Source organism: Hordeum vulgare, chromosome 1H (genome assembly GCF_904849725.1).
Source record: "Hordeum vulgare subsp. vulgare chromosome 1H, MorexV3_pseudomolecules_assembly, whole genome shotgun sequence".
Lineage (NCBI taxonomy): Eukaryota > Viridiplantae > Streptophyta > Magnoliopsida > Poales > Poaceae > Hordeum > Hordeum vulgare.
This window is the reverse complement of record NC_058518.1, coordinates 56,481,818-56,625,996: the sequence shown is the minus strand read 5'-3', so window position 1 is coordinate 56,625,996 and position 144,179 is coordinate 56,481,818.

Here is a 144,179-nt window from a genome sequence, read left to right as displayed (position 1 = left end):
ACACCACAAAGTCTCACTCTATTCTATCCTTGAGACAACACCACGAAGGCGTTTCTCAACCACTAATGGTAGGCCTTGAGGTGGCCTTCGGGTAAAATCACAAAGGTTTGATTCCTCTCCGAAGAACTCCTACCACCTAGGAGTCTCCGACCTCCAAGAGTAACAGGATCAAGGGAACCGCTCAAAACTTGCTCAAATCATGAATTTCTTTGGTTGAGATGAGGAGGGAGGGATGATCTATCTTTTGATTGGAACAACACTCAAGAATCCTCACAAACGCTCTTGGGATCTCGGATTTGGTGAGGAGTGAAGTGAGTGAGAGATAAAGGTGTTCTTGCAATCTTTTGTGGTGTGTTGGACAGCCCCCACCCGAGCAGGGAAGGGGGTATATATAGTAGTGGTGGAAAATGACCGTTGGAGGTCACTTGTACCGCGCACTTGTCGGACATCCGACAGGTTCCAGTCGTTCGTACACAAGGGAAGGGCCGTACATCTGACATGGGTCGGACGACCAGTCACTAAGGAAAGCAAACCGGTGTAGTAGTGGAAAGTACAACACAGGGTTCAGACGCCCGAAGATCATTGACCGTCCGACGCAAGGTTGTCCGGAAGGCTGGACGTCCGATCGGTTTGAGTCGGTTGGGACGACGTCATACTTTCGTCCACAAACGGACGTACGAAGGCCGGTCTACCGAAACGACCAGAAATTCAACAATTTGATGCGGGTGTGGTAGCTTCGGACCTCCGGAGGCGCATACAACCAAGAGCTGTGAAGCGTAGGACGTCCGTAGATGTCGGACGTTCGAGCCATCAGAGGTCAAAGCAGTCTGTTCAAGATAGGAATTCAACCGTGGGTTTTTATTGGATTATTGAGCAAGTCTATCGCGAGAACCAGTGATCCCTTCTTAAGAGTGCGGGATCCAAATACTCAAGAGTAAATGAAAAGATATAGAACTATTTTGTCTTGTTTCTCCGTACTTGAATATCATGAATATGTCAGTTATGATCCACACCGATAATCTCATGAGAACTAAACCTGAAACACACTTGACAGAGGTGATTAGTTCCCTATGTGTATGTTGTCAACAACATCAAAATATAATTAAAGGCATGATTGTACTTTCAATCTCCCCCTTTTTGATAGTTGATGACAACATACATATATCACTCAAAATAAATGAATTGTACTTACGACGCTTAGTAGGGATTTGTTACAGAGCTCGCCCTTACTGTATGCATAGTGAGATAATTGTGGACATGAGCTCCCCTTACTTGATAATGAGTGCATCAAACATGTCATAGAAGGATAGATCATGATAGCTCAACAATCACAACAACACAAAACATAATGATTCAACATTAATAACATTACATAGTAGTTCAACATTCATAAATATCATTATATAGTACCATGAGAGATTCACTTTAGGCAACAAAGCGAGTACTAAGCAAATACTATGATAATCTCTTCCCCATTGGCATCAAGTACGAAAAAGGGAAGAGCAAAATGCACGGCACATGCAATCAGAGATCATCATCAGTTTCATCATCAACACCATGGGTCCCACTGCCTCCTACTTCATCAAAGAAGTCAGCCCATTCAAGGACAGATGGAAAGCCAAAGTCACAAGGAGGAGTGTCAGGGGGACGCTCATCCTCACTCACATCAGTTGCTTCGGAGTCTCTCAGACGAGCCTTCAAGGCATTCTTGGAGGAGGATCATGCGAGAGACCACATCATGGTTTTGTGAGCACTGAAAATAGAGAACCTTCATGATGGCAGAGTGGACCTTCCCTTGAAAGCGAGCAATGCGACTAAAAGGGGCTGAGCTAGACGGAGCAGAAGGAGACTGGATAGCAGCCCATCGGATGGGAACAAAGGGGGATTTCTTGGGAGCGCAATCATCCGCCATATGAGGTGGAATGACCCACTGCTGATGCACATGAGTGCAAGCAAGAGATAAGGGGTCCACATGCTCGATGAGAGCCTAAATAAAAGGAGCATGAGGGAAAGCTGCTTGTACTGAAAAATAGCCACACGAATCTCATGCCATAGGAAGTGAGGAACATTGATTTCCCCTTTCAGATGCGAGTTAAGACGATACATAAGATCAATGCAGTAACAGCTACAGGTCCCTTTGTCACCCATTTTAGGATAGATGGTGCGAATGACACACTGAAAAATGATAAAGAAGAGGGACCTACAAATAGAGACTTGATTTAGATCCTTGCCGTTTACATCATCGTCAAGTTCATCAAGGGATTTTAGAAGATAGCCACAAGCCTCAACAGCCTTGGGTGCATGATGAGGATCATCCTTGTGGATTTTGAAACCAGAGTCAGGAAAATCAAGAGCATCGACAAACTGAGAATATGTAGCGGAGAGCTCGATGTGAGAGGTCATCCAAGTGATAGTTTTGCTAGGACCACAGAAACAAGTGGCATAGAACTGATGGATGGCAGCATGATTGAAATCATGTTTAAAGGCAAACGAGGCACAAGACCAGAAGATTCAATGAGTGTAATGGCATCGAGATATTTTGCTGGATGAGCGCCAATATGCTCTAAATCAATGTAGTGATGAACAGACAAACCCTTGGGGACAATGACAGTGGAGAAAATGTCGGCCTGAACATTCGTATAGAAACGAGAGTCCATGGAGTCATGCTCAACAGTAAACGGTTCAATGTTGCGACAAAACTTAAGATAGGTTGGCTTGGAAACTAGGGTGAAATCATTTATTTCGCGACCGAGAGAGGGAGGGGGTTCAAGAGAGATGCAACGAGCATCACCTTGAGGCTGATTCGGAGGAGGAGGAGGCATGTACGAGGGCCTCCTAGTGCCATGATGATACGTCTCCAACGTATCTATAATTTTTGATTGTTCCATGCTATTGTATTATCTATTTTGGATGTTTTATATGCATTAATATGTTGTTTTATATTATTTTTGGGACTATCCTATTAATCTAGAGCCTAGTGCCAACTTCTATTTTTTCCATGTTTTTGAATATTGCAGATAAGGGATATTAAACGGAGTCCAAACAGAACAAAATCTCCGGAAATATTTTTCTTGGACTAGAAGACACCGAGGAGACTTGGAATAGGGGGCAAGGCACTTGACGGGAGGCCACAAGCCTGCAGGGCACGCACTTCGAGGGGGGGGGGTGGCCACGCCCCCTGGCTTGTGACTCCCCTGCAGGTCTCCTAACCCTATTTCTTGGCCTATAAATTCCCAAATATTCCCGTATCGCCAAAAGAGCCACGAAAATACTTTTATGCCACCGGGAGCCTCTGTTCGTGAGAGATCCAATCTGGGAGCCTTTTCCCGTAATCTGCCGGAGAGGGAATTGATCACGGAGGGCATCTACATCAACTCCATTGCCCCTCCGATGATGTGTGAGTAGTTCACCACAGACCTACTGGTCCATAGCTAGTAGCTAGATGGCTTATTCTCTCTCTTTAATCTTCAATACCATGTTCTTCATGATCTTCATGGAGGTCTATCCGATGTAATACTCTTTTGCGGTGTGTTTGTCGAGATCCGATGAATTGTGAGTTTATGTTCAGATTATCTATGAATATTATTTGTGTCTCTTCTGAATTTTTATATGCATGATTTCATATCTTTGCAAGTCTCTTCGAGTTATTGGTTTGGTTTCATCAACTAGATTGGTAATTCTTGCAATGGGAGAAGTGCTTAGTTTTGGGTTCAATCTTGCGGTGTCCTCGCCGAGTGACAGTAGGGGCAGCGAGGCACGTATTGTGTTGTTGCCATCAAGGGTAAAAATATGGGGTTTTCGTCATATTGCTTGAGTTTATCCCTCTACATCATGTCATCTTACTTAAGGCGTTATTCTGTTCTTCATGAACTTAATACTCTAGATGCAGGCAGGAGTCGGTCGATGTGTGGAGTAATAGTAGTAGATGCAGAATTGTTTTGGTCTACTTGATACGGACGTGATGCCTATATGCAAAATCATTGCCTTAGATATCTTCATAATTATTTGCTTTTCTATCAATTTCTCGACAGTAATTTGTTCACCCACCGTATTATTTTCCTTTATGAGAGAAGCCTCTTGTGAAACCTATGCCACCGGGTCTATTTTCCATATTATATTTTCAGATCTAAAAACCAAAAATACCAAAAATCCTTTCCTGCACTTTACTTACTTTTTTCACAATATTTTATATCTATCTCAATGATATCTCATCCTTGCAAATAACTCTGAAGGGATTGACAACCCCTTTATAGCATTGGTGCAAGTGTTTGATTCTTTGTGTAGGTACTACCATTGGGGCCTTGCTTGTTCCTCCTACTGGATTGATACCTTGGTTCTAAAAAAACTGAGGGAGATACTTATCTACTTCGCTGCATCACCCTTTCCTATTGAAGGGAAAAGCAACGCAAGCTCAAGAGGTAGCAAGAAGGATTTCTGGCGCCGTTGCCAGGGAGGATACATAGCAAGATCACGCCTACCAAGTACCCATCACAAACTCATCTCTTGCATTTACTTTATTTTCCATTTGCCTCTTGTTTTCCTTTCCCCCACTTTTAAAGCGATTTTCAGAAAATGCCAAAAATATTTGCCTTTTTTATTCGCCCTTTTTCCGTTTGTCTTTTTGTTTGGTTGCTTGTTTTCTAGATTGCTTGTTTGTCATGATGGCTCAACAGAATACCAAGTTATGTGACTTTTCCACTACTACTAATAATGATTCTATTAGTACTCCGATTGCTCCCACCACTAGTGCGGAATCTTGTGAAATTTATGCCGCTTTGCTTAATCTTGTTATGAAAGAACAATTTTTTGGCCTTCCTAGTGAAGATGCCGCATCCCATCTAAATACTTCCGTTGAGTTGTGTGATATGCAAAAGAAGAAAGATGTGGATAATGAAATTGTTAAGTTGGAGCTTTTTCCTTTCCCACTACGAGATCGTGCCAAAACTTGGTTTTCATCTTTACCTAAAAATAGCATTGATTTGTGGAATAAGTGTAAGGATGCTTTTATTTCCAAGTACTTTCTGCTCTCTAAGATTATCTCCCTTAGGAACGGTATAATGAATTTTAAGCAACTTGGTCATGATGTTGCACAATCTTGGGAGAGGATGAAACTAATGATTAGGAATTGCCCCGCACATGGTTTGAGTTTATGGATGACTATACAATTTTTTTATGCGGGATTGAATTTTCCTTCTAGAAATCTTTTAGATTCCGCCGCGGGTGGTACTCTTATGGAAACCACATTAGTAGAAGCTACTAAACTCCTAGATAATATTATGGAAAATTACTCTCAATGGCATACCGAAAGATCTCCTACTAGTAAAAAAGTGCATGCCATTAAAGAAATAAACACTTTGAGTGGAAAGATGGATGAACTAATGAAACTTTTTTCTAGTAATATTGCTCCTATTGATCCCAATGGTATGCCTTTGTCTTCTTTGATTGGAAATAATAATGAATCTATGGGTCTGAATTTTGTTGGTAGGAACAATTTTGGCAATAACGCGTATAGAGGTAATTTCCATCCTAGGCCGTTTACTAGTAATTCCTCTAATAGTTATGGTAATTCCTACAACAATTCTTATGGAAATTATAATAATATGCCCTTTTATCTTGAGAATAATATTAAAAAATTCATTAGCTCTCAAAAAGGTTTCAATGCTATGATTGAAGAAAAATTGCTCAAGATTGATGATTTGACTAGGAACATTGATAGAATTTCTCTTGAGATTGATTCTTTGAAAATTAGATCTATTCTACCCAAGCATCATATTAATGAGTCTTTAAAAGCTATGAGAATTTCTATTGATGAATGTAAGGAAAGAACCGCTAGAATACGTGCTAAGCGTGAATGGCTTGAAAAGGTGTTTTCTCGTGATAATAATGATGAAGATCTTAAAGTGATTGGTGTGACACCTATTGAATATTTGTTTTCTAGTATAAATCTTGAAAAAGATGGGACTCGAGATGAGTCAACTTTAGTTAAAAGGCGTCCCAGTAATTCGGATTTTTTAGATCTTAATGATAAGATTGACAAAAGTGGGATGGAAGAGGTCAAAACTTTAAATAGAAATGAGCCCACTCTTTAGGATTTCAAGGACTTTAATTATGATAATTTCTCTTTGATTGATTGTGTTTCCTTTTTAAATCCATGTTAAATTCTCCGCATGCTTATAGTCAAAATAAAGCTTTTACTAAACTTATTGTGGATGCCATGATGAAATCTTTTGAAGAAAAACTTGAGTTGGAAGTTTCTATACCTAGAAAGATTTATGATTAGTGGGAACCTACTATTAAAATTAAAAATAAGGATTATGAGTGCCATGCTTTGTTTGATTTGAGTGCTAGCGTTTCCACGATTCCAAAAACTTTATGTGATGTGCTAGGATTTCGTGAATTTGATGATTGCTCTTTAAATTTGCACCTAGCGGATTCTACAATTAAGAAACCTGCAGGGAGGATTAATGATGTTCTTATTGTTGCAAATAGGAATTATGTGCCCGTAGGTTTCATTGTTCTTGATATAGATTGCAATCCTACATGTCCTATTATTCTTGGTAGACCTTTCCTTAGAACAATTGGTGCAATTATTGATATGAAGGAAGGTAATATTAGACTCCAATTTCCATTATGGAAAGGCGTGGAGAACTTTCCTAGAAATAAAATAATATTACCTTATGAATCTATTATGAGAGATTCCTATGGATTGCATACCAAAGATGATAATACCTAGATCTATTGGATTATGCCTAGCTAGGGGCATTAAACAATACCGCTTGTTTGGGAGGCAACCCAATTTTATTTGTTTTGCTTTTGTTTTTGTTTATATTTTTGAGTGATGTGCGTATTATTACTTCTGTAATAATTATATTTTCTTGTTTTAATTAATGTTTGAGCCAAGTAAGACCTTTGGGATGGTCTACGGTGTTTGCAAGTTGATTTTGCTGAAAAGCAGAAACTTTCGCTCTCAGTCCAGGAATTTTATGAATTCTCCGGAACGTACTTTTGATCTGAATATATTACACAATATTGGTTTACAAATTTCCCAGATTTTATTATTTGTTCAGAATTTTTGGAGTTACAGAATTATTTGAAGTAAACAGATTTCTACAGACTGTTCTGTTTTTGACAGATTCTGTTTTCTTTGTGTTGTTTGCTTATTTTGATGAATCTATGGGTTGTATCGGGGGGGGGGGGGGGGTATGAACCATGGAGAAGTTGGAATAAAATAAATATTACATCAATATATATAAATAATGAGTTCACAACAGTACCTAGGTGGTGATTTATTTTTCTTATACTAACGGATCTCATGAGTTTTTTGTTGAGTTTTGTGTTGTGAAGTTTTCAAGTTTTGGGTAAAGATTTGATGGACTAGGAATAAGGAGTGGCAAGGGCCTAATCTTGGGGATGCCCAAGACACCCCAAGCCATATTAAAGGATACCAAAGAGCCTAAGCTTAGGGATGCCCTGGAAGGCATCCCCTCTTTCGTCTTCAATCCATCGGTAAATTTACTTGAGGCTATATTTTTATTCATCACATGATATGTGTTTTGCTTGGAGTGCCTTGTATGTTATGAGTATTTAATTTTTAGTTTTCCACAATCATCCTTTCTGCACACATATTTTGAGAGAGACACACGCTGAATCGTGAATTTATTAGAATACTCTTTGTGCTTCACTTATATCTTTTGAGCTAGGCAATGTTGCTCTCGTACTTCACTTATATCTTTTAGAGCATGGCGGTGTTTCGTTTTATAGAAATTATTAAACTCCCATACCTCACTTATATTATTTTGAGAGTTCTTTAAACATCATGGTAATTTGTTTAGGTTACGAATTTAGTCCTAATATAATAGGCATCCAAGAGGGATATAATAAAAACTTTCATATTAAGTGCATTGAATATGATGAGAAGTTTGATTCCTTGCATATAGTTTTGAGATACGAAGATGGTAATATGAGAGTCATGCTAGCAAGTAATTGTGAATTAGAATAAATACTTGTGTTGAAGCTTGTGATTCCCGTATCATGCATGTATGGTGAACCGTTATGTGATGAAGTCGGAGCATGATTTGTTTAATGATTGTCAACCTTTGTGTGGAGGTTGGAATCGCGCGATGGTTAACTCCTACCAACCCTTCCCCTAGGAGCATGCACTAATACTTTGCTTCGATAAATAATAGGCTTTTGTAATAAGTATGTGAGTTCTTTATGACTAATGTTGAGTCGATGGATTATACGCACTCTCACCCTTCCACCTTTGCTAGCCTCTCTAGTACTGTGCAACTTTCGTCGGTACATTAAACCCACCTTCCTTAAAACAGCCACCATATATTTTCCTCAAAACAGCCACCACATCTACCTATTATGGCATTTTCATAGCCATTCCAAGATATATTGCCATGCAACACCACTGCCTCGTTTTATGACACAGACACCATCACTTCCATATTGCTTATAGAGTCATACTTTGTTCTAGATATCGAGTTGTAATCTTTTGAGTTGTAAGTAAATAAAAGTGTGATGATTTACATTATTAGAGCATTGTCCCGTGTGAGAAAAAGTATGATGGAAGCTATGATTCTCTCACAAGTTGGGATGAGTCTACGGACTTTACAAAAAGATAAAAGAGGCCAGCGAAGCCCATAAAAAAATAAAAGAGGCCAAAGAAGCCCATCCAAAAAGTAAATAAAAAAGGGAAAAAGAAGAAAAAAATGAGAGAAAGAGAGAAGGGACAATGCTACTATGTTTTTCCACACTTGTGCTTCAAAGTAGCACCATGTTCTTCATAGAGAGTCTCCTATTTTGTCACTTTGATATAACTAGTGGAATTACATCTTTTGCACAACCACTTAGTTTTCTTTTTGAGCTTCCATACACTTATAGCTCTAGTGCATTTGTTGCATGGCAATCCCTACTCACTTACATTAATATCTATTGTTTGGCATCTCCATAGCCTGTTAATATCCCTAGTTGATGTGAGACTATCTTTTTCCTTTCTTTTTACAACCTACACCACATTCTATTCCACCTATAGTGCTATATCCATGGCTCATGCTCATGTATTGCATGAGAGTTGAAAAGGTTTGAGAACATAAAAGGTGTGAATCAATTGCTTGATTTTCACCAGGGTTGTGCATGATTTAGATACTTTGTGTGGTGAAGATTGAGCATAGCCAAACCATATGATTTTGTAGGGATAACTTTCTAAGACCATGTTATTTTGAAAGGAAGCAATGTTGGGGAACGTTGCATGGGAAACAAAAAATTTCCTACGCACACGAAGACCTATCATGGTGATGATCATCTACGAGAGGGAGATTGGATTCACATACCCTTGTAGATCACTAAGCGGAAGCGTTAATAAACGCGGATGATGTAGTGGTACGTCTTCACGATCCGTCCCATGAACCGTCTCACGATCCGTCCCACAATCCGTCCCGATCAAGTGCCGAACAGAGGACACCTCCGCGTTCTGCACACATACAACTCGATGACGATCTCCTCCTTGATACAGCAAGAGAGACGGGGATGTAGATGAGTTCCCTGGCAGCGTGACGACGCTCCGGTGGTGGTGGTGATCTATTCCTGTAGGGCTCCGCCTGAGCTTCGTAGAAAACCGATCTAGAGGAAGAACTACAAACTAGAGGAGAGGGCAGCACGTGGCAAAGTTGTGTGGCTCAAAAACCCTCAATACCTCTAGTATATATAGGAGGGAGGGAGGGGAGGAGGCAGCCTCAAATACTCAAGGTTTGGCCGAAATTGGAGGTGGAGGAGTCCTACTGCAATCCTACTAGGAGTAGGATTCCTCCTTTCCACTTGGAAACTCTTTCCACCTTTTTGTTTTTTCCTGGCCTAGTGGGAGATTATGTCAGCCCACTAGGGGCTGATTTGTATCCTCCCACAGCCCATAAGGCCCCTCGGGGCATGACCCCCCAGATGGACTCCGGTACCCTCCCGGCACTCCCGGTACACTACCGATGAGCCCGAAACTTTTTCGATGACCAAAACAGGACTTCTTATATATCAATATTTACCTCCGGACCATTTCGGAGCTCCTCGTGATGTCTAGGATCTCATCCGGGACTCCGAACAACTTTATTTTACAAAACACCTATAACTCAACTATACCGAAACGTCAATGAACCTTAAGTGTGCAGACGCTGCGGGTTTGAGAACTATGCAGACATGACCTGAGACATTCTTCGGTCAATAACCAATAGCGGGACCTGGATGTCCATATTGGATCCTACAAATTCTACAAAGATCTCTATCGGTTGAATCTCTATGTCAAGGATTCAGTTAATCCCGTATGCTGTTCCCTCTGTCCTTCGGTATGTTACTTGCCCGAGGTTCGATCGTCGGTATCTCCATACCTAGTTCAATCTCGTTACCGACAAGTCTCTTTACTCGTTCCGTAATACAAGATCCCGTAACTAACTCCTTAGTCACATTGCTTGCAAGGCTTGTTGTGATGTTGTATTACCGAGTGGGCCCCGAGATACCTCTCCGTCACACGGAGTGACAAATCCCAATCTTGATCCATGTCAACCCAACAAACACCTTTGGAGATACCTGTAGAGCACCTTTATAGTCACCCGGTAACGCCTTAAGCAAGATGACATGATGTAGAGGGATAAATTCATGCAATATGATATAAACCCCATCTTTTTACCCTTGATGGCAACAACATGATGCGTGCCTCGCTACCCCTTCTGTCACTAGGTGAGGACACCGCACTATATGAACCCAAAACCAAGCACTTCTCCCATTGCAAGAATTATAGATCAAGTTCGCCAAACGAAACCCATAACTCGAAGAGAAATACAAGGATACGAAATCATGCATATATGAAATCAGAGGAGACTCAAATATTATTCATAGATAATCTGATCATAAATCCACAATTCATCGGATCTCGACAAACACACCGCAAAAGAAAGTTACATCGGATAGATCTCCATGAAGATCATGGAAAACTTTGTATTGAAGATCCAAGAGACAGAAGAAGCCATCTAGCTACTAGCTATGGACCCAAAGGTCTGTGGTGAACTACTCACGCATCATCAGAGAGGCAATGGTGTTGATGAAGAAGCCCTTCGTGTCCGAATCCCCCTCCGGCAGGGCACCAGAACGGTCCCCAGATGGGATGTTGCGGAGACAGAAGCTTGCGGCGGCGGAAAAGTATTTTCGTGGCTCTCTTCGTTGGTTTCAGGATTTTTCGGAATTTATAGGCGAAAGAGGTAGGGCAGAGGAGGCACAGGGGGCCCACGAGCCTGCTAGGCGCCCCCCTTGGGCGCGCCTAGGGGGCTGGTGACCTCCCACGAGACCTCCTACCTTGGTTCTCAAGTCCTTTGCGTATCTTCTGTTATGGAAAAAATCACTTCGCAGGTTTTATTCCGTTTGGACTCCATTTAATATTCTCTTGTGAAAAAGGTCAAAAACACGGAAAAAACAGAAACTAGCACTTGGCACTAAGTTAATAGGTTAGTCCCAAAAATGATATAAAATGGCATATAAATGCATGTAAAACATCCCAAGTTGATAATATAATAGCATGGAACAATAAAAAATTATAGATACGTTGGAGATGTGTCAGATACACACAAGGTATTCCTCCGGTTATAGGAACAGATACATTGACGTGCAGAAAAACAGTAGCAATAAACTGACACGATCTTATGCTACGATTATATTTTGGGTCTTGTCCATCACATCATTCTCCTAATGATGCGATCCCGTTATTAAGTGACAACACTTGTCTATGGCCAGAAAACCTTGACCATCTTTGATCAACGAGCTAGTCAACTAGAGGCTCACTAGGGACAGTGTGTTGTCTATGTATCCACACATGTATTTGAGTTTCCAATCAATACAATTCTAGCATGGATAATAAATGATTATCATGAACAAGGAAATATAATATTAACCAATTTATTATTGCCTCTAGGGCATATTTCCAACAGCCTCCCACTTGCACTAGAGTCAATAATCTAGTTCACATCACTATATGATTGCAATGAATCTAACACCCATACAGTTATGGGGTTCGATCATGTCTTGCTTGTGAGAGAGGTTTTTAGTCAATGGGTTTGAACCTTTTAGATCCCTGTGTGCTTTACAAATCTCTATGTCATCCTATAGATGCTGGTACCACGCGTCATTTGGAACTATTCCAAATGACTGCTCCACTATACGAATCAGGTTTACTACTGAGAGTTATTCGGATTAGTGTCAAAGCTTGCATCAACGTAACCATTTACGACGAACTCTTTAATCATCTCCATAATCGAGAAAAAAAAATCCTTAGTCCACTAGTTACTAAGGATAACTTTGACCGTTGTTCAGTGATTCAATCCCGGACCACTCTTTGTACCCCTTGACAGACTCATGGCAAGGCACACATTAGGTGCGGTACACAGCATGGCATACTTTAGACCCTACGACTAAGGCATAGGGGATGACCTTCGTCCTTTCTCTTTCTTCTGCCGTGGTCGGGCTTTGAGTCTTACTCAAATTCACACCTTACAACACAGCCAAGAACTCCTTCTTTTTGATCTATTTTGAACTCCTTCAAAAACTTGTCAAGGCATGCATTTCATTGAAAGTTCTATTTAGCGTTTTGATCTATCTCTATAGATCTTGATGCTCAATGTTCAAGTAGCATTATCCAGGTTTTCCTTTGAAAAACTCCTTTCAAACAACCCTTTATGCTTTCCAGAAATTCTACATTACTTCCAATCAAAAATATGTCAACCACATATACTTATCAGAAATTCTATAGTGCTCCCACTCACTTATTTGGAAATACAAGTTTCTCATAAACCTTGTATAAACACAAAAGATTTGATCATCTCATCAAAGCGTATATTCCAACTCCGAGATGCTTGCACCAGTCCATAGAAGGATCGCTGGAGCTTGCATACTTGTTTAACATCCTTAGGATCGACAAAACCTTCTGGTTGTATCACATACAACCTTTCCTCAAGGAAACCGTCGAGGAAACAATGTTTTGACATCCTATGTGCAATATTTCATAAATAATGCAGCAACTTCTAACATAATTCCAACAGACTTTTAACATCGCTACGAGTGAGAAAGTCTTATCATAGTCAACTCTTTGAACTTGTCGGAAACATCTTTACGACAACCCGAGCTTTTCTTAATGGTGACTTTTAACCATCATCGTCTGTCTTCCTTTTAAAGATCCATATGTACTTAATAGTCTTACGACCATCAAGTAGTTCTTCCAAAGTCTACACTTTGTTTTTATACATGGATCCTCTCTCAGATTTCATGGTCTCTAGCCATTTGCCAGAGTTCGGGCCCACCATCGCTTCTCCATAGCTCGTAGGTTCATTGTTGTTCAACAACATGACCTCTAAGACAGGGTTACCGTACCACTCTGTAGCAATACGTTACCTTGTCGACCTACGAGGTTTGTAGTAACTTGATACGAAGCTTAATGATCACTATCATCAGTTTTCACTTCAATTGGCGTAGGCGCCACAGGAACAACTTCCTGCGCCCTGCTACACTCTGGTTGAAGTGATGGTTCAATAACCTCATCAAGTTCCACCACCCTCCCACTCAATTCTTTCAATAGAAACTTTTCCTTGAGAAAGGACCCGTTTCTGGAAACAAACACTTTGCTTACAGATCTGAGATAGGAGGTATACCCAACTCTTTTGGGTGTCCTATGAAGATGCATTTATCCGCTTTGGGTTCGAGCTTATCATGCTAAAACTTTTCCACATCAGCATTTTAAGAAACGACAGCTTAGGTTTCTCCAAACCATAGTTCATACGATGTCATCTCAATGGAAATACATGGTTCCCTATTTAGAGTGAATGCGGTTGGTTCTAATGCATAACCCACAAACGATAGTGGTAATTCGATAAGAGACATCATAGTATGCACCATATCAAATAGGGCGCGACTTTGACGTTCGGACACACCATCACACTATGGTGTTCTAGGTGGCATGAGATGTGAAACAATTTTCACATTTATCTTAATTGTGTACCAAACTCGCAACTCAGATATTCATCTCTATGATCATATCGTAGACATGTTACCCTCTTGTCACGATGATCTTCAACTTCACTCTGAAACTACTTGAACCTTTCAATAATTCAGACGTGTGTCTCATTAAGCAAATACACTAGTATGTACTCAAATCATGTGTGAAGTAAGAACATAACAATATTCACTGCGTGCCTGAGCACTCACTGGATTGCATACATCCAAATGTATTACTTCGAAGAAGTTAATTTCTAGTTCCATCTCACTGGAAAACGAGACCTTGAGTCATCTTGCCCATGTGGTATGATTTGCATGTCTCAAGTGATTCAAAATCAAGTGAGTCCAAATGATCCATCTGCATGGAGTTTCTTCATGCGTTTATACCAATAGGTATGGTTTGCATGTCTCAAACGTTTCAAAAATGAATGAGTACAAAGATCCATCAGCATGGAGCTTCTTCATGCATTTTATACCAACATGACTCAAGCGGCAGTGCCATAAGTAAGTGGTACTATTATTACTACTTTGTATCTTTTGGCATCAATATTATGAACATGTGTAGCACTACGATCGAGATTCAGTAAACCATTGAAGGTATTTATTCAAGCAAATAGAATAACCATTATTCTCTTTAAATGAATAATTGTATTACAATAAACACGATCTAACCATGTTCATGCTCAACGCAAACACAAAATAACAATTATTTAGGTTTAACACTAATCCCGATGGTAGAGGGAGCGTGCGATGTTTGATCACATCAATCTTAGAATTACTTCCAACACACATCGTCACCCCACCCTTGCCAGTATCCAGTTAATCCGTAGCTATAATTTCGAGTTACTAACACTTAGCAACTGAACCGGTATCTAATACCCTAGTGCTACTAGGAGTACTAGTAAGGTACACATCAATATCAGGTATATCCAATATACTTGTGTCGACTTTGCCAGCCTTCTCATCTACCAAGTATCTAGGGTAGTTCCGCCTCAGTGACCGTTCCCCTCATAACAGAAGCACTTAGTCTCGGGTTTGGGTTCAACCTTGGGTTTCTTCACTAGAGCAGCAACTGGTTTGTCGTTTCATGAAGTATCCCTTCTTGCCTTTGCCCTTCTTGAAAGTAGTGGTTTTACTAACCATCAACAATTGATGCTCCTATTTGATTTCTACTTTCGCAGTGTCAAACATCACGAATAGCTCAAGGATCATCATATCTATCCTTGATATGCTATAGTTCATCACGAAGCTTTAGTAGCTTGGTGGCAGTGACTTTGGAGAACCATCACTATCTTATGTGGAAGATCGGCTCCCACTCGATTCAAGCGATTGTAGCACTCAAACAATCTGAGCACATGCTCAACGATTGAGCTTTTCTGCCTTACTTTGTAGACAAATAATCTTGTCGGAGGTCTCATACCCCTCAACAAGGGCACAAGCATGAAATCCCAATTTCATCTCTTGGAACATCTCGCATGTTCCGTGACGTTCAAAACGTCTTCGGTGCCTCAATTCTAAGCCGTTTAAGCATTACCCACTGAACTATCATGTAGTCATCAAAAAACGTGTATGTCAGATGTTTGCAACATCCATAGACGACGCTCGAGGTTCATCACACTGAGCGGTGCATTAAGGACATAAGCCTTCTGCACAACAATGAGGACAATCCTTAGTTTACGGACCCAATCCGCATAATTGCTACTATCATCTTTCAACTAAATTTTCTCTAGGAACATATCAAAAAAAGGAGATCTACAACGCAAGCTACAACATAATTTGTAAAAACCTTTTGACTATGTTCATGATAATTGTGTTTAGCTAATCATATTACAAATAACTCTGACTCAAAATAGACATTCCTCTAGTCATTCGAGTGGCGCATGACCCAAATCCACTAACTCAAGTCCGATCGTCACGTGAGTTTTGTATACTTTCAGTGGTGAACATATCCATGTTGATCATATCATCTATATGATTCATGCTCGACCTTTCGGTCTCTTGTGTTCCGAGGACATGTCTTTACATGCTAGGCTCGTCAAATTTAACCCGAGTGTTCCGCGTGTGCAACTGTTTTGCACCCGTTGTATGTGAACGTTGAGTCTATCACACCCGATCATCACGTGGTGTCTCGAAACGACGAACTGTCACAACGGTGCATAGTCAGGGAGAACACAATTTTATCTTGAAATTTTAGTGAGGGATCACCTTATACTTCTATCGTCGTTCTAAGAAAAATAAGGTGGATAAAAGGATTAACATCACATGCAAATCATAAGTGACATGATATGGCCATGATCTTGTGCTCCATGATCTCCATCACCAAAGCACCGACATGATCTTCATCGTCACCGGCGCCACACCATGATCTCCATCATCATGATCTCCATCATTGTGCCGCCATCGAGGTTGTCGTGCTATTTATGCTATTACTACTAAAGCTACTACCTAGCAATGTAGTAAATGCATCTGCAAGCACAAACGTTAGTTTAAAGACAACCCTATGGCTCCTGCCTGTTGCCGTAGCATCGACGTGCAAGTCGATATTTAACTACTACAACATGATCATCTCATACATCCAATATATCATATCATGTCTTTGGCCATATCGCATCACATGCATACCCTGCAAAAACAAGTTAGACGTCCTCTAATTTGTTGTTGCATGTTTTACATGGATGCTATGGGTATCTAGTATGATTGCATCTTGCTTACGCAAAGCCACAACGGTGATATGCAAATTGCTATTTAACCTTCTCCAAGGACCTCCTCGGTCAAATCCGATTCAACCAATGTTGAAGAAACAGACACGCGCCAGTCATCTTTATGCAACAAGTTGCATGTCAGTCGATGAAACTGGTCTCTCGTAAGCGTATGAGTAAAGTTGGTCCGGGCCGCTTCAGTCCAACAATACCTCCGAATCAAGAAAAAGACTAAGGAGGGCAGGAAATTGAACATCAACACCGACAAACTCTTTTGTGTTCTACTCGAGACATCATCTACGCATGAACCTAGCTCATGATGACACTGTTGGGGAACGTTGCATGGGAAACAAAAGTTTTCCTACGCACACAAAGACCTATCATGGTGATGATCATCTACGAGAGGGAGATCGGATCTACATACCCTTGTAGATCGCTAAGCGGAAGCGTTAATAAACGCGGTTGATGTAGTGGTACGTCTTCACGATTCGTCCCACGAACGATCTCACGATACGTCCCATGATACGTCCCGATCAAGTGCCGAACGGACGGCACCTCCGCATTTCGCACACGTACAACTCGATGACGATCTCTGCCTTCTTGATCCAGCAAGAGAGACAGGGATGTAGATAAGTTCCCCGATAGCGTGACGGCGCTCCGGTGGTGGTGGTGATCTATTCTAGAGGAAGAACTACGAACTAGAGGAGAGGGCATCACGTGGCAAAGTTGTGTGTCTCAAAAACCCTCAATACCTCTAGTATGTATAGGAGGGAGGGAGGGGAGGAGGCAGCCTCAAACCCTCAAGGTTTTGCCGAAATTGGAGGTGGAGGAGTCCTACTCCAATCCTACTAGGAGTTGGATTCCTCCTTTCCACTTGGAAACCCTTTCCACCTTTTCCACCTTTGTGTTTTTGCCTCTCAAACCTCATGGGACTTAGTGGGAGTTTATGTCAGCCCACTAGGGGCTGGTTTGTATCCTCCCACAACCCATAAGGCCCCTCGGCGTGTGGCACCCCTCCCGATGGTCTCCGGTACCCTCCCAGCACTCCTAGTACACTACCGATGAGCCCGAAACTTTTCCGGTGACCAAAACATGACTTCCTATATATCAATCTTGACCTCCGGACCATTGTGGAGTTCCTCGTGACGTCCGGGATCTCATCCGGGACTTCGAACAACTTTCGGTTACCAACACCTACAACTCAACTATACCGAAACGTCACTGAACCTTAAGTGTGCAGACCCTGCGGGTTCGAGAACTATACATGCATGACCCGAGACATTCTTCAGTCAATAACCAATAGCGGGACCTGGATGTCCATATTGGCTCCTACATATTCTACAAAGACTCTATCGATTGAACCTCTATGTCAACGATTGAGTTAATCCCGTATGTTGTTCCCTTTGTCCTTCGGTATGTTACTTGCCCGAGATTCAATCGTCGGTATCTCCATACCTAGTTCAATCTCGTTACCAACAAGTCTCTTTACTCGTTTCGAAATACAAGATCCCATAACTAACTCCTTAGTCACATTGCTTGCAAGGCTTGTTGTGATGTTGTATTACCGATGGGCCTCGAGATACCTCTCCGTCACACGGAGTGACAAATCCCAGTCTTGATCCATGGCAACCCAACAGACACGTTTGGAGATACCTGTAGAGCACCTTTATAGTCACCCAGTAACGTTGCGATGTTTGATAAACACAAGGTATTACTCCGGTGTCCGAGAGTTGCATGACCTCATGGTCATAGGAACAGATACATTGACATGCAGAAAAACAGTAGCAATAAACTGACACGATCATATGCTACGTTTATAGTTTGGGTCTTGTCCGTCACATCATTCTCCTAATGATGTGATCCCGTTATCAAGTGACAACACTTGTCTAAGGCGAGAAAACCTTGACCCTCTTTGATCAACGAGCTAGTCAACTAGAGGCTCACTAGGGACAGTGTGTTGTCTATGTATCCACACATGTATTTGAGTTTCCAATCAATACAATTCTTGCATAGATAATAAACGATTATCATGAACAAGGGAATATAATAATAACCAATTTATTATTGCCTCTAGGGCATATTTCCAACAAGCAATTGCCTTATTAGTATGCTTGAGATATTATTGTTTTTATGTCAATATTTGACTTTTGTTTTGAGTCTTATGGATATGAATAATCATGCCACATTAGAAAATATTACATGGATAGATATGTCAGGTAGCATTCCACATCAAAAATTCTGTTTTTATCATTTACCTACTAAAGAAAGAGCATGAATTAAGCTTGGGGATGCTGATACATCTCCAACGTATCTATAAGTTTTGATTGTTCCATGCTATTATATTAGCTGTTTTGGATGTTTTATATGCATTAATATGCTGTTTTATATTATTTTTGGGACTAACCTATTAATCTAGAGCCTAGTGTCAGTTTCTATTTTTTCCACATTTTTGAATATTGTAGATAAGGAATATTAAATGGAGTCCAAATGGAACAATATCTTTGGAAAGATTTTTCTTGGACCAGAAGACACCAAGGAGACTTGGAGAAGGGGCCAAGGCACTTGGCGGGAGGCCACAAGCCTGCAGGGCGCGCCCTGGGGGTGGACGCGCCCCCTGGCTTGTGGGACCCCTACAGGTCTTCTAACCTTATTTGTTGGCCTATAAATTCCCAAATATTCCCATATCGCCAAAAAAGAGCCACGAAGATACATTTACGCCGCCAGGAGCCTCTGTTCACGAGAGATCCAATCTAGGAGCCTTTTCCGGTAATCTCCCGGAGAGGGAATTGATCACGGAGGGCATCTACATCAACTCCATTGCCCCTCCGATGATGTGTGAGCAGTTCACCGTAGACCTACGGGTCCATAGCTAGTAGCTAGATGGCTTTTTCTCTCTCTTTGATCTTCAATACCATGTTCTTCATGATCTTCATAGAGATCTATGCGATGTAATACTCTTTTGAGGTGTGTTTGCCAAGATCTGATGAATTGTGAGTTTATGTTCAGATTATCTATGAATATTATTTGAGTCTCTTCTGAATTCTTATATGCATGATTTCATATCTTTGCAAGTCTCTTTGAGTTATTGGTTTGGTTTGGCCAACTAGCATGGGCGAACGTTGCATGGGAAACAGAAAATTTCCTACGCACACGAAGACCTATCATGGTGATGACCATCTACGAGAGGGAGATAGGATCCACATACCCTTGTAGATCGCTAAGCAGGAAGCGTTAAGAAACATGGTTGATGTAGTGGAACGTCTTCGCAATCCAAATCACCGCCGTCCCAGATCCATCCCGATCTAGCGCCGAATGGACGACACCTCCGCGTTCAGCACACGTACAACTAGACAATGATCTCCGCCTTCTTGATCCAGCAAGAGGGGGCCGAGAGGTAGAAGAGTTCTCCGACAGCGTGACATCGTGACGGCGATGGTGGTGGAGCTAGTCCAGTAGGGCTTTGCCTAAGCACCGCTGAAAATTAGACTAGAGGAGAAACAGATCTAGAGAGAGGGCAACACGTGGCTGATTATTGTTGTGTCTCAAAACCCTCAAAAGCTCTAGTATATATAGGAGGAGAGGAGGGAGGCCGCCGGCCCTAGGGCTGCTCCTTTGGTTCGGCCGAAGTGGGAGGAGAGGAGGACTCCTCCTCAAATCCTACTCCTAGTAGGATTCCCCTTCCACTTGGAAACCTTTTCCACCTTTTGTATTTTCCCCTTATTTTCCACTCCAGCCGCATGGGACCTTAGAGGTGGATTCGGCCAGCTCACCACGGGCGGGTTTGCCTCCTCTGTTGGCCCATGAAGCCCTTGGGTCGTCACACCCCTCCCGGTGGTCCCTCGGCACCCTCCCGACACTCCTAGTACACTACCGATGAGCCCGAAACCTTTCCGTGACCAAAACATGACTTCCTATATATCAATCTTTACCTCTGGACCATTCCGTAGCTCCTTTTAATGTACATGATCTCATCCGGGACTCCGAACAAACTTAGGTCACCAACACCTGTAACTCAACTATACCGAAACGTCATCGAACCTTACGTGTGCAGACCCTGTGGGTTTGAGAACTATGCAGACATGACCGAGACACTCTCCGGTCAATATCCAATAGTAGTACCTGGACGTCCATATTGGATCGTACATATTCTACGAAGATCTTTATCGGTTGAACCTCTATGTCAAGGATTTAGTTAATCCCGTATGCAGTTCCCTTTGTCCTTCGGTATGTTACTTGCCTGAGATTCGATTGTCGGTATCTCGATACCTAGTTCAATCTCGTTACCGGCAAGTCTCTTTACTCGTTCCATAACACAAGATCCCGTGACTAACTCCTTAGTCACATTGCATGCAAGGCTTATTGTGATGTTGTATTACCGAGTGGGCCCCGAGATACCTCACCGTCACACGGAGTGACAAATCCAGTCTTGATCCATGCCAATCCAACAGACACCTTCAGAGATACCTTTAGAGCACCTTTATAGTCACCCAATAACATTGTGAAGTTTGATACACACAAGGTATTCCTCCGGTGTCCGGGAGTTGCATGATCTCATGGTCATAGGAACTGATACATTGACATGCAGAAAAACAGTAGCAACAAACTGACACAATCATATGATACGTTTATAGTTTGGTTCTTGTCCATCACATCATTCTTCTAATGATGTGATCCCGTCATCAAGTGAAAACACTTGTCTATGGCTAGGAAACCTTAACCATCCTTGATCAATAAGCTAGTCAACTAGAGGCTCAGTAGGGACATTGTTTTGTCTATATATCCACACATGCATTTACGTTTCCATTCAATACGATTATAGCATGGATAATAAACGATTATCTTGAAACTGGAAATATAATAATAACTATTTTATTATTGCCTCTAGGGCATATTTCCAAAAGTATCCATCTTGCACTAGAGTCAATAATCTAGCTTCACATCTCTATGTGATTTACAACGTAATGAATCTAACACCCATACAATTCTGGTGTTGATCATGCTTTGCTCGTGGAAGAGGCTTAGCCCGCGGATCTGCAACATTCAGATCCATGTGCACTTTGCAATATATTTATGTCATCCTCCTTGATGTAATCGTGGATGGCATTGAAGCATCAGTTTATGTGTCTGGTCCTCTTGTAAAACCTTGGTTCCTTGGCTAGAGCAATGGCACAAGTGTTGTGACAGAACAGTTTGGTTGGGTCCAGTGCACTTGGCACTACTCCAGGATCTGACATGAACTGCTTCATCCACACACCCTCCTGAGCCGCCTCCGAGGAAGCTATGTACTCTGCTTCACATGTAGAATCAACTACGACGCTTTGCGTGGAACTGCACCAGCTTACTGCACCCACGTTAAGAATAAATACGTATCTGGTTTGAGACTTAGAGTCATCCAGATCAGTGTCAAAGCTTGCACCAACGTAACCCTTTACGACAAGCTCTTCGTCACCTGATAAACGAGAAACAATTTCTTAGTCCTTTTGAGGTACTTTAGACTATTCTTGACCGCCACCCAGTGCTTCACTCCTGGATCACTCTGAAACCTACCTGCCATACTTATGGCGAGGGTGACATCCGGTCTTGTGCACAACATTGCACACATGATAGGCCCAATGGCTGAAGCATAGGGGACGGCACTCATCTTTTCTCTATATTCTGTAGTTACTGGACATTGAGTCTTACTCAACTTTATACCTTGTAACATAGGCAAGAACCCCTTCTTGGGTTGTTCCATTTTGAACTTCTTCAAACTTTATCAAGGTATGTGCTTTGTGAAAGAGCTATCTCGCGCCTTGACCTATCTCTATAGATATTTATGCCCAATATTTAAGCAGGTTCTCCCAGGTCCTTCATTGAATTTTTTATTCAAGTAATCCTTTACGGTTTCCAAAAACTCTACATTGTTTCCAATCAGCAAAATGTCATCCACATATAATATTAGAAACGCTATAGAGCTCCCACTCACTTTCTTGTAAATACAAGATTCTCCAAAAACTTGTATAAACCCAAACGCTTTGATCACCTCATCAAAGCGCTGGTTCCAACTCCGAGATGCCTGCACCTGTCCATAAATGGATCGCTGGAGCTTGCATACTTTGTCAGCATTCTCTGGATCGACAAAACCTTTGGGTTGCATCATGTACAACTCTTCCTTAAGAAACTCGTTAAGGAACGCCGTTTTGACATCCATCTGCCAGATTTCATAATCGGAAAATGCAACTATTGCTAACATGATTCGGACGGACTTAAGCATCGCTACGGTTGAGAATGTCTCATCATAGTCAACTCCTTGAACTTGTGAAAAACCCTTTGCCACAAGTCGAGCTTTATAAACGGTTACATTACCATCTGTGTCCGTCTTCTTCTTAAAGATCCATTTGTACTGAATAGCCTTTTGACCTTCAGGTAATACTTCCAAAGTCCATACTTTGTTTTCATACATAGATACTATCTCGGATTTCATGGCTTCTAACCATTTGTTGGAATCTGGGCCCACCATTGCTTCTCCATAATTCGCAGGTCATTGTTGTCTAACAACACGATTGACAAGACAGGATTCCCGTACCACTCAGGAGGTGTACGTGATCTTGTCGACCTGCGAGGTCCGACAGTAACTTGATCTGAAGCTTCATGATCACCATCATTAGCTTCCTCTTCAACTGGTGTTGCCTCGACAGAAATTTCTTTCTGCCCTGCGCTGCCATCTTGTTGAAGTAGAGGTTCCGCAACCTCATCAAGTTCTATCTTCCTCCCACTCAATTCTTTCGAGAGAAACTCTTTCTCAAGAAAAACTCTGTTCTTAGCGACAAACACTTTGCCTTCGGATCTAATATAGAAGGTATACCCAACTATCTCTTTTGGGTAACCTATGAAGACGCACTTTTCCGCTTTGGGTTCCAACTTTTCAGGTTGAAGCTTTTTGAAATAAGCATCACATCCCCAAACTTTAAGAAACAACAACTTTGGCTTCTTGCCATACCACAACTCATATGGTGTCGTCTCAACGGATTTTGATGGTGCCCTATTTAAAGTGAATGCAACTGTCTTCAATGCATAGCCCCAAAATGATAATGGTAAATCGGTAAGAGACATCATAGAACACACCATATCTAATAAAGTATGGTTACGACTTTCGGACACACCAGTGCATTGTGGTATTCCAGGCGGTGTCCACTGTGAAACTATTCCACATTGTCTTAAGTGAGCACCAAACTCGTAACTCAGATATTCACCTCCTCTATCAGATTGTAGGAGCTTGATCTTCTTGCTACGATGATTTTCAACTTCACTCTGAAATTTCTTGAACTTTTCAAACGTTTCAGACTTGTGTTTCATCAAGTAGATATAACCATACCTACTCAAATCGTTAGTGAAGGTGAGATAATAACGATATCCGTCGCGCGCCTCTATGCTCATCGGTCCACACACATCAGTATGTATGATCTCCAACAAGTCACTTGCATGCTCCATTGTTCCGGAGAATGGGGTCTTAGTCATCTTGCCCATGAGGCATGGTTCGCATGTGTCAAGTGATTCAAAATCAAGTGACTCCAAAAGTCCATTAGCATGGAGTTTCTTCATGCGCTTTAGACCAATATGACCTAAGCGGCAGTGCCACAAGAAAGTGGCGCTATCATCATTAACTCTACATATTTTGGTCTCAATGTTATGGATATGACTGTCATCACAATCGAGATTCAATATGAACAAGCCCCTCACATTGGGTGCATGACCATAAAAGATATTACTCATATAAATAGAACAACCATTATTCTCCGACTTAAATGAGTAACCGTCTCGCAGTAAACAAGATCTAGATATAATGTTCATGCTTAACGCATGCACTAAATAACAATTATTTAAGTTCATCACTAGTACCGATGGTAATTGAAGTGAGAGCGTGCTGACAACGATCACATCAATCTTGGAACCATTTCCCACGCGCATCGACACTTCATCCTTCGCCAGTCTTCATTTATTTTGCAGTTCCTATTTCGAGTTGCAAATGTGAGCAACAGAACCGGTATCAAATACCCAGGCACTACTACAAGAGCTGGTGAGGTACACATCAATAACATGTATATCAAATATACCTTGTTTGGCGTTGGCCGCCTTCTTATCGGCCAGATACTTGGGGCAGTTGCGCTTCGAGTGACGAGTTCCCTTGCAATAATAACACTTAGTTTTCGGCTTAGGTACAACCTTGGGTTTCTTCGTCGGAGGGGCAACAGGTTTTCCACCCTTCTTGGAGTTACCCTTCTTTTCTTTGCCGTTTTTCTTGAAACTGGTGGTCTTATTGACCATCAACACTTGATGCTCTTTCTGGATTTCTGACTCTGCGACTTTCAGCACCGCAAACAGCTCAGCGAGTGACTTATTCATCCCTTGCATGTTATAGTTCAACACGAAGCTCTTATAGCTTGGTGGCAGTGATTGAAGAACTTTTTCAGTGATAGCCTCTTGCGGGAGTTCAATCCCAAGCTCAGCTAGACGGTGAGAGTACCTAGACATTCTGAGTATGTGTTCGCTGACAGACCCGTTATCCTTCATTTTGCAAGCATAGAACTTATCGGAGGTCTCATACCTCTTGATCCGGGCATTCTTCTCAAAGTTAAACTTCAACTCCTGGAACATCTCATGTGCACCATGACATTCAAAACGTCTTTGAAGTCCCGGTTCTAAGCCATACAAAATTGCACATTAAAATAATGAGTAGTCATCCATACGGGACTGCCAATCGTTCAATTCATCTTGGGTCGCCATAGCGGGTGGTGCATCACCTAGCGTAGCATCAAGGACATATTGATTTTGGCTAACCATGAGGATAAGCCTCAGATTATGAGCCGAGACAACAAAGTTGCTTCCATCATCTTTCAGCTTAGCTTTCTCTAGGAACGTATTAAAATTCACGGTTGCTACTACGCGAGCCATTGATCTACAACATAAAATTTTGCAAAGATTACTTAGACTATGTTCAAGATAATTGAGTTTAGCTAATCATATTACTAATAAACTCCCACTCAAATAGACATCCCTCTAGTCATTCGAGTGTCGCATGATCCAAATCCACTAACTCAAGTCCGATCATCACGTGAGTTGAGACTAGTTTCAATGGTGAACATCTCCATGTTTATCATATCAACTATATTATTCATGCTCGACCTTTCGGTCTCTTGTCTTCCGAGGCCATGTCTGTACATGCTAGACTAGTCAATTTTAACCCGAGTGTTCCGCTTGTGCAACTGTTTTGCACCCATTGTATGTGAACGTTGAGTCCATCACACCCAATCATCACGTGTTGTCTCGAAATGACGAACTATCGCAACGGTGCACAGTCGGGGAGAACACAATTTTATCTTGAAATTTTAGTGAGGGATCACCTTATAATGCTACCGCCGTTCTAAGCAAAATAAGGAGCATAAAAGGATTAACATCTCATGCAAATCAAAAAGTGACATGATATGGCCATGAACTTGTGCTTCTTGGTCTCCATCACCAAAGCACCGACATGATCTCCATCGTCACCGACGCCACACCATGATCTCCATCATTGTGCTGCCATCGAGGTTGTCGTGCTATCTATGCTGTTACTACTAAAGCTACTGCCTAGCGATATAGCAAGAGTATATGCAAGCGCAAAATAAATTTAAAGACAACCCTATGGCTCCTGCCGATTGCCATAGCATCGACGTGCAAGTCGATATTTAACTATTACAACATGATCATCTCATACATCCAATATATCATATCATCTCTTTGGCCATATCAGATCACAAGCATACCCTTTAAAAACAAGTTAGACGTCCTCTAATTTTTTGTTGCATGTTTTACGTGGCTGCTATGGGTATCTAGTATGATCGCATCTTATATATGCAAAGCCACAACTATGGTATGCAAATTGCTATTTAACCTTCTCCAAGGACCGCCTCGGTCAAACCCGATTCAACTAAAGTTGAAGAAATAGACACCCGCCAGTCATCTTTATGCAACAAGTTGCATGTTAGTCGATGAAACCGGTCTCTCGTAAGCGTACGAGTAAAGTTGGTCTAGACCGCTTCAATCCAACAATGCCGTTGAATCAAGAAAAGACTATGGATGGCAGAAAATAAAACATCAACACCCACAAACTCTTTTGTGTTCTACTCGAGACGTCATCTACGCATGAAGCTAGCTCATGATGCCACTGTTGGCGAACATTGCATGGGAAACAAACATTTTCCTACGCACACGAAGACCTATCATGGTGATGACCATCTACGAGAGGGAGATCGGATCCACAAACCCTTACAGATTGCTAAGCGGGAAGCGTTAAGAAACGTGGTTGATCTAGTGGAACGTCTTCGCGATCCAAATAGCCGTCGTCCCATGATCCGTCCCGATCTAGCGCCGAACAGCGACACCTCCGTGTTCAGCACACGTACAACTGGACGATGATTTCTGCCTTCTTGATCCAGCAAGAGGGTGCCGAGAGGTAGATGAGTTCTCTAGAAGCACGATGGCGATGGTGGTGGAGCTAGTCCAGCAGGGCTTCGCCTAAGCACCGCTAAAAACTAGGCTAGAGGAGAAACAGATCTAGAAAGAGGGCAACACGTGGCTGATTATTGTTGTGTCTCAAAACCCTCAAAAGCTCTAGTATATATAGGAGGAGAGGAGGGAGGCCGCCGGCCCTAGGGCTGACCCTTTTGGGTCGATCAAAGTGGGAGGAGAGGAGGATTCCTCCTCCAATCCTACTCCTAGTAGGATTCCCCTTCCACTTGGAAACCTTTTCCACCTTTTTGTATTTTCCCCTTATTTTCCACTGGAGACGCATGGGCCCTTAGAGTTGGCTTCGGCCAGCCCACCAGGGGATGGTTTGCCACCTCACTTGGCCCATGAAGTCCTAGGGTCGTCACACCCCTCCCGGTGGTCCCCCGGCACCCTCCCGACACTCCTGGTACACTACCGATGAACCCGAAACCTTTCCGGTGACTAAAACATGACTTCATATATATCAATCTTTACCTCCGGACGGTTTTGGAGCTCCTCGTGACGTCCACGATCTCATCCGGGACTCCAAACAACCTTTGGTCACCAACACCTATAACTCAACTATACCGAAACGTCATCGAACCTTAAGTGTGCAGACCCTGCAGGTTTGAGAACTATGTAGACATGACCGAGACACTCTCCGGTCAAGATCCAATAGTGGGCATATTTAAACAAGAAATATAATACTAACTATTTTATTATTGCCTCTAGGGCATATTTCCAACAACTAGATTGTTAATTCTTGCAATGGAAGACGTGCTTAGTTTTGGGTTCAATCTTGCGGGGTCCTCACCCATTGACAGTAGGGGTAGCGAGGCACGTATTGTATTGTTGCCATCAAGGGTAAAAAGATGGGATTTTCATCATATTGCTTGATTTTATCCCTCTACATCATGTCATGTTACTTAAGGCGTTACTCTGTTCTTCATGAACTTAATACTCTAGATGCATGCCCGAGTCGGTCGATGTGTGGAGTAATAGTAGTAGATGCACAATCGTTTCGGTCTAATTCATACGGACGTGATGCCTATATGCATAGTCATTGCCTTAGATATCTTCATAATTATTTGCTTTTCTATCGATTTCTCGACAGTAATTTGTTCACCCACCGTATCATTTTACTTTATGAGAGAAGCCTCTAGTGAAACCTATTGCCCCCGGGTCTATTTTCCATATTATATTTTCAGATCTATAAACCAAAAATACCAAAAATAATTTCCTGCAATTTATTTACATTTTTTCCACCATATTTTATATCTATCTCTATCTGATCTCATCCTTGCAAATAACTCTGAAGGGATTGACAACCCCTTTGTAGCGTCGGGTGCAAGTGTTTGATTCTTTGTGTAGGTACTACCATTTGGGCCTTGCTTGTTCCTCCTACTAGATTGATACCTTGGTTCTCAACAATCTGAGGGAAAAACTTATCTACTTTGCTGCATCACCCTTTCCTCTTCAAGGAAAAACCAATGCAATCTCAAGAGGTAGCACATGCTTTGGGGCATTGACGCGAACACCGACATATACGGCCCGTTCTTCATACTCCATGTGTTGTTCATAGTCAGAGCCCTCTGAAGAAGAAACAACCTCCCGAATGGGACGTTTGGCAAGGCACTTCTGAGGATGAGCACGGTATTGGGAGTCCTCTGATCCGTCACGACGGGAGGCACGGGTAGACAATACCGTGGAGGTCTTGAGCCCGGTGTGCTTAATACTCGGCATGGAGAGGCGCCGACAAACATGACGAACAACCTTGAGAGAAGAGACTGTAAGATCCCACAAACTCGCAGAGATTTTCGGAGTGAGAATCGGTGAAAGAGGAAGGGGAAGAAAGAGGTTACCTTAGGCAAGAAATTTGGAGGGAGACGACCGACGTAGCAGCCAGCGTTCGTCTGGTGGTGGCCCGGTGATTGCCGAGTGACGCAAGAGAAAATAATCTAGATAGGGGTGGCATGGGAAGTTAGGTTATGTCCATCCATGGGGTGGCATGGGAAGTTAGGTTATGTCTTTGTCTCATCCTTGGATTTAAGAAAGAACGCCCATGTATATCTCGAGTAATCATCAACAATGACAAACCTATACTTCTTCCCACCAAGACTATTCCATGAAGGAGGCCCAAAGAGATCCACATGAAGGAGCTCCAAAGGTCTTGAGGTTGATACAATATTCTCGGGGGGATGCTTTGGTTGATGTTGCTTCCCGGCAATGCATGCACTGCACACATGATCTTTATCAAATGATACATTGGTTAGTCCAAGGATGTGTTTACCCTTTAAGAGATCTTGAAGATTTCTCATACCGACATGGGCTAGCCGGCGATGCCATAGCCATCCCTTGTAGGCCTTGGCCATGAGGCAAGTTGCATGAAATGTGATCTCTTTCGAGAAATCAACCGTGTAAAGGTTGCCATCCAACTCCCCCTTAAAGGCAACTTCAAGAGTATCTCTCTTAAAGACTTTCACATCCGTTAGTCCAAAAAAAGTGTATCATAGCCAACAGAGGCCAGTTAACAAACAGAGAGTAAGTGATATTTAAGGGATTGTACAAGCATGACATTTGCAAGTGACATGCCATTTGTGATAGCTACTTGATAAGTCTCCAACGTATCTATAATTTTTGATGGTTTCATGCTATTATCCTGTCAAACTTTGGATGTTTTGTATGCCTTTTATATATTTTTGGGACTAACTTATTAACTCAGTGCCAAGTGCCAGTTCCTGTTTTTTTGTGTGTTTTTGACCCCTTTCAGAGGAGGATTTTAAAGGGAGTCCAAACGGAAAGAAACTTCCACAAAGATTTTTTTCCGAAACAGAAGAAGATCGGGAAGCTTGAGAACCAAGGCAGGGGGCCACCAGGGACCCCACAAGCCCCCTAGCCGCGGCTAGGGGAGCGCCTCCTAGGCTTGTGGGCTCCCTGGGCCACCTCTGCCCTAGGTCTTTCGCCTATATATTCCCAATAATTCCAGAAAAATCAGGAGATCATCGAAAGTACTTTTTCGCCGCCGCAAGCTTCTATCTCCGCAAGATCCCATCTGGGGCACGTTCTGGTGCCCTACCGGAGGGGGATTCAGATATGGAGGGCTTCTTCATAAACACCATGACCTCTCCGATGATGCGTGAGTATTTCACCATAGACCTACGGGTCCATAGCTAGTATCTAGATGGCTTGTTCTCTCTCTTGGATCTTCAATACAAAGTTCTCCATGATCTTCATGGAGATCTATCCGATGTAATCTTCTTTTGCGGTGTGTTTGTCGAGATCCAATGAATTGTGGATTTATAATCAGATTATCTACGAATATTATTTGAGTTTCTTCTGATCTGTCTTACGCATGATTTCATATCCTTGTAATTCTCTTCGAGTTGTGGGTTTTGTTTGGCCAGCTTGATCTATGATTCTTGCAACGGGAGAAGTGCTTGGTTTTGGGTTCATACCGTGCGGTGACCTCACCCAATGACAGAAGGGGTAGCGAGGCATGCATCATGTTGTTGCCATCAAGGGTAAAAAGATGGGGTTTTCATCATTTGTTTGAGTTTATCCCTCTACATCATGTCATCTTCCTTAAGGCGTTACTCTCTTCGTCATGAACTCAATGCACTAGATGCATGCTGGATAGCGGTCAATGTGTGGAGTAATAGTAGTAGATGCAGAAAGTATCGGTCTACTTGTCTCGGACGTGATGCCTATATGTATGATCATTGCCTTAGATATCGTCATGACTTTGCGCGGTTCTATCAATTGCTCGACAGTAATTTGTTCACCCACCATAATATTTTCTATTTTGAGAGAAGCCTCTAGTGAACACTATGCCCCCCGGGTCTACTTCACATCATATTTTCAGCCTTACACTTTTACTTCGTTGCACTTTCCGCCTTCAGATCTCACTTTGCAATCAATCTTGAAGGGATTGACAACCCCTTTATAGCGTTGGGTGCAAGCTCTTTTGTGTTTGCGCACGTACTCTGGACTTGACGCGATTCTCCTACTAGATTGATACCTTGGTTCTCAAACTGAGGGAAATACTTACTGCTCCTGTGCTGCATCACCCTTTCCTCTTCAAGGGAAAAACCAGCGCAAGCCAAGTCTCCGTCAACGTGCCAATTTCTGGCGCTGTTGTCTGTTTCCGTAGCAGAAGAATTTCTGGCGCCGTTGCCGGGGAGGATCAAGTCAAGAACTCATCCAAGTAAGTGCCGCAAACTCATCTCTTGCATTTACCTTTTTCGCCTCTCGTTTTCCTCTCCCCAACTTATGAAAAACAAAAAATTACAAAAAATATTTTCTTTTTTCATTTGCCTTTTTCGTTCGCCCTTTTCTCTCGCTTGCTTTCTGTTCGCTTGTGTGCTTGCTTGCTTTGTGACTTCTCGAATACTAATAATAATGATTTTATTAGTACCCCGATTGCTCCCGTCACTAGTGCGGAGTCATACGAAATCAATGCCGCTTTGCTGAATCTTGTTATGAAAGAGCAATTTTCCGGCCTTCCTAGTGAAGATGCCGCATCCCATCTTAATACCTTAATTGAGCTTTGTGATATGCAAAAGAAGAAAGATGTGGATAATGATGTGATTAAATTGAAGCTTTTTTCTTTTATCGTGGCGAGATCGACCAAAAACTTGGTTTTCGTCTTTGCCCAAAAATAGTATTGATTCTTGGAGTAAGTGCAAAGATGCTTACATATCCAAGTATTTTCCGCCGGCTAAGATTATCTCTCTCCATAATGATATCATGAATTTTAAGCAACTTGATCATGAACATGTTGCACACTCTTGGGAGAGGATGAAATTGATGATTTGAAATTGTCCCGCTCGTGGTTTGAGTCTTTGGATGATTATACAAATCTTCTACGCTGGCTTGAATTTCGCTTCTAGAAACATCTTGGACTCCGCCTCCGGTGGAACGTTCATGGAAATCACGTTAGGGGAAGCCACAAAACTCCTAGATAATATCATGACGAACTAATCTCAGTGGCACACTGAAAGGTCACCTACTAGTAAGAAGGTACACGCTATAGAAGAAATTAACTCATTGAGTGCTAAGATGGATGAGTTAATGAATTTTGTTGCTAGTAGAAGTGCTCCTTTAGATCCTAATGATATGCCCTTGTCTTCCTTGATTGAGAGTAGCAACGCTAGCTTGGACGTTAATTTTGTTGGTAGGAATAGTTTTGGCAACAACAATGCTTTTAGAGGAAACTATGTCCCTAGGCCTTTTCCTAGTAACTCCTCTAATAACTTTGGCAACTCCTACAACAATACTCATGGAAATTACAATAGATTACCCTATGATCTAGAGAGTAATATCAAAGAGTTTATTAACTCACAAAAGATTTTTGATGCGTCCATAGAGGAAAAACTACTCAAAATTGACGATTTGGCTAGGAGCGTTGATAGAATGTCTAGTGATATTGATGCTTTGAAAGTTAGATGTGCTCCTCCCAAGATCAATATGAATGAAACTTTGAAAGCTATGCGTGTTTCCATGAGTGAGAGGAAAGAAAGAACCGCCCAAATTCGTGCTAGACATGAATGGCTTAAAAAGGCGTGTTCTTGTGACAAGAATCACGAAGATCTTGAAGTGCTTGGTGTGACTCCCATTGAATCTTTGTTTTCTTGTGTCAAACCTAATGATGATGGGGCTCGATATGAATCCACCTTGGTTGAAAAATGCCCCAATGATTCGGAGTCCATCTATATTGATGCTAAAAGTATTGAAAGTGGAGTAGAAGATATTAAAACTTTGAGTGGTAATGAAATTACTACTTTGGATTTCAAGGAATTCAATTATGATAGTTGCTCCTTGATTGAATGCATTTCCTTGATGCAATCCATGCTAAACTCTCCACACTCTTATAGCCAAAACAAGGCCTTTACCGATCATATCGTCGAAGCTATGATAAAATCTCTTGAAGAGAAACTTGAATTGGAAGTTTCTATCCCTTGAAAGCTTCATGATGAGTGGGAACCTACTATCAAAATCAAAATCAAAAACTACGAATGCGATGCTTTGTGTGATTTGGGTGCTAGTGTTTCTGCGATTCCAAAGTCTTTATGTGATGTTCTGGGTTTTAATGAGATTGAGGAGTGTTCTCTTAATTTGCATCTTGCGGATTCTACTGTCAAGAAACCCATGAGAAGGATAAATGATGTTCTTATTATTTCAAATAGGAACTATGTACCCGTGGATTTTATTGTGCTTGACATTGATTGCAATCCTACATGCCCTATTATTCTTGGTAGACCTTTCCTAAGGACTATCAGTGCTATCATCGATATGAAGGAAGGGAATATCAAATTTCAATTTCCTTTAAAGAAGGGCATGGAGAAATTTCCTAGAAAGAAAATAAGATTGCCTTATGAATCCATGATGAGGGATACTTATGGTTTGAGCACCAAAGACGACGATACGTGATTCCATCACCTTATGCCTAGCTAAGGGCGTTAAACAATAGCGCTTGTTGGGAGGCAACCCAATGAATTTATCTTTTTCTTTCTATTTTATTGTGTCCACACTATCATAATTATGTTTTGATTGTGTATTTTGTGTTTCTTTTTGTGTTTGAGCCAAGCAAAACCTTTATGACTTGTCTTGGTGATGGTTGTTTGATCCTGCTGGAAAAAGACAGAAACTTTCCGCTCACGAGATTATTTTTCATTTTTATTAAGAAAGAGATTTTGAGTTTATTCTTTTTTCTGCTGGTTTATATGTATTTTTTCCAGGCAGTCGTAATTTTTGAGAATTTGTGAGGTACCAGAAGTATACGAAGTATACAGATTGCTACAGACTCGTCTGTTTTTGACAGATTCTGTTTTGTTGAGTTGGTTACTTGTTTTGATGAAACTATGGATAGTATCGGGGGGTACTAGCCATGGAAAAGTGAGAATACAGTAATCTAACACCAATATAAATAGAAATCAAGATTGCTACAGTATCTAAAGAGGTGGTAGTTTATTTTCTTGTGCTAATGTTATCACGAGTTTCTGTTTAAGTTTTGTGTTGTGAAGTTTTCAAGTTTTGGGTGATATTCTCATGGACAAAGAGATAAGGACTGGAAAGAGCTCAAGCTCGGGGATTCCCAAGGCATCCCAAGCCAAATTCAAGGACACCAAAAAGCCTAAGCTTGGGGATGCCCCGGGAAGGCATCCCCTCTTTCGTCTTCAATCCATTGGTAACATTACTTGGAGCTATATTTTATTCACCACATGATATGTGTTTTGCTTGGAGCGTCTTGTAACGTAGGAGTCTTTTCTTTTTGTTGTGTCACAATGATCCTTGCTGCACACCCTTTGAGAGAGACATGCACTCATCATGATTTTGCTAGAATGCTCATAGTGCTTCACTTATATCTTTTGAGCTAGATAATTTTGCTCTATGTGCTTCACTTAGATCTTTTAGAGCACGGCGGTGCGTGACTTGGTAGTTGGCTTGTGCTATGAAAGTAGTCCCCAAAGGTGATAGGTACCCAAAGAGGATACAAAAACCTCCATCTTCATGTGCATTGAGTAGAAAGATAAGTTTTGATTCCTCTCAATTAGTTTTGAGACGTGGATTTGGTAATATTAAGAGTTATGTTAGTAGGGTGTTCTGAATCTAGAAATACTTGTGTTGAAGTTAGTGATTCCCGTAGCATGCACGTTTGGTGAACCGCTATGTTAGGAAGTCGGAGCATAATTGATCTATTGATTGTCATCCTTTGTGTTGCGGTCGGGATCGCGCGATGGTTAGTACCTACCAACCCTTCCCCTAGGAGTATGCGTTTAGCACTTTGTTTTGATTACTAATAAAAACTTTCGCAACAAGTACGTGAGTTCTTCATGACTAATGTGAGTCCATGGTATAGATTCACTTTCACCTTCCACCATTGCTAGCCTCTCTAGTGCCGCGCAATTCTCGCCGGTGCACAAACCCACCATATGCCTTCCTCAGAACAGCCACCATACCTACCTACTATGTCATTTTCATAGCCATTCCGAGATATATTGACATGCAACTCCCACCGTTCCGTCTCATGACATGTGCCGTCACTTTCATATTTCCATTGCATGATCGTAAGATAGCTAGCGAGATGTTTCAACGTCACACGCTAAGCTAGATCGTTGCACATCCCGGTACACTGCCGGAGGCATTTCCTATAGAGTCATCATCGTTCTGAGCTTTGAGCTGTGAGTAAATAAAAGTGTGATGATCACCATTATTAGAGCATTGTCCCATGTGAGGCAATAAAAAAAGAGGCCAAAGATCCCAAATAAATAAAAAAAGAGAGGCCCAAGAGCCCAAATAAAAAAAGAGAGAAAAAGAGAGAAGGGACAATGCTACTACCTTTTTCCACACTTGTGCTTCATAATAGCACCATGTTCTTCATGATTGAGAGTCTCTCATTTCGTCACCACCATATGCTAGTGGGAATCTTCATTATATAACTTGGATTGTATATTCCAATGATGGGCTTCCTCAAAATTGCCCTAGGTCTTCGTGAGCAAGCAAGTTGGATGCACACCCACTAGTTCTCCTTTTGAGCTTTCACATACTTATAGCTCTAGTGCATCCTTTGTATGGAAATCCCTACTCATTCACATTGATATATATTAATGGGCATCTCCATAGCTCTTTGATACGCCGAGTCAATGTGACCATCTCCTCCCTTTTTGTCTCACAACCACCACCACACTCTATTCCACTTATAGTGCTATATCCATGGCTCACACTCATGTATTGCGTGATAGTTATAAAAGGTTTGAGAAAGTAAGAGTGCGAAAACAATTACTTGGCGAATACCGGGGTTGTGCATGATTAAAATTAGTTGTGTGGGGATGATGGAGCATAGACAGACTATATGATTTTGTAGGGATAACTTTCTTTGGCCTTGTTATTTCGAAAGTTCATGATTACCTTGCTAGTTTGCTTGAAGTATTATTGTTTTCATGTCAATAGCAAACTATTGTTTTGAATCTTACGGATATGAACATTCATGTCGCACGAAAGAAGTTGCAAAGGACAACTATGCTAGGTAGCATTCCACATCAAAAATTCAGTCTTTATCACTTCCCTACTCAAGGACGAGCAGGAGTTAAGCTTGGTGATGCTTGATACGTCTCTAACGTATCTATAATTTTTGATCGTTTCATGCTATTATCGTGTCAAACTTTGGATGTTTTGTATGCCTTTTATATCTTTTTGGGACTAACTTATTAACTCATTGCCAAGTGCCAGTTCCTGTTTTTTTCGTGTTTTTGACCCCTTTCAGAGGAGAATTTTAAACGGAGTCCAAACGGAACAAAACTTCCAAAAAGATTTTTTCCGAAACAGAAGAAGACCGGGAAGCTTGAGAACCAAGGCACGGGGCCACCAGGGACCCCACAAGCCCCCTAGCCGCGGCCAGGGGGGGTGCGCCGCCCAGGCTCGTGGGCTCCCTGGGCCACCTCTGCCCTAGGTCTTTCGCCTATATATTCCCAATAATTCCAAAAAAAAACAGGAGATCATCGAAAGTACTTTTCCGCCGCCGCAAGCTTCTATCGCCGCAAGATCCCATCTGGGGCACGTTCTGGTGCCCTGCTGGAGGGGGGATTCGGATACTGAGGGCTTCTTCATCAACACCATGACATCTCCGATGATGCGTGAGTAGTTCACCATAGACCTACGGGTCCATAGCTAGTAGCTAGATGGCTTCTTCTCTCTCTTGGATCTTCAATACAAAGTTCTCCATGATCTTCATGTAGATCTATCCGATGTAATCTTCTTTTGCGGTGTGTTTGTCGAGATCCGATGAATTGTGGATTTATGATCAGATTATCTATGAATCTTATTTGAGTTTCTTTTGATCTCTCTTATACATGATTTCATATCCTTGTAATTCTCTTCGAGTTGTGGGTTTTGTTTGGCCAGCTTGATCTATGATTCTTGCAATGGGAGAAGTGCTTGGTTTTGGGTTCATACCGTGCGGTGACCTCACCCAGTGACAGAAGGGGTAGCGAGGCACTCATCGTGTTGTTGCCATAAAGGGTAAAAAGATGGGGTTTCCATCATTGGTTTGAGTTTATCCCTTTAGATCATGTCATCTTGCTTAAGGCGTTACTCTGTTCGTCATGAACTCAATACACTAGATGCATGCTGGATAGCGGTCGATGTGTGGAGTAATAGTAGTAGATGCAGAAAGTATCGGTCTACTTGTCTCGGACGTGATGCCTATATGTATGATCATTGCCTTAGATATCGTCATGACTTTGCGCGGTTCTATCAATTGCTCGACAGTAATTTGTTCACCCACCGTAATATTTGCTATTTTGAGAGAAGCCTCTAGTGAAACTATGGCCCCCGGGTTTACTTCACATCATACTTTTAGCCTTACACTTTTACTTCGTTGCACTTTCCGCCTTCAGATCTCACTTTACAATCAATCTTGAAGGGATTGACAATCCCTTTATAGCGTTGGGTGCAAGCTCTTTTGTGTTTGCGCAGGTACTCTGGACTTGACGCGATTCTCCTACTGGATTGATACCTTGGTTCTCAAACTAAGGGAAATACTTACTGCTCCTGTGCTGCATCGCCATTTCCTCTTCAAGGGAAAAACCAGCGCAAGCCAAGTCCCCGTCAACGTGCCAATTTCTGGCGCCGTTGTCTGTTGCCGTAGCACTACCTTGCCGAAACCAAGTACCTGTCCTTTAGACCCACAACCAAATACAATGCTTATAAATGGTTGAATTGCTTCCATGAAGTCCATGAGCAATGTGCCATCTCCGGTCATATGATTGGTGCGTCCGCTATCAATCACCCATTTAACTCCACCAGAGAAGGCAACCTAGACACATTTCAAGTCTTGGTTAGAGGAACCTATTTTACAATGGGACCTCTCATGTTAGTAACAGGAGTCTTAGGCACCCAAATTGCATAGAAACAAAAGCATTTCAAGGCCCAACAAATTGAGCATAGACATCTCCATCTTTTGTCTTACGGAGCACATATGATGGAGGCATACATTCTTTTGGCTTGTTGGCAGTAGGGCTGGCCCCTTGTGGCCTTCCTACTCGCAACCTTCCCTACGTCTCCCAATCTGTATTCCTTGTGCCCTTCTTGCACAAATATCTTCTTGAGGGGAGTTGTGGACTTATGTGTCGTCATTGTATTCCTGCTTATGCTTGGATCAAATCCAAGCCCTTCCTTAGGTACTACCTCCTTGTGTTGACTCAACACTTCATTGAGGTTATTTTTTCCTTGGGGACATGGCATGATCCCTTTTTCAATTTGATCCTTTAGCAACCGGTTCTCCTCAAGTACACTACATAGGTCACCACTGGGGTTAGTAGCACAAGCATCAACATTTATAATAGGAGAAGAGTAAACTTTGCCGAAATGTTAAGGTATGTAAGCTTGAGTTCATCATACTTCTTTGTAAGAGTGTCAAGCTTCTCTTCCTTTGTCTTGAGAGACAAATGTAAGAGCTCACAATCCTTAGAAAGAGTGGCATGAGACTCGTCAAGTTTATACTTGTCACTTTTTAACATTTCATAAGCGCTTTCAGTCTTAGTCAAATAGGCAAGTTATTTAGTGTGCTTATCAGTGTTTGCACCTATTTTTAAGCACAATTCGTCATTATGTGCTTCCTCATATAGGAATTTGTGCTCAAGGATTTCACATTTCTCCTTTTCCTCGGTAACGAGGGTTTCGAGTTCCTTAATGGAGGTGGTATTCTTGCTCACCATCTCCATAAGCATACGAAACATAGTGAGTTTCTTTCCTTTGAGGGAGCACATGACTTTCTTCATTTTAGCAAACATAGCATCACCTATTTCAGATTCATGATGATGATCTTCAGCCTCAAGATATTCATCACTAGATGTGATAGAGGAAAATAGAGGAGGGTTAGGTCGTGGGGTTACCTTTACTTTGTCTGAAGATGTTTGTGCCTCATCATCTTCTACCACACCTTTTTCCATGAGACATTTGTGTGCATTACCCTTGCAGTCTTTCATCTAGTTGTATGTGACAACATCACCACCTTTGTTGACTAGTCTCAGTGTGGTTTGAGTGTCTTGGGCTACGCGTGCAACACCCCCAACAACATCGAGGTCGGATTCATCTAGAGCAACCATTGCCTTCCCATCTCTCTTCCTAAACTTGGAATTTAATGGGTTGGGAAACTTCTTCTTTCCAAAATTCTTTGGAAATCTTGTTTTTTCTTCTCTCTTCTCATAGGGACACTCGTTTGAGAAGTGGTTGGTTTATTCACAATTGTAGCAAGTCCTTACTTTCCTATTATGGAATCTTCCCTTGAATTTTCCTACACTAAACTTCTTCACAAAGAGAGCCATGTCTTCATATGAAAGCCCGTCATCTGATTCATCTTCATAACCTTCTTCTTCATATTCCTCTTCTTCTTCACTAACATCATCATCTCTCACATGCTTGGCCTTCAAGGCAAGATTTGTCTTGGGTGACGAGGAGCCATGCATGGCAAGGTGCCTTGTAGCATTGGCCTTTGATTCTTCGAATAATTAGAAGGTTGAGATGACATCATCAGGAGACATGTCCTTAAGCCCATGTTCTCTCCTTATGTCCCATACCATTTGATGGTGGTATGGAGCAAGAGCATTTAGCAGTTTATCCACAAGAAACCATTTGTTCAAGTTGAATCCATCTTGACTCTTGTCACAATCATATGATTCTATGTCGGCAACAAGTGTCATCAATCTCTCAAGAAGTATCTTGGAGTTCTCTCCTTTCTCCATGCTGAAATATTGTAATGCCCCTTTTGCAATCTCATATTGTGCAAGACGTAGAGAGGACGTTCCCATGTTGGTCATCACAATGCTATCCCCAAGTTCTTTTGCATTTGATAGGTGAATGTCGGGCCTTTTCTGATTGTCAGACATGCCCTTTCTTATGAGCATAATCGTAGTGTCGTTGAGGTGCTTGTCATACACTTCACGTGATGTGGGGTCCTTGGGGTTCACGGGGTTGTAACCTGTCTCCAAGATCTCCAGCATCTCATCATTGGCAAACCTAAGATTATCCTGCATACCAACTCTCCACAAAGAAAAATCGGCAGTGTCATCAAGTAAAGGAGGGTTTCCCCAAACATTATATTTTGGTTTCCCCACTCTAGGTTTTGCATACAGCCATGGAACACCGGTGTTGTTATGAGTTTGAGGTTGTTGGCCCAAATTAGGGAGAGGTGCATTTGATTGTTTTATCACACCAATTGGGTTCTCCGGTGGAGTAACTTTTGCACCTAATGCATCCAATCTCATTTTGACCAAAGCCTCAATAGAGGCATCATGCTCCGCTTTGTGCTTAGCAAGGTCCCGTTCAAGATCCTCAGAAGTGAAGGATCTCCTTTCATCCATGGATGAAGCTCCTCCCTCAAGGGGGGAGCAGTAAGAGGGTTCCCATTCTTATCCATCTCGCTCTAGGGCGATTAAACCACGATTAGAGCACGAGGCTGTGATACCGATTGAAAAGGATCGAGATGGACCTAGAGGGGGTGTCAATAGGAACAATTACAAATTTTAATTGTTACTTATCAATTTAGGCAATAATGCGGAATATGAACTTTATCCTAACAATTGCTTCAGAGATAAGGTGACAAGTATGATATACAAATTAAGTACTTAACTAGATAAACAACCTTAATATGAAAACATATTATATAGGTAAGGAGACAAGTAACCACAAGTAAGGAGCTAGGGTTAGGAATAATCGCACCCCTGAGAGACAAGGATGTCACCCGATGTTCACTTCCTTGGAGGGAAGCTACATCATCGTTTAGAGAGGTGGATGTTACCATGAAGGTACACCAATGCCACGAAGGTTCACTCTATTCTTTCCTTGAGACAACACCACGAAGGAGTTTCTGAACCACTAGTCGTAGGCGTTGAGGTGGCCTCCAAACCCTCACAAACTTTTTGGGGGGAAATCACGAAGATTTGATTCCTCTCTGAAGAACTCCTACCGCCTAGGACTCTCCAACCTCCAAGAGTAACAAGATCAAGGGAACCTCTCAAAACATGCTAAAATCACGAATTGCTTTTGTTGAGATGAGGAGGGAGGGATGATCTATCTTTTGATTGGAAGAACACTCAAGAATCCTCACAAACGCTCTTGGGATCTAGGATTTGGTGAGGTGTGAAGTGATTGAGAGGGAAATGTGTTCTTGGAATCTTTTGTGGTGTGTTGGACAACCCCCACCCGAGCATGGAAGGGGGCATATATAGTAGTGGTGGAAAATGGCCGTTGGAGGTCACTTATGCCAGGCACTTGTCGGACGCCCGGCATGTTCCGGTCGTCCGGACACAAAGGAAGGGCCGGACATCTGACAGGGTCAGACGACCGGTCACCAAGGACAGCAAACCAACACAGTAGTGGGATGTACAACACAAGGTTTAGACACTCATGTCTACGCATGCTTCTATTCTTGTAGACTATGTTGGGCCTCCAAGCGCAGAGGTTTGTAGGACAACACCAATTTCCCTCAAGTGGATGACCTAAGGTTTATCGAACTCAGGGAAGTAGAGGTTGAAGACGGTCTCTCTCAAGTAACCCTGCAATTAAGATACAAGAAGTCTCATGTGTCCCCAACACACCTAATACAATTGTCAGTTGTATAGGTGCACTAGTTCGACGAAGAGATGTTAAAAGGCAAGTGATATGGATGGTAAAACAAGGTATTGTAAATCTTAAATAAAAATGGCAGCAAGGTAGCAAGTGACAAAAGTGACCATAATATGTGTAACAATGGTGAGAAAGAGGGCCTAGGCTTCATACTTTCACTAGTGGAAACTCCCAACAACATTAACATAGTCTAATCACATGATATTTCCACTAAAACATGCAATGGAGACATACTCGGAGGTCATTCATTTGTGATCAAGAGAGGACGAGAATTATGTAGGGCTACAAAAGCACACCACAGAGTTCGTAGTTCTCATCTATGGATTTTCAATGTCACCGCGGCCATCCCAAGAGAGTACCACAATCACCACAACATATGTCAAGGATAGTCAAAGACAAGCACCAAGTGACTCTCAATCTTCAATCAATTCACAAAAGAGGAAATCACTCATGAAAATATTCTTCTAATCCATGTCCAATAGACCGCTGTCACCATGGTCTCGGAGATTATACTAGATAAGATCAAGTGAGTACATCAATCCAATACATAGAAGAAGGGGAAACATCATGTGATCACCTTAGATTAACATAGCCTATGATCACAATCAAGATCACATCATCGGAGAGAGAGATAACCACATAGCTACACATAGAGCCCTCAGCCCCGAGGGAGACTACTCACACATGGCCATGGTGAGCAAGAGGTTGATGGAGACGTGCAGCCCGGAGAGGAGACGGCGGCCGACGGTGGCCACGACCCTTGGGGGTGGCGGACCTTGGCCCCCCTTATTCCTTGGAGATGGTGCTGGTATGGAGGTGGTTCTCCACCCCAAGGCAGCCGCCTGGGAGGAGAAAATTTCGTGGCTCTTGGTGGCTGCCGAGAAATCAGGGTTTTCCTCTCCTTATATGAGCTGGGACGATCATCCTTGGCCCTCCGATGGACGCCCCTTTAATCCAAGGGCTCTTGGACACCTCTAAAACCTTCCTAGGGACCCCTCTCAGCCCTAATGAGGTCCCAAAGTCATGGCTTGGCCGAATCCATCAAATATGGTAAGAGTTTGACTCAATCACGTCACCAATTCCCGTAATCACATATTTGTCCTCTAGTAAAATGGGCTTTCTTGGAGCATCCGGACTCCAAATGGGCCAAATTGTATGTCTAGAATTATAAGCATAAAATTCCCCACACTTTTTTCTTCTGTGAGATTTCCGTTTGAGGCCGTCTTCAACCCGTAAAGTGGCAATATATAAAAAGAGTTTTCACACAGATTTCAGGAAAGTTCCAATTCGACTCCAACAAGGTTTCCTCTTCTATTTTTGATAGTTCCTACACATAAAAGTGTAAAACAAGAACATTGTGCACTTTTGCAACTATTAATAGGTTAGTATAAATAAATCATAAACTTAATATAAAAAGAATTATCAAAAGCATAAAAGTAGCATGAAACCATAAAAAATTATAGATACGTTTTGGACGTATCAGACGCCCAAAGATCGTCGGCCGTCCGACGCATGGTAGTCCGGAAGGGCCGGACGTCCAATTAGTTTGGTTCGGTTGGGACGGCGTCAGATGTCTGGCCACACACGGACATCCGGCGGTCTACCGAAACAACTAGAAATCCGATGATTTGATGCAGGTGAGGTAGCTCCGGACCTTCGTAGGCATTGGACAACCGAGAGTTGTGAAGCGTCGGACGTCCGAGCCGTTAGAGGTCAAAGGAGTCTGTTCAAGATAGGAATTCAACCATGGATTTTTCTTGGATTTTTGAGCAAGTCTATCGCGAGAACCAGTGATCCCCTCTTAATAGTGCGGTATCCCTATACTCAAGATTAAACAAAAAGATATAGAGCTATTTTGTCTTGTTTCTCTGTACTTTAATATCATGAATATGTCAGTTATGATCCACACCGATAATCTCATTAGAACTAAACCTAAAACACACTTGACACGGGTGATTAGTTCCCTATGTGTATGTTTTCAACAACATCAAAATATAATTAAAGACATGATTGTACTTTCATCAATCGCCTCACTTGAACACCGTGGTGCTTTCCATTTGTAATAATGTGGTGAAGATGGAGCCATGCCTTGCTAATATGATAAAGATGGATGTGGGTAAAACAATCTTTGAGGATCGTATACTTTGAAAGATTAATGATTTGCTGCTTATACCTATAAGTATTGCCATGTTAATGTTTGCTAATTCATCGTTTCTCAATGAGCATACATGCATAAGGTTACATCATGGATAACATGTGACATCAAAAATTATGTTTCTATCATTTATCTACTCGAGGATGAGGAGGAATTAAGTTTGGGTATGCTTGATACGTATCCAACATATCTATAATTTTTTATTGTTCCATGCTGATATATTATCATTCTAGAATACTTTTGGGGTGTTTATTTACCATTTTATATTATTTTTGAGCACTAATCTATTGACCCAGTGCCCAGTGTTAGTTGTTGTTTTCTGCGTGTTTTTCACTTTTCAGATTTTCCATACCAAACAAATTCCAATTGCCCTGAAACTTTTTGGTGATTTTTTCTGGACCAAAAGAAGACCAACGAGCATCGGAAGAAGGGTGGAGGCCTCACGAGGGGCCCATAATCCAACATGGCGTTACCTGGGGTGGGCCCCCCTGATGGCTTGTCCGTCCCTCGTGGCCCTCACGTGGGAGTCTCGAAACACCTTTTATGCCGCCACAAGTCTTTGTTCCTATGGGAGGCACCCTGTCGGAGGGGGGAACAATCACGGAGGGCCTCTGCATCAACCTTGCTGCCCTCGTGATGATGTGGGAGTAGTTCACCATAGACCTACGGGTCCATAGTTAGTACCTAGATAGAAATCTCTCTCTCTTCGATCTTCAATACAATGATCATCAAATCTTCTCTATGATCCATATGATGTAATCCTTTTGTGCGGTGTGTTTGTTGGGATCCAATGAATTGTGGGTTTATGTTCATATTATTCATGATAAATATTTGAGTCACCTCTGAATACTTATATGATTCTTATGTGCATGATTATGATAGCTTCGTCATTCTCTCCGATCTATTGAAATAGTTTGGCCATCTAGATTGATATTTCTTCGGTGACAGAGGTGCGTTGTGGTAGGTTCAACCTGGAGAATTTCTATATGGCACTGACAAGAGGGGACAAGATGCGTCTTTGTGTTGCTGCTACTAAGGATAAAATGATGGGGTTTATTCACATTGCTTGAGTTTACTTTGTCTGCATCATGTCATCATTCTCCATGCATTACTCCGCTTTACTTAATACTCTAGATGCATGGTGGATAGAGGTAGATGAGTTTAGTAATAGTAATAGGTGCAGGTAGGAGTCGGCCTATTTGTTTATGGACATGATGCCTATATATATATGATCATCGCCGTGTATATCGCATAACTATCTGCTTTTTTGTCAATTGCCCAACAGTAATTTGTTTACCCATCGTATGCTATTTTTCATGAGAGATGCCATTAGAGAAAGCCATCCCCCCGGGCCTATTTACAACATATTGATAAAACCTTCATTGCCTTGCTGTTATTTACTTAATTTTTATTTTATCTTTCTATCTACAATTATCTACACACCTCACTTGGTTGCAAATAACAATACAAGAGGATTGACAACCCTCTTGCCCGCGTTGGCTGCAAGTTGTTTGTTCATTTCTGTGCAATCACACAAGACGGTTCTGGTTGATATTCCTATTGATTCGATAAACCTTGGTTTCATAACCGAGGGAAATACTTACCCACGTTGTGGTGCGATAACCCGTTCCTCTTCATGGAAAACCCAATGTAGATCACGAGCATCAATCCCTCACTCCTAAATCCCACAACAACAACAACAGAAGTTATGGAGAAATACGAGAGGAAGAACAACAAGAACACACAAGAACTACAAGATCTAGATCCAAGGGTTGTCGTCACATATAGGACAAAGTGATTGGTGGAATTGTGGATTTAGATCTCCTCTGTCTTATCCATCAAAACGGAGCAAGAAACATTAGAAGAATTGAGAGATAGCAAGCTCAAGGAGGCCAACAATTGCGGGGAAAACTTGCACAAAGGGATTGGGGTTGAAGGAGGAAAAAGGGGGTATTTATACCCATGGAGGAAATGGCTATTGCACACAGCCATCACCTCGGGCACCCGGAGTAAAGGGATCTGAGCACCCAGAGTCGAGAGACAAAAAGCCTCTCAACCCCATGCATCCGGGAGAGAAACCCCGAGCACCCGAACACGCGGGCGATGCAGATAAGGGAGGGGTTGAGCACCTGAAGGGTCATAAACCCGGGCACCTGGGGGTGGTTGGGAGGTGCAGATGAGGAGGTCTGGTCACCCGGGGGTCCAAGACCCCGTGGACCTTGGGTGATTAAAGGAGGGGAGGGAGCAGCCGAGGTAAGCCCGGGCACTGGACCAGTCAAAGAGGTGGCTAAATACGAGGGCTAACACAATCTTGATAGAAATATCAAGGAATAGCAATTGACAAAATACCCAAAATAAAATGGTGAGAACCCTTCCTCAAATAATACCGGTAAGCACACCAACACTAAAAATTCAAAAGAAGATGCATAGGAAATTGGTTTTTGATGAACTAGAGTTTGTCATGAAGATAAGAGCAAGCTCTAAAACCTCACAAAGAGAAAATTCAAACAAGAACCAACATATATGATGCAAAGGATTCAAAGTTTTGAGCTCTTTACGAACGATATGATCAAGCTAGTCACTCGAGAGCACCCCTTGATAGTACGACTATCGATCCTATAACACGGTCTCCCAAGTAACACCTTGGGAGCGCTAAAATATAGAACCTATTGAGGACAAACCTTTGCCTTGCACATTGTCCACTTGAGCTAGATGATGACGATCTTGTCCTCCTCAAGGTGGATCACCTTTCTTGACTGCGTCGTCTTGAAGAAAACTAATAGATTTCTCCCACATACCCCACTACGGGTGAGCCACTCTTTGGCACATCTTCACAAGTCCATTGCCACCACAATGGACGGCAAGCTTCAAGCATGATCTCTTCGTGATGCTCCACTTGAACTTGCACACCGCAAATTTGATGACGATCACCACTTGATGTCATCCTCCATGGGTTGTATGAGATATTCCTCTTGACACAAGCCGATGGAAACATACCTAAACCCACAAAGAACTCTCACATAGACCATGGGTTAGTACACAAAACGTAATGGACGGTGCTTTCCATGCCATGGGATCACTTGATCCCTCTCAGTACATCGTGTATGCTTTTTGTGTTGCTCAACTTGATTGACTCTTTAACTTAATCTTGATCAACCTTGTAACTTATCTCCTCTCTTTATAAAAATGATGTCTTGAAGGTAAACATGAATGTTTCCACAATCTTCTTCTTCAAGACATGCTTGTAATAGGCTAAAATATCACACGACCAATCTTTGGATAAATCCTAGAGTACCAGCTTGGTCATCATATAAACTCCCTGAAACCAACAAATGGACTTCAAGAAATGCCTATGGACAAATCCTTCGAATATAATACAGGTCAACCATTAGTCCATAGAGATTTCATCAATTACCAAAACCATACATGGGGGTACCATGCTCTTTCGGAGATACACGAGACCATCTATAGCCGGGCACCTCAAACTTCCCTTGTCCGTCAGGACAGTTGGCCCAGTCATTAATCGATAAAAAACTATTTAGATAAATGCCTCAAACCGACGTCAAATGCCCAGCTGACCAGCACTCCTCATCTCTAGCCCAAATATGTAACGGATATGGGGAGGCCCAGACATGACCGGACACATCCACCACGTTGGCCCACCCGATCCCACATATATTCATCCCCATCCACTTCCTGAACCAAAACCTAAACACTTCACTCCACTCTAACATCCAAGTTTCCGTCCGGCGATCTCCGTCCTTCTCCCACATGATGGGCAAGAGATCTAAATCTAGCCAGTCTGGATCCGTTGACCTGGGTGTCATCCGTGTGGGTTGGAGGAGGAAATGACAGTCCGCATTGCACTCCCCCGCTCCCGGGAGGATGGTGGCCGACCGATGACAGGACCTGTCCGACACGACCCTGGGTGCATCGAGAGCTTGGATCCTTCGGGGCTGGTGAGGGAGTCCGAGATTAAGGAGTCCTTAGGTAGTTGGCTTACTATGAAGAGGCCGACCTTATGGGCCGTACTAATTGAAGGCCAGTCTCTACGGTCATATTGTACTTAAGTAGGAAAGCACCAAAGACCGGCGTGGCGTCCAAATAAAAGTAGACTAGGTTGGTTGTATGTAACCCTAGATCCGTGATGACTATATAAATCGGGGGCCCTCGTCCATGTAGACAGGTTGATTCATCTAGGGTTTAGTATATACAATCTCAAGGTAGACTCTGTAATCATCATCCATATCAATATAATCAAGCAGGATGTAGGGTTTTACCTCCTCATGAGGGCCCGAACCTGGGTAAATACTGTCTCCCCCTCTTTCATACAACCCATCGATCGAAGGTCCACAACTCGGGACCCCCTACCCGAGATCTGCCGGTTTTGACACCGACATTGGTGCTTTCAATGGGAGTTTCACTGATTGGATCGCCGAAAGGATCGATGGCGCGTCTAGTCATCAGTGAGGAGATCATCAACATGGATGACTTTGTCCCCGGACAGATCTTCGCTTTTGGAAGCGTCGTTCTGCATGCCAATCCGGCCGGCCACCTCGGCCTGGTTGGGAACTTCGCCTCCGGTCAGGAAGTCAGGTTCAGGAGCCTAGAGTTCACCAGTGACCCCCGGGGAGATCTTGTATTAACAAGAGTTTTAGCTCCTCACGGGGAACCCGCGGGTCTCGATACTTCGGCATCGGAAACCGCGTATCTCGCCACTAGGATGGCCTTCGTCCCCATCCCAGCCCTAGAGCCCGATGTGGTAAACACGCGTGAGCTTGTCTCGCCTAAGAATACTCGGGAAGCGACCTTCAGAGCCACTAGGGCATCAGTGATGTCATTGTAATTCAGCGACAGATGCCAGGGGGTAGCTTAGTTCGTGGTTTGAAGCCGACGGGCACCAGCGACATCTGGGAACAGGTGAGGGCACATCACACTTGGCGCCGATTTACCCAGGTACAGGGCCTTCCGGTGAGGTAAAACCCCTAGTCCTGCTGGTTTGACTATATGGGAAACACAGTACAAATGGTGCTCGTGGAGCTGTTCGCGGGGAGGGAGACGTTCGGTAGTGTGTGGTGTGTCTAGTGTATCTTTTTTTCCATGCCTCTCATGGGAGCCGAAGCGGGGCTTTTATAGTGCAGCCCGGTGCATACAGTGGTAGGGATAGAACAGGAGGTGGGGCCCGACTGCCAACCTCTTCGGCTGATTGCGGGGACCACCGGCTGTCGGGTCTTGTCTTGTTGCGGGGCCTGCTGGCCGTGTGCATCAACGGCTAATATGCTGGCTTGTTAGGGGCAGCGTGCTACAGGCCCATCTCGCCTGGTCAGCCTCGGCGGCGACCGGGGCCCTGTAGCCTTGTCGTCCCCTTCATCATTGCGCCCATGGCCACGCCGAGCATGTTAGCGCTAATTGCTGCCACGGGCGCCTCCACATCATTCGTCTTGTCTTGTCGCCGTACGGTGGTACGGTCGGATGGGATGGAGCTGGCTGTCCGGCTAGCGACGGACCAGCCGGCTAGGTCAAATCCCGCCAGTCGACCTCGTGCGCGTTGGCCAGGCGGGCGGGCTATGGCTGGCCGTCCCGAGGGGGCCAGGCGGCCCCAAATGTCTTGGAGATGGCTTATCTCCGCTTTTGGTATACCCAGGGGTAATATGCCCATCAGTTTCCGCCGAAACTGTTGGGGTCCAGACTCCGTAGGCGACAAGGGGGGCCAACAGTCCCCCCTCACGCGTGAACTTTATGTTGAAGCCGACCCGCCAACTGGAGCTGGCGAGCGGCGATGTGTCTTCCGGCGGGCTGGAGAGGCAGCCGACCGCGGCTCAGCTGGTTGCCGTGGCGCCTCGAATGCCCCGGTGTCATTTCATTTTTGGTGCCGGCCGGGGTGCACCACATGTGGGCCGGTGGCGAATGACGGGCCCGCCACTACCCGCACGACGGGACGTCGCCGCATGCCCGACTTGACATGCCTCGGCCCAAGCATGGATTTATTGTGGCCACACGATGCCGATTGGGGTTCCGTGGGTGGTTTAGTGCGTGCGTGGATTGTGGTTTAGTGGGGGACGTGGGCACATTCGATCCCATGCCCCACGTCTCGCCCGGGGCTTTAAAAGTGGAAGGGGGAGGCTGGTTTCACCATTGCCTCCCCTCACCTACGGCCCCAGTTCACCCTCGCGGCGGAGCTTTCAGCCGCCGTCCTTCCCTCTCACGCCCACAGCGCTCGCCGCCGCCGTCACCCCTCCTCGCTCCCGCAGCGCACACCGCTGCCGTTCGTCCCTCCTTTGCGTGCAACGCCTCCCCGCGGTCGATCCGCTAGGGAGCCGTCTCTCTCATCTCCTCTTCCCCACTTCTTCGCCGGTGTCCGACGAGATGGCCGGGCTTCCCTCCGGCTCGTCGGATGGTATGCTCATGACAGAGGAGCACATCGACTACCTCTGGTAGAAGCGAATGCTTCCATTCGCGGAGCTCGTCGAGGCCCGTGCGCCCGGTGATCAGCGCTTGCCAGAGCCCTGCGCCGGCGAGCGTGTCATCTTCGGCACACATTTCCTCGTCGGCTTCGGGCTGCCGGGGAGCCTCTTCCTCCAGCAGTCCATCAACTTCTACAGGCTCCATATGCATCATCTGGGGCCTAACACTATTTTGTGCCTCGCGTGCTTCTCCACACTATGCGAGGCATATCTGGGCTTCTGGCCTTTTCCTTCCTTCTTCCACCATTGTTTTAATTTCTGTGCCTAGGTATACTGCAACGTGTCGTACTCTTGCGGTGTCGCGGTGGTGTACAGGCGGCGCGGCAGGTCGTTCCCGCAGATGAAGTGGAAAGAGTCGTTCAAGAAATGGCAGCGCACCTTCTTCTACCTTCGCGGCATCGGCCTGGGGCGAGCTTGGTTTAACCTCCCGCCATTCGGCGGCATGCCGCCGACGAAGGAGCACTCGAACATCGACGTTCGCAGCGGTAAGCTAGTGGTGATGGTCGGCCGGCTGCACGAGCTTAAGGCTTCTCGGGAGCTGGTGGCCTCAAACCTGGTGGTGGCCTTTGTCTCCCGCCGAGTGCTGTCGCGGCACGCGAGGTTGCACCGGATGTGCGACATGAGAGACCGCAACGACACGAGCCGGCTGCCGACGGTGGAACTGCCACTAAGCAAGGCGGCCGCCAGGGTGAATAGAATTACTAACTTCTAGATGGACGAGGAGACGTGGTGCTTTGACATGCCGCCTTTCCATCGCGGCAACCTTGCACATGCGATAAGTTTTTGTCCAACTGGAAGCATTCCTTTCTCCTCATCTGTAGTATTTTACGCGTGGTCGTGAGCCTCCTTAGCTATTTGTTTGTCAGAACATGCCGGCGGGCCGAATCCAGCGCATTTCATCCCATATTGGGATGAGTCCGACCACGAGGACTATGAGTCAGACTAGGATGGCCCCGAGGGCCCCGGGAACTCGAACGCGCCGGAGGCTGATGAGGAGGACGAGGAGCCGGCTGGCACCGTGACCGGTAGGGCGGGGTCGTTGCGTAACCCTCTCGACGGGTCCGTGAAGGACTGGACATACGATGACAATGACATGCAGGTGCTGGAGGTGTCGCTGACTATGACGGGGCTGCCTCGGGGCCATCACCGAGGTAGGAGCACGAAGCTGCTGGCTGGGGGCCGGCTGGCCGCTAGCTAGCCGGCCAATCACGAGACATCGGAGGAGCGTTGTAGGGACAAGCGACCGACCGACGGCTGGATCGACGCCCCAGCCGCCAAGAAGGTTCGATCGACGACGCTGTTGGTTGGTGCCCCTCCGCCGATGTAGAGGAGGCTCAGGCGGGGACCCTGCGAAGTCCCCCTTGGTGCTGGGTAAGTTCCCTTTGAGGCTCGTGCCCCCTTATTTTCTTCCTTTATCACCGTGTGGCGTTTGAGATCGAGCTCGTTTTGTTTTGGCAGTGAGGCCATTCAGGTGCCGGTGCCAGAGGCGTCGGCCCTGGGGGCCAGACAGGTCCCATTGCTTGCCGCGGAGCACGCGGCGACGACGCGGCTCGAGCGGGAGCTTCGTGTGGCCAAGACTAAGCCCGTGCCGACCGCGACGACTAGCACTAGTGGCCACTTGGCTGGGGCAGCGAGCGACGCCCCTGCGCCGACGACCACCGAGGCTCCTTCCACAGGGGCCTCGCCGACACGCGTGGAGGTGCACCATGAGCCGCCCCAGGAGGTGGTGGTACCACCGGCTGGGGAGCCGGCGGCCCAAGAGGTGTCTCATTTGGCGATGGGTGGTGGTGCACCATGAGCCATTCCCGGAGGTGGTGGTACCATCAGTCAGGGCGAGGGGTCGGGCCTCAGGCCGAGGGTAGCGACGGCCGAGCCATGGTTGTCTCGGAGGCCGCAGGAGAATCCGACTGCACCAGCGGCGCCTTGCGCCGCTGGAGGCGTCCGAGGGACCCGGTCGTTGTTGCGGGTGATGGAGGAGTGGGGGAAACTGAGCCATGCACCGGCTGCAACCAGGGCGAGCTCCTTGACCGCCGGGCAGGCCATGGTGCTGCCGATGGCTACGGATGTGGTGGCCCAGTACAAACACAGAGTTGTTGCCTTCGCCTAGTCGGCGGTGAGCAACCTCACGCTAGTGGAGAGGGCGCTCGAGGTAAGTTTTTTAGCGGAGCCTTTCTTTCCTCCTGTTCTGTGGTGGGTGCGCGCCAGCGCACCCACTGGGTGTAGTCCCCGAGATTCGAGCCGGTTGCGCGGCTTCGTGGCAGCCGGGCCAAATCTTATCTTCTTCTGATCCTATTTCTTTCTTCACACCGACCAGGTGAAGCGCGAGTCGCTCTTCCAGGAAGCGGTAGCTCTATGCCGCTACAACAAGAACTGCTACTTCAAGACCCGCAAGGACCTGGAGGCTTGGATGACTGAGCTGGAGGCAGCCAAGGGTAAGTTTTTCTAAAGGTGGGTGTGCGCAAGCGCACCCACTGAGTGTAGTTCCCGAGATTCGGGCCGGATGCGCCGCTCCGTAGCATCAGGGCCGAATCTTGTGTGCTTTGTGTTGCTGTAGTCGAGCCGGCCCCTCACTTATTGTGGTGCAGCGGCGGCCGTTTCCTCGACCGAGGTGGAGCAGTTGCGTCACTCGCTTGCCGATGTTCGGGCCAAGCATGACGAGATCACCAAGGAGCACGACCGGCTGGAGAATGATCTGGGCGCCGAGCAGGCGGCTACCGCGTCACTCAAGGTGGAGGTGTAGTTGCTTGCAAGAGTGCTCCAAGATGATAAGGCGCTGAAGGAGGCGGCGCATCAGGCATCCATCGCCAGTGATGAGGCGGCCGTGGCTCTCCAGGCCGAGGTTGTTCTGCTCGGGGAGGAGGCACGCCGGACGATGGGTCTCAAGGAGAGAGCCGAGCGGGAGACGGCCGACGTGCTTAAGATTTTCCATGAGGTGGAAAGTGATACGTCTCCAACGTATCTATAAATTTTGATTGTTCCATGCTATTATATTATCTGATTAGGATGTTTTATATGCATTAATATGCTGTTTTATAGTATTTTTGGGACTAAGCTATTAACCTAGAGCCTAGTGCGAGTTTCTGTTTGTCCATGTTTTTTAGTATTACAGATAAGGAATATTAAATGGAGTCCAAACAGAACAAAATCTCCGGAAAGATTTTTCTTGGACCAAAAGACACCTAGGAGACTTGGAGTAGGGGGCAGGGCACCTGTCGTGACGCCACAAGCCTGCAAGGCGCGCCCTAGGGGGGTGGCTGCGCCCCTTGGTTTGTGGGTTCCATGCAGGCTTCCTAACCCTATTCTTTGGGCTATAAATTTCCAAATATTCCTGTATCTCCAAAAAGAAATGCAAATACTTTTCCACCGCCGGGAGCCTCTGTTTCCATGAGATCCAATTTCGGAGCCTTTTCTAGTAATATGTCGGAGAGGGAATTGATCATGGAGGGAATCTACATCAATTCCATTGCCCCTCCGATAAAGCGTGAGTAGTTCACCACAGACCTACGGGTCCATAACTACTAGCTAGATGGCTTCTTCTCTCTCTTTGATCTACAATACCATGTTCTTCATGATCTTCATGGAGATCTATCCGATGTAATACTCTTTTGCGGTGTGTTTGTCAAGATCCGATGAATTTTGAGTTTATGTTCAGATTATCTATGAATATTATTTTAGTCTCTTCTGCATTCTTATATGCATGATTTCATATCTTTGCAAGTCTCTTCCAGTTATTTGTTTGGTTTGGCCAACTAGATTGGTAATTCTTGCAATGGGAGAAGTGCTTAGTTTTGGGTTCAATCTTGCGGTGTCCTCAACCAGTAACAAAGTAGGCGTAGCGAGGCACGTATTGTTTTGTTGCCATCAAGGATAAAAAGATGGGGTTTTCATCATATTGATTGAGTTTATCCCTCTACATCATGTAATCTTACTTAATGTGTTACTCTGCTCTTCATGAACTTAATACTCTAGATGCAGGCACGAGTCGGTCGATGTGTGGAGTAATAGTAGTAGATGCAGAATCATTTCGGTCTAATTGATACGGACGTCATGCCTATATGCATAATCATTGCCTTAAATATCTTCATAATTATTCGCTTTTCTATCAATTGCTCGACAGTAATTTGTCCACCCATCGTATTATTTTCTTTTATGAAAGAAGCCTCTAGGGAAACCTATGGCCCCCGGGTCTATTTTCCATATTATATTTTCAGATCTATAAACCAAAAATACTTTGCTGCAATTTATTTACTTTTGTTTCCGCAATCTTTTATATCTATCTCTATCAGATCTCATCCTTGCAAATAACTCTGAAGGGATTGGCAACCCCTTTATAGTGTTGGGTGCAAGTGTTTGATTATTTGTGTAGGTACTACTATTGGAGCCTTGATTATTCCTCCTACTGGATTAATACCTTGGTTCTCAACAAACTGAGGGAAAACTTATCTACATCACTGCATCACCCTTTCCTCTTCAACGGAAAACCAAGGCAAGCTCAAGAGGTAGCAAGAAGGATTTTTGGCGTCGTTGCTGGGGAGGATTGATACGTCTCAAACGTATCTATAATTTTTGAAGGTTTCATGCTGTTATCTTGTCAACTTTGGATGTTTTATGTACCTTTTATATCTTTTTTGGGACTAACTTATTAATTTAGTGCCAAGTGCCAGTTCCTGTTTTTCTGTGTTTTTGAATCTTTTTAGATCTGATTTTGAAACGGAGTCCAAACGAAATAAAATCCCCGAAATAAATTTTTCCAGAACAGAAGAAGATCGGGGGACTTGAGGGCAAAGGCAGGAGAGCCACAGGGGGCCACAAGCACTGTAGCCGCCACTAGGGGGGCGGCTACCAGGCTTGTGGCCCCCCTGGAGCTCCCGTGCCCTAGCTCTTTCGCCTATATATTCCCTAAAATCCCAGAAAAAATCAGGGCATCCACGAAAATACTTTTCCGCCGCCGCAACCTTACGTTTCCGTGAGATCTCATCTGGAGACCCTTCCCGGTGCCCTGCCGAAGGGGACTTTGGAGTTGGAGGGCTTCTACATCAACATCATCGCCTCACCAATGACTCGTGAGTAGTCCACTTCAGACCTACGGGTCCGTAGTTAGTAGCTAGATGGTTTCTTCTCTCTCTTGGATCTTCAATACAAAGTTCTTCATGATCTTCATGGAGATCTATCCGATGTAATCCTCTTTGGCGGTGTGTTTGTCGAGATCCGATGAATTGTGGATTTGTGATCAGATTATCTATGAATTATATTTGAGTCTTTGCTGATTTCTTATATGCATGACTTGATATCCTTGTAAGTCTCTCCGAGTCTTGGGTTTTGTTTGGCCAACTAGATATGTGATTCTTGCAATGGGAGAAGTGCTTGGTTTTGGCTTCATACCGTGTGGTGACCTTTCCTAGTGACAGAAGGGGCAGCAAGGCACACATCATGTTGTTGCCATCAAGGGTAACAAGATGGGCTTTTATCATAGATATGAGATTGTCCATCTACATCATGTCATCTTGCTTAAGGCGTTACTATGTTCTTATGAACCTAATACACTAGATGCATGCTGGATAGCGGTCGACGTGTGGAGTAATAGTAGTAGATGCAGAAATTATCGGTCTACTTGTTTTGGACGTGATGCCTATAGATATAATCATTGCCATAGATAACGTCACGACTTTGCGCGGTTCTATCAATTTCTCGACAGTAGTTTGTTCACCCACCGTCTACTTGCTTTCATGAGAGAAGCCACTAGTGAACACTACGGCCCCCGGGTCTATCTCCACTTTCACTTTTACTTCGCTTTGTTTACTTTTTGCTTTCATTTCTCACTTTGAAAACAATCTATAAGGGATTGACAACCCCTTCATAGCGTTGGGTGCAAGCTCTTTGTGTTTGTGCAGGTACTTGTGACTTGACGCGGTCCTCCCACTGGATCGATACCTTGGTTCTCAAAACTGAGAGAAACACTTACCGCCACTGTGCTACATCACCCTTTCTGCTTCGAGGGAACACCAACGCAAGGCTCCAGGGCCATGGGGTAATCATTTGCATATTTTCCAAGGAAGTCCCTAAAGGCGTAGCCATAGCAGAAGGATTCCTGGCGCCGTTGCCGAGGAGTATCAAGACAAGAATAGTCTCCCGTCAGCACGCCTATTTCTGGCGCCATTGGAAGGTCTTTTGTTGCAGTAGCAGAAGTATTTCTGGCGCCGTTGCCGGGGAAGGAGAGATCAAGTCAAGATCTATCCAAGTAGGTGTCACAAACTCATCTCTTGCATCTACTTTTTTGCCAGTTGCCTCTAGTTTTCCTCTCCCCCACTTCACATTTGCCGTTTTATTTTGCCTTTTTGCCTTTCTCCCTTGCCGTTTTCTTCTACCTTTTTGCCTTTCTCCTTTGCCCGTTTCACTCGCTTACTTCCTGCTCGTTTGTGTGTGGGATAGTTCATCAATGGCTAGACCCACCACTCCAAACGATACCCCTGACAACGAAGTTCTCAATTTCAAGAAGATTGAGGAAGAAATTTAAAGGACGCTTGGTACAGGATTTGCAATACTCAAAGTAGATCTACTCGTAAGCAATCCACTACCGTTCTTCTTCACAGTTTTTATGTTGGAATCTCTCCCTGGAATAGGTATATTATTGATACCATCGTTGGCGGGAATTTTTTGGGGAGCCATACTGTTGACTCCTATGGAGCTATCATGAATTTGGTAGGCTCACCCCCGCTCATGGTTAATGGAACTACCTTGACCTTGGAACACGTGATGCAAAGGCTTGATGCTATTGAAAACAAAATTGCCACAATTGAACTTATTGAGGGTTTGGATAGAAAGATCCACAATAAATTACTCAGTACGGATCCAAAGTGGGAATGGTTTTAAAAAATTTAAGGGAGAAGGAACCTATAGTTAATGATTCCTCTAGAATTGGCAAACTAGAAGATGTCATAACCAACTTGGGTTCCGCTTTTGCCGCTGTGCAAAATATTCCAAATCTCACTCTGAAAAAGACCGTAAAGTCTGTTTTTGTTCTTAAAGCTAGTGGTGAGTCATCCAATAAAGATGAATATCTTAAGATGGTAAATGATCACGCTACTTATGGTTTGAGCAGCAAAGATGACTATACGTGATTCCATCACCTTTTGCCTAGCTAAGGGCGTTAAACAATAGCGCTTGTTGGGAAGCAACCCAACGAATCTATCCTTTTTCTTTCTGTTTTGTGTTTTCCACACTCTCATAATTCTTTTATTATTGTATTTTTTGTGTTTCTTTTGCGTTTGTGCCAAGTGAAACCGTTATGATTAGTCTTGGGGATGATCGTTTGGTCATGCTGGAAAATACAAGAACTTTCTGCTCATGAAAAGAATTTTTATTTTTTTCTGTGAGATATATTGAGTTGATTCTTTTTGCTTCTGATTTCCACGCAAATTCTTCAGACTGTCGTAATTTTTCAGAATTTTTGAAGTACCAGAAGTATACAAAGTATACAGATTGCTACAGACTGGTCTGCTGTTAACAGATTCTGTTTTTGTTGAGTTGGTTGCTTATTTTGATGAAACTATGGATAGTATCGGGGGGTATTAGCCATGGAAGATTGAAAATACAGTAACTCAACATCAACATAAGTAGAATCTAAGTTTGCTACAGTACCTAAGGAAGTGGTGGTTTGCTTTCTTATACTAATGATATCACGAGTTTCTGTTTAAGTTTCGTGTTGTGAAGTTTTCAAGTTTTGGGTGAAGTTCTTATGGACAAAGAGATAAAGAGTGGCAAGAGCTCAAGCTTGGGGATGCCCAAGGCACCCCAAGATGATTCAAGGATGCCGTAAAAGCCTAAGCTTGGGGATGCCCCGGGAAGGCATCCCCTCTTTCGTCTTCAATCCATCGGTAACGTTACTTGGGGCTATATTTTTATTCACCACATGTTATGTGTTTTGCTTGGAGCGTATTGTATCGTAGGAGTCTTTTATTTTTGTTGTGTCACAATCTTCCTTGCTTCACACCTAGAGAGAGAGAGACATGCACTCACCGTGATTTTGTCGAGCTTCACTTATATCCTTTGGTTAGCCAATTCAGCTCACATGTGCTTCACTTATATCTTTTGAGCTAGTTGATTTTGCTCTATGTGCTTCACTTATATCTTTTAGAGCACGTAAGAGCGTGGCTTGGTAGTTGATCTAAGCTATGAAAGTAGTCTCAAAAGGGGTAGTTATCCAAAGGGATATGAAAACTTGCATCTCCATGTGCATTGAATAGTTAGATAAGTTTGATTCCTCTCAATTAGTTTTGAGATGTGGTTGTGGTGATATTTAAGTTATGTTAGTATGGTGTTGTGGATCTAGAAATACTTGTGTTGAAGTTGTTAATTCCCGTAGCATGCACGTATGGTGAACCGCTATGTGATGAAGTTTGAGCATGATTAGTTTATTGATTGTCATCCTTTGTGTGGCGGTCGGGATCGCGCGATGGTTTATACCTACCAACCCTTCCCCTAGGAGTATGCGTTGAATGTTTTGTTTCGATTACTACTAAAACTTTTGCAACAAGTATATGAGTTCTTCATGACTAATGTTGAGACCATGGTTTAGATGCACTTTCACCTTCCACCATCACTATCTTCTTTAGTGCCGTGCAACTTTCGCCGGTGCACAAAACCCACCATATAGCCTCTCTCAAAACATCCACCATACCTACCTACTATGTTTTTTTCAAAGCTATTTTGAGATATATTGCCATGCAACTACCACCATGACATGTTCCACCACTTCTACATTGCCCTTGCATGATCGTAAGATAGCTAGCATGATGTTTCCATTGATGTCTATGTCATGTTAGATCATTGTCACGGTACACTACCGAGGGCATTCCATATAGAGTCATCATTGCTCTAAGTTTTGAGTTGTAAGTGTGATGATCATCATTGATGGAGCATTGTCCCATGTGAGGAAATAAAAGAGGTCAGCGAAGCCCATATACAAAAAGAGGCCAAAGATGCCCACCCAAAAAAAAGAGGCCAAAGAGCCCACCAAAAAAATGAGAGAAAAAAAGAGAAGGGACGATGCTACTATCCTTCCACACTTGTGTTTATTAAGCACCATGATCTTCATGATTGAGAGTCTCTCGTTTTGTCACCACCATATAGCTAGTGGGAAATTTCATTATATAACTTGGCTTGTATATTCCAATGATAGGCTTCCTCAAAATTGCCTTAGGTCTTCGTAGCAAGCAAGTTGGATGCACACCCACTAGTTTTCCTTAAGAGCTTTCACATACTCTTAGCTCTAGTGCATCATTTGTATGGCAATCCCTACTTATTCACATTGATATCTATTGATGAGCATCTCCATAGCTTATTGATATGCCTAGTTAATGTGACCATCTTCTCCTTGTTTGTCTTGCAACCTCCACCACACTCCATTCCACTCATAGTGCTAAAACCATGGCTCACGCTCATGTATTGCGTGAGAGTTGAAAAAGTTTGAGAAAGTAAAGTTGTGAAAACAATTACTTGGCCAATACCGGGGTTGTGCATGATTTAAATTCGTTGTGCAAGGATGATAGAGCATAGCCAGACTATATGATTTTGTAGGGATAACTTTCTTTTGGCCTTGTTATTTTGAAAGTTCATGATTACCTTGCTAGTTTGCTTGAATATTATTGTCTCCACATCAATAGCAAACTATTGTTTTGAATCTAATGGATCTGAACATTCACGTCACATAAGAGGAGTTACAAAGGACATCTATGCTAGGTAGAATGAAAGCATAAAAAATTCATTCTTTATCACTTCCCTACTCGAGGACGAGCAGGAATTAAGCTTGGGGATGCTTGATACGTCTTAAACGTATCTATAATTTTTGATGGTTTCATGTTGTTATCTTGTCAACTTTGGATGTTTTATGTACCTTTTATATCTTTTTTGGGACTAACTTATTAATTCAGTGCCAAGTGCAAGTTCCTGTTCTTTCTGTGTTTTTTACTCTTTTCATATCTGATTTTGGAATGGAGTCCAAACGGACTAAAATCCCCGAAATAATTTTTTCCAGAACAGAAGAAGCTCGGGGGACTTGAGGGCCAAGGCAGGAGAGCCATAGGAGGCCCACAAGCCCTGTAGCCGCCATCAGGGGGGCCGGCGACTACCAGGCTTGTGGCCCCCCTGGAGCTCCCCTGCCCTAGCTCTTTCGCCTATTATTCCCTAAAATCCCAGAAAAAATCAGGGCATCCACGAAAATACTTTTTCGCCGCTGCAAGCTTCCGTTTCTGCGAGATCTCATGTTGAGACCCTTCCCGGTGCCCTGCCGGAGGGGACTTTGGAGTTGGAGGGCTTCTACATCAACATCATCGCCTCTCCAATGACTCGTGAATAATCCACTTCAGACCTACGGGTCTGTAGTTAGTAGCTAGATGGCTTGTTCTCTCTCTTGGATCTTCAATACAAAGTTCTCCATGATCTTCATGGAGATCTATCCGATGTAATCCTCTTTGGCGGTGTGTTTGTCGAGATCCGATGAATTGTGGATTTGTGATCAGATTATCTATGAATTATATTTGAGTCTTTGCTGATTTATTATATGCATGATTTTATATCCTTGTAAGTCTTTCCGAGTCTTGGGTTTTGTTTGGCCAACTAGATCTATGATTCTTGCAATGGGAGAAGTGCTTGGTTTTGGGTTCATACCGTGTGGTGACCTTACCCAGTGACAGAAGGGGCAGCAAGGCACGCATCGTGTTGTTGCCATCAAGGGTAACAAGATGGGATTTTATCATAGATATGAGATTGTCCATCTACATCATGTCATCTTGCTTAAGGCGTTACTCTGTTCTTATGAACTTAATACACTAGATGCATGCTGGATAGCGGTCGACATGTGGAGTAATTGTAGTAGATGCAGAAAGTATCGGTCTACTTGTTTTGGACGTGATGCCTATAGATATAATCATTGCCATAGATAACGTCACGACTTTGCGCTGTTCTAGCAATTGCTCGACAGTAATTCGTTCACCCACCGTCTACTTGCTTTCATGAGATAAGCCACTAGTGAACACTACGGCCCCCGGGTCTATTCACAACTATCGCCCCCACTTTCACTTTTACTTTGCTTTGTTTACTTTTTTGCTTTCAGTTCTCACTTTGCAAACAATCTATATGGGATTGAAAACCCCTTCATAGCGTTGGGTGCAAGCTCTTTGTGTTTGTGGAGGTACTTGTGACTTGACGCGATCCTCCCACTGGATCGATACCTTGGTTCTGAAAACTGAGGGAAAAATGTTACCGCCGCTGTGCTACATCACCCTTTCTGCTTCGAGGCAACACCAACGCAAGGATCCAAGGTCACGGGGGAATCCTTTGCATATTTGCCAAGGAAGTCCCTAAAGGCGTAGCCGTAGCAGAAGGATTCCTGGCGCCGTTGCCGAGGAGTATCAAGACAAGAATAGTCTCCCGTCAACACGCCTATTTCTTGCATCATTGGAAGGTCTTTTGTTGCAGTAGCAAGGATACATAGCAAGATCAAGCTTACCAAGTACCCATCACAAACTTATCTCTTGCATTTACTTTATTTTCCATTTGCCTCTCGTTTTCCTCTCCCCACTTCACCAATTTGCCGTTTTATTCACCTTTTTCTCACTGGATCTCTTTTTGTCTACTTGTGTTACCATGTGAATTCTATTTGCTTGCATCTTTGCTTGCTAAAAATCTATTGATATGGATCCTCATCCACTTGCTAATCTTTTCAAAAGATCCAATTATGATGAACCAATTGCTAGTGAGTTGAGTGTACTTGATTATCTCCATGAAGTTTTGCTTGAGAATTGTGATGAAGTGATTCACGATATTTGCTTGAATGAAAAGCATGATTGCAATAATATTGTTATAAATTCTATTAATATCAATTGTTCTAACGATATGAAAACCCACAAGCTTGGGGATGCTATATTTGATGAGTTTGCCATGACCACTACTTATTGCAATGATCATGATTGGGGTGATAATGCTTCATATGATCTTGATACTTTATTTAATACTCTTGATGAATATGATATCAAAAGTGGGTTTGGAAGAGTGTCAACTTTAGATCCCACATATTTGGAGAATGTTCAATCTTATGAAATTTTTGATAAAAGTGTGTTTGGAGAGGTCATGACTTTATTTGATGATAATCCCACTATTTTGGAAGAGTTTCAACTTTGCATGCGTGTAGATTATGAATAGAAAAATTTATATAATAGCTATATTTTTTAATTTGAGTATGATATTACATGCAATTATTATGAGAGAGTAAAATATGTTCCTAGAAATATTCATATTACTAATTTACCTCCCGCTATGTTGAGATTGTCAATGCTTTATTCTTCTCCCTTGCATATGCTAGTTTTTGCTTACCTTGGTAAATTTTCTTAAAAAATGTCCATGCATAGGAAGTATGTTAGACTTAAATGTGATTTTGAAATACTATATGATGCTCTCTTTTTTGCTTCAATTCTTGTCTTCTGTGAGAGCATCATTTAAATTATGTATGTCTAGCTAGGGGTGTTAAACAATAGCGCTGGTTGGGAGGCAACCCAATTTTATTTTTTCTTCTGTTTTTGAGTACTGCACATATTATTACTTCTGTAATAATTATTTTTTTTGGTTTAATTAGTGTTTGAGCCATGTAAAACCTTTGGGATGGTCTACGGTGTTTGCAAGTTGATTCTGCTGAAAAACAAAAACTTTCACTCTCAGTCCAGGAATTTTGTAAACTCACCGGAACATGATTTTGATCTAAAAGTTTTACACAAGATTGGTTTACAAATTTCACAGATCTTCCTAAAATTTCAGAATTTGTGGAGTTACAGAAGTATTCAAAGTAAACAGATTGCTACATACTGTTCTGTTTTTGACAGATTCTGTTTTCTTTGTGTTGTTTGCTTATTTTGATGAATCTATGGGTAGTATCGGGGGGTATGAACCATGGAGAAGTTGGAATATAGTAAATATTACATCAATAAATAAAGAATGAGTTCACAACAATACCTGAAGTGGTGATTTATTTTTCTTATACTAACGGATCTCATATGTTTTCTGTCGAGTTTTGTGTTGTGAAGTTTTCAAGTTTTGGGTAAAGATTTGATGGACTACGGAATAAGGAGTGGCAAGAGCGTAAGATTGGGGATGCCCAAGGCACCCCGAGCCATATTCAAGGATACCAAATAGCCTAAGCTTGGGGATGCTCCGGAAGGCATCCCCTCTTTCGTCTTCAATCTATCGGTAAATTTACTTGAGGCTATATTTTTATTCACCACATGATATGTGTTTTGCTTCGAGCGTCTTGTATGATATGAGTCTTTACTATTTAGTTTGCTACAATTATCCTTGCTGCACACATATTTTGAGAGATAGACATGCTGAATCGTGAATTTATTAGAATACTCTTTGTGCTTCACTTATATCTTTTGATCTAGGCAATGTTGCTCTAGTACTTCACTTATATATTTTAGAGCACGGCGGTGTTTTCTTTTATAGAAATTATTAAACTCTCGTACCTCACTTATATTATTTTGAGAGTTCTTTAAACAACATGGTAATTGGTTAAGGTTATGAATCAAGTACTAATATAATAGGCATCCAAGAGGGATATAATAAAAACTTTCATATTAAGTGCATTGAATATGATGAGAAGTTTGATTCCTTGCATATAGTTTTGAGATGTGAAGATGGTAATATGGGAATCATGATAGTAAGTAATTGTTAATTAGAATAAATACTTGTGTTAAAACTTGTTTTGAGGAAGGTCGGGATCGCGCGATGGTTAACTCCTAGCAACCCTTCCCCTAGGAGCATGCGTCTAATATTTTGCTTCGATAACTAATAGGATTTGCAATAAGTATGTGAGTTCTTTATGACTTATGTTGAGGTCATGGACTGTACGCACTCTCACCCTTCCACCTTTGCTCGCCACTCTAGTACCGCACAACTTTCGCCGGTACATTAAACCCACCTTCCTCAAAACAACCACCATATATTTTCCTCAAAACATCCACCATATCTACCTATTATGGCATTTTCATAGCCATTCTGTGATATATTATCATGCAACACCACCGTCTAGTTTTTATTACACGCACCATCACTTTCATATTGCTTATAGAGTCATACTTTGTTCTAGATATCGAGTTGTAATCTTTGAGTTGTAAGTAAATAAAAGTGTGATGATTTGCATTATTAGAGCATTGTCCCGTGTGAGAGAAGGATGATGGAAGCTATGATTCCCTTAAAAGTTGGGATGAGTCTCCGGACTTTACAAAAAATAAAAGAGGCTAGTGAAGCCCACAAAAAAATAAAGAGAGGCCAAATAAGCCCATTCAAAAAAGGAAAAAAAAGAAGAGAAAAAATGAGAGAAAGAGAGAAGAGACAATGTTACTATCTTTTTCCACACTTGGGCTTCAAAATAGCACCATGTTCTTCATAGAGAGTCTCCCATTTTGTCACTTTCATATAACTAGTGGGATTACGTCTTTTGCACAACCACTTAGTTTTCTTTTTGAGCTTTCATACACTTATAGATCTAGTGCATTTGTTGTATGGCAATCCCTACTCACTCACATTGATATCTATTGATGGGCATCTCCATAACCCGTTGATAAGCCTAGTTGATGTGAGGCTATCTTCTTCATTTTGTTTTGCAACCTCCACCACACTCTATTCCACCTATGGTGCTATATCCATGGCTCACGCTCATGTATTGCGTGAGAGTTGAAAAGTTTTGAGAACATAAAAAGTGTGAAACAATTGCTTAATTTTCATCGGGGTTAAGCATGATTTAGATACGTTGTGTGGTGAAGATGGAGCATAGCCAGACAATATGATTTTGTAGGGATAACTTTCTAAGCCCATGTTATTTTGAAAGGAAGTAATTGCCTTACTAGTATGCTTGAAATATTATATTTTTTATATCAATATTAGACTTTTGTTTTGAGTCTTATGGATCTGAATGTTCATGCTACAATAGAGAATATTACATGGATAAATATGTTAGGTAGCATTCCATATTAAAATTTCTGTTTTTATCATTTACCTACTCGAGGACGAGGAGGAATTAAGCTTGGGGATGCCGATACGTTTCCAATGTATCTATAATTTTTTATTGTTCCATGCTATCATATTATCTGTTTTGGATGTTTTATATGCATTAATGTGTTGGTTTATATTATTTTTGGGACTAACCTATTAATCTTGAGCCTAGTGCCAGTTTATGTTTTTCCATGTTTTTGAGTATTGCAGATAAGGAATATTAAACGGAGTCCAAACGGAACAAAATCTCCAGAAAGATTTTTCTTGGACCATAAGTCACCTAGGAGACTTGGAGTAGGGGGCAGGGCACCTGCCGGGAGGCCACAAGCCTACAGGGCGCGCCCTAGGGGGTGGCCGCGCCCCCTGCTTGTGGGTCACCTGGAGGCCTCCTAACCCCATTCATTGTCCTCTCAATTCCCAAATATTCCCTTATCGCCAAAAAAAGAAAATAATTTTCCGTCGCCGGGAGCCTTAGTTTCCGTGAGATCGAATTTGCGAGCCTTTTACGGTAATCTGCCGGAGAGGGAATTGATCACGGAGGGCATCTACATCAACTCCATTTCCCCCCCGATGAAGCGTGAGTAGTTCACCACAGACCTACCGGTCCATATCTAGTAGCTAGATGGCTTCTTCTCTCTCTTTGATCTTCAATACCATGTTCTTCATGATCTTCATGGAGATCTATCCGATGTATACTCTTTTGCGGTGTGTTTGTCGAGATCAGATGAATTGTGAGATTATGTCAGATTATCTGTGAATATTATTTGAGTCTCTTATGAATTCTTATATGCATGATTTCATATCTTTGCAAGTCTCTTCCAGTTGTTGTTTGGTTTGGCCAACTAGATTGGTAATTCTTGCAATGGGAGAAGTGCTTAGTTTTGGGTTCAATCTTGCGGTGTCCTCACCCAGTGAAAAAGTAGGGGTAGCGGGGCACGTATTGTATTGTTGCCATCAAGGATAAGAAGATGGGGTTTTCATCTTATTTCTTGAGTTTATCCCTCTACATCATGTCATCTTACTTAATGCGTTACTCTGTTCTTCATGAACTTAATACTCTAGATGCAGGCAGGAGTGGGTCGATGTGTGGAGCAATAGTAGTAGATGCAGAATAGTTTCGGTCTACTTGATACGGACGTGATGCATATATGCATAATCATTGCCTTAGATATCTTCATAATTATTCGCTTTTCTATCTATTGCTCGACAGTAATTTGTTCACCCACCGTATTATTTTCCTTTATGAGAGAAGCCTCTAGTGAAACCTATGGCCCCCGGGTCTATTTTCCATATTATATTTTTAGATCTATAAACCAAAAGTACCAAAAATACTTTGCTGCAATTTATTTACTTTTGTTTCCACAATCTTTTATATCTATCTCTATCAGATCTCATCCTTGCAAATAACTCTGAAGGGATTGACATCCCCTTTATATCATTGGGTGCAAGTGTTTGATTATTTGTGTATTTACTACTATTGGAGCCTTGCTTGTTCCTCCTACTGGATTGATACCTTGGTTCTCAACAAAGTGAGGGAAATACGTATCTACTTTGCTGCATCACCCTTTTCTCTTCAAGGAAAACCAATGCAAGCTCAAGAGGTAGCAGCAAGCACTTTTGTTGGTAAGCAGCGTTGCTTGTGTTCTTTGTGCTTTGCCGACTCCTCTTTTTCTTATTCTATTTCTATGGGCCAGCATGCTTCCCAGAGACGCAAGCGTGGTCGGAGCGAGCTGTGGAGGCCCGCCGGGAGGAGCAGCGCCGGGCCTGCTGCGAGCTAAACATCGATGTCGTCCACTCGGTGGATTTCTTATGGGTTCTTTACGACCGGCTCCAAGAGGCGGGTCAGAACGTCGTTCACGCCCTTTGGCCCGACCAGGCGGAGGGGGTTCCCGTTAGCCGGGTCGCGATGTGGCTGGAGCATGTCGTGGACCGCTTTAACGCAAGGAGGGCGTCGCTGCGAAGGGTGGAGCGAGGGTCACACTCACCTTTTGCCCTATCCTAGTACTTAGGCATCAACCTGGACCAGCTGGCCATCATGCGGGCAACGTCGCGGACGGACCTGGCGCAACGCGAGGAGGCCATCGGCTTCCAAGCCCACGAGCTTGCCAAATACGCGGCACTGGACACCTACTACCCCGAGTTGGGTGAGGACGGCGTACCCCTCTCGTAGGATGATTACGACGTCCCCCATCATCACCAGCAAGGAGGAAGTAGGGTCCATCTCGGAGGAGCCCGAAGACGATGCTGGAGCCACCAAGGCGGCCACCGGGGGTGCGGCCGAATCCTATGTGCATGGGACGCGGCCCCTGTTGGCGACGCTGAGGTGTCGCCGACTGGAGGCTGTGTCATGCCGCCGACTGGTGACATGAGGTGCTGCCGGCTGGAGGCAGCGACGTGCCGCCGACTGGCGATGCGGAGGCAAACCGGGAGGCGGCGCCGACCTCCGATGCTTAGATGAGTCTGACGACCGCGCCGGCTGGGACCGAGAGGCGGCACTGCTAGAGCCGCCTATTATCTTCATGCTTTATTTACTTTCAAATTTGTTATGGACAAGCCCACCCACTTGTGCGTGAATTTTATTGTAATGCACTCTTGGCCTTGTGCCGCTATGTTTAAATTATGCATTTTAGTTCTAGTTCCAATCTGTTGTCATCTGCCATTTCGTTCGGTACCTTCCCTTTCCTTAGTCTTTTTCCCATGTGCCCCGCTCCTTTGCCTTTTCGCTTGCCGGCCCGCCGGCTTGCGGGCTGTGGTCGGCCGAGGAGTGGGCTGGCGGAATCGGGGTGTTGGTTCTTTTGATTTTCGCAAGTTAAGTTTTCAAACGAAACGGGCAGCGTGGTCGGACCCGACCCGCCCCTTATCAATATTCCCCATGTATTCCTCCCCTTTTGCATGTGCGCCTGCCGGCTGGATAGCCAAGTTGTGGCCTATAGCCGGCAAGGGTTAAGCCTCTGAGGAGGAAGAGTCATGGTACTTTGCCGAGCCGGGGTGGGGCTTGGGTGATCCGCCAGTCCTCGAGCCGGTTGGCCCAACTTGGGGGCGGTCGGCGAACAAGAATAGTTGGGCCATAGCTAGGATGGGAAAGGCAGTCCCCGAGTCGTGCTCTGGGGTGCCGACTATTCATTGATTGAAGATAGGGTATATATACATGCGCTTGTTCAGCTGTAAAATGGACGGAGGAGCTCTTCGTTCCACGACCGCTCTGTCTCGGAGCCGGAGGCGACCTTTTTTTTCTTGCCTTCTGAGTATCGATCAGATAGTAGGCATTATTGCTCAAAGCCTTGCTGATGATGAACATGCCCTCCCAAGGGGTAGATAGCCAGTGCTAGCCGGCCGTCCGTTGGATCAGCCGGAGGACCAGATCACCCTCTCGGAATGAGAGTGGCTTGACCCACCGGCTGTTGATACGTCCAAAACGTATCTATAATTTTTGATGGTTTCATACTACTTTTATGCTTTTGATAATTGTTTTTATATTAAGTTAACGATTTATTTGGACTAACCTACTAATAGTTGCAAAATTGCACAATGTTCTTGTTTTACACTTTGATGTGTAGGAACTATCAAAAATAGAAGAGGAAACCTTGTTGGAGTGGGACTCTGACTTTCCTGAAATATACCCCCCTACAAATTTTAGAGATCGTCTGTTTCCGCCTCGAAGATGACGTCAAATAGAAACATAATAGATATGAACGTTTTGGGGAATTTTATGCTGATAATTCTAGACATACAATTCCGCCCATTTGGAGTCCGGACGCTGTAGCAAAGCCCGTTTTACTGGAGAACAAATATCTGATTGCAAGATTACGAGAATCGGTGACGTGATTGCGTCCAACTCTTATGATATTAGATGGATTCGGCCAAGCCATGACTTGGGGACCTCATTAGGGCTGAGAGGGGTTTATAGGAAGGTTCTATAGGTTCCCAAGAGCACTTGTGTTAAAGGAGCATCCATCGGAGGGCCAAGGATGATCGTCCCGACTCATATAAGGAGAGGGAAGACCTGATTTGTGGAGAGCCACCAATAGCTACGAGATTTCCTCCTCCGAGGCAGTCGCCTTGGGGTGGAGAACCACCTCCATACTAGAACCATCTCTAAGGAATAAGGGGGGAAGGGCCGCCGCCGTGTCCGCCATTGACCGCCTTCTCCTCTCCGGGCTGCACCTCTCCATCAACCTCTTGCTCAACATGGCCATGTGTGAGCAGTCTCCTTCAGGGTTGAGGTCTTCTATGTGTAGCTATGTGGTCATCTCTCTCTCCCATGATGTTCTCTTGATTGTGATCATAGGCTATGTTAATCTAGGGTGATCCCATGATGTTTCCCCTTCTTCTAAGTATTGGATTGATGTACTCACTTGATCTTATCTAGTATAATCTTGGAGACCATGGTGACAACGGTCTATTTGACATGGATTTGAGGAATATTTTCATGAATGATTTCGGTTTTTTTAATTGATTGAATATTAAGAGTCTCTTGGTGCTTGTCTTTGACTATTCTTGAGATATGTTGTGGTGATTGTGGTACTCTCTTTGGATGGCCGCAGTGACATTGGGAAATCCATAGATGAGAACTACGAACTCCGAGGTGTGCTTTTGTAGCCCTACATAATTCTTGTCCTCTCTTGATCACAAAGGAATGACCTCTGAGTACGTCTCCATTGCATGTTTTAGTGGAAATATCATGTGATTAGACTATGTTAATGTTGTTGGGAGTTGCCACTAGTGAAAGTATGAATCCTAGGCCTTGTTTTCCACCATTGAATAATGTTTACTTTTAGTTTTGTTTCATGTTTGCTTGCTGCCATTTTTATTTCAGATTTACAATACCTTGTTTTACCATCCATATCACTTGCCTTTGAACATCTCTTCGCCGAACTAGTGCACCTATAAAATTTACCATTGTATTAGGTGTGTTGGGGACACAAGAGACATCTTGTTTCTTAATTGCAGGGTTGCTTGAGAGAGACCATCTTCAACCTCTACTTCCATGAGTTCGATAAACCTTAGGTCATCCACTTGAGGGAAATTGTTGTTGTCCTACAAACCTCTGCGCTTGGAGGCCCAATATAGTCTACACGAATAAAAGCGTGCGTAGACATCAAGCTATTTCTGGCGCCGTTGCCGGGGAGATGAGTGCTAGAAGGTATATCTTTAGATCTTGCAATTATATCTTTTTTTTTCTTGTTTTTACTTTCACTAGTTAGGCTTAATGGAAAACAACAAAAATATGAGAGAGCTTTATAAACTTTATCTTGAACTAGGACATGAAGTGTTCGAGGAGAAAATTAAAAAACATATGGAACTTTATTATTTGCATAACAATTATGATGGTGGCAATGTTATTAGTATGCTTCCTTTGAATATCAATATTTCTAGTGACATGGAAATCTCTAAGCTTGGGGATGACGGGTTTGATGAACATGATATTTTTAGTCACCCAACTTTTGAGGTGAAAATTTTCTTTGATGATACTATGCTTCCTATATATGATGATGGGAATGTCAGCTTTTTAGTCGACCTACTATAGAGAATAAATTTTATTATGATTACGATATGCCTCCTAAAAATGATGATTACCATGATGATAATGATTGCTTTACTCTTACTATTCCTAATAAGAAAGATTTTTCTTATAATAAGAGTAATGATACTTTTATGCTTTTGGATCATGGAAATAATGCCTTATGTGATACTTATATTGTTGATTTTATTCATGATCCCACAGAAAATTATTATGATAAGGGAACATATGCTTATAGGTATTCCAATAATATCAAGTTCCCTCTCATGATGTTGAAGGTTTTGAAGCTGCACTTGTTTTGCCTTCCTATGCTTACTGCTTTGTGCTTCAATGAATTATTCTATTGCAATATTCCTATGCATAGGAAGCATGTTAGACTTAAATGTGTTTGATATTTGCTTCTTGATGCTCTCTTTTGTTCTACAACTCTTATTCCTACGAGAGCATCATTAAAATCTTAAGCTAATCTTTATGGCTATAAAGAAAGAGCTCTAGGGAGACAACCCTTGTTATCTTTACTTCGAGTTTTTACTTTTAGTTTTTATTGGTCTTGATGTGTGTTAATACTGTAGCAACGTCATTGTATCTTTATTTTTAATCTTTGTGCCAAGTTTTAGCCTCGATTGCAAGAAAGTTCAGAAGTTGTGACATGCTGTCCAGAAACAAACTCTGTCTGCTTGACGGAAAGATTCACCAAAAAACACCAGATCATCTTTTTGATCTGAATGTTTCTGAAAGTATATTCTATACAATTGGCTTTATGGGGCCTGTTCTGAGTTTTTTATTTTGAGTTGTAGAAGTGCCCTGAAGAAATCATTTACTATTTGCTGGTCTGTTTTTCACAGATTCTGCCACGTTTTGCGTTTTCATCGTTTTGCAAATCTTGAGCTTGCTTTTTCTTTGCAAAAACATTCTGGCAATCTTGAGAAACAGTAGCTCATCATGAAAATCTTTATTTCCAGTGGAAAAATATATTTTATTATGGGTACTAACCACTCTAATCAGCTTATGATGAGTTTCTTATGAAGGGAGTTTTCAAGTATGTGATGGAAGATGATGAAAGAAGATCCACGAGTGTCAAGCGCTCATGCTTGGGGATTCCCCCATGCACCCCCAAGAAATATTCAAGGAGACTCGAGCGTCTAAGCTTGGGGATGCCCCCGTGCATCCCCTTCTCCATCAATAATCATCAGTTCGTCCTTCTCCATACTATATTTTTATCACGTCATATGCATGTGCTATGCTTGGAGCGTCCCGCTCTTTACTTTTTAGTTTGTTTTAGTTTTTCTTGCTGGTCATAAATAAGTTACATCCTATCATTCTTATTTGGGAGAGAGGCACACTCCGTTTTAATTGCTTAGAACACTCTAGTTTTCACTCTTATTGTTCTCTAAGTGTTCGCTTTTTGCTAGTACTGCGTTTAGCTCTTGTTTTCCACTCATATTTTGTTTAGAGCTTGTTAGTTTTCTTCATTTATATATGATTATATCTCTTATCTTTATTTAATATTATCTATGAGAGTTTTTTCAAGAAAGTTGATTGGTGCTGGAGAAGTGTAAAATATTTCATGCTTATAGTGGTGCAATAGGAAGCTTGTTTAGACTGTGGCTTAGACCTTAACATGTCATGTTAGATATCATCTTAATTATATGCTTAGTAGTTATTGATGTAGCATGACTTGTGTCAAATAGATGAGAGTGCTTAATGTGCCATTGAAAGAATCATGTGTTGATTTTATCATATCGAAGCATAATATTGTGGTATTCTCCTTTACTGCTTCATTTGGGTTGACTTGGCGCATGCTCACACCATGCTATGACTACAAACCAGTCACCTCTAGCCTCTATGATCATTTAGTTTTTGACTTGTAATATTATTTATGCTTTGATTAATAATGTTTTGTCACTATGCATGATTATGTTCGTTATTGCTCTCTTAGTTGGCACTCCCAGTCTCTTGCTAGCCTCCACCTGTACTGAGTATGAGCTCTACTCGAGCAGCCAACTCCCAAAAAACAAAGTTCGCCAAATGTGTCCACCATATCTACCTACATGTGGTATTTAACCACCAAACCAAGTAAATTTATCATGTGCTACCTTTAAAACTTTAAAAATTATTCCTGTTTTGTGCCTCTGTTTTAGCTCATGAGGAAGTAGTAGATAATTCATGATCTTCTCATACTTGACAAGCTTTATCTTGGGTTTGCATGTCTAATCTGCGAACCCCTAACACGAGGAGGGACTGGCATGAGTGCGCCCAACTCATAAAAGATAATAGCAACAAACAAAACCTCCTTCACGCTTTGTTCATGAGAAATCAGAATAGTGATAACCAAAGGAGACTAAGGGGATATGATCGTCCCCACTTTGGGAGCCGTTCCTCAAAACTTGTCCAACATGAGAAGTATTGGGTTATCTGCTAGCATTCGTTGACGAATTATGCACCTCCCAAAAGCTTGTTTTACAATTTTATTGATTTCAAAAATCTCTAAAATCTCTAGCACAAGAGTAATCCATGCTTCCCTGTGCGAAGGGGCTTTCTTTTATTTTTATGTTGAGTCTATTCTTCAAATCTTATGCACCAATTCAGAGAGCACAATTGTCATTCTGACTATAATGTGCATAATCCCAAAATTTATTATTGATTGATTCATGATTATGATATTACTTGTTCTCAAATTATTTGTATCTAGTCACAACTTGAACTTCGAAGGTGTCCTGGCATTTATGTTTTCCCCCATTCTTAAGGACAAGCGAAATACCACTTTCCTATGTTTTCTTTATGCTTGAAACAAACGTATAACTTTCACGTGCATTATTATTCATGATATTTTGCTTCTGTTACTTTTCATGTTGCAACATGCTTGCTAAGTTTCATTATTAGAATTATATCTATCATGCCTATGTTTAGAGTGCTATGATTTCAGCTTACAAATGCTTTTAGAAATATGATGATCAAGATTATGTTGGTAGCATGTCACCTCAAAAGTTTTTTTGTTTTTATCGTTTCACCTACTCGAGGACGAGTAGGAACTACTCTTGGGGATGTTGATACGTCCAAAACGTATCTATAATTTTTGATGGTTTCATGCTACTTTTATGCTTTTAATAATTGTTTTTATATTAAGTTGATGATTTATTTGGACTAACCTACTAATAGTTGCAGAAGTGCACAATGTTCTTGTTTTACACTTTGATGTGTAGGAACTATCAAAAATAGAAGAGGAAACCTTGTTGGAGTGGGACTCTCACTTTCCTGAAATCTGCCCCCTACTGATTTTATAGATTGTCTGTTTCCGCCTCGAAGATGACGTCAAATAGCACAATAATACATGCGAAAGTTCTGGGTAATTTTATACTGATAATTCTAGACATACAATTCGGCCCATTTGGAGTTCGGACGTTCCAGGAAAGTCCGTTTTACTGGAGGACAAATATCTGATTACACGATTACGGGAATCGGAGACGTGATTGAGTCCAACTCTTACCATATTAGATGGATTCGGCCAAGCCACGACTTGGGGACCTCATTACGGCTGACAAGGGTTCCTAGGAAGGTTCTATAGGTGCCCAAGAGCCCTTGGATCAAAGGGGCATCCATCGGAGGGCCAAGGATGATCGTCCCGACTCATATAAGGAGAGGAAAACCTGATTTCTGGAGAGCCACCAAGAGTTATGAGATTTCCTCCTCCCAGGCAGCCGCCTTGGGGTGGAGAACCACCCCATACCAGCACCATCTCCAAGGAAGAACGGGGGCCAAGGGTCACCACCCCTAAGGGTCGCGACCGCCGCTGTGGCCGTCGTCGGCCGCCGTCTCTTCCCGGGCTACACCTATCCATCAACCTCTTGCTCACCATGGCCATGTGTGAGTAGTCTCCCTCGGGGCTCATGTCTTCTACGTGTAGCTATGTGGTCATATCTCTCTCCCATGATGTGATCTTGATTGTGATCATAGGCTATGTTAATCTAGGGTGATCCCATGATGTTTCCCCTTCTTCTATGTATTGGATTGATGTACTCACTTGATATTATCTAGTATAATCTCCGAGACCTTGGTGACATCGGTCTATTGGACAATTTGAAGAATATTTTCATGAGTGATTTCCTATGTTGTGAATTTGTTGAAGATTGAGAGTCTCTTGGTGCTTGTCTTTGACTATCCTTGAGATATGTTATGGTGATTTTGGTACTCTCTTTGGATGGCCGCGGTGACATTGGGAAATCCGTAGATGAGAACTATGAACTCTGAGGTGTGCTTTTGTAGCCCTACATAATTCTCGTCCTCTCTTGACCACAAACGAATGACCTCCGAAAGTATCATGTTTCCGTCTCCATTGCATGTTTTAGTGGAAATATCATGTGATTAGACTATGTTAATGTTGTTGGGAGTTGCCACTAGTGAAAGTATGAAGCCTAGGCCTTGTTTTCCACCATTGAACACCGTTTACTTTCAGTTTTGTTTCATGTTTACTTGCTGCCATTGTTATTTCAGATTTACAATACCTTGTTTTACCATCCATAGCACTTGCGTTTTAACATCTCTTCGCCGAACTAGTGCACCTATACAATTTACCATTGTATTAGGTGTGTTGGGGACACAATAGGCTTCTTCTTTCTTAATTGCAGGGTTGCTTCACAGAGACCATCTTCAACCTCTACTTTCCTGAGTTCGATAAACCTTAGGTCATCCACTTGAGGGAAATTGCCGCTGTCCGACAAACCTCTGCGCTTGGAGGCCCAACATAGTCTACAAGAATAGAAGTGTCCGTAGACATCAGCTGTGCTGCAGCAGAGGGCCTGCTGGTAGATGGCTATTCTGGATAGTGCTAGCTCGCGTGCCTCCGCGAGGAGGTTGACGCTGTCTTCTCTATCATCTTTGGCATCGGCCTCGGTGTATAGGGTGACCCATGGCGAGTCGAACTCGACGTTTGTAGGGATAATTGCCTCGGCCCCATACACCAAGAAGAAAGGGGTGAAACCGGTCGACCGGTTGGGTGTGGTTCGCACGCTCCATAGCACATCCGGTAGTTCCTCGACCCACGCGCCCGCCGAGCGCTCGAGTGGCTCGACAAGAATGGGCTTAAGGCCGGCCAGCATGAGGTAGTTTGCCCGTTCTGCCTGGCCGTTTGACTGCGGGTGGGCCTCGGACGTGAGGTCCAGCCGGATTCCGTGCCTCCTACAGTAGTGGGCGAGTACACGCTTGGTGAAGTTGGTGCCGTTGTCGGTGATGATGCTGTTTGGGAGACCATAGAGGACGACGATATCCTTGATGAACTGACGTACATCGGGCCATCAAGCTTCTTGATCAGCCTGGCCTCGATCCATTTCGTGAATTTGTCGACAGCCACCAGGAGATGCGTCACGCCGGCTTGGGCAGTTTTTAATGGACCCACCATGTCCAAGCCCCACACAGCAAACGGCCATGTGAGGGGGATGGTTACAAGGCCATGGCCGATTTGGTGGTTGCACGCCTTGAAGTGCTGGCAGCCGTTGCACTTGTCGACCAGTGCCTTGGCCATGTTTGCGTCTCTGGCGTCCCATTCGCCAGTGACTTGCTACACTACCAGGTCGGAGTCGCCAAAGCAAAGGATGCGTCCGACGCCGATTTCCCTCACCAGCCGGAGGCCGTGGGTGAGCGCTTCGTACTCCGCCACGTTGTTCGACGCGGTGAAGTGGATCTGCAAGACGTATTGCAGCCGGCCCCCCTTGAGGGAGGAGAGAATGATGACGGCTCCAAGACCGGTGCGCATCTTCGAGCCATCGAAGTGCATGCGCCAATGGGTGGAGTCGTGAGGCGGCGGCAGGTCCTTCATTTCTGCCCAGTCGACGAGGAAGTCCGCCAAGGCTTGCGACTTGACGGTGGTGCGGGACTCATAATTGATGTCATGGTCGACCAGCTGGAGGGCTAACTTGGCGATGCGGCTAGCCGCGTCCTGGTTGCCCATGATCTCCCCAAGGGAAGCGGTGCTTACCACCATGACCGGGTGTTCCTGAAAATAGGGCTTGAGCTTCCGAGCCACTAGGAACACGTAGTAGCACCTCTTCTCGTAGTGCGGGTAGTTTTGCTTGGAGGCGGACAACACCTCGCTCACGTAGTAGACCGGTCACTGGACCGGCTGGGCTTAGCCTGGCTCCGAGCACTTGACGGCCAAGAGAATTCTGATGAAGCGGCTGGTTGCCGCGATGTAGAGTAGCATCGGCTCTTTGTTTGCCGGCGCGGCCATCACCGGCATGGTGGTTAGCGCACATTTGAGGTCGTGTAGGGCCTTGTTAGCTTTGTTGCTCTAGACGAAACCGTCCGCCTTCTTGAGAAGGCGGTAGAGGGGGATGGCCTTTTCTCCCAGCCGGCTGATGAAATGGTTGAGCGAGGCGAGGTAATCGCTGACCTTTTGGACGCCGACCAGGTCAGTCGGCCGGGACATCCGCTCGATAGCCCGAATTTTCTCCGGGTTGGCCTCGATCCCCTAGTCGAAAACGAGGAAACCGAAGAGCTGGCCGACCGATACACCAAAGACGCACTTGTCCGGGTTCAGCCGGATTTTGAACTCACGCAGGCTCGCAAACGTCTCTTTGAGATCCTCCAGTAGGGTACAACTTTCTTTGGTCTTGACCACAACATCGTCTATGTAGATGTGTATGTTACGGCCAAGCTGCCTATAGAGGCATCGCTGCATGTAGCGCTGGAACGTGGTGCCGGTGTTTTTCAGCTCGAACTCATCGTGACATAGAAAAACCCATCGAAGGGTGTTATGAAAGCTGTTTTGAGATGGTCAACCGGATTTGGCTTGATATGGTGGTAGCCTGAATAGGCATCTAGGAAGGACAATAGGCCGCAACTGGCCATTGACTCGATCACTTGATCAATACGGGGCAGAGCAAATGGATCCTCGGGGCATGCCTTGTTTAGGCTCGTGTAATCGATTCACATGCGCCAAGTTTTGTTCTTCTTCAGCACGAGGACTGGGTTCAACAACCAGTCCGGGTGGAAGAATTTCATGATGAAGCCGACTGCTAGCAGCTGGGCGACTTCTCCACCAATGGTCTTTTGCTTCTCCTCGGAGAAGCGGCACAAGGGTTGCCTGACTGGTTTCGCGTCTGGCTAGACGTGAAGAAAGTGCTCGACGAACTTCCTCAGAACTCCCGGCATGTCCTTTCGGGACCATGCAAAGATATCCCGATTCTCACAGAGGAAGTCAACAAGCTCGCTTTCCTATTTGTCACTTAGGCCACCCCCACGAGAACGTACTTTCCGGTGGGGTCGGCCGGGTCCATGGGGGCCCTCTTGGTGTCCTTGCCCATGGCCGGCTGGAACTGGACCTCCGTAGCTGACTGCTTCAGCTTGGGCTCGGGCATTGCCACTGGCTCGCGGGTGAGGGCCACGAGCCGGTCGATCTCTCGTCGTTCCTCGACGATGACGAGCGACTCGGTCAACTCGGAGCTGGCTAGAGCACACTCGGACGATTTTTTGTAGTTGTCGGCGATGGTTATGATCCAGTGCAGACCCAACAACTTCATCTTCACGTAGGCATAGTGTAAGACCGCCATGAATTTGGCTAGGGCCGGCCGACCCAAGATGGTCTGGTAGGCGCTCGTGAGGTTGACGACCTCGAACCAGATCGGCTCATGGCGGAAGTTCTTCGGTGGGCCGAACAACACGTCCAGCCGAACCTTGTCGATCCGCGAACAAGTGTGGTCGGGGATGATGCCGTGAAACACCGTCCTAGTCGGCTGGATCTCAGACTCCAAAATGACGAGCTTCTCCGTCGTATCATGATAGAGGATGTTGATGCTTCTACCGCTGTCGAAGACCACCTGCGTGACACGGCACGTGGAGCGCCAAGAGACGAAGGTGGGGTCGAGGACTAACGGGTAGCCGCCTGGCGTTGGCATCACAGCCGGATGGTCTTTGCAGGCCCAAGTAATTGGCTTGTCCGACCAATGCATGTACTAGGGAACCGGCAGGACGATAGCGTTGACCTCTAGCACGCGTTTGCGCTCACTGTGCTTGTCGTCATCCTCACTGGTGAAGATGACGTAGGTCGCGTCCTGCTGGGGGTAGTCGTCGTGGGAACTGTCGATTCCAGGAGTGGGAGGCAGCGGCGAGGGCGGCAGCGCCTTGCCACACGCGATCTTGGTGAACGAGCTGCACTGGCGGGCGGTGTGTGTTGCTGGCTTGGTCCCGCTGTGGAATTTGCAGGGGCCGTCGAACATGGCCTTGAAGGTATACTTAGCCTGCCACGGCGGCTTGCCTTAGTTGGTGCGCTGGCGCCGGCTGGAGTCTTGGCCGTCGGCCATGCGGCCGCCCTCGACGGCCGCGAACTGTCGGGCGCTCTGGCGCGCATCCGGCTAATCGACCTTGCGCTTGCCTTTTGAGGGAACGATAGAAGATGTATCTAGAGGGGGGTGAATAGACTACTTGTCTAGATAAAATTCTAGCCTTACCAACGTTGATAGAGGGCAGAATTTCAGCAGTACTAACAAGTCTAGTGCACCCTACACATGATAGTCAACATATATGGCAGCGGAAAAGTAAAGACTTCGCACATGTAAATGAGTAGAGGTTAGGAAGATCAAACACGAAGAGGTTGACACGATGATTTTTGGCATGGTTTCGATAGGTGGTGCTATCATACGTCCATGTTAGTGGAGACTTCAACCCACGGAGGGTAAGCACTTAGAGTCTATGGAGGGCTCCACCCACGAAGGGTCCATGAAGAAGCGGCCTTGTCTATTCCATCACGGCTTCCGTCTATGGAGGACTAGCCTTACTCATGGTACATCTTCATGAAGTAGGCGATCTCGTTTTCCTTACAAACATCTTGCTTCGATTCCACAACACAAAGTAGGAGGCTCCCAAGTGACACCTAACCAATCTAGGAGGCACCACCCTCCAAAAGGTAGTAGATGTGGTAGATCAATGGACTCCTTGCTCTTATGCTTCTAAAGATAGTCTCCTCAACACAAAATCACTCTCTCATAGAATATGAATGGGTAGGATAGGTTTGTTTGGTGGAAAGCAGTTTGGGGAGGCTAGAGATCAAGATTCAAACGAATTGAGTGGAATATCTTGGTCTCAATACATGAGTAGGTGGTTCTCTCTCAGAAAATGGATCTGGATATGAGGTGTGTGTGTGTTTTGAGTGCTTCTCCCAAGAATGAGAGGTGGGTGAAGGGGTATATATAGGCATCAGCCAAAATCCAACCGTTACACACAAAGTGGCAAACTCGGTGACACCGAAGTTGAAAGCTCGGTGATACCGATTAGCACAAAGGTGTGAACTTTTGAATCTCAGTGAGACAGATATATGAAACTCGGTGTCACCAAAAATATGGCTAACAACAAGATGGCCAAACTCGGTGGCACCGATACTCAAACTCCGAAATTCTGATTTTGTGTATCGAGGCACCCGAAAGTTGGTCACCCAAACTCGGTAGCACCGATATGGATTGGGTTGCACCAATTTAGTGGCAGTGGCTAGGGTTTCTGTCTGAGGTCAAATTCGGTGGGTCCAAAATACGAAAGTTGGTGACACCGAATTTGTGTATGTGGAATTTGAAAGAATGGTTTTGTGGGAAAAATTACTGAGTATTTTTGGTGGCTAACTTAGAGCACTTTGAGCAATAAGTTCATTTTACTACCTCACCGCCTTTTAATAGTATTGGCTTTCCTATGGACTCAAATGTGATTTCTCAGAAATAGAAAATGAAGAGTCTTCTAGCTTGAAGGTTGAGCAATTATAATTCCTTTCTTGCATCAAGGGGTCTCCACATAAACCATTAGCCACAGCATCTCCGTGGACTGTTCTGAAATATCTAGGTAAAAGTGTTAGTCCAAGAGACAGTGTATGTTGTCATGAATTATCAAAATCACCAAGGGAGCATATGTGCTTTTAATATCCACCTTTTTGGTAATTGATGACAGCATACAATCAAATCTTCAAATAAATATAGGCATTAGAATATGATAGCTTTGAAAGATATATGACTAGTACAAGCTCCCCCTAAATGTGTGCAATCTCTCTATAAAGGATAGTTGCTTTGGAATGCATGTACACACACATAGTAGAAGGACAAGAAAAGTCATATAGATCTTGGATATATGCATCAAACATTTGTGAATGAAGGGATTCCATGTTCAAGACTCTCTCTTTCAAATAGTATGTGCAAGAAACAAGAGATCATCATGAATAGAGATATGATGGATATACTTACCTTGAGGATCTTGAGCATCTTAGGAGTAGGAGTACAAATGGGAAAATAAATGTTAGAAAACACAAGAGTACTCCATTGTAAAGATGTAAAAAGCTTCAGAAATACCAAGATATTGAAGACATAAATCAAATATGATTTGATGATGGATATGTCTCCAAAAGGAAATAACAACTTTCTTCCCTGAGAATGAATATGTTGGATTACCTCTCCCCTGAATCATAGCATGTAGATATTGGTAGTAGGTAGGGAAAGATAAGTTCAATCTCTTACGAGAGAAAAAAGAAACAAATTTATCTCTCTCCCCCTTAATATATAAGGTTTGATACATCTCCTCATAGGTGGATCTCCCCTTGGGTAGACCTTCCTTTAGGAACAGATATCTCCCCTTCGAGATATTTCTCCCTCTTTAAGTAAGCTTATTGATGATATTTCTCCCCTATAAATAGGTTCATTGGAAGCTTTGATATTTCTCCCCCTTTAACCTCAATTGACAAAAAAGTCTGAGGGTTAGCGCTCTTTGAGAGAAAGGGATCCTTGATACTTCTCTCTTTCATAAGGGTTCCTTGAATTTGACTTTTCTCCCCCTTAATAGTAGGTAAGGGTTAATTGAAAGCCCCCCTTAATTAGGAATTAAAGATCCTTGAACTATCTCCTCCTATTATAGGAATCCTGGATAATTCTCCCTCTTTTAATGTATGGGATCACTAAGGATTTCTCCCCTAGAGAAGTTGTCTCCCCCAGAAAACAATGCTAAGTCTGATTTTGTTTCCAGAAAGATTCAGTAGCACATATAGAGCAATGAAACATGGGATCATCGATAATGTTTCTCCTCCTAAGGCAAATGGCCAGAAATTAGAAGAAAAACAAAGGTAATGCAAATGTCTTAGTCAACTAGGCAAAGTGGTTCAGTAGAACCGAGAATGAGATTCAGGTGTCTGGGAGAAATCGGTTGGACCGAGTTTCCCAAATCGGTGAAACCGAGTTGCAAAGAAAATCCACTCCTTAACAGAAATGAACAAAAAGTGTTCACAAACTTTTTAAAAAGGAGAAAATAAGATACCAATGGTGAAGGATACCAATTGAGAAAAGAAGAGAAGAGAAAATTATATATATATATATATATATATGTACTTATATTTTTTTGAAAATGTACATACATGTATATGAAAGTATGTAATGACAAATGTGGACCATACAAGAAACTCCATCTAGATGTGGGGCGGTGACTAAGTCACCTATATTAGAGTATTTGACTTGAGGAGTCAAGCAAGATTCTTGATCATAGGTCATACTCATCGTTAAGCGCGAAATGGGGTTACCATCTTTCGATTAAGTATTTCAATGTATTCATATCACTTGAGTTGCTTTACCTCATGAATTGATGTAAATCTTTATCAAGAATATGAGTACATACCTTCGAAAGATGTTGATGACGTTGCATGTAGGTGAACTTGTTGTGGATGCTCAATGTTGATGAAGACCATCTTGAGTTGGTAGCTATCCATGTCGTTTTGGCTCACTTGTCACCTACCATGGTTAGTCATGCAAGTAAGAACATTATATATCCTAATGACATGAGTGAATTACTTCAAGTAATTGTCAATGATATGATTTGCTGTCTTCTTCCTTCATCCTTGAAGAAGGGGTTGTTGATACTTGGCCATATCAAGATTGCTTTTGATTTGAGTTGGATGCAATCTTGTGAGGTGTATTTCTTTCAAGTACCTACAAAAGGGTTAGATGCAATAAAAAGGGGCATAGTTTCGAAGATATAAGATGGTCATATCAATGGCATCAAGGAATAGTCAGTCAAGCTCATGCCCTTGCGTGCATCCGAGTGAGTCTAGCTCAAGTTTGAAGCATCAATGATGTTCAACTCACTCCTCAAATGACAAAACACTTCCTCACCAAGTGGTTTGGTGAATATATCAGCTAATTGTTTGTCGGTACAAACATGCTTTAATTGATATCTCCTTTAGCAACATGATCATGAATGAAGTGATGTGCTGCCTCTTGAGCTTGCGTTGGTTTTTCCCTTGAAGAGGAAAGGGTGATGCAACACAGGAGCAGTAAGTATTTCTCTCAGTTTTGAGAACCAAGGTATCAATCTAGTAGGAGAATTAAGCCAAGTGTCCATAGTACCTGCGCAAACACAAACAAGCTTGCACCCAACGCTATAAAGGGGTTGTCAATCCCTTCAAGATTGATTGCAAAGTGAGATCTAAAGGTGGAAAGTGCAACGAAGTAAAAAGTGTAAGGCTGAAAATATGATGTGAAGTAGACCCGGGGGCCATAGTGTTCACTAGAGGCTTCTCCCAAAATAGCAAATATTACGGTGGGTGAACAAATTACTATCGAGCAATTTATACAACCACGCAAAGTCATGACGATATCTAAGGCAATGATCATACATATAGGCATCACGTACGAGACAAGTAAACCTATACTTTCTGCATCTACTACTATTACTCCACTCATCGACCGCTATCCAGCATGCATCTAGTGTATTGAGTTCATGATGAACAGAGTAACGCCTTAAGCAGGATGACATGATGTAGAGGGATAAACTCAAACCAATGATGTAAACCCCATCTTTTTACCCTTGATGGCAACAACACGATGTGTGCCTCGCTACCCCTTCTGTCACTGGGTGAGGTCACCGCATGGTATGAACCCAAAACCAAGCACTTCTCCCATTGCAAGAATCATAGATCAAGTTGGCCAAACAAAACCCACAACTCGAAGAGAATTACAAGGATATGAAATCATGCATATAAGAGATCAGAAGAAACTCAAATAAGATTCATAGATAATCTGATCATAAATCCACAATTCATCGGATCTCGACAAACACATCGCAAAAGAAGATTACATCGGATAGATCTCCATGAAGATCATGGAGAACTTTGTATTGAAGATCCAAGAGAGAGAAGAAGCCCTCTAGCTACTAGCTATGGACCCGAGGGTCTATGGTGAACTACTCACGCATCATCGGAGAGGTCATGGTGTTGACGAAGAAGCCCTCTATATCCGAATCCGCCCTCCAGTAGGGCACCAGAACTGGCGTGATAACCCACAAGTATAGGGAATCGCAACAGTTTTTGATGGTAGAGTATTCAACCCAAATTTATTGATTCGACACAAGGGGAAGCCAAAGAATATTATCAAGTATTAGCAGTTGAGTTGTCAATTCAACCACACCTGAATGATTTAGTATTTGCAGCAAAGTATCAGTAGCAAGGTAGTGTGATAGCAACAGTAGCAACAGTAACTAGTGGCAGAAAGTAATAGCAGTAGCAACAGAGTAACAGTAGCAGCAGTGACAGCAGTAGCGGCAAAGTAACGTAGCAAGGACCAGTAGGAAAAACTCGTAGGCAATGGATAGGTGATGGATGATTATGCCGGATGGTCTTCATCATGCAACAGTTATAACACGGAGATATATGTAACTAGCTCCAGTTCGTCAATCTAATGTAGGCATGCATTCCGTATGTAGTCATACGTGCTTAGGGAAAAGAACTTGCATGACATCTATTGTCCATCCCTCCCGTGGCAGCGGGGTCCTAATGGAAACTAAGGGATATTAAGGTTCTCCTTTTAATAAAGAACCGGACCAACGCATTAACACTTGGTGAATACATGAACTCCTCGTACTATGGTCATCTCCGGGAGTGGTTCCGGCTATTGTCACTTCGGGGTTGCCGGGTCATAACACATAGTAGGTGACTACAACTTGCAACATAGGATCAAGAACACACATATATTGGCGACAACATAATAGGTTCAGAACTGAAGTCATGGCACTCGGGCCCTAGTGACAAGCATTAATCATGGCAAAGTAGTAGCAACATCTATCTCACAACATAGTGGATACTAGGGACCAATCCCCGTCAAAACTAACTCGATTACATGATAGATCTCATCCAACCCATCACCGTCCAGCAAGCCTACAATGAGATTACTCACGAACGGTTAAGAGCATCATGGAATTGGCGATGAAGGAAAGTTGGTGATGACGATGGCGACGATATCCCCTCTCCGGAGCCCAGAACAGACTCCAGATCTGCTCTCGAGAGGAAGAACAGGAGGTGGCGGCGCATCCGTATCGTAAAAAGCGATGAACTCTTCTCCTTGATTTTTTCCGGACGAAAGAGGCTAAATAGACCTGAGATTGGAGGCGGTGGAGCAACGTGGGCCCCACAAGCCTGCCAGGCACGGCCAGGGGGGCCCGCTCCTGGTGGGCTTTTGGGCTCCATGCTCCACTTCCTCCGTTGATTCTTTCACCGGTATTTTTTAGATATTCCACAAAAATTCTCCGTAAATTTCCAGGTCATTCCGAGAACTTTTATTTCTGCGCAAAAACAACATCATGGCAATTCTGCTGAAAACAACGTTAGTCCAGGTTAGTTCCATTCAAATCATGCACATTAGAGTACAAAACAAGGGCAAAAGAGTTTGGAAAAGTAGATACGACAAAGACGTATCAGTGCCCCAGATGGGATCTTGCGGAGACAGAAGCTTGCGGCGGCGGAAAAGTATTTTCGTGGATCTCTTGCATAGTTTTGGATGTTTTGGGAATTTATAGGCGGAAGAGGTAGGGCAGACGAGCCACAGGGGGCCCACACGCCTGCTAGGCGCGGCCCCCCTGGCCGCGCCTAGGGGGCTTGTGGCCTCCCCTGGTGGCCTCTGCCTTGGTTCTCACGTCCCCTGCGTATCTTCTGTTCCGGAAAAAATCTTTTCAAAAGTTTTATTCTGTTTGGACACCGTTTAAATTTCTCCTCTGAAAAGGGTCAAAAACACGGAAAAAACAGGAACTGGCACTTGGCACTGAGTTAATAAGTTAGTCCCAAAAAGGATATAAAAGACATACAAAACATCCAAAGTTTGAAAAGATAATAACATGGAACCATAAAAAATTATAGATACGTTGGAGGCGTATCAAGCATCCCCAAGCTTAACTCCTGCTCGTCCTCGAGTAGGGAAGTGATAAAGACTGAATTTTTGATGTGGAATGCTACCAGGCATAGTTGTCCTTTGTAACTTCTTTCATGTGACATGAATGTTCAGATCAATGAGATTCAAAACAATAGTTTTCTATTGACATGAAAACAATAATACTTCAAGCAAACTAGCAAGGTAATAATGAACTTTTGAAATAACAAGGACAAAGAAAGTTATCCCTACAAAATCATATAGTCTGGCTATGCTCCATCATCCCCACACAACAAATTTAAATCATGCATAACCCCGGTATTGGCCAAGTAATTGTTTTCGCACTCTTACTTTCTCAAACCTTTTTCAACTCTCACGCAATACATGAGCGTGAGCCATGGATATAACACTATAGTGGAATAGAGTGTGGTAGAGGTTGTGAGACAAAAAGGAGGAGATGGTCACATCGACTCGGCGTATCAAAGGGCTATGGAGATGCCCATTAATAGATATCAATGTGAATGAGTAGGGATTGCCATACAATGGATGCATTAGAGATATAAGTATGTGAAAGCTCAAAAGGAGAACTAGTGGGTGTGCATCCAACTTGCTTGCTCACGAAGACCTAGGGAAATTTTGAGGAAGCCCATCATTGGAATATACAAGCCAAGTTATATAATAAAGATTCCCACTAGCATATGGTGGTGACAAAATGAGAAGCTCTCAATCATGAAGAACATGGTGCTATTATGAAGCACAAGTGTGGAAAGAGATAGTAGCATTGTCCCTTCTCTCTTTTTCTCTTTTTTTGTTTGGGCTCTTTAGCCTCTTTCCATATCTCTTATTTTTTTGGGCAACTTTGGCCTATTTTTTTTCCTCACATGGGACAATGCTCTAATAATGATGATCATCACACTTTTATTTACTCACAGCTCAAATCTTAGAACGATGATGATTTTATAGGAAATGCCTCTGGCAGTGTACCGGGATGTGCAACGATCTAGCCTGGCGTATGACGTTGAAAACATCTCGCTAGCTATCTTATGATCATGCAAAGGAAATATGAGAGTGACGGCACAAGTCATGAGACGGAACGGTGGAAGTTGCATGGCAATATATCTCAGAATGGCTATGAAAATGCCATAGTAGGTAGGTATGGTGGTTGTTTTGAGGAAGGCATATGGTGGGTTTGTGCACCGGAGAAAATTGCGCGGTACTAGAGAGGATAGCAATGGTGGAAGGTGAAAGTGCATATATACCATGGACTCACATTAGTCATGAAGAACTCACATACTTATTGCGAAAGTTTTTATTAGTAATCGAAACAAAGTGCTAAACGCATACTCCTAGGGGAAGGGTTGGTACGTGTTAACCATCGCGCAATCCCGACCACAACACAAAGGATGACAATCAATAGATCAATTATGCTCCGACTTCCTAACATAGCGGTTCACCATACGTCCATGTTACGGGAATCACTAACTTCAACACAAGTATTTCTAGATTCACGACACCCTACTAACATAACTCTTAATATTACTGAATCCACGTCTCAAAACTTATTGAGAGGAATCAAACTTTTCTTTCTACTCAATGCACATGAAGATGGAAGTTTTATTGTATCCTTTTTGGGTACCTATCACCTTTGGGACCACTTATATAACACAAGCCAACTACCAAGTTACGCACCGACGTGCTCTAAAAGATCTAAGTGAAGCACATAGAGCAAAATTATCTAGCTCAAAAGATATTAGTGAAGCACAATGAGTATTCTAGAAAATTCACGATGAGTGCATGTCTATATCAAAAGGTGTGAAGCAAGGATGATTGTGACACAACAAAAAGAAAATACTCCTACGATACAGGACGCTCCAAGCAAAACACATATCATGTGGTGAATAAAAATATAGCTCCAAGTAATGTTACCGATGGATTAAAGACGAAAGAGGGGATGCCTTCCCGGGGCATCCCCAAGCTTAGGCTTTTTGGTGTCCTTGAATTTGGCTTGGGATGCCTTGGGCATCCCCAAGCTTGAGATCTTTCCACACTTTATCCTTTTGTCCATGAGAACATCACCCAAAACTTGAAAACTTCACAACACAAAACTTAAACAGAAACTCGTGATATCATTAGCACAAGAAAACAAACTACCACCTCTTGAGGTACTCTAGAAATCTTGATTTCAGTTTATATTGGTGTTAGATTACTTTATTCTCACTTGTCCATGGCTAGTACCCCCGATACTATCCATAGTTTCATCAAAACAAGCAACCAACACAACAAAAACAGAATCTGTCAAAAACAGACCAGTCTATAGCAATATGTATACTTCGTATACTTCAGGTACCTCACAAATTCTGAAAAATTACGACAACCTGGGAAAAAGGCATATCAATCAGCAGCAAAAAGAATCAACTCAAAATCTCTTTCTGGATAAAATTGAAAAACAATTTCGTGAGTGAAAAGTTTCTATCTTTTTCCAGCAGGATCAAACAACCCACACCAAACTAGTCATAATGGTTTTGCTTGGCTCAAACACAAAAAGGAACAAAGAATACTCAATAATAACAGAATTATGATGGTGTGGACGCAACAAAACAGAAAGAAAAAGATAAATTCATTGGGTTGCCTCCCAACAAGAGCTATTGTTTAACGCCCTTAGCTAGGCATAAGGCAAATGAATCACGTATCGTCGTCTTTGGTACTCAAACCATAAGTAGCCCTCATCATGGATTCATAAGGCAATATTATTTTCTTTCTAGGAAAATGCTCCATGCCCTTCTTTAAAGTAAATTGAAATCTAATATTCCCTTCCTTCATATCGATGATAGCACCAATAGTCCTTAGGAAAGGTCTACCAAGAATGATAGGGCATGTAGGATTGCAATCAATATCAAGCACAATGAAATCCACGGGTACATAGTTCCTATTTGCAATAATAAGAACATCATTGATCCTTCCCATGGGTTTCTCGACAGTATAATCCGCAAGATGCGAATTAAGAGAGCACTCCTCAATCTCATTAAAGCCTAGAACATCACATAAAGACTTTGGAATCGCGGAAACACTAGCACCCATATCACACAAAGCATTGCATTCATAGTTTTTGATTTTGATTTTGATAGTAGGTTCCCACTCATCATGAAGCTTTCTAGGAATAGAAACTTCCAACTCAAGCTTCTCTTCAAGAGATTTTATCATAGGATCGACGATATGATCGGTAAAGGCCTAGTTTTGGCTATATGCGTGTGGAGAGATTAGCATGGATTGCATCAAGGAAATGCATTCAATCAAAGAGCAACTATCATAATTGAATTCCTTGAAATCCAAAGTAGTAATTTCATTACCACTCAAAGTTTTGATATCTTCAACTCCACTTTCAATGCTTTTAGCATCAAGATAGATGGACTCCGAATCATTGGGGCATTTTTCAACCAAAGTGGATTCATATCCAGCCCCATCATCATTAGGTTTGACACTAGAAAACAAAGATTCAATGGGAGTCACACCAAGCACTTTAAGATCTTCGTAATTCTTATCACGAGAACACACCTTTTTAAGCCATTCATGTCTAGCACGAATTTGGGCGGTTCTTTCTTTGCTCTCATTCATGGAAACACACATAGCTTTCAAAGTTTCATCCATATTGATCTTGGGAGGAGCACATCTAACTTCCAAAGCATCAATATTAATTGACATTCGATCAATGCTCCTAGCCAAATCATCAATTTTGAGTAGTTTTTCCTCTATGGACGCATTGAAAATCTTTTGCGAGTTGATAAAATCTTTGATATTACTCTCTAGATCAGAGGGTAATTCATTGTAATTTCCATGAGTATTGTTGTAGGAGTTGCCAAAGTTATTAGAAGGGTTACTAGGAAAAGGCCTAGGAACATAGTTTCCTCTAAAAGCATTGTTGTTGCCAAAATTATTCCTACCAACAAAATTAACGTCCAAGCTCGCACTGCTACTCTCAATCAAGGAAGACAAGGGCATATCATTAGGATCTAAAGGAGCACCTTTACTAGCAAACAATTTCATTAACTCATCCATCTTAGCACTCAATGAGTTAATTTCTTCTATAGCGTGTACCTTCTTACTAGTAGGTGACCTTTTAGTGTGCCACTGAGAGTAGTTTGTCATGATATTGTCTAGGAGTTTTGTGGCTTCTCCTAATGTGATTTCCATGAACATTCCACCTGAGGCAGAGTCCAAGATATTTCTAGAAGCGAAATTCAAACCAGCGTAGAAGATTTGTATAATCATCCAAAGGCTCAAGCCATGAGCGGGACAATTTCTAATCATCAATTTCATTCTCTCCCAAGATTGTGCAACATGTTCATGATCAATTTGCTTAAAATTCATCAATCATTACGGAGATAGATAATCTTAGCCGGTGGAAAATACTTGGATATATAAGCATCTTTGCACTTGTTCCAAGAATCAATACTATTTTTGGGCAAAGATGAAAACCAAGTTTTTGCTCGATCTCGCAACGAGAACGGAAAAAGCTTCAATTTAATCACATCATTATCCACATCTTTCTTCTTTTGCATATCGCAAATCTCAATAAATGTATTAAGATGGGATGCGGCATCTTCACTAGGAAGGCCGGAGAATTCCTCTTTCATAACAAGATTCAGCAAAGCAGCATTGATTTCGTATGATTCCGCACTAGTGGCGAGAGCAATCGGGGTACTAATAAAGTCATTATTATTAGTATTCGAGAAGTCACAAAGTTTGGTGTTTTCAGTCATGGTGACTTCAGCAAGCAAACACGCACACAAGCGAACAGAAACCAAGCGAGAGAAAAGGGCGAACGAAAAAGGCACATATTTTTGTAAATTTTGTTTTTCAGAAGTGGGGAGAGGAAAACAAGAGGCAAAAAAGTAAATGCAAGAGATGAGTTTGCGACACTTACTTGGATGAGCTTCACCTAGAATAATCCACGGTGCCCGAAATTGACACGTTGACGGGAGACTATTCTTGACTTGATCCTCCCCGGCAACAGCGCCAGAAATCCTTCTGCTGCCTCTTGAGCTTGCGTTGGTTTTTCCCTTGAAGAGGAAAGGGTGATGCAGGACAGCAGCAGTAAGTATTTCCCTCAGTTTTGAGAACCAAGGTATCAATCCAGTAGGAGAATCAAGCCAAGTGTCCAGAGTACCTGCGCAAACACAAACAAGCTTGCACCCAACGCTATAAAGGGATTTTCAATCCCTTCAAGATTGGTTGCAAAGTGAGATCTGAAGGCGGAAAGTGCAACTATGTAAAAAGTGTAAGGCTGAAAATATGATGTGAAGTAGACCCCGGGGCCATAGTGTTTACTAGAGGCTTCTCTCAAAATCGCATATATTACAGTGGGTGAACAAATTACTGTCGAGCAATTGATAGAACCGCGCAAAGTCATGACGATATCTAAGGCAATGATCATATATATAGGCATCACGTCCGAGACAAGTAGACCGATACTTTCTGCATCTACTACTATTACTCCACACATCGACCGCTATCCAGCATGCATCTAGTGTATTGAGTTCATGACAAACAGAGTAACGCCTTAAGCACGATGACATGATGTAGAGGGATGAACTCAAACAAATGATGTAAACCCCATCTTTTTACCCTTGATGGTAACAACACGGTGCGTGCCTCGCTACCCTTCTATCACTGGTTGAGGTCACCGCATGGTATGAACCCAAAACCAAGCACTTCTGCCATTGCAAGAATCATAGATCAAGTTGGCCAAACAAAACCACAACTCGAATAGAATTACAAGGATATGAAATCATGCATATAAGAGATCAGAAGAAACTCAAATAAGATTCATAGATAATCTGATCATAAATCCACAATTCATCGGATCTCGAAAAACACACCGCAAAAGAAGATTACATCGGATAGATCTCCATGAAGATCATGGAGAACTTTGTATTGAAGATCCAAGAGAGAGAAGAAGACATCTAGCTACTAGCTATGGACCCGAAGGTCTATGGTGAAGTACTCACGCATCATCGGAGAGGTCATGGTGTTGATGAAGAAGCCCTCCGTATCCGAATCCCCAGTCTAGCAGGGCACCAGAACGTGCCCCAAATGGGATCTTGCGGAGACAGAAGCTTGCGGCGGTGCAAAAATATTTTCGTGGATCTCTAGCACAGTTTTGGATTTTTCGGGAATTTATAGGCGGAAGAGGTAGGGTAGACGAGCCATAGGGGGCCCACAAGCCTGCTAGGCGCGGGCCCCCCTGGCCGCGCCTAGGGGGCTTGTGGCCTCTGCCTTGGTTCTCACGTCCCCTACGTATCTTGTGTTCCAAAAAAATCTTTTCGGAAGTTTTATTCTGTTTGGACACCGTTTAAATTTCTCCTCTGAAAAGGGTCAAAAACATGGAAAAATAGGAACTGGCACTTGACACTGAGATAATAAGTTAGTCCTAAAAAAGATATAAAAGGCATACAAAACATCCAAAGTTTGACAAGATAATATCATGGAACCATCAAAAATTATAGATACGTTGGAGACGTATCATGATGTCGCACTTGAATATGTTTTGTTCGAGAATGTTGCACATGATTATAGGCAATCTTAATAGCACTTTCATTGTCTCATAACAATGGAACTTTTCTAACATGAATGCCATAATCCTTAAGAGTTTGAGTCATCCAAAGTAATTGGGCACAACATGTTCCAGCGGAAATGTATTCAGCTTGGGCAGTAGATAAGGATACCGAGTTTTGTTTCGTAGATGACCAAGACACAGGAGATCTCCCAAGAAATTGACATGTACCCGAGGTGGATTTTCTGTCAAGCTTGTCTCTGGCATAGTCTGAGTCAGAATAGCCAACAAGATTAAAAGAAGATCCCTCGGGATACCATATGCCAAAGTTTGGAGTATGTATAAGGTATATTACTATCCTTTTCACAACTAATAGATGACACTCTTTTGGTGCTGCTTGGTATCGGGCACACATGCAAACACTCAACATGATATCAGGATGGGAGGCACATAGATATAGCAATGAACCGATCATTGATCGATAAACCTTTTGATTAATGGGTTTGTCCTCCTTAGTGAGGTCAAGATGTCCACTAGTAGGCATGGGGGTTCTCATACCTTTGCATTCTTGCATGTTGAACTTCCTGATCAATTCCTTGGTGTACTTGGTTTGAGAGATAAACGTACCTTCTCTCGATTGTTTGATTTGCAATCCAAGGAAGAAGTCCGGTTCACACATCATGGACATCTCATACTTATCTGACATCAACTTTCCAAACTTTTCACTAAAGTGTGGGTTAGTAGAACCAAAGATAATATCATCCACACAGATTTGACAAACAGATAGTTCGCCATTAACTCTTTTAGAGAATAAGGTTGCATCTATTTTATGAATCTCAAAACCCTTTTCAATGAGAAACTTCGTTAGGCATTTGTACCAAGCTCTAGGGGCTTCTTTAAGATCATATAAAGCTTTTCGAAGTTTGTAAACATGATTAAGTTTCTTAGGGTTCACAAAGCCGGGAGGTTGTTTAACATAAACTTCCTCCTCGATTTCTCCATTGAGAAAAAAAACCTTTGATGTCCATTCGGTAAAGAGTAATATCATGGTGATTGGCATAAGCGAGAAGAATGTGAATGGCATCAGTTTTAGCGACAGGTGCATAAGTCTCACTGTAGTCCATACCTTTGACTTGCGTGTATCCTTGGGCTACGAGACGCACCTTGTTGCGAACAACTTTTCCATCTTCATCTTGCTTGTTCCAAAACACCCATCTTGTACCAATGATGTTCTGCTCGCCTTCGGGCTTTTCAACAAGTGTCCACACTTCGTTTCTCTCGAAGTTGTGTAGCTCTTCGTGCATGGCATTCACCCAATCTGGGTATTGAAGGGCTTCTTCAACCTTCAAAGGTTCAATGCTAGAGATGAAGGAATAATGCTCACAAAAGTTAGCTAAACGTGATTTAGAGCGACTTATTCTCCCGTTTTTTATATCTCCTTAGATTTCATTCATCGAATGATCTCTATTCATTCTTGATCTAACTCTTGACAACTTCTTCTTGTTGGATAGTGGAGCTTCTTCTTCTTCATCATGATCATCATCTTGCACGTTGTCGTTGACGTCATCATCTCCTTGAGGTGGTGGCGAGGAAGCTTGAGGTGTGTCTTCATGATGTACTTCTTCCTCTTCTTCATCATGTCGTGTATCGCTTGTGGATGCTTACATCTTGTTTTGTGTTTTGCCTTGACGCAAAGTAGGAGCTTCCACTTGAGTTGATGAAGTACTTTCCTTCACCTCCATGGGACGAATCTTGCCAATAGATAAGCCTTTGATGGCTTCCAAGGGTTCCTTATCTCCTACATCATTTGGCAATTGTTCGACTTGTGAACCATTAGTCTCATCAAACTTCGCATCTACCATCTCTTCAACTTTTCGAGTGAAGTTGTTGTAGACACGCTAAGTGTCAGAGTTTGATCCATAACCGAGTAGGAAACCTTCATAAGATTTAGGTGCAAATTTAGATCGACGATGCTTATCAATAATATAGCACTTAGAGCCGAATACCCGAAAGTATCCAACTTGGGATTTGTTATCGGTGAGTAGCTCGTATGCCGTTTTACCTAGAAGCTTATGCAGGTAGAGTGGGTTTATGGCATGGCAAGTTGTTTCCATGGATTCTGCCCAAAAGTGTCTTGAAACTTGTATTCATCAAGCATCGTTCTCGCCATATCTTTGAGAGTCCGGTTCTTCCTCTCAACAACTCCATTTTGTTGAGGTGTGTACATCGCCGAGAACTCATGTGAGATACCATCTTCGTCAATAAAAGTATACACATTAGTGTTCTTGAACTCCGTTTCGTTATTGCTCTCAACCTTCTTGATCTTCACTTCAAACTGATTTTGAGCTTTCCGAGCGAAGTCCTTGAAGATATTTTGTACCTGTGACTTATCATCAAGAAATAATACCCACATAAATATGGAAAAATCATCAACAATGACTAAACCATAAGAATTTCCACCGAGGCTCTTGTAAGCATTAGGACCAAAGAGATCCATGTGAAGCAGCTCGAGTGGTCTTCTTGTAGTCATGATGTTCTTCACGGGATGACTTCCACCAACTTGCTTTCCTGCTTGACAAGCACTACAAAGTCTATCTTTGTCGAAGATAACATCTTTAACACCAAGAATATGATCACCTTTGATAAGTTTGTCAAGATTACACATTCCTACATGTCCTAACCTTCTATGCCATAACCAACCTTTAGAAGATTTAGCAATAAGACATGTACGGGGTTTGGATATTTTAGAGAAATCAACATTGTATAGAGCACCTATACGGAAACCAGTAAAGACAATTTTATGGTTGTCGTTGCGAAACACTCGGCATTCAACTTTCATAAATAGCACATCGAAACCAAAGTCTGCTAGTCTAGATACGGAAAGAAGATTGTAGCCAAGGGATTCAACAAACATGACTTTTTGAATGGAACTATCATGAGATACGACCACCTTACCAAGAACAAGTACCTTACCCTTGGATTTATCTCCAAAAGTCACATACCTTCGAGGTCCATGGTTTTGTGTAATCTCATGGAACATGTCTTTATCTCTGGTCATGTGATCGGTGCATCCAATATCAAGAACCCACTCCTTACCACCGACCATGTAGTCTCTAAGGTTAGCCATAAGACTAAGGTTCCTCATGGTCTTCTCATACGCGATGTCAAAATCATCATCTTCATTGTAGTAGCCATGCTCCACATTGTCATCATCGGATGAAGTTCCCTCATCATAAGAAACAAGAATTTCATCAGAATTTTGACTACGTCAATGTTCATATTTATGCATGTGAATAGCTTCAACATTGTTATTGTTAATAGTAATGACATCTCCTTTAGCACGCACGAGGACACGAAGCTCAAATAGACATTTATGGGAATTAGGTTCATTTGGCTTGATTTTGTGAATGGCAATGCATTTGTGTACAATGATATCATGATTTTTCAAAGAATAATCTAGATATATTTGCTCCTAGTCTTTCCACAAGGTATAGGCACACTCGAAGTTATGCATATGATTGAGCACACTTCTTTGTAATCCTCTCATGATTAGATTTATAGTGTTAAGATTACCGAGCATATCAACTTCATCATCAGGAGAAGGGTGTATGGGGTCAATGGGAGGCGCATAGGGATATTCAACATACTTGCACAAATGGAACTCATCAAATATTTGAAGCATTTCATCTCTCCATTGTCTAAAATACTCACCATTGAGAATGGGCACTCTACAACTAAAAATCCCTGAACTAGTCACATTCATCTTCCTCCAATGGTGGCTAAACCAAGGTTTTGGAGACCTTGGTGTGATACCAATTGAGGGATCGATAGAAGATGTGTTTAGAGGGGGATGAATAGACTACTTGTCATGATAAAAATTCTAGCCTTACCAACTTTAATAGAGGGCCGAATTTCAGCAATACTAACAAGTCTAGTGCACCCTACACAAGCTAGTTAGCATATATGGTAGCGGAAAAGTAAAGAATTTGCACATGTAAAGAAGTAGAGGTTAGGAAGATCAAACACAAAGAGGTTGACACATCGATTTTTGGCATGGTTCTGATAGGTGGCGCTATCGTACGTCCATGTTTCTGGAGACTTCAACCCATAGAGGGTAACGGCTACGAGAGTCCATGAAGGGCTCCACCCACGAAGGGTCCCCGAAAAAGCGAACTTGTCTATTCCACCATGGCTTCCGTCCACAGAGGACTAGCCTTACTCACGGTAGATCTTCACGACGTAGGCGATCTCCTTGCCCTTACAAACATCTTGGTTCAACTCCACAACACGAAGTAGGAGGCTCCCAAGTGACACCTAACTAATCTAGGAGGCACCACCCTCCAAAAGGTAATAGATGTGGTAGATAAATGAACTCCTCGATCTTGTGCTTCTAAAGATAGTCTCCTCAACACAAAATCACTCTCTCACAGAATATGAATGGGTAGGAGAGGTTGATTTGGTGGAAAGCTGTTTAGGGAGGCTAGAGATCAAGATTCAAATGAATTGAGTGGAATATCTTGGTCTCAACACATGAGTAGGTGGTTCTCTCCCAGAAAATGGATCTGGATATGAGATGTGTGTTATGAGTGCTTCTCCCACGAATGAGAGGTGGGTCAAGGGGTATATATAGGCAGCAGCCAAAATCCAACCGTTACACACAAAGTGGCAAACTCGATGAGAGCGTAGTTGAAAATTCGGTGATACAGATTAGCACAAAGGTGTGAACTTTTGAATCTCGGTGAGCCCGATATATGAAACTCGTTGGCACTGAAAAGGTGGCTAACGACCAGATGGCCAAATTCGGTGGCACCGACACTCAAACTCAGAAATTCCAATTTTGTGTATTGAGGCACCCAAAAGTTGGTCAACCAAACTCGGCGGCACCGAAACTGATTCGATTGCACCGATTTGGTGGCAGTGGCGAGGGTTTCTGTCTGAGGTCAAACTCGGTGGGTCCAAAATATGAAAGTTTGTTGACACCGAATTTATGTACGTGGAATCTGAAAGAATGGTTTTGTGGGGAAAATGACTGAGTATTTTTGGTGGCTAACTTAGAGCACTTTGAGCAGTTAGTTTATTTTACTATCTCACCCCCTTTTAATAGTATTGGCTTTCCTATGGAATCAAATGTGATTTGTGACAAATAGAAAATCAAGAGTCTTCTAGCTTGAAGCTTGAGCCAATATTATTCCTTTCTTGCATAGAGGGGCATCTCCACATAAACCTTTAGACACAGCATCTCCATGGACTGTTCTGAAATATCTAGGTAAAATGTTAGTCCAAGAGACAATGTATGTTGTCATGAATTACCAAAATCACCAAGGGAGCATATGTGCCTTCACCTTGGTCCGACTGGGATCATCCAACGGACGGAGCTGGAGCCGGAGCGACTATGGTCGTCTTGCCGGCCGTGTCGACGAGTGGAGGGAGCTTCGTGGACGACTCGGCCACGACGTACTGGTCGAAGACTACCATTAGTTGTGTGAGGGTTGAATGTTCCCGATGTATGAGCTTGTGTTTGAGGAGGGTGTCGTCTCGGCAGACGTCGATGAAGTACTAGATCGCTTGTACTTCATGGATGCCCTAGCAAGAGTTGCGGAGCTCGGTCCACCGCATGAGGTAGTTCTGGAGCAGCTCGGTGGGGCCTTGGACGCACAGGGCGAGTTGTCAGGGCTGGCCAGGGCATTTATACATGTCGGTGAAGTTGCGCACAAACGCCTCCTAGAAGTCCAGCCAGCCGTTCACGCTGTCGGTAGGCACGGTGTAAAGCCAAGTACGGGCCGAACCAGGCACCATGAGGGGCGCGTAGCGTACTGCTATGCGCTTGTTGCCGCCGGCGATGCCGACGACGGTTGTGTAGTCGATCAACCAATCCCTGGCTTGGTTTCGTCGTTGTACTTGGGGGTGTCGCGTGCGAAAGTGAAGCTTTTGGGGAAAGGCTCCTTGAGGATGCGCGGCCCGAAGCACGGCACGCGGGCAGTGCTCTCCTCCTCGACAGCGTGGGATTTTGCAAGACACTCCTGGTGGAAACGAGCGTCCTGGTCATCTAGCTGGTGCACGCCGATTCGTTCGGACGCCAGCGCACGGGGCGGCGTTGTTGCCACCGACTGATCGCGCTTCTCGCGGTGGCTGCTTCATGCCGCTAGAGGTCGGCGTGGCCAACCGGCGCCCATGCACGGCTGTCGAGAACCGACGGGATGCGTTCTCGTCGGTCGTGGTTTCCCGCTAATAACCCACAAATATAAGGGATCAATTGTAGCCTTTCTTGGTAAGTAAGAGTGTCGAACCCAACGAGGAGCTAAAGGTAGAACAACTATTCCCTCAAGTTCTATCGACCACCGATACAACTCTACACACGCTTAACGTTCGCTTTACCTAGAAAAAGTATGAAACCAGAAGTACTTTGTAGGCGTGATAGAATAGGTTTGCAAGAAAATAAAGAACACATAAATAAAAACTAGGGGCAACTAAGATAAAGAAACAACTAAGTTGGTCTTAGTAGAGAACTTTTTGTCACAAGAAGGTTATTTGTCCCTAGGCAATCGATAACTAGACCGATAATCGTTATTGCAATTTTATATGAGGGAGAGGCATAAGATAACATACTTTCTCTACTTGGATCATATGCACTTATGATTGGAACTCTAGCAAGCATCCGCAACTACTAAAGATCATTAAGGTAAAACCCAACCATAGCATTATAAGGTATCAAGTCCTCTATACTCCCATATCCAACAACCCACCTACTCGGGTTTATGATTCTCTCACTCAAGCAACCCACCATAGGCAAATCATGAACACGTTTCAACACCCTACAACGGGTATGCCTCACGCTTGCGCGACACGGAGAGCACCATAGGACAGTAGCAATAATAAAACATGCAACTCAAACCAATCATGATCATCAATCAACCCATAGGACAAAACGGATCTACTCAAACATCATAGGATAGCCATACATCATTGGGAAATAATGATACAGCGGGGAGAAGGGGTGTTACATTGTTGCATAGATGGGGAGAGAGTTGATGATGACGGTGGCGAAGTTGTTGGTGTAGATCGCGGTCACGGTGATGGCCCCGGCGGTGTTCCGGTGCCACCGGGAGAGAGGGGGAGAGAGCCCCCCTCCTTCTTCTTCCTCCTTGGCCTCCCCCTAGATGGCAGGAGGGTTTCCCCTCTGGTCCTTGGCCTCCATGGCGGCGGAGAAGCGAGAGCCTCTCCCGGATTGGACCTCTCTGTGTGTTTCCTTCTGTTTCTGCATTCCCAGTTTCTAGCCTTTCACCGTTTCTTAATTTCCTGGAGATCCGTAACTCTGATTGGGCTGAAATTTTAACACTATTTTTATCAAAATATTAGCTTTCTTGAGGAGAAAGAAGGGAACCAACCGCCTTATGGGGTGGCCAGAGGCCAGAGTGTCGTGCCCTCCCCCCAGGCCAACCCCTCTGGTTTGTGGGACCCTCGGGCACCGCCTTCTATTGATTCCACTTCTCAAAATTCACATATATTCCAAAACAATCTTCGTAAGTTTTTACCCCGTTTGAACTTTGTTTGATATGGATTTTCTACGAAACAAAAAACATGCAACAAACACGGACCGGCACTGGGCACTGGATCAATATGTTACTCCCAAAAATAGTATAAAAAGTTGCCAAAAGTAAATGGAACTTGTAGAATATTGGCATGAAACAATAAAAAATTATAGATAAAACGGAGACGTATCAACCGCCTGTCAGTTGCCGCGATGGTGGTGGGCATTGTCAGGTGAAGATGCTTTGTTCGTCTCCGTCGGCTGGTTACGGGCCGGCTTGGGTCGTCGTAGGTCCTCGAACGGGAGCCAGCCTGGTCGCGGTGCGACTGCATCCGCTGGGCCTGCTACGGTTGGCAAACTCCACATGGGAACAAATGCGCTCTTGCTATGCGTCGCGGGCCGGCCCCTCGAGCCCCTCTAGCTCGCTTAGGGCAGCGTGCGTAGCTCGCATGCTCTTGGCAGGGGTGTCGTAGATGGGGCACCCGCCGGCCAGCTCCTGGCTGATGGCATCGCCGCGGTGTCGCACATTTTCCAGTCGTCTCGGGCCGGGGGCAGCTGACGTGAGGCCATGGGCCACGTTGCACTCACGCCGAGTGGCCTCGAACTCGCGCTCGGTATCCTCGAGCACCTCCGCCTCACGGAGCAGTTGTTGGCAGTGGCTGGTGAGCTCTTGGGTGGCGACCGCGGGATCGACCACCATAGGGATGGGGGTGTGGAGCGTGTCCATCGAGCTTAATTCCTGCTCGTCCTCGAGTAGGTAAATGATAAAAAAAATATAATTTTTGATGTGTCATTCTACCTAGCATAATCTTGATCATATAATCTAATCATGGCATGAATATGAAAACACGAGTGATTGAAAGCAATAGTCTATCATTTGACATTAAGACAATAATACTTCAAGCATACTAATAAAGCAATCATGTCTTCTCAGAATATCTTGGCTAAAAGAAAGTTATCCCTACAAAATCATATAGTATGGATATGCTCCATCTTCATCACACAAAGTATTAAATCATGCACATCCCCGATTTTAGCCAAACAATTGTTTCATACTTTAGTATTCTCAAACTTTTTCAACTTCCACGCAATACATGAGTGTGAGCCATGGGTATAGAACTGTACGTGGAATAGAATATGGTGGAGGTTGTGAAGAAGACAAAAAGAAGGAGATAGTCTCACATCAACTAGGCATATCAACGGGCTATGGTGATGTCCATCAATAAATATCAATGTGAGTGAGTAGGGATTACCATGCAACGGATGCACTAGAGTTATAAGTGCATGAAAACTCAAAAAGAAACTAAGTGGGTGTGCATCCAACTCGCTTGCTCACGAAGACCTAGGGAAATTTGAGGAAGCCGATCATTGGAATATACAAGCCAAGTTATATAATGAAAAATTCCCACTAGTATATGAAAGTGACAATATAGGAGACTCTCTATCATGAAGATCATGGTGCCACTTTGAAGCACAAGTGTGGAAAAAGGGATAGTAGCATTGCCCCTTCTCTATTTTCTCTCTATTTTTGTTTTTTTCCTTTTTTTGGTGGGCTTCTTTGGCCTCTTTTTTTGTATATATGGGCTTCTGTGGCCTCTTTTATTTTTCATAAAGTCCGAATACTCGTCCCAACTTGTGAGGGAATCATAGCTTCCATCATCCTTTCCTCGCATGGGACAATGCTCTAATAATGATGATCATCGCACTTTTATTTACTTACAACTCAAGAATTACAACTCGATACTAGAACAAAAGATGACACTATATGAATGCCTCTGGCAGTGTACCAGGATCTGCAATGATCTAGCGTAGCAATGACATCAAAAACCATGAAAACATCATGCTAGTTATCTTACGATCATGCAAATCAATATGCAATGATGGTGCGTGTCATAATAAACGAAACGGTGGAATTTGCATGGAAATATATCTCGGAATGTCTATGGAAATGCCATAATAGGTAGGTATGGTGGCTGTTTTGAGGAAGGTCAGTTTATTGCACCAGCTAAAGTTGCACGCTACTAGAGAGGCTACCAAATGTGGAAGGGTGAGAGTGTGTATAATCCATGGACTCAACATTAGTCATAAAGAACTCACATACTTATTGCAAAAAATTATTAGTCATTGAGACAAGGTACTACACGCATGCTCCTAGGGGAAGGGTTCGTAGGAATTAACCATCGCGCGATCCCGACCTCCACACAAAGGATGACAATAAATAAATAAATCATGCTCTGACTTCTTCATATAACGGTTCATCATACGTGCATGCTACATGAATCACAAACTTTAACACAAATATTTCTACCAATCCACAATTACTCACTAGCATGACTTTAATATCACCATCTTTATATTGCAAAACTATTGCAAGGAATCAAACATATCATATTGAGTGATCTACAAGTTTTATGTAGGATTTTATGACTAACCATGTGAATGACCAAATCCTATTAACTCTCTAAATAGATATAAGTGAAGCATGAGAGTTTATTGTTTCTACGAAATATATGCCCATGATCTAACAAATATAGGTGAAGAAAAAGAGCATTCTACAAATGGCGGTTTTCTATGTGTAGAGAAATAGGCAATCCAAACTTCAAATGATATAAGTGAAGCACATGAAGCATTCTATAAAGCCATACTCAAAAGATATAAGTGAGGTGCAAAGAGCCGTATATAAATCAACCAAGGACTTTCTCATACCAGCATGGTGCATTATTAAAGGAAAAATAAAAATCACACGACGCTCCAAGATTTACGCATATCATGTGACGAATAAAAATATAGCGCCAAGTAAAATTATTGATGGTTGTTAGAAGAAAGAGGGGATGCCTTCTGGGGCATCCCCAAGCTTAGTTGCTTGGGAGTCCTAGAATATTACCTTGGAGTGCCTCGGGCATCCCCAAGCTTAGTCTCTTTCCACTCCTTATTCCTTCGTCCATCGTGATCTCGCCAAAAACTTGAAAACTTCAATCACACAAAACTTATCAAAACCCTCGTGAGATCCGTTAGTAATAATAAAGCAAATTACAACTTTTAAGTACTGTTGCAAATCACTTCATATTTTGTTTTTGCATTGTATCTACTGTAATATAACTTTTCCATGACTTATACCAGCGATACAATCGATAGTTTCATCAAAACGAGCAAAACAATGCATCAAAAACAGAACCTGTCAAAAACAGGGCAGTCTGTAGTAATCTGCACATTCACCATACTTCTGTAACTATGAAAATTATGAATAATTAGGAAGAAATAAAATATTTGCATAGAAGTATTGTGTAAAAACTTCAAAAACTTTTGACATTCCTGCAAAAGATGTAAATTCACGCACTACAGCCAAAGTTTCTGTTTTTGCACTGCACACACCAAACAAGCAATCTAATCATCCTAAAGACAAATCTTGGCACATTATTTTTATAATACAATGGATTTATACAAGGGGATAATTATTTTTATTGAAAAGTTTTTGTAATTAAGATTCACAAGGTTTCCATGGGCATGAACAAAGGGCATGCTCCCATTTTAATAATGCTCGTCTCTCTCACTTTCACTTTTATTTTTGAAAAAAATTTAGGTTCCCCTCTTTTTGAAACTATATAAAAGCACACAACAGAATAGAATGACTCTCTAAAACTTCCGAGTTGTCTCGCTGACAGCGCTTTCTTTAAAGCTATTAAGCTAGGCATAAAGTGCTCAAGTAATTGATCCACCTAGATCACAAAATATATCAAAGTCAATTTTAATTAACAATGATTTGTAATTTAGTAGTGAGAACAAAGTAACATATATCACACAACAACGAAGTCTAACTCTCTTCCTACGCATCGGCATGTCATAAAAGAACAATTCATGCACACAATGTAAAGGCCAATGCATAGTATAAACAATTTCTTGGAATTTTATCGAATTGGAAACATAGAGAGGCGGAGATGTAGTTCCTCTCTCATAATAATTGCAAGTAGGAGCAGCAAGCACATGCATATTATATATATCAAAATCATCATGTCTAATAGTAAAAGGCAACCCATCTATGTAATCCTTAATAACTGCAAACTTCTCCAATATAGTGTAGTTAGGAGAATTCAAAAAGATAATAGGACTATCATGTGTGGGTGCAATAGCAACAATTTCATTCTTGACATAAGGAACTATAGCAAGCTCATCTCCATAATCATCATTCATATTGGCATCATGGCCACAAGCATAGCAAGCATCAAGTTCATCAAAAAGGGATATTTCAAATGAATCTAAGGGATCATAGCATTCATCCTTCGGTAAGCATGAATGGAAATTAAACAATGTATGAGTTGAAGAGTTACTCTCATTAGAAGGTGATCACGGGTAGCTAATCCGCTCTTCCTCCTTTTGTTCTATGCTCTCCTCCTCATCTTTTTTCATCCAATGAGCTCATAGTGTCAACAATTTCTTCTTCCATAGATTCCTGCAAAATATTAGTCTCTTCTTGGATAGCAGAGACTTTCTCAATAAATCGATCAATATGGGCATTATATTCATAATTGGCATAACAATAACGAAGCATAGCAAAATTTTGAGATCGGTAAACAACATCTCATATTCTTCATACTTTTCAAACAAAGCTTCAATTTGATAAGCACCCTTAAAAGCAAGAAACTCTTCTATTTTTCCACATCATAGTAATCATATATACCATTAGAATAAGAAGCCAAGGTTTCATTATCATTAAACTTACATGAAAAGGGAAGGTGTTTAGCTTTCATCCTAGAGCAACAAGTAATATCATATCTCAAGCATAGATTCCAAGCATACCATTTCAACATATGAATTTGATCCCATAACACTTTCCCTTTTTGAGTCAATCGATAATCCTTAAAGTATTCATGTTGATCCAACGTGTCCCCATTATATAATTGAATGGGGGTTTCTCAGGATTATTAAAGTAGTGCATAATATCTTCCACATAATGAGCATCGAGGGTTTTAGGAGGTTCCCCATCTGTATGAGTAGCAAATACACCTAATTGTTTTGGTATTTTGTGTTACATATCCATAACTAAAGATAGAGAACAACTTAAACAGCAAATAAAATCAACTTAGTGATAAAGCAAACAAGCACACACGAGAATATTGACCCCACGCTATTGCTCCCCGGCAACGGCGCCAGAAAAAGGTCTTGATAAGCCACAAGTATAGGGGATCAATTGCAACATTTCTCGATAAGTAAGAGTGTCGAACCCAACGAGGAGCTAAAGGTAGAAAAAATATTCCCTCAAGTTGTTCGACCACTGATACAACTCTACGCACGCTTAACATTCGCTTTACATAGAACAAGTATGAAACTAGAGGTACTTTGTACGCGCGTTAGGATAGGTTTGAAAGAACATAAAGAACACATAAATAAAAACTAGGGACAACTAAGATAAAGAAACAACTAAGTTGGTCTTAGTAGAGATGTTTTTGTCAGAAGAAGGTTATTTGTCCCTAGGCAATGGATAACTAGACCGGTAACCATTACTGCAATTTTCTATGAGGGAGAGGCATAAGCTGACATACTTTATCTACTTGGATCATATGCACTTCTGATTGGAACTCTAGCAAGCATCTGTAACTACTAAAGATCATTAAGGTAAAACCCAAGCATAGCATTATAAGGTATCAAGTCCTCTTTACTCCCATATGCAACAACCCACCTACTCGGATTTATGCTTCTGTCACTCAAGCAACCCACCATATGCAAATCATGGACACGTTGCAAGACCCTACAGCGGGGACCCCTCACGCTTGCGCGACACGGAGAGCACCATAGGAAAGCACCAATAATAAAACATGAAACTCAAACCAATCATGATCATCAATCAACCCATAGGACAAAACAGATTTACTCAAACATCATAGGATAGCCATACATCATTGGGAAATAATATATAGCGGTTTGCACCATGTTTAAGTAGAGATTACAGTGGGGACAAGGAGTGTTACACCGCTTCATAGAGGGGGGGAGTTGGTGATGACGGTGGCTAAGTAGTTGGTGTAGATCGCCATCATGATGATGGCCCCGACGGCGTTCCGATGACACCGGGAGAGTGGGGAGGGATCCCCTCCTTCCTATTATTCCTTGGCCTCCCCTCTAGATGGGAGGAGGGTTTCCCCTCTGGTACTTGGCCTCTATGGTGGCGGAGGAGCGAGAGCCCCTCCGAGATTGGATCTCTCTATCTGTTTCCTTTTGTTTCAGTGTTCCCAGATTCTGGCCTTTCACCGTTTCTTAAATTCCCGGAGATCCGTAACTCCGATTGGGCTGAAATTTTAACACTATTTTATCTGGATACAAGCTTTCTTGTGGCGAAAGAAGGGAACCAACCGCCTTACGGGGTGGCCACAAGCCAGCCTGGCGCGCCCTACCCACAGGTCGCGCCCCTCTAGCTTGTGGGCCCCTGTGCACCGCCTTTTGTTGATTCCACTTCCCAAAATTTACATATATTTAAAAAAACTCCAACATTTTTTATCCCGTTTGGACATCGTTTGATATGAATTTTCTATGAAACAAAAAACATGCAACAAACAGGAACTGTCACTGGGCACTGGATCAATATGTTAGTCCCAAAAATAGTATAAAAAGTTGCCAAAAGTATATGAAACTTGAAGAATATTGGCATGAAACAATCAAAAATTATAGATACGATGGAGACGTATCACCCGCACATCGGCTGTCGCGATGATGGTGGGCGTTCGTAGGCAAAGATGACTGGTTCGTCTCCCGCCGCCCGGTTACGGGCCGGCCTGGGTCGTCGTAGGTCCTCGAACGGGAGCCAGCCGGGTCGCGGTGCGACTACATCGGTTGGGCGTGCTACACGTTGGCAGCCTCCACATGGACACAAATGCGTTCTTGATGCGCGTCGCGGGCCGGCCCCTCGAGCCCCTCCAGCTCGCTGAGGGCAGCGTGCGTAGCTCGCTTGCTCTTGGCGAGGGTGTCGTAGATGGGGCGGCCACCGGCCAGCTCCTAACCGATCGCGCCGCCGTGGCGTCACACGTCTGCCAGTCGGTTTGGGCCGGGATCAGACGGCGTCAGGCCATGGGTTGTGCTGGACTCGCGCTGAGTGGCCTGAAACTCGCGCTCGGTAGCCTCGAGCGCCTCCGCCTCGCGGAGCAGTTGTTGACGGTGGTTGTTGAGCTCTTGGGTGGCGACCGCGGGGTCGGCCACCACAGGGATGGGGTGCAGAGCGTGTCCACCGCCGCACAAAGCAGGTCCAGTATCCGGACGCGCCGCGTAGCGAGATGGCGGTGAGCACCTCCACACGGTCGGAGAGATCGTCAACGCTGCGGGGGAGGTCACTGTCACCGGATGGCAAAAGCTCATCGCAGGTGAGTACCTCGGCGGGGTACTTGTCAGCAACGACCGCGACGTAGATATGGTGCGAGCCGAACGAGACGATGGAGCTGTCGACGGGGAAGTTCGCATCCTCGAGACAGCGGGCATTGTCATTGACACAGTCGAGCGCGCCGTAGCGCATGACCAAGCTATGCACCATGCGCTCGCCAGAAGAGGTGAAGGGTCCTGCTTGGAATGTTACTCCGTCCAGCGTCGCTGTTGGCCCCATGGTGGGCGCCAAGTATTGAGGTATTTCCGTGGCAGATGCCAGTGGGTGGCTTAGTTTGTGGTTTGTGGCTGACGGGCACCAGCGGTGTCTAGGAATGGGTGAGGGCGCAACACACATGGCGCCGATTTACCCAGGTTCAGGGCCCTCCGGTGAGGTCAAACCCCAAGTCCTGCTGGTGTGACTATGGGAATCACAGTACAAATTGTGCTCGTGGAGCTATTCGTGAGGAGGGAGATGAAGCTCTACGTGTTGGCCTCGCTACCTCAATGGTGTGTGGTGTGTCTAGTGTCAATTTTTCCCTGCCTCTCGTGGGAGCTGAAGCAGGGCTTTTATAGTGCAGCCCAGTGCATACAGTGGTAGGTATAGAATAGGAGGTGGGGCCCAGCTGCCAGCTTCTCCGACTGTCGGGTCTTGTCTTGTCGCGGGGCCCGTTGCTGTGTGCATCTGCGGCCGATGCGCCGGCTCATCAGGCGGAGCGTGGCTACAGGGTCATCTTGCCTGGTCAGCCTCAGGGGCGACTAGGGTCCTGTAGCCTCGCTGACAACTTCATCAGTGCGCCCGTGGCCATGCCGAGCATGTTAGCATGTACTGCTGCGAAGGACACCTCCGCATCATTCGTCTTGTCTTGTCGCCGTACGGTGGTACGGTCAGATGGGACGGGAGCCGACCGTCCGGCTGGCAGCGGACCAGCCGGACAGACCGAATCCCGCCAATCGACCTGGTGCGCATCGGCCAGGAGGCCCCAAATGTCTTGGAAACGGCTTATCTCCGCTTTTCGTATACCCAGGGGTATTATACCCATCAAGTGACATAGGTTAATCCCGAACTCATAGGTGGCGCGAACTCCGCTGAAACCCGGGTAGTACATGAACTACTCGACCAGATACAAGTCATGGGCATGATGAACAATCAGGCTACGGTCTACAATCAGATAGGACATAGACCCAACGATATGGAAATTGTCATCCCGCCCATCATGCACTTGATCAACATTGTCTAGTGCCCGGTTGTGGGCTTCCCACACCAGTCACCAGAGTTGAGAATAGTTTACGTCCCGATCAATGATCATCCAGACTTACCCGATAGTCCAGACTTACCTCACCGAGAAAGCGACCACCAAGGTCTCTTGCCCACAAATCACGTGAATTCAAAATATTTGCCCACCCACCACCCAACTCAAGCATAACACAGAAGAGTACGGTTCTTCAGCCCCACGTGAAGTCACGCAACGACTAGGGAAATCAGTACACCGCCAGATTCCTCCTCAACAACAAGACCGAGGGTCGGGACGAGCACAAGCTTGTTCGCGCTTTCCAACATCATTATCGTGATGAGGGTATCCTCAATGCCCTCTCCCGTCGCCGGATTCAAACCCTCACCAAGTTGTCAAGCCCAGTGCTCAAATACTGTGCCATGGAAAGCACTTAGCAAATACAGCAAATGTGTTACAATTCTAGCCTTGCCGAACAAACCAAACAAACCCGGACAAGATGAACACCCCTACTCATGGGGCCAGTGATGTCCGGAGACTCAATGAAGAGAACACGAACGAGGTCTAGGTCGGTCCTTGACGTACTACTGGACAAGCCATGCCCCATACATTCTGTCCCGCCTGATTCAAGATCCACCCATAGCCTTAGAGCGTGTTCGATCGTCAGGCAGGTCAAAAAAAGTGGGAAGAACATCCTCAAGGCAACACCCGTGGAGCGCTAGTCAGTTGCACCGCCGGATAACTCCATAGAAATCTTAACGATGTACGAGAAGTTCACCTGAAAAATCAAAGAAAGAGAGCCTTTCAGGAGCTCCATCAAATCCACCATGTAGTAGCGGCAAACCCATGGTCGAACACACCTATCACTTTCGACCAAGGCGACGAGCCGATGACTAGCGCAGGCCGGGTACGTGCCGCCTTAGTCTTGATCCCCATAGTCAACGGCTTTAGGCCCAACAAAGTACTAATGGACACGGGGAGCGGCCTCAAACTCATATACGAGGACACACTTGAAAATATGTAGTTCGACCGATCTCGAATCAAGCTGAGCACAACCACCTTCCAGGGTATTATCCCCGGGAGAGAGGTCCGCTGCACCGGACGAGTAGCACTCGACCTAGTATTCGATACACCCAATAACTACCGATCTGAAGAGCTCCTCTTTCATATCATCCCGTTCCACAACGGTTGCCATACTTTGTTGGGACGCGAAGCCTTCACACGATTCCAAGCCATACCGCACTACGGGTACATGAAACTCAAAATGCCAGAGCCAAACGGCGTGATCCAAATAATCAGTGACCCCAAAAGAGCCCTCTGAGCCGAAAACAAAATGGCATCCCTCGCCCTGGAGGTGCTAACTGAGACCCTTACCGCAGAGGAACTCACGACACTACATGCCGTGGTGGAGAAAGACGACATGATCCTTGGCAAGCGGCCCAAATCTACATCCTTCAAACGTGCGAATGAGATCGTCAAATTCCACGTACACCCAATGGACCCTAATAAAATAACATCTATTCGGGCATAACTAGAGCCTCCTACTTCGACAATAGACCTTCCCTGGCAATGGCGCTAGGAATCCTTCTGTCATGGGCTACGCCTTTAGGGACTTCCTTGGCAAATATACAAAGGATTTCCCCGCGGCCTTGGAGCCTTGCGTTGGTGTTCCCTTGAAGAGGAAAGGGTGATGTAGCACAGCGGCGGTAAGTATTTCCCTCAGTTTGAGAACCAAGGTATCGATCCAGTGGGAGGCGCGAGTCGAGTCAGAAGTACCTGCACGAACACAAAGAGCTTGCACCCAACTCTATGAAGGGGTTGTCAATCCCTTATAGATTGTTTGCAAAGTGAGAACTGAAAGCAAAGAGTAAACAAAGCAAAGTAAAAGTGAAAGTGGAAACGATAGTTGTGAATAGACCGGGGGCCGTAGTGTTCACTAGTGGCTTCTCTCATGAAAGCAAGTAGACGGTGGGTGAACGAATTACTGTCGAGCAATTGATAGAACCACGCAAAGTCGTGACGTTATCTATGGCAATGATTATATCTATAGGCATCACGTCCAAAACAAGTAGACCGATACTTTCTGCATCTACTACTATTACTCCACACGCCGACCGCTATCTAGCATGCATCTAGTGTATTAAGTTCATAAGCAAGATGACATGATGTAGATGGACAATCTCATATATACGATAAAAGCCCATCTTGTTACCCTTGATGGCAACAAGACGATGTGTGCCTTGCTGCCCCTTCTGTCACTGGGAAAGGTCACCACACGGTATGAACCCAAAACCAAGCACTTCTCCCATTGCAAGAATCATAGATCTAGTTGGCCAAACAAAACCCAAGACTCGGAGAGACTTACAAGGATATCAAATCATGCATATAAGAAATCAGCAAAGACTCAAATATAATTCATAGATAATCTGATCACAAATACACAATTCATCGGATCTCGACAAATACATCGCCAAAGAGGATTACATCGGATAATTCTCCGTGAAGCCATCTAGCTACTAACTACGAACCCGTAGGTCTGAAGTGGACTACTCACGAGTCATTGGAGAGGCGATGATGTTGATGTAGAAGCTCTCCAACTCCAAAGTCCCCTATGGCAGGGCACCGGGAAGGGTCTCCAGATGTGATCTCGCGGAAACGGAAGCTTGCGGCGGCGGAAAAGTTTTTTCGTGGATGCCCTGATTTTTTTATGGATTTTAGGGAATATATAGGCGAAAGAGCTATGGCAGGGGAGCACCAGGGAGGCCACAAGCCTGGTAGCCGCCGCCCCCTGGTGGCGGCTATAGGGCTTGTGGGCCCCCTATGGCTCTCCTGCCTTGGCCCTCAAGTCCCACGATCTTCTTCTGATCTGGAAAATTTTATTTCAGGGATTTTATTCCGTTTGGACTCCGTTCCAAAATCAGATTTGAAAAGAGTCAAAAACACAGAAAAAAACAAGAACTGGCACTTGGCACTGAATTAATAAGTTAGTCCCAAAAAAGATTTAAAGGTACATAAAACATCCAAAGTTGACAAGATAATAACATGAAACCATCCAAAATTATTGATACGTTTGAGACGTATCAAGCATCCCCAAGCTTAACTCCTGCTCGTCCTCGAGTAGGGAAGTGATAAAGAATGAATTTTTGATGCTTTCATGCTACCTAGCATAGATGTCCTTTGTAACTCCTCTTATGTGACATGAATGTTCAGATCCATTAGAATCAAAACAGTAGTTTCCTATTGACGTGGAAACAATAACAATTCAAGCAAACTAGCAAGGTAATCATGAACTTTCAAAATAACAAGGCCAAAAGAAAGTTATCCCTACAAAATCATATAGTCTGACTATGCTCTATCATCCTTGCACAACAAATTTAAATCATGCACAACCACGGTATTGGCCAAGTAATTGTTTTCACACTTTTACTTTCTCAAACATTTTCAACTCTCACGCAATACATGAGCGTGAGCCATGGTTTTAGCACTAAGTGGAATGGAGGGTCATGGAGGTTGCAAGACACGCAAGGAGAAGATGGTCACATTAACTAGGCATATCAATGAGCTATGGAGATTCTCATTAATAGATATCAATGTGAATGAGTAGGGATTGTCATACAAATGATGCACTAGAGCTAAGAGTATGTGAAAGGTCTTAAAGAAAACTAGTGGGTGTGCATCCAACTTGCTTTCTCACGAAGACCCAAGGAAAAAAATAGCGCGCTAAAACATCGCTATAGCGCGCTAATAGCGTATTTGAAAACTAAACGCTACGCTATGCATATTTCACTCGCTATGGCGCTATTCATGCTAAATACGGTAATTTCACGCTATAGCGCGTATCGGCGCTATTTTTTCGACGCGGCGCTATTTTTTTCAGACGAATTTTTCATCAGCCCACAATTCTTTTGGGCTTTTCGATCCAGTAACCCTAACCAGCAGTGACCAAACCTATAGCGACGACCATACCTACCGAGCAAACCCTAAATCCTTAACCAAACCTACCGAGCGACGGCGGCAGCGACGGCCACCGGTACTTCTCCCATCTCCTCCAGCCACGGCCGACCGCCTCTTGCCGCCTCTTCCGCTCGCAGCCTCCTCTCCTCTTGCCGCCTCTGCTGAAATCTGTTATTTGTGTTGCTATATGCTGAAATCTGAACAATGTTTTTTGACGCGCTATTTTGCAAAATAGTGCGCTATTGGCACGCTATTTCGTTCATAGCGTTTTTTTGAAGGCTGCGCTATTGCAAATAGCGCGCTATTTTTTTTCTTGCGAAGACCTAAGGCAAATTTGAGGAAGCCTATCATTGGAATATACAAGCCAAGTTATATAATGAAAATTTCCCACTAGCTATATGGCGGTGACAAAACGAGAGACTCTCAATCATGAAGATCATGGTCCTTAATAAGCACAAGTGTGGAAGGATAGTAGCATTGTCCCTTCTCTCTTTTTCTCTCATTTTTTGGTGGGATCTTTGGCCTCTTTTTTTGGGTGGGCTTCTTTGGCCTCTTTTATTTCCTCACATGGGACAATGCTCCATTAATGATGATCATCACACTTTGAACTCAAAACTTAGAGCAACGATGACTCTATATGGAATGCCTTCGGTAGTGTACTGTGACAATGATCTAGCATGGCATAGACATTAATGGAAACATCATGCTAGCTATCTTACGATCATGCAATGGCAACGTAGATGTGGTGGCACATGTCATGTTTGTTGCTGCATGGAAATATATCTCGGGATGACTTTGAAAAAGCCATAGTAGGTAGGTATGGTGGCTGTTTTGAGGGAGGCTAATGGTGGGTTTTGTGCACCCGCGAAAGTTGCACGACACTAAGAAGATAGTGATGGTGGAAGGTGAAAGTGCATCTAAGCCATGGACTCAACATTAGTCATGAACAACTCATATACTTGTTGCAAAAGTTTTAGTAGTAATCGAAACAAAGCATTCAACGCATACTCCTAGGGGAAGGGTTGGTAGGTATAAACCATCGCGCGATCCCGACCACCACACAAAGGATGACAATCAATAGACTAATAATGCTTGGACTTCATCACATAGTGGTTCACCATACGTGCATGCTACGGGAATCACTAACTTCAACACAAGTATTTCTAGATCCACAACACCTTACTAACAACTTAAATATTACCACAACCACAACTCAAAACTAATTGAGATGAATCAAACTTCTCTTACTATTCAATGCACATGAAGGTGGAAGTTTTCATATCCCTTTGGATAACTACCCCTTTTGAGACTACTTTCATAGCATAGATCAACTACCAAGCCACGCGCTTCCGTGCTCTAAAAGATATAAGTGAAGCACAAAGAGCAAAATCAACTAGCTCAAAATATATAAGTGAAGCACATGTGAGCTGAATTGGCTACCAAAGGATATAAGTGAAGCTCGACAAAATCACGGTGAGTGCATGTCTGTCTCTCTAGGTGTGCAGCAAGGAAGATTGTGACAAAAAAAGACTCCTACGATACATGACGCTCTAAGCAAAACACATAACATGTGGTGAATAAAAAAATAGCACCAAGTAACGTTACCGATGGATTGAAGACGAAAGAGCGGATGCCTTCCCGGGGCATCCCCAAGCTTAGGCTTTTACGGCATCCTTGAATCAACTTGGGGTGCCTTGGGAATCCCCAAGCTTGAGCTCTTGCCACTCTTTATCTCTTTGTCCATAAGAACTTCACCCAAAACTTGAAAACTTCACAACACGAAACTTAAACAGAAACTCATGATAACATTAGTATAAGAAAGCAAACCACCACTTCCTTAGGTTTTGTAGAAAACTTAAATTCTACTTATGTTGATGTTGGGTTACTGTATTTTCAATCTTCCATGGGTAATACCCCCGATACTATCCATAGTTTCATCAGAATAAGCAACCAACTCAACAAAAAACAGAATCTGTTAACAGCAGACCAGTCTGTAGCAATCTGTATACTTCGTATACTTCTGGTACTTCAAAAATTCTGAACAATTACGACAGTCTGAAGAATTTGCGTATAAATCAGCAGCAAAAAGAATCAACTCAATATCTCTTACAGAAAAATAATGAAAATTATTTTCGTGAGCAGAAAGTTTTTGTCTTTTCCAGCATGACCAAACGATCATCCCCAAGACTAATCATAACGGTTTTACTTGGCACAAACGCAAAAAGAAACACAAAAAACACAATCATAACAGAATTATGAAAGTGTGGAAAACAAAAAACAGAAAGAAAAAGGATAGATTCGTTGGGTTGCCTCCCAACAAGCGCTATTGTTTAACGCCCTTAGCTAGGCAAAAGGTGATGGAATCACGTATAGTCATCTTTGGTGCTCAAACCATAAGTAGCCCTTGATATGTCTCCATCGTATCTACTTTTCCAAACTCTTTTGCCCTTGTTTTGGACTCTAATTTGCATGATTTGAATGAAACTAACCTGGACTAACGCTGTTTTCAGCAGAATTGCCTTGGTGTTATTTTTGTGCAGAAATCAAAGTTCTGAGAATATCTTGAAAATTTACGGGGAACATTTTTGTAAAATATGAAAAATACTAAGCGAAGATCCACCTGAGGGGGTGGGGCAGTGGGCCACAAGCCCTACCACCGCCACCCCCCTGGTGGCGGTGGGCAAGCTTGTGGGGCCCACACGCTACCGCCCCCAATCTCAGCTCTATAAGTTCACTTTCGTCCCAGAAAAAATAAAAGAGAAGATTTTGTCGCGTTTCCGATACGGAGGCGCCGTCACAACCTGTTCTTCATCTGGAGGGAAGATCTGGAGTCCGTTTTGGGCTCCGGAGAGGGGAAATCATCGCCATCGTCATCATCAACCTTCTTCTCTCTCCAATTCCATGAAGCTCTTCGTCGTTCGTGAGTAATCTATTCATAGGCGCAACGGGCGGTGATGAGTAGGATGAGATCTATCATGTAATCGAGTTAGTTTTGATGGGATTGATCCCTAGTATCCACTATGTTCTGAGATTGATGTTGCTACTACTTTGCCATGCTTAATGCTTGTCACTAGGGCCCGAGTGCCATGATTTCAGATCTGAAATTATTATGTTGTCACCAATATATGTGTGTTTTAGATCCGATCTTGCAAGTTGTAGTTACCTACTATGTGTTATGATCCGGCAACCCCGGAGTGACAATAACCGGAACCACTCCCGATGATGACCATAGTTTGAGGACTTCATGTGTTCACCAAGTGCTAATGCATTGGTCTGGTTCTTTACTAAAAGGAGAACCTTAATATCTAGTAGTTTCCTTTTGGACCCCGCTGCCACGGGAGGGATGGACAATAGGTGTCATGCAAGTTCTTTTCCCTAAGCACGTATGACGACACACGGAATGCATGCCTACATCACATTGACGAATGGGAGCTAGCCACATATCTCTCCGTGTTATAACTGTTGCATGATGAATATCATCCAAACAAATCACCGACCCATTGCCTACAAGTTTGACCTACTGATGCTGTTACTTGTCTTGCTCTGCTGCTGTTACTTGTCTTGCTCTGCTGCTACTGTTCCTACTACTATCGCTTGCTACTGTTGCTACTTGCTACTGCTGCCACTACTGTTGTTCCTTGCCACTACCGTTACTTGCTACTTTGCTGTTACTACTTTGCTTCCAGATACTAATCTTTCGGGTGTTGTTGAATCTGACACATTTAGCTGCTAATACTCGAGAGTATTCTCTCACCTCTTGTTTGGCGATCAACAAATTTGGGTCGAATACTCTACCCTCGAAAACTGTTGCGAACCCACGCGCTGGTGGGCCATCAACAACATTCTTCTAGTTTCGTTGCCAGGGAGTGCTAGCAGCATTCTTCTGGTGCCGTTGCAAGGGAAGGATGGTTGTCACAGAATCAACATTCGTCTAGCTATTTCCAGAGAGTGCCAGTCAGCATTTTTCTGGCGCCGTTGCCGGTGAGGTATTGCTATTTCTTTGAGTTACTTGGGATTTTTATCTGCTGATCACTATGAAGAATCTGAAGGATCCAAAAACCAAAGTCTTGCCCTCAACTACGAGGGGAGGTAAGGAATTGCCATCTAGCTCTGCACTTGATTCACCTTCAGTTATGAGTAAGTTTGCGACACCACCTCATGCTAGAAATCTTGATATGTCGCCTGTGCTTGATAATGCTTATGATGCTATGCTTGATACTATGCCTGATACTGCTTTGCCTGATACTGCCAAAGATACTATGCTTGATACTGCTAGAGATGCTATGATTGATACTATGCTTGATACTACTTTGCCTGATGATGCTAGAAATGCTATTTTTCATGATGATGCTATGCTTGATACTGCTAGAGATGCTACTTCGCCTTATGTTCCACTAGGGGTGTTCCTTGATGCTCATATTGCTAGAGTTACTGCCAATGCTCGTGATGCTTCTGAAACTACCGATACTATTGAGATAGAACCTGCTTTTGCTCCTGTTAGATCTAGCTCTCCTAGATATGAATTGCCTGATATACCTGAGGGTTGCGTTATGGAGGGAGAGATAGCTGAGGATTTTCTTGCGTGTAAGGATGCCTATGACGCTGAGAAATTACTTCTCAAGTGCAAGGAAAAATCTCTGAAAGCTATGATGAAATACGACCCGAAGTTTGCCACTTCACCTATATTTATCACGGATAAGGATTATGAATTCTCTATCGATCCTGAGATAATCTCTCTAGTCGAATATGATCCTTTTCACGGTTATGAGTCTGAGACGGTCGTAGCCCATCTTGCCAATCTACACGATATAGCCATCCTTTTCACTAATGAGGAGAAGATCCGCCACTACTATATCCATAAGCTGCTTCCTTTCTCTCTAAAGGATGGCGCTAAAGCCTGGTTCATCTCTCTTGCTCGTGGATGTGTGAGTAGTCCCCTGGATATGGTCTATTATTTCTGTGAGAAATATTTCCCTGCCCATAAGAAGCAAGCTGCCTTGCAGGAAATATACAACTTTACTCAACTCCAAGAAGAGAGTCTTCCACAAGCTTGGGGGAGGCTCGACCAGCTACAAAATGCTTTGCCTGATCACCCTCTTAAGAAGAATGAGATACTTGATATCCTCTATAACGGACTTACCGATGCCTCTAGAGACCACCTAGATAGTTGTGTCGGTTGTGTTTTTAGGGAACGAACTGTAGAACAAGCTGAGACTCTACTGAATAACATCTTGATCAACGATAATGCTTGGACTATTACCGAACCACCTCCTAAGCCAACTCCTAAGAAAAGAGGTATTCTATTCCTCAGTCCTGAAGATATGCAAAAAGCCAAGAAATCTATGCAAGAGAAAGGCATTAGATCTGAAGATGTCAAAAATCTACCACCTATCGAAGAGATCCATGGTCTCGATAACCCGATACACATAGTAGAAGTAAATTCTCTGCGTATGTTTGATGAGAGTGATATTCCTTTTGACAAACCTGCTAGCATATGCTTTGATGAATATGACAACTTTGTTGCCAAACAACAGAGTTTCAATGATTATGTTAGCAGACATTTGGAACAAAGTACTCGTATGCTTAGCCGTTTAGGTGCTTGTGTAGACAGAAATGTCAATGATCTGAAGCTTCTGAGTAAACATGCCTCTATGATTACTACTCAGGTAGAACAAGTACTTAAAGCTCACAATGACCTGCTCAATGAACTAAATGACAACTCTGTCAGAGTCATTACTAGAGGAGGAAAAATGACTCAGCAACCTTTGTATCCTGAAGGTCATCCTAAGAGAATTGATCAAGATTCTCAAGGAATCAATGCTGATACACCCAGTCATCCTAAGGAGAAGAAGAAGGATGACAGAAACCTACATGTCAGTTCACCAAATACTGTCACACCTGAAGAACCTAATGATATTTCTGCGTCTGATGCAGAAACACAATCTCGTGATGAACATGAACATGGTGATAAAATGGAGAGTAACGTTCATAATAATGCTCAACCTAGCAATGGTGAGGATGTGGAGATTGAACCTACGGTTAATCCTGATAACCCACAACCCAAGAGATATGATAAGAATGACTTCACTGCTAGGAAGCATGGTAAAGAAAGGGAGCCATGGGTTCAGAGATCTATGCCCTTTCCACCTAAGACATCCAAGAAAAAGGATGATGAGGATTTTGAGCTTCGTTGAGTTGATAAGACCCATCTTTCTGCAGATGCAGTTATCTGATATGCTCAAGATGTCTCCGTATGCCAAGTACAGGAAAGATATCGTGACTAATAAACGGAAGATACCAGATCTTGAGATCCCCACCATGCTTGCCAATTACACTTTCAAAGGTGGAACTCCTAAGAAACTTGGTGATCCCGGAGTGACCACTATACCTTGTTCCATTAAAGGAAACTGCGTAAGTACTGCCTTTTGTGACCTTGGAGCCGGTGTTAGTATTATGCCGCTCTCTCTTTATCGTAGACTTGAATTAGATAAGTTGACACCCACTGAAATTTCTCTGCAGATGGCCGACATATCAACTGCTTTCCCTATCGGCATTTGCGAGGATGTGCCTGTTGTGGTTGCTAATACCACTATCTTAACAGACTTTGTTATCTTGGATATTCCCGAGGACGATGCCATGGCTGTCATCCTCGGAAGACCCTTTTTAAACACTGCAGGGGCTGTTATAGATTGCAACAAAGGCAATGTCACTTTTCGTGTCAACGGTAATGAGCACGCAGTGCACTCTCCGAAGAAATGATATCAAGTACATTGCATCAATGCTATCGAAAAGACTTCATCGATTCTTATTGGGAGCTTTGAATGCCCTATTCCTCGTGTCAAGATGAAGTATGATTTGCTTGTTGGGGAGTGATATGTCTCCATCGTATCACTTTTCCAAACTCTTTTGCCCTTGTTTTGGACTCTAATTTGCATGATTTGAATGGAACTAACCTGGACTGACGCTGTTTTCAGCAGAATTGCCTTGGTGTTGTTTTTGTGCAGAAATCAAAGTTCTCCAAACATCCTGAAAATTTATGGGGAACATTTTTGGAAAATATGAAAAATATCTGCGCCAAGATCCACCTGAGGGGGGTGGGCCAGTGGGCCACAAGCCCTGCCTCCGCCACCCCCCTGGTGGCGGTGGGCAAGCTTGTGGGGCCCACACGGCTCTACCGCCCCCAATCTCAGCTCTATAAGTTCACTTTCGTCCCAAAAAAAATAAAAAGAGAAGATTTCGTCGCGTTTGCGATACGGAGGCGCCGCCACAACCTGTTCTTCATCTGGAGGGCAGATCTGGAGTCCGTTTTGGGCTCCGGAGAGGGGAAATCGTCGCCATCGTCATCGTCAACCTTCTTCCCTCTCCAATTCCATGAAGCTCTTCGTCGTTGGTGAGTAATCTATTTGTAGGATCGCTAGGCGGTGATGAGTAGGATGAGATCTATCATGTAATCGAGTTAGTTTTGATGGGGATTGATCCCTAGTATCCACTATGTTCTGAGATTGATGTTGCTACTACTTTGCCATGCTTAATGCTTGTCACTAGGGCCCGAGTGCCATGATTTCAGATTTGAAATTATTATATTGTCCCCAATATATGTGTGTTTTAGATCCGATCTTGAAAGTTGTAGTTACCTACTATGTGTTACGATCCGGCAACCCTGGAGTAACAATTACCGGAACCACTCCCGGTGATGACCATAGTTTGAGGAGTTCATGTGTTCACCAAGTGCTAATATGTTGGTCTGGTTCCTTATTAAAAGGAGAATCTTAATATCCTATAGTTTCCTTTTGGACCCCGCTGCCACGGGAGGGATGGACAATAGATGTCATGCAAGTTCTTTTCCCTAAGCACGTATGAAGACACATGGAATGCATGCCTACATCACATTGACGAATGGGAGCTAGCCACATATCTCTCCGTGTTATAACTGTTGCATGATGAATACCATCCAAAGAAATCACCGACCCATTGCCTACGAGTTTGTCCTACTGCTGTTGTTACTTGTCTCGCTCTGCTGCTACTGCTGTTACTACTGTCGCTTTCTACGTTGCTACTTGCTACTGCTGTCACTACTGTTGTTCCTTGCCACTGCCATTACTCGCTACTTTGCTGTTACTACTTTGCTTGCAGATACTAATCTTTCAGGTGTGGTTGAATCTGACACATTCTGCTGCTAATACTCGAGAGTATTCCTTCACCTCTTGTTTGGCGATCAACAAATTTGGGTCGAATACTCTACCCTCGAAAACTGCTACGATCCCACGCGCTGGTGGGCCGTCAACAACATTCTTCTAGTTTCGATTGCCGGAGAGTGCTAGCAGCATTCTTTTGGCGTCGTTGCCGAGGAAGGTCTGCTGTTACGGAGTCAACATTTTTCTGGCGCCGTTGCTGGGGAGGTATTGCTATATTCTCTGAGTTACTTCGGATTTATATCTGCTGATCACTATGAAGAATCTGAAGGATCGAAAAACCAAAGTCTTGCCCTCAACTACGAGGGGAGGTAAGGAATTGCCATCTAGCTCTGCACTTGATTCACCTTCAGTTATGAGTAAGTTTGCGACATCACCTCCTGCTAGAAATCTTGATATGTCGCATGTGCTTGATGATGCTTATGATGCTACTGCTTTGCCTGATACTGCTAGAGATGCTATGCCTGATGATACTATGCTTGATACTGCTAGAGATGCTATGCTTGATACTGCTTTGCCTGATGATGCTAGAGATGCTATTTTTCCTGATGATGCTATGCTTGATACTGCTAGAGATACTACTTTGCCTGATGTTCCACTAGGGGTATTCCTTGATGCTCATATTGCTAGAGTTACTGCCAATACTCGTGATGCTTCTGAAACTGCCGATACTATTGAGATAGAACCTGCTTTTGCTCCTGTTAGATCTAGCTCTCCTAGATATGAATTGCCTGATATACCTGAGGGTTACGTTATGGAGGGAGAGATAGCTGAGGATTTTCTTGCGTGTAAGGATGCCTATGACGCTGAGAAATTACTTCTCAAGTGGAAGGAAAAATCTTTGAAAGCTAGGATGAAATACGACCCGAAGTTTTCCACTTCACCTATCTTTATCACCGATAAGGATTATGAATTCTCTGTCGATCCCGAGATAATCTCTCTAGTCGAATCTGATCCTTTTCACGGTTATGAGTCTGAGACGGTCGTAGCCTATCTTGCCAAACTACATGATATAGCCACCCTTTTCACTAATGAGGAGAAGATCCACCACTACTATATCCTTAAGCTGTTTCCTTTCTCTTTAAAGGATGACGCTAAATCTTGGTTCACCTCTCTTGCTCCTGGATGTGTGAGTAGTCCCCAGGATATGGTCTATTACCTCGGTGAGAAATATTTCCCTGCCCATAAGAAGCAAGCTGCCTTGCAGGAAATATACAACTTTGCTCAACTCCAAGAAGGGAGTCTTCCACAACCTTGGGGGAGGCTCGTCGAGCTACAAAATGCTTTGCCTGATCACCCTCTTAAGAAGAACGAGATACTTTATATCCTCTATAACGGACTTACCAATGCCTCTAGAGACCACCTAGATAGTTGTGCCGGTTGTGTTTTTAGGGAACGTACGGTAGAACAAGCTGAGACCCTACTGAATAACATCTTGATCAACGATAATGCTTGGAATATTCCCGAACCACCTCCTAAGCGAACTCCTAAGAAAAGAGGTATTCTATTCCTCGGTCCCGAAGATATGCAAGAAGCCAAGAAATCTATGCAAGAGAAAGGCATTAGATTTGAAGATGTCAAAAATCTACCACCTATCGAAGAGATCCATGGTCTCGATAACCCGATATAGGTAGTGGAAGTGAATTCTCTGCGTAGGTTTGATGAGAGTGATATTCCTTTTGACAAACCTGCTAGCCTATGCTTTGATGAATTTGACAACTTTGTTGCCAAACAACAGAGTTTCAATGATTATGTTAGCAGACATTTGGAACAAAGTACTCGTATGCTTAGCCATTTAAGTGCTTGTGTAGACAGAAATGTCAATGATATGAAGCTTCTGAGTAAACATGCCTCTATGATTACTACTCAGGTAGAACAAGTATTTAAAGCTCAGAATGATCGGCTCAATGAATTAAATGACAACTCTGTGAGAGTCATTACTAGAGGAGGCAAAATGACTCAGGAACCTTTGTATCCTGAAGGTCATCCTAAGAGAATTGATCAAGATTCTCAAGGAATCAATGCTGATACACCTAGTCATCCTAAGGAGAAGAAGAAGGACGATAGAAACCTGCTTGTTAGTTCACCAAATACCGTCACACTTGAAGAACCTAATGATATTTCTGCGTCTGATGCAAAAACACAATCTGGTGATGAACATGAACCTGGTGACAATATGGACAGTGATGTTCATAATAAGGCTCAACCTAGCAATGATGAGGATGTGGAGATTGAACCTACGGTTAATCCTGATAACCCACAACCTAAGAGATATGATAAGAATGACTTTACTGCTAGGAAGCATGGTAAAGAAAGGGAACCATGGGTTCAGAGATCTATGCCCTTTCCTCCTAAGACATCCAAGAAAAAGGATGATGAGAATTTTGAGCGTTTCGTTGAGATGATAAGACCCATCTTTCTGCAGATGCGGTTAACTGATATGCTCAAGATGTCTCCGTATGCCAAGTACATGAAAGATATCGTGACTAATAAACAGAAGATACCAGATCTTGAGATCTCCACCATGCTTGCCAACTACACTTTTAAAGGTGGAACTTCTAAGAAACTTGGTGATCCCGGAGTGCCCTCTATACCTTGCTCCATTAAAGGAAACTACGTAAGAACTGCCTTATGTGACCTTGGAGCCGGTGTTAGTGTTATGCCGCTGTCTCTTTATCGTAGACTTGAATTGGATAAGTTGACACCCACTGAAATTTCTCTGCAGATGGCCGACAAATCAACTGCTTTCCCTATCGGCATTTGCGAGGATGTGCCTGTTGTGGTTGCTAATACCACTATCTTAACAGACTTTGTTATCTTGGATATTCCCGAGGACGATGCCATGGTTGTCATCCTCGGAAGACCCTTTTTAAGCACTGCAGGGGCTGTTATATATTGCAACAAAGGCAATGTCACTTTCCATGTCAACGGTAATCCGCACACAGTGCACTTTCCGAAGAAACGAAACGATATCAAGTGGATTGCATCAATGCTATCGAAAAGACTTCATTGATTCTTATTGGGAGCTTTGAATGCCCTATTCCTCGTGTCAAGATGAAGTATGATTTGCTTGTTGGGGAGATACATATCCCCATTGAGGTGACTTAGTGGCTATTTGAAAATTCTCCGTTCTCTCTTGCGATTCGAGAAGGTTTTGTCATGAGGACTTGATCAACCCCATTGACGGATTTCTTTCGATGACCATGAAATGGATGAATCAAAGAGTCACATACCTCTGTTTTGAGCTTTCATTTTCTGTTGCTTCGAAGAAAAACGATGAAATTAGTTTAGCTTTTCCTGTTTTCTGTTTTAGCGTCCCGAAGGAAAATACCTCGAAAATAAAAGTTCTCTGATGGTCCTAAAAATTTAGTATGATTTTTTTTGGAATTTTTGAAAATTACTGGGCCTGAGAGCTGGCCTGGGGGCCAGACCAGTGGGCCACAAGCCCTGCCACCGCCACCCCCCTGGTGGCGGAGGGCAAGCTTGTGGGGCCCACAGGGACCCCCTCCACTCATTCCAGCTCCCAGCCTCTTCTTCCACCTCCAGAAAAAATTGTTTCGCAGCTCAAACCTGTGTTCTTGCTCATAGGAAGCATTCATTTCCCTGCCTTGCACTACTTTGCCCACTTCATAGGTAGGTGCATTAACGGCAAGGGTGCACATTGTCACCTATGCGCTTCCGACCTTAGTATCCTTAAGAGCGCAGTAACAGGTGACAGGAGCTTCAATATGGGAGCTATAATAGCAAGGAGGCTGAATAAAAATGCCAGTGAGGGGGATTTCTTTGGTGGAGTTTATGCTACACGATTAGCAAATTTTCTTGGAGTATCCATCCGTCCAGAAGACCCTCCTCTCCGTATAGCCTACCTTGATCGTGTCGCTCTAACACGCTACCAATTCCTTGAGAGAGATCATGGATCCCTCCTATACCGCTTGATATTTAACCGGCAGCGTGTTTTCCATATTACCCTTCCTGCTCCTGCTTTCTTTGACTTTCAGGTAAAATGGGCTAATTATGTCATTGTTGGGGAAATTAAGGCAAGGAGAATATGAAAGAGGAGAAGAAAGAGGAGGAGGAGAAGAAGAAGGAGAAATAAAGAAGAAGGAGGAGAAGGAGGAGGAGGAGGAGAAGGACTAGAAGGTCCTTGGCCTTCTCCTCCTTCTTTTCCTCCTCCTCCTCCTTCTTCTTCTTCTCTTCTTCTTCTTCTTCTTTCTTTTAATTTTTCCTATTTCTTCTCCTCTTCTCCTCTTCTTGGAGCTCATTAGCTAACTATGTCTTTTTGGAGCTAAATGGGCTAATTATCCCATTTTAGAGGAAAACAAGCTAAGTATATAATATTAATGAGCTAACCAAGGTTCTTATGCCATTTTGAGCTTATTATGGCATTTTCGAGCTAAATGGGCTAATTATGTCATTGTTGGGGAAATTAAGTCAAGGAGAATATGAAAGAGGAGAAGAAAGAGGAGGATAAGAAGAAGAAGAAGAAGAAATAAAGAAGAATGAGGAGAAGGAGGAGAAGGACTAGAAGGTCCTTGGCCTTCTCCTCCTTCTCCTCCTCCTCCTCCTCCTCCTCCTTCTCCTTCTTCTCTTCTTCTTCTTCTTCGTTCTTTTCATTTTTCCTATTTCTTGTCCTCTTCTCCTCTTCTTGGCGCTAAATTAGCTAACTATGTCTTTTTAGAGCTAAATGGGCTAATTATCCCATTTTAGAGGAAAACAAGCTAAGTATATAATATTAATGAGCTAACCAAGGTTCTTATGCCATTTTGAGATTATTATAGAATTATGGAGCTAAATGGGCTAATTATGTCATTGTTGGGGAAATTAAGGCAAGGAGAATATGAAAGAGGAGAAGAAAGAGGAGGAGGAGAAGATGAAGAAGAAATAAAGAAGAAGGAGGACAAGGAGGAGGAGGAGGAGGACAAGGACTAGAAGGTCCTTGGCCTTCTCGTCCTTCTCCTCCTCCTCCTTCTTCTTCTCCTTCTTCTCTTCTTATTCTTCTTCTTTCTTTTCATTTTTCCTATTTATTCTCTTCTTCTCCTCTTCTTGGAGCTAAATTAGCTAACTATGTCTTTTTGGAGCTAAATGGGCAAATTATCCCATTTTAGAGGAAAAAGAGCTAAGTATATAATTTAATGAGCTAACCAAGGTTCTTATGCCATTTTGAGCTTATTATGGCATTTTGGAGCTAAATGGGATAATTATGTCATTGTTGGGAAATTAACGCAATGATAATATGAAAGAGGAGAAGAAAGAGGAGGAGGAGAAGAAGAAAAATAAATAAAGAAGAAGGAGGAGAAGGAGAAGGAGGAGGAGAAGGACTACAAGGTCCTTGGCCTTCTCCTCCTTCTCCTCCTCCTCCTTCTCCTTCTTCTCTTCTTCTTATTCTTCTTCTTTCTTTTCATTTTTCCTATTTCTTCTCCTCTTCTCCTCTTCTTGGAGCTAAATTAGCTAACTATGTCTTTTTGGAGATAAATGGGCTAATTATCCCATTTTAGAGCAAAACAAGCTAAGTATATAATATTAATGAGCTAACCAAGGTTCTTATGCCATTTTGAGCTTATTATGGCATTTTGGAGCTAAATGGGCTAATTATGTCATTGTTGGGGAAATTAAGGCAAGGAGAATATGAAAGAGGAGAAGAAAGAGGAGGAGTAGAAGAAGAAGAAGAAATAAAGAAGAAGGAGGAGAAGGAGGAGGAGGAGGAGAAGGACTAGAAGGTCCTTGGCCTTCTCCTCCTTCTCCTCCTCCTCCTCCTCCTCCTTCTTCTTCTCTTCTTCTTCTTCTTCTTTCTTTTCATTTTTCCTATTTCTTCTCCTCTTCTCCTCTTCTTGGAGATAAATTAGCTAACTATGTCTTTTTGAAGCTAAATGGGCTAATTATCCCATTTTAGAGGAAAACAAGCTAAGTATATAATATTAATGAGCTAACCAAGGTTCTTATGCCATTTTGAGCTTATTATGGCATTTTGGAGCTAAATGGGCTAATTATGTCATTGTTGGGGAAATTAAGGCAAGGAGAATATGAAAGAGGAGAAGAAATAGGAGGAGAAGAAGAAGAAGAAGAACTAAAGAAGAGTGAGGAGAAGGAAGAGGAGGAGGAGAAGGACTAGAAGGTCCTTGGCCTTCTCCTCCTTCTCCTCCTCCTCCTCCTCCTCCTTCTCCTTCTTCTCTTCTTCTTCTTCTTCTTTCTTTTCATTTTTCCTATTTGTTATCCTCTTCTCCTCTTCTTGGAGCTAAATTAGCTAACTATGTCTTTTTGGAGCTAAATGGGCTAATTATCCCATTTTAGAGGAAAACAAGCTAAGTATATAATATTAATGAGCTAACCAAGGTTCTTATGCCATTTTGAGATTATTATGGAATTTTGGAGCTAAATGGGCTAATTATGTCATTGATTGGGAATTAAGGCAAGGAGAATATGAAATAGGAGAAGAAAGAGGAGGAGGAGAAGAAGAAGAAGAAATAAAGAAGAAGGAGGAGAAGGAGGAGGAGAAGGACTAGAAGGTCCTTGGCCTTGTCTTCCTTCTCCTCCTCCTCCTCCTCCTCCTCCTTCTCCTTCTTCTCGTCGTCTTCTTCTCTCTTTCTTTTCATTTTTCCTATTTCTTCTCCTCTTCTCCTCTGTTGGAGCTAAATTAGCTAACTATGTCTTTTTGGAGCTAAATGGGCTAATTATGTCATTGTTGGGGAAATTAAGGCAAGGAGAATATGAAAGAGGAGACGAGAAACTTACCGTAGTGGTCATCAAGGAGGAGAAAGACCTGGAGAAGGGTCATGCAATGCCGCTCGGGAGTTATTCTGCAAAATAGATATTTTGCAATGTCTCAGTTAGCATGATGACGCTCAATTATTAATACTAGTTTATAATGAAACTCACCGTACCAATCGAAGAGAAGACGGGCATCGGCGGAGGGACTTGACCGCTCTTCTCGCACAAACCCTGAAGAGTGGGTCGTATTAGTTTGTAATGAAACAGACATTACACACATGATTTGGCTAATGTGAAAAAAAACTTACCACAAAAAGCTCGTACTGGGCCCGTTGACCCGTCTCATTCCGGGACCTCTCATCCTCAATCAATCGTGCCGTGGTCTGGTCCCTCTCATCAAGAGCAGCCTAACTTGTCAATCTCTCTTTCTCAAGAGCAGCCTGATGAGCAGCCCGGCTTGCCAATCTCTATTTCTCAAGAGCAGCCTGGTTTGCCAATCTCTCTTTCTGAAGAGCAGCTTGAAACACCATTCCTCGTTACCACAGTAATGATCTATGGTGACACACATAATGAAATGGATGAAAGTGTTCTTAGTTCGTACAACTAACCTCGATGGCAATATCGACTGGCCGTGGACGACGCGTTATCTGAGGACAGCTGCTCGACTGGCGTGCCTTGATCTCCGGGAGAGTGAGTGGACAACGTATTATCCCATCTCCAATGGCTATCGAGCCATGGGGCCTCCCGCCACCAGATATCATCACCAGCTTTGGATCCAAAGGTTCCTGGCTAGGGTTAAAGTCATCCCCTTTCGTAGCCTTCCCCGCGTCCCTGTATGCAACGAGCTTGTGGTGGGATGATATGTTGGTGAAGTTATTGGGATCATCCAGGTCAGACTCAGATAATGCCTTCGCCTTCTTGTATGAGGCAGTATGGGCCATGCCATAAAGGTCGTACAAGTGTGGCAGCTCCGTCTTATTGTGATGCGCCTAAAAGAGAGGAACAAAATATTAGCATGAAGAATGAATGGCATGAATCATGAAGCAAATCACATACCCAGTTTCGTCCGAACTGAAGTAAGTTGGCGCTGCCTTGATGGTGTGGCACACCAACCATTTGGCTACGCCGATCCTTCGCATTCTCGTGGATGGCTCGCCAGCTGCCTGTGTACCACTCATTAACCAATGCCTCCCAACAATCCATCTTATCCGCACACCATCTCGGGGGCACCTGTAAGTTATTAGAAAGAATTTTGAGCGCTACGCCTATGAATGAAATCAAGAAAACTACGTAGAAGGACTTAAGAATAGGTAATTACCTTCATGTATTGCTCCTTCTTCAGAAACTTTCCGCAGCAATCCTTCTTCTGCTTCTTAATACCACGCGTGGCGTAGTAGTCTCGAATAGCCTGTGGCCGAGCCTCATGGCGTAAGTTCTGTAGTAACAGCCTACACTCGGCCTCGAGAACCCTGGCCGCCTCCTCCTCATATCCATCCTCACACCTATAGAAGGTTTGCAATCAAACGTGAAAACTCCGATTAGTAAAATAATTAGCTATATTATTAATTTTAGATTGTGTAAAAGGATAATTTACCCAAAAGCTCTTGATCACCATCTCGGCCCTCGTGTGGCACAAGACACCATCTATAATCTCCTCCGTCGGGGCCTGTGCAGCCTGGTAGTGCTCCTAGGAAAATCCTAGTGTAGGAACCTGACCCTCACCAGGCAACTTGACAAACCCCGGGAAATTTGTCCGGCAAAGGACACCAAGGACGGAGTTCGGCCTGCGGACTCCAAGAGGGTGTACGCATACCCTACAGTATGATAAGGTCAACGCATTAGATATTTGAACAAACTTGAAGGCAAAAGCTAAAAAAAGAGTAAATGTACTTACCTATCTCCTTCAGGTTTAATCACCGGCCTCTGCTCGCGGGTAGCCAGCACGACCGGGAGACGTGTACTACCACGCTTATACACGGTGGCCCCGTCCACTTGCACATCGCCCTCACTATCTGTAAGCTCATCCCCGCCATCCCCACCCCCTGAGCCACCCGGACCCTCGGTCCGATCCGGCCAGGTCTCCCATCTGGGCCTCTCCACGTCGGGTGAAGCCTCCGGAACCGTAGTCTCGTGGGTGGGATCCACCTCGACCCGAGGCTGATCCTGGACCGGAGTCTCATGGGACGAATTCCCGTCAACACCAGGCTCCTGGATCGGAGTCCCCCATAGCCTCCTCCGCAAACGGGTCGACCATAGTAGTCCTATGCTCGGGTGAATGAGCTGGTGGTGGTGGCGAGGACGGCTCAATAGTCCTCCTGGATCTTCCGCGGCCACCACCTCTCCCTGTACCCTTCCCCTTCTTCCCTACCCGACCAACACCTCTCCCAATGGGCAATGCCGCCGACGAAGAAGAACCCACGGGTGGTGTCGACAGACTGTCTGCCAAGGCTCTACGGAGACATAGGGGTGGAAGGGAAGTACCACCCCTCGTGCGGGGTGGCTGGGAAGAACCCGTCGAGCGCTCTGGACTAGCGCCCACCATCTTTCAACACCTGGTGACCTGCCATGAGAAAGATTAAAAGAAATTAGTACAACATAAAAAAATGAATAACTGACATGAATAATAATATGTACATGAATAATAAAGATTAATATATATATATATATATATATAATTTAAGTTGTGAATCTTAGAAACTAATAATCATTATCAATAACTATCACGCATGTCTTCATGAATGATGTGCTCGTCGGGTTCAATGGCGTGAAGTTGTGAAAGGCCTTTCTTTAATCGTTGAAGCACTGAGAGGTCATCCGCATCAGTAACCTCCACGAGTTCCAGGTCTTCTGGTTCCGGCTCAGGTGTGGAGTCGGATTCATTGTCACTGTCTACTTCCATGTTCTTGGGTGAAGCACGGCGGTTCTTGAAACATTTCTTGGAAAGACGTGTTTCTTGGAAGAATTCTCCATCATATGTGTGTGGGTTAATGTGAGGTTCATAATCATGTTCATTTGGGAGAGGTGGTCTGACATGTGGCGGCACTTCATAAACAACATACCAACCTTCCAGATTCTTATCCGTTTGGCATGCCCACGGTAGATAGAAAACTTGGGTCGCCTGTTGAGCCGTAATATAGACATCGGGAACATCTAAATGGGTGTTTGGATTGATTTCGACTAGTCCTATATGTTCATGAGTCCTTCTAGTCTCCTTCGGCTGGAACCAATAACATTTGAAGACTACGACGTTCGGTGGGTTTTCACCATAGAATTGAAGTTCATAAATTGCTTCAACTCTTCCATAATACTCGATAACACCTTCGCCGATAGCAGAGACACCACAATTTGTAGATTTCCGGTCGTACATAGATAGCTCTTTGCCAAAGGTACGAAAGAGATACCCGTTGATGTTGTATTTCTCAAATGAACGGACCTTATAGTCAAAACCATTAGCGACTTGTCTCAATTCGCCTCCATACACTCTGAAGTAGCCTACAAGTTTAATACGAAACGATTGTTGCATTAGCCGCAAGTTAGACCAAGAAATGAAATGGTCCATTATTGATAATTACCGTTTGTTTGAACCAATAGATGAAACCGGGATAGTCGCCTCCTGTCTTTCACAGAAGCTCATACTCTTCGACGGAATCATTTTCGATCACCGCTCCATACGAGAATTTGGCGACGTAACGGCTGTTTGAAATATCCGGGAATAAGAGCAGTTCAAATGAATTAGAAGTTACGGGAAAATGTGCCGAGAACTCACTTTACGGCCGCACTTCTGTTAGGTTGTTGAAGATATACAACGAAATGTTCCGCCATTCTTCGACATCCAACGTTATTGGTTTCGAAACACCGGCTGGTGCGAGCTTCCCTTTGAATAGGCTGAGGTTGGACCCACCGTTTTTAGGGTCTGCATCATTGTGCCGAGGCTTCGGATTATGCAAATGATGATTTTTGGCTTCGTAGTGTGCTGTCACAAAGTTTGCCACCTCCTCAGTAATGAATGCCTCAGCCATCGATGCTTCAATTCTACGCTTATTTTTACATTTAGCTCGAAGGGTCTTCTGCATCCTCTCAGTTGCATAGCACCAACGATCTTGCACGGGCCCACCCAATCTTGCCTCGGTCGGTAGATGTAAAATCAAATGCTGCATTGGATTAAAGAAGCCCGATGGAAAGATCTTCTCTAACTTGCACAACAACTCTGGTGCAAACTCCTCCATGTCTTCTACCACGCCAGGCGACAATTCTTTCACACAAAGAACCCGGAAGAAATAGCTCAGCTCCCCCAGTACTAGCCATTCATCCTCAGGAATAAAGCCACGTAACATCACCGGCATTACCCGCTCTAGCCATATGTGCCAATCATGACTCTTGAGACCAAAGATTTTTAATTTTTCAAGACTCTCTCCCCTCTTTAGATTCGCTGCATACCCATCGGGAAACATCAAGTGCATTTTGACCCACAAGATAATTTCCCTCATAGCTAGCCTTCCAAGATTGAACTAGGCCTTCACTACAGGAATCGAGCATTTTGCCATCAGGACGCTACAGACGGCAAAGATCGAATTACAGTCGGCAAAAATTTTACCGTCAGCCCATGACGGCAAATAATGTCGTCAGACCATGTGCCCGCAAAGGGCGTCTTTGCCGTCAGCGGCCGGGACAGCAGACGGCAAAATGTTTGCTGTCGGTGGAATTATGTTGCCGTCATCTACTTTGGTAGACGGCAAAAAAATGGTCAGAAGACGGAACGGCCTAGCTAACGAACAACGTTAGCCTTTTTTACCGTCTTCCTCACCCCGTACATGACAGCAAAATATGGCATTTTTTTGCCGTCTTCCTAACCTATACATGACAACAAAATATGGTCTATTGTTTGTCATCTTCCTAGCGTGTACATAACAGCAAAATATGTCATTTTGTTTGCTGTCATGAACATGACAGCAAAGAGCATAAATAGACATAATTCATACAGCATATATATATATAACATAATCCATACAGCATATGTATATATATAACATAATCCATACATCATATGTATATATATAACATAATCCATACAGCATATATATATATAACATAATCCATACATCATATATATAACATCCATAATCCATACATCATATATATAACATCCATAATCCATACATTATATATATAACATCCTTAATCCATACAACATATAACACATCCATAATCCATACATCATATATATAACATCCATAATCCATGTCATAATATTTGGCATTACTACATATATATACATCATATATATAATCCATGTCATAATATTTGGCATTACTACATAAAATTTGGCATTACGATAAATGTCTTCATGTCAATATTGTAGTCCGAAGAACATTCGTATGACAACCTACAAGATGAAGTCATGCACATATGTCAGATTTTGACACACAATAAATAAAGGTTATCCAGTTCTTCGAGGAAACGGAAGGGCCCCTGGAAGAGGACCACCCACATGTCAGTTTAAAACAAGAAGAAATAGGCACTTATTAAAAATGGAGCACCTCCCACATGTTTTAGTTCCTTTGTCAAATACACATAGATATGTCAAGATTTAAAGGGCCAGGTAATTTACCAATTTTTTTAATACACACGAATAATTTTATATTGTATTATATGGCTAAGCAATAGAGATAATTAGAGCAAAACTGTATTTCCATGTGTAGAATAGTAGAAGCATCTCTACACATGATATTGCACAATACAACCACAATTATGAGAGACAGTTCTAATAGACATTGATGCAATAGAAAAACTTGTATGTAGCAATTCCATTCATATGTCACATGGTGATTTTTCAATTTTTGAAACATGTAAGAGTTCTGAGAATATATTTCCATATTATAAACTGGTGCCTTTTAAATATGGCCCCGCTTAAATATTCTTACCTCTTAGAAATTAAGAGATCATATATCTATTTGGCTGTATCAAGTCAGAAACTTCTTACAAGAAGATTCTTTTTGGCTGTACCCCAAAAATAGGCATGCACATTTTTAATATTCTATTACCTGGGAAATATCTTGACATTTTCCCTAAAAAAACATCTTGACATTTTTTGGGCTAAGCGATCGATACTAATTGAATTTTAATAGCCAAAGTCAGCTTACATAAACACTAATCTGCTTCATGAACTTGCTATCTCTTACTTTTGGGGGCTAGGAGTATGTTTTATCGCCACACATGCATGGCTATTGAGAAGGTCCGAATAGGTGGCCCCCATAAGAACAGTCAGTGGAGTTGTGCATAGAGGTAGTGGTTACGTTAAGTCAAGACTAGTATTTTATTATTTACAAGTCATGCATTATTGCATTTTCTGTCTAGACCAAAGCAAAACAGATGTGCAGTCGATTACGCCTACCCTTCCTATGCCCTATGCCTACGAGAAGAGATCGGGGGACAAAAACCTGACAAGTTACCATCCCAACGGATGGCTGGACGGCCCAGATGTCGTGCACCGAGGAAAAGATCTAAAAAACTTCAAGTAGATTAGCATGGCATGCGGCAGCACAATCCTGTGATTTTCCATTGTCACATGCAAAATACAATACTACCAACACAATAAAACAAACTCAATAGAGTACTACCAACACAATAAAAAAAACTCAATAGAGAAATCGAAGGCCTCCCACTCCTAAATAAATTCCTAAACATACAATTTCTATATATGTGTAGTTTACAAATTATGCTACACTAATATACATTTGTCTAGTTATTTCTTGGACGGGGTTAATTTATCTATACTCGAACTATTAATAAAGGAAAAGTTATTTCTTGTACTAATTCGTGGTACTACGTTATTTGTTACAAACATATTATCTATCCATGAAACATTGAAATCTCAATCTAAATTCCATGCAACTATTCATCCGATCCATAATCAAGAGAAGAATAAAAAGCAGATATAGACATGATGGTTGAGTAACTATTTATTAAGTCGAAATACCATGCTGAATAACTTTGTCAATGAAATCAAGTACCTTGAATCCCACACTCTTTTTGTACAGTGGTAACATGACAGTAGAAGACAATGACTCCTTGCGAGAAGATCCTGATAATTACACAAAGCATAGCTAATACTTCCAATGCTAAAAGCAGTACATTACTGCAGACCCAGATGACCTGTCATGCATCCTTCCAACTTTAACATTGCACGCCCACATCTTCCGAAGTCTAGCAATTTCGTGTTAATTTTTTTCTGTGCAAACATTTTAAAAGTAAAGGCCATTGAACATGAATTTGTCAATGACAAAAGATACAAAATCAAAAAGTTATTTGTTAACAGAGAGTGACATTAGTAGCAATAGAGTTAAATTGTGTCCTGTTTTTAAGCTTAAACATATCGACAAACGCATGACTATCATGACATGACTACTAACAGAATTTACAACTAATAAAGATGATACCAAGTATGCCGTTGCGCGTCATTTTACTGCCTGATGTACTTCGTGTGATGCAACCACCAGAGATAGATGACCGGTCACCGGACTTTGTGCATATCATCTCCCCACTTGCTGTAATGCTTAGCATTGCAGTGTCTAGCAGAGGGCGAGAGGACATCTGGGAGGACTCCACTACTGCCGTGCTATCTAGTTCATACCGCAATTCCTTCTCAATGCACTAATCAACATGGAAGCACAAACCAAGATATGCAGTCTGGTCGAAATTATAGTCTGGTTAGGTTAAAAATTTGGAGAGGAGGATGATCAATGAGAGGCTACATTGCGACGTGAAATTGATTTTGATGGATTCAGTCGACCTTTAAAATTTCAGCATGGCATAGTTGTGGAGATAGGGAGACGTGATTTAAACAAATCAAGTACATAATCATGATATAGAGTACGTTCTAGAATTAGGCCAAACCTTTCTTTGCTTCAGCTGCACCCAACGTCACAGCCTTAGACCTCCTTTTCTCCCAAAGTCTCAACAAAATTGCTTCTGCGTGAGTTGGGTTAGAAGAAAGGTTAGAGAGGAATCATCTGGATGGACATATACTTAAGCAGTAAAGAGAACATGGATCTTATTTTTCTTAAAGCATGTAGATGACACAGGAGATATATCATGCATGGCATGACTTGCATTTTATCTTGTGCAACCATTGATGCTGCTGGAACGCAGCATCGCACAGCAATAGTGTGTCACCACTCGCCGGTTCTATCTCTTCCTGATGTGGGTGAGATCGTCTTGTAGAGAGGCCTCTTTCATCTTGTACGTACAGCTGAGTTGGTGTTGCAAATAAATCAGAAGAAGTAATGAAAATATATTTGTGACTAAAACTATCGAACGCCAGAATCTATGGCACATTAAATTGAGTCCTTTCGTGTGCGTATTTTGCTGAGCGGATCGAATGGATTAGCTTCATGTACCTGTGTCTCGGTATGAAATCGATCCAGCCGCATGTGCTTCTATATGCCCACGACGAACCTGTCCACCAGGAACCTTTGGCATGATTCGTAGTAGAGCTGCAACAGATGATAGACATGCCATGTCTTCTAGTGTAAGGAAAATAAAACGCAGGAAGTGAACTTGTGTGATGATAACGTAAGACAGATAACCGGCAAACCTGCTGCATTGTGTTCTCTGAAAGCCAGTTGTTGTCCAGCAGTTTGCTGAAAATCGATTGGCATGTCTCTGTCTGATGCGGGGTGGATGTCCGGCCGAAGTGGTCGAAGTTGATGTTGAACCACTCGTACACTTCCTTGTGGATCGCATGGTACCTGCATCAGCCAGTACGGGGTTGGGTTTTCACTTTTCAGAAGTTATGCAATGCAAACGCAAGACGCATGTCGTTTCCCTCTTTTATTCTCCGATGAAGCAATTTGGCTGGGTGCAACAGCATAATCCCAATTGAATCCAAACTACAGCACTACTTGCAACAGCATAATCTCTACTCTACGAGATATCACACCAGCACTTCTCAGGCTATGGACATGGATGAGATCTAAACAGTGAAGGTGCCATCCATGTGGGAGGTCCGACCGGCGGTGGCGCGAGAATGGAGCGGCGGGGTGGCCTACCCTCCCACCATGTCACGCAAAGGGACAACGGTGGCTGGGCACCGGCGGCGTGAGCCGGGAAGGGCACTAGCGGTGGTGGAGGGAGGCCTGACCGGAGGTGTGGTGGAGGGAGGCCTGACCGGAGGTGGCCTACCGTCCCGCCATGTCGCGCACACGGACGACGGCGGCCGGGGAAGGCACCGGCAGCGGCGGCCGGGGAGGGCCCTGGCGGTGCTGGAGGGAGGCCCAACCGAAGGTGGCCTACCCTCCCACCATGTCGCGCAGACGGACGACGGCGACCGGGGAGGTCACCGGCGGTGGCGGCCGGGGAGGGCACCGGCGGCTGTGAACCCTAGATATTTTCACCACAGGAGGGAACCACCAGTCGCGAGAGTGAGGGGCTGCTGCGCTCGCTGTTTTTTTTATGCGGTGTGTTCTTTTTCCACTCGCGGGAGGTAGGGCACCTGTGGTTTTAGTCTTTGCCGTCTTCTATATTACGTACCTCACGGCAAAGACTAATTTTTGTCGTGTGCCCTTGCTAATGCAAGACGGCAAAACTGCGTGCCGTTTGGGTCAGTTAACAGGAGCCGTGGACATCTTTTTTGCCGTCATCCGTAGCGTAAGTAGACGGCAAAAATCATGCCTTTGCCGTCATCTACCCAAATAGCTGACGGCAAAACTATTTTTTGCCGTGTGGTTTTTTTTGCCGTCGGCTTTTCGTTATTTTTGGCGATAGTAGCTCTTTGCCGTGTGCCCATGACGGCAAACTTCCCGTTTGTCGTCTGCCCCGACGATTTGCTGACGGCAAAGAATATACATGTCATCAAAATAGCCGATTCCTGTAGTGCTTTGGCTTCGACCACTTCTGCTTTCCTTTGCCTTCTCGCATGTTTTGTAACGGTCTATGACATAGTGTCTCTTGATCGACTCTAGCCTTAGTATTATCCTTTGTCTTCTCATCTATGTCGAACAATGTACCAAAAATAGCCTCTCCGATATTCTTTTCAGTGTGCATCATGTCGATATTGTGTGGAAGAAGGAGGTCTTTGAAGTAAGGCAGATCCCAGAAGCATGGCTTGTGAGTCCAGGCGTGTTTTGAATTATACCCCTTGAAATACCCTGGACGCTCTGGATCAGGCTCGAAGGCGTTTAACTGATCCAGGATCTGTTGGCCTGTCAACGCAGGTGGTGCCAAATTTTTGACAACTTTACCTTTGGTAAAGTTCTTCTTGTCTTTTCTGAACTGATGGTCAGGATCCAGGAACTGTTTATGCAAGTCAAAGCAAGAATACTTCCGTCCCTCCTGCAACCAATGAAACTGAAGAGCTGCCTTGCATTGGGGGCACGGGAACCTTCGATGCACACACCATCCAGAGAATAGCCCATACGCTGACAAGTCATGCATAGAGTACATGTACCACACATGCATTTTGAAGTTTTCTTTTCTAGCGGCATCGTATGTCTTGACCCCATTATCCCAAGCCTCTTCCAATTCATCCTTAAGCGGTTGCAGGTACACATTCATATTCTTCCCTGGATAATTGGGTCGTGGAATTATCAACGTCAGAAATATGTTCTTTCTTTGCATAATCTTCCCGGGGGGAGATTGAGTGGAATGACAAATACAGGCCAACAACTGTATTGGGTTGTTGTCATGCCGAAGGGATTAAAACCATCTATGGCGGCGCGGACTCGAGGATTCCTTGGATCTGCCGCTTTATCCTGATGCAATCCATCGAAATGTTTCCACGCTTCCCCATCCGATGTGTGTAGCACCATATTATTCCCATCCGCATCTAGTTCGGTTCTTTTGCCCAATTTGTGCCATGTCATCTGTCTGGCTGTCTCTTCGACCAGGAAAAGACGTTGAAGTCTTGGTACGATTGGCATATACCGAAGAACACTAACTGCGATTTTGGTCTGCCTCTTCTCACCCATACCGTTGTATACCACAAGATACCTGCAAGACTCGCAATTGGGACAATAGTCCAAGTGTGCATACTCCTTCCTAAATAAGACACATCCTTTCTCACATGCATCTATCTTCTCATAGGGCATCTTAAGTACACGAAGTATTTTGTCCGACTGGTACAGGTTTGCAGGCATGACATGGCCTTTGGGTAGGAAGCGTCCAAATAGTGTCATCATCGCGTCATAGCATTCTCTTCCCAAGTTGAACTGAGCCTTCAGAGCCATTACTTGTGCAATTGCATCCAGCTGACAGAGCTCAGTGTGCTCATGGAGAGGACATTTTTGAAGACTCCAACATTTCATAAAAGGCCTTTGCAGATTCCTCCATCTCATCTTCCGAATCCCGAGCATCATCAAAGTCTTGTACCATGTCTTCGATCCCGGTACCATGCTCGTCCGTGCGACGACGGACCACCTCAGCTCTTGTGCGTTGTTAGACTCACCATGAAATGTCCACACCGTATAATTAGGCTTAAAACCCCTCCTCTGCAGGTGTTTAATCATTACAGCCTCTGCCGTCTTTTTATAGTTGTCGCATCCAGGACAGGGGCAATAGTTTCTTTCCTGACCATTTGCGAATACGGCTTTCACAAATTCCTTTGTTTTTACAAACCATTCTTTCGTCATCTCTTTCTGACTAGGGTGACCAGTATACATCCACGCACGATCACTCATCTTGCCTAGCTACTAAAGACAGAAGAAATATATTTATATATAACTTAGCATTTATATTCATCGGTTAATCAGGTTCGCCACTTTTATTACGTCCAGGCAACCTACACGCTAATAGGTAAAGATAGGTCCTAATCCCACCCGAGTATGTGTAGATTGGGTTCGTTTTCCCATGCTCTGTTTTGGATCCAACGCAAAATTTCGGCAGCACCTCCCCGCTGTTCTCCTGATACACGTCTCTGCAATAAACAGAGAGGATGTGCATCCGGATAACAACAGGGAGGCATTGACGAAATTCCGCATCGGATCCAGAGCACAGCATATGGGAAAACGAACCCAATCTACACGTACTCGGGTTGTCCATGGATAATGTTGGACAATTCGAAAGGATGGCGGTTATAAATATGCAAAGACATGCATATTTGTAGATGTCGCCCTTTCGAACGGGAGACGCATACTGGTCACGCATACTGATAAATTAATTTAATTACCTAAATCTAGAAAGTTTCATCCGGAAACCGAGCCACAGTAAATGAAGGGGCGGGGAGGAGATGAAATTTGTACTGACCCACGAATGCAGGGGCGGAGCTTGTACAACGCACGGGGAGGTCTTCGCACAACAGACCTCACAACGACGAGACAACTATCACATGTAAATCCACCCGATCAACACAAATATTCTAATTATGTCATTTTAGAGGAAAACGAGTTAAGAATATAATATTCATGACCTAACCAAGGTTTTTATGCCATTTTGTACCTAAATGGGCTAATTATCCAATTGTTGGGGAAAATAAGGTAAGGAGAATAAGATAGAGGAGAAGAAAGAGGAGGAGGAGAAGAAGAAGAAGAAATCAAGAAGAAGGAGGAGGAGGAGAAGAAGGAGGAGAAGAAGGAGGAGGAGAAGGTATTCTTCTTCTCTTCTTTTCTTCTTCTCCTTCTTATTTTTGTCTTCTCCTCCTCCTCCTCTTCTTCTTCTTCTTCGTCTTCTTCTTCTTCTCCTCCTCCTCTTCTCCTCTTCTCCTCCTCCTCCTCTTCTTCTTCTTCCTATTCTTTCTATTAAGCTAACTAACTAACCTAAGTAATCAAGCTAGCTAAACCTATCGCTAAACCTAGATAGCACTAAACAGCAAAAAAATAACAAAAACAGAATCTACCACTAAGTAACTAAAAAAGAATCTAGCTACCACTAAATACCAAACAATAAAAAATTAACTTCTTCTTCTTTTTTCTCTTCTTCTCCTTCTTATTTTTTTCTTATTCTCTTCTTCTCTTCTTCTTTACTTCTTCTCCTTCTTATTTTTTTCTTCTTCTCCTTCTTATTTTTTCCTTCTCCTCTTCTTCTTCTTCTTCTTCTTCTTTTTCTTCTCCTCCTCCTCCTCCTCCTACTCCTCTTCTTCTCCTCTTCTCATCCTCCTCCTCCTCCTCTTCTCCTCTTCTCCTCCTCCACCTAACTAACCAAGTTAACTAACTAACCTAACTAATTTAACAAGCTACCACTAATTAACAAAACAAAATCTACCACTAAACTACCTACTAATTAACAAAAATAATGCGGGTGCGGGGGGTGTGGAGGCTCACCGGGAGGGGCGGCTGTGGCGGGGCCGGGGCTGTTGTGGGTGGCGAGGCGGCGCCAGGGGCGGCGACAGCGGGGCCGAGGTGGGGCAGCGGCGGGACGATGGTGGTGGCGCGACGGTGGCGGTGGGGGCGACAGGGGCGGCGGTGGGGGCGACAAGGGCAGCGGCGGGGCGATAGGGGCGGTGGCGTGACGGGGGGCGGCGGCGCGACGGTGGTGGCGGCGACCAGTGGGCTTCGGGTATTGTGAGAGAGAGGGAGAGGGGCGCGCGGGGTGAGCCATTACAGAGAGAGAGGGGCGGGTGGGGGGGGGAAGGAGTCGTTAACGGAGTTTGCTCTTTGCCGTCTGCCGGCGGACGGCAAAGAGTCTAGACTCTTTGCCTTCTGCCTCCGGACTCTTTGTCGTCCGCTAGCAGACGACAAAGAAGGGACTCCAGTTTGACCTAACCACCCCGCGGTCAGGTGGGCCCATCTACATCTTTGTCGTCCGTTGTGAGACTCTTTGTCATGTGCTAGCTGACGGCAAAGATGTCCCTGATGGCAAAAACACTCTATGTCATCAGCCAGTGCTTTGTCGTCAGCTTTGTTGAAGCTGACGGCAAAGACACTCTTTGCCATCAGCTAGCAGACGACAAAGACTAGCAGATGTCAAAAAACTGTTTTCCAGTAGTGTGTGGTTAACTTGTGATCTTGCTAAAATTCTGGTTATGAGTTAGACATAGTTGCAACAACAAGATCAAACCGAGTTTGTCAAAGTTTTTCTTTCTCTCTCGGTTTGTCAACTTAGTTGCTTGAGGACAAGCAAGGTTTTAAGCTTGGGGGAGTTGATACGTATCCATCGTATCTACTTTTCCAAACTCTTTTGCCCTTGTTTTGGACTCTAATTTGCATGATTTGAATGGAACTAACCTGGACTAACGATGTTTTCAGCAGAATTACCTTGGTGTTGTTTTTGTGCAGAAATCAAAGTTCTCCAAACGTCCTGAAAATTTACGGGGAACATTTTTGGACAATTTACAGGGAACATTTTTGGAAAAGTTCTCCAAATTGACTAGCTTGTCGACCCAGATTCAGCTTTGTTGTGAGAGAACCATGTTTGCAATGACAACTTAGAGATCATAGTTTCTGATGCCATGCTTATTTAGCTGAGAGCTTATAATGGTTAGTCTTGAAAGCCAACATAGATTTTGGGATGACTATGATGTAGTATGATAGGATGGTATTCTCCTTGGAATGATTCAAGTGGCTTGACTTGGCGCATGTTCAGGCATGTAGCTGAAACAAAATCAACATAGCCTCTATGATGTTCGTGTTCATGGTGATTTATATCCTGTTCATGCTTGCATTCAATGTTAGTCAAACTCATTGCATCTTGATGACTGTTGTCGCTCTCTAGTTGGTCACTTCCCAGTCTTTTGCTAGCCTTCACTTGTACTAAGCGGAATACTACTTGTGCATCCACTTCCATAAACCCAAAAGTTTTTCCATGAGAGACCACCATACCTACCTATTTGCGGTATATACCTGCCGTTCCAAGTAAATTTGCATGTGCCATTCTCTAAACCTTCAAGAAATAATCTGTTTTGCATGCCCGAACCGCTCTTGTGGTGACAGGGGGCTATTGGTATCTTCCATGCTAGGAGTGTTATCCTCGACATATGTTTATTCATTGTCATTCACGAGAAAGGGGCCGGTATTTGGAATGCCCAGTTCCACGCTTAAATCGAAAACATAACTGTAAAACAAGACTCCCCCCGGATTGATGTTAGTATGGACGGTACCCGAGGATTCGGCTAGCCATGGAGTGTGATTGATTGGTGGTGGGGGAGTTAAAACTTTACTTTTCTGTTTGGGAACCGCCTATAGCATGAGTAGCATGGAAGATATTGAGAACTCTTGGTCATTGCATTGACAATGAAAGCATGCCACCCAAAATTATTATCACTGTTTTCAAAGCTTGAGCTCTGGCACCTCTGCAAAACAATGCTTCCCTCTACGAAGGGCCTGTCTATTTATTTTCCTCTCGAGTCATCCTCCTCTTTTATAAGCACCAATTAGAGAGCACCTCTGTCATTTTTATGCTTTGCTTTTGATTGATATTGAGTATGACTATGACTGGATCTTCGTTGCTATGAATTACAATGTTTAGTCAGCCCTTGATCTTTGAAAGTGCTCTGTATTTATGTTTTGCGGTCTCAAAAAGAGCTAGCAAGATACCACCTATTCATATTATTTCATGCTTGTTTTGATTGAAGTGTTGGTATTTGAAACTCATTATTATTTGCTCGTTAGCTGACTATGCCATTGATAATAGTTTACCGTGAGACCTTTGTGTCACTTGCTTATGCGGTTAACTTGTGATCTTGCTGAAATTCTGGTTATGAGTTAGACATAGTTGCAACAACAAGATCAAACAGAGTTTGTCAAAGTTTTTCTTTCTCTCTTAGTTTGTCAACTGAGTTGCTTGAGGACAAGCAAGGTTTTAAGCTTGGGGGAGTTGATACGTCTCCATCGTATCTACTTTTCCAAACTCTTTTACCCTTGTTTTGGACACTAATTTGCATGATTTGAATGAAACTAACCTGGACTAACGCTGTTTTCAGCAGAATTGCCTTGGTGTTATTTTTGTGCAGAAATAAAAGTTCTCAAAACGTAATGAAAATTTACGGGGAACATTTTTGGAAAATATGAAAAATACCTGCGCGAAGATCCACCTGAGGGGGTGGGCCAGTGGGCTACAAGCCCTGCCACCGCCACCCCCCTGGTGTCGGTGGGCAAGCTTGTGGGGCCTACACGGCTCTACCGCCCCCAATATCAGCTCTATAAGTTCACTTTCGTCCCAGGAAAAAACAAAAAGAGAAGATTTCATCGAGTTTGCAATACGGAGGCGCCGCCACAACCTGTTCTTCATCTGGAGGGCAGATCTGGAGTCCGTTTTGGGCTCCGGAGAGGGGAAATCATCACCATCGTCATCATCAACCTTCTTCCCTCTCCAATGCCATGAAGCTCTTCGTCGTTCGTGAGTAATCTATTCGTAGGCTCGCTAGGCGGTGATGAGTAGGATGATATCTATCATGTAATCGAGTTATTTTAGATGGGGATTGATCCCTAGTATTCACTATGTTCTAAGATTGATGTTGCTACTACTTTGCCATGCTTAATGCTTGTCACTAGGGCCCGAGTGCCATGATTTCAGATCTGAAATTATTATGTTGTCACCAATATATGTGTGTTTTAGATCCGATCTTGCAAGTTGTAGTTA